Raw genomic sequence first — 144,179 nt, forward strand, 5'->3', positions numbered from 1 at the left:
TACACAGGTAAGCACGTGTCTTGTTAACAATTATTTTCATCTATTTCTTGATTAGTTTTCAAATAAATAATGACAGTTACTGACCATATTTGTGCCACCTTATGTCACAATAGGTAAATTTCAAAAGGATCCTTGCATAATATTCGAACTTTTGTCTTTTACGGCTTGAATCCGACGATCTTCCTTGCCATTGATTACTAGTTTCGCTTTGCAATCAGATTTGTTTTTAAAAAAGAGACCCTTTCAGCACATGCGTGGATTAAGGTCACCAGAAGTCCCATGCATACGGATTTATCTAGGTCGAGTTTTTGTCTTGCAAGACAATAAATATACAGACACCTATTTCATGTATTTAACACATTTTATTTGTGGATATCGAATGAAATTATACAGGAAAAATACAATTTGGTAGAAATAATTCAAAGTTAAGGTATTTTTCAACAGAAGCACAAATTTACGAAAATGACAGCTAAAGCAGCTTTAAAAAGGCATATTTAACAAACACTTTGCAGGTTCTGGAGGTTATCAGGTATAAATACTTGGATATTGCAATGAAACTTTTGCGTTTTTTTTTCGTTCACATGCCACTCATTATATACATACACGTTTTATCTTAAACGGAGAAGTACTTCAAGACAAAAAACAATTGATTTGACACCAATTAACCCACCTCATGCGTGAGCAAAAACAAGCAATACAAAACAGGCAAAGAACATTCGTAAATGCATATATACGTTTGTGCGTGTACACATTTACCTCGCTAGTCGTCCAAATGCTTCCGGGTTATAATAGATAAGTACGGAAAACCCGAAAGAATATAAAATGATAGCAAATAAAAATACCTTCCAATTAATTTTACTTACAGATGGCATCAGACAGCCAATGGTCCGGTTTACTGATTGTTGTCATTTTTGTTGCCATATTCGCCATAACATCAGTATCGGCAATGGCGATATATTTCTTCTGCAAATGCCACAAAAAGAAACAAAAAGGGATGCAAGTTCGACCAGCACCCAGAATAGCAGATGAAGAAAGTGAAGACGACGAATCAGGTACCTTTTATATTTATAACTGTATTCATTATTTTGTTTTTGCTTCGCATAAACTTCATATTTTAAGAAATTGATAAGACTAATCATAATTTCACGAAATCTGAAAAGAAAGCCAGGTACAAATACTTCAGGAGGTCCAGGATTCCCGGTTAGGGTCATGTAAATATGACTAAAAGAAAGCGAAACGATACAATTGTTTGGTTGAATTTGTTAAAAATTAAGCTTTCAGGCAAAAAAAAAAAACTTTCCCGTACTGTGGTATAGGGGAGGGGGCATACGCCCAGCATGCCTTCCTTGGACCTGCGATTTATATTAAATCTTATATGTAGTTGTCCTGATTTAATAAATGATGTTTTTCGCCCGTTAGAACATCGCGAAACATGTATCTTACCTCTCACAATATACGATGAACAGCCTTCATCTCAAGTTTCATCGATCTCTTACTAGAGACATTGACTTCTTTACACCCCAGAACTTTGATTGTCGGGGGTTACAAAATGGAGCGCTAGATGTTATGGTATAAACAATATAGTATAAAAAGCTATACAGGTATAAGATGCGAAAATGGTTTAAGTAATACAAAGATTGGTTAACGAGCATGACTTGACATAGGATTCAGAACTAATCAAATCAAATCCATTTTATTGTCGTATAGATATCGAAACTATCTTAATTACTTGAGCTAATCCAGTTTAATTGTAGTTTTCTTTTAAACGGTAGCACTTTCAAGTGGTCGATCTCAAGTAAAAGCTTGTAAATTTTAACCAGAAATATTTTCAAAAAATAATTGTAGGCAACCTGTTTCTGAGGAGAGAACCTAGAGACGAAGGGTTACACTGGATCACTACGTCAGATTCGGGAGATTATGGTAGATCAATCTATCAATCACCGCGGCGATTAGACACGCCGAACGTGTCAGGGATTAGTGAAACCTACATGGCACCGCAGAAGAAAAAGCGAGAAAGAGGACCTAATTACCTAGCAATTCGGGAACGAAGGGACGCCGAAGAGAGGGAAACAAATCTGAGCGAAGCTATAGAATCAGTTAGGAAAGCAAACCGAAGAAACTTACCTAGCAGAAGAGACGAATTCGAAAGAGAAGCATATCTAAATATGATTTCAAATCGCAGAAGTGTGGAAAGCACACCTAAGCCGTCAGTTTTAGTCAGTCTAGACGAAAATCTTGAAGAAAATTATGACAATAATCGGGGAGACTATATTTCACCGAGAAGGATATTTGTTGATAAAGCGAACAAAAAACGGAACTCAACGGATAAAATGCAAGTTACAGGAATCGCAGACAACTATAACACGACGCAAATTTTGCGTATTGAACCAGATAGTGGCATAGAAGACGTTGAGACGTTAGCGGGTATATACAGAAAACCTCAAAGGGTCAAAGTTCGCGACAGCATTTCAAGAGGTTCTGGAACAAGGAGCATGAGCCCGAACTATGACCGGCATGAGCAACAGGAAGTACTACAAGAAGGCTTTTCTGGTGGAAGACCGAAGCCAAAAAGAAAGGGAGCTAGTAAAGCAAAAGGACAACGAAACGATTCTTCTTCGTACATGTTTACCGCCACCAGTAAGACGGCATGGATGTTTGATACTTAGAATGCAATCGATTTGTAGAACTCGTAATGTGCAATACTTTATCATAGTGCTGTTTTATCATGATTTTATAAGTGTTTTATCCGGTGCAGTAGTCAGTTTCTCAGAATTGTAGACTTATAAATATCAATACTAATACATGAAACGTGGGACTGGCGATATATACCAGGGATGTAATGTTTTGAATAAAATGACAGTTTTTCTGTTATTCTATTGGTCACTTCTTCTGTTCAACTGGATACCTTTGACTAAAAACCTTACTTCAACTAAACTTTCCGAGTAGTCATTACAATGACCTAACGTCCCAACTGACACCGGAACCAACACCAGAAGTGTTCTAGAGAAGAATCATTTTTATTTGCTCTATAATCTCTACCGAAAAATGGCACCAAATAAATTTTAAGAGCCAAATAAACATACATCGGAAGATATTTAGAGGGAGTCCATGCAAAACCGAGACAGTGGGTGGCACATGACAAAATTTTGTTTTAAAAAATTTTCACCCATTTCAGAACACAAATGCATCCTTTCTCAAAGTTGAAAGTTTTTTTTTGATTAACTTCAACCACAAAAGAGAAACCATTGAAATCCATTAAAAAATGATACAACTCATTAGTTTGAGCAAAGTTTATTTGCATTGTTAGTGAATTATGAAGTCAATTCTGAGCCACCCATTGTCGATTTCAAACAATCTTGATACTAATTGACACACATATTATGATATATTCATTACAATGGAACAACAACAAAAAAATCTGTGGGATAAGATGTACCCTCTGCCACCTATATCTTAGGATCTGCCTGATTTTTACATGGACAACTTCTCTAAAAAAGTTCAACAGAAATTGACGCCTCGATCCAAGTGTCTTTGTGTCAAAAACCAACTTTGATAAATTTCCTTCAAATTTCATTACATAAAAGGCCAGAACACGCTGGTCCTCACAAATATGTTATGATTTTAATTTGATTTGTAACACGCTTTCTGATTGGTTGGTTCTCTGTGAGCAAACTAAGTTAATTTGTATAACTTGTTTTGGCATTGTGACGTCATTAACATCGATCGGTCCGCACTCCTGCATTCAAATAATCAGTAACAAAACGAAAAAATTCTTAATTTTTGGATTTGAATTCATTATAAATTAAATTATAAGGAATGTTTCTTATTTGTGAACAGGTTACATGAAATCACTTTTTTTGGACCAGTTCACACTTATAAACCGCTTAAAAGTACAAAAAATACCTATCATTTGTATTGCAAATTTCGATATGCTGGTCACATTTTTCAAGGAGTAACATCTCATCCGCATAAAGTACCGCAAACCATGTTATTGCATATAACATTTTAACAATTAGAAACACTCTCAAACGTGAATAAGAGATATAAAACACAAACTTAATTGTTTACCACCGTACTGATAAAAGAAAGTAACGGAAGCATGCAATAAATCCCATGTCACTAATACATGTAGTAAATGTACGACAATAATGAGACAATGCATCTTGTATTCAAGTCCGTCATGTATTGACCTTTTTTTAAAGATTGACAAAGGATCCGGAAGATTCTCCATTTGTTTGAGACAACTTTTCGGACTCTAACCTTACCGGTGCACCTGGTTCATATTCTTTGTTTCAGTGGATTCTGTGTAACTCATTTATCCTTAGTTTCTGTTAGTATTCTTACAATTTTCAATGTGTTTTTTTTTTGTTTTCTATGCCTATTTTTATCCCCAATAAATATGAATATCCCGTTCCTCTATTCTAATTATACGTATGGTCTTCTTGCTTTTACTGAAATGAAAGAAAATCACTGAAGTGTGAAGGAATGCACTTTGGTCAGTCAGTTTGCCCTCTCATTCTTCAATTCCTTTATTTGCCTGTGTCAATGGCTTTGTTTCCTTTTAAATTTGTCTACAACTTTAACAAAATCACAAGGCAAACTTACACAACAAAGACAACACATTGGTATATTTTATTCTCTTTAACAATTTACAACCAAAACACTACAAGGATTTTGATATTCAACACACCAATCAGTATAGGAGAAATGAATGATGACTTTGAAAAACTAATCTCTGAAAAACAACCTAAGACGCATTTCCAAATTTCAGTTTAGGAAGTCTGGATAAAATTTGGGGGTATAATTCACAAAAAAGATGGGATTTCATGCATAATCCCAATTTTTTTAGGGGTTGATATCATGACAATAGAATATAAACAACCTATCAGTAAGTTACAAGTGGTCTGATTTTTCAAGTGAGATTATATGCCATAGTTTCATAATGACTGCAGAAAACTCAGCATTCTTCTGTTTTACAAAAGTACCAAAATAATCAAATATTGAAGGGAAATCCTTATATGTACTGTACATTTAGGCTATTTCTATTTACAGCTGGTTCAACTCATTTATATATATCATTGGAAAATTTTTAGTAGAATGATAATTAATATTTAGACTTCCTCTTCCCCAATATTTGGTGCTACACAACATAAGTAGAAATTTTTGCTTAACAAATGCTTGCAATCAACGGCCAAAAAGGCTTTTATTCATTTTATGGAGATGAACAAATCTCCAATGAACAGCCTACTAACAAATCTTTTGCACTGGTATTTTTTGTTGCAAATTTATTAATGACCCTTTAATAAAACAATCATAAGATTACAGCAAAAAGTACCAGTTACATGGAAATGATGATGATGGCTGTTTGAATTGGCAGAGTAAAAATAAGTGAAAATAACAATTTTTTTTTGACAAAGCAGTGACCCATTTCCATTTCTTAATCAACACACTATGATGTCAGACAAAAATTGACATTAGATGTCCATATCAATCACACCATTGCAGAACTAAGTACTGACAACAGAATTGCTATACAATTCATTGATAACAATAAAACAAAGATGATTGTAAACTATGCCTTAATCTGCATTGGATAACTACATAGTTAAAACATAGAAATGTCTTTTAACAGAATTTTCTTCCCAGTCACAATTTTGTTTTTTTTTTCTAATCACAATGCTCAAGCCAGATTGACCAGAGGATACCAAGCCTAAACAGGGCAAGTTTGGGTGCTACATTCAAGTTTTGTTTATCTCTGAAGTTTGATTCTGATAAAATAAAAATTTTGACACATCCAAGGTTTCTGACACAGAAGGAAATCTAATATTGCACACTTACATAATATGGCCCAAACTCGAAAATCTGTACATACTGTTTAGATTCAGTTTATCAAAGAACCTGAAGAATTATATTTCTGTTGAAAAAATAAAAGTTAAATCTTGACACTATGGAACCCCTTTTGTACCAGTCCAAAAATGGACTAAAAACCTAAAACCCTTAATATTTTTTCATTTTTGTGAAAATGATTTTTTTAAATGATTGCTTATGGTATTTTTTTCAACAGCTGAGACTACAATTCCTGACTTTGATGCCAACCTCCTTTTTGTGGTATGGAATAATGTGCTAAATTCTTTGAGTCACAACTGAGTAACACTCAAATTACTGAACCAAAACCAAGAACTTACAGAAAACAGCCCCATTCATGTATCATTATCCAATAAACCATAAACTCAAAAATCAATAGCTTCTATCCTGAACTAAATGTATGACTGAACCATAACTTGAACAATTTCTAAACTTGTGACAATTTTGAAACTTTAGATAATGAAACATATAACAAATTCTAATAAATTGTTGCACCAACACACACTTTTGCCAAGCATTTATAAAAAGAGCTCTAAAAAGCATATTAAAAAGTAAAAAAAATGAAATAATTCAAGTACTGGAAATTTGCAAAAAAGACATAAGCATCAGGGTAAAACACACAGGATTCCCTTTAACATATAGTATATAACAAATTGAAAAGTCTTGATTTGAACTCAACAACAAAATAGAGTCACAAATATTCTATGATCTACTACGAGAGTATGAACGCCTTCTCCTTCGAGGACTTCGACTTCTGCTTCTGCTGTAACTACGAGAGCTGGTGCTACTACGTCTACGACGTCTGCTACGAGATCTGCTTCTTCTTCTTGATCTTGATCTACTTCTGGAGAATCTGAAAACAATACATGTAACTATAATAATAAAAAAAAACAAACAAAACTAGTGTCAATTTCGTAGGAGTTGGCCAGTGTAAAAATTAATCCTAATCTAAGACATCACAATAGAAAAAGTGACATCATAACTTACAACTAATTTTATACTTGCATTTTTTGAAATCAACCACTGTGTTTTAGGAGCCCAATGGCAAATAAATACTTAAAGCAACAATGACCTTAACCCTTTGCCCTACTGACCTAGATATCAAAATAAATCATTGCCTACAGTGATGAGGGTGCTTTCCCATTATTCAAGACCAGAAAAATGGCAAGGAATGTGCTTTACATAGTTATGGCATAAAATTGGACTATGAGGCATACCCTCAAGAGAGATGAGAACCAATGTCAAATGCTAACCGTCAGGAACGTTTAAGAAGAACCTTAGTACCTATGAAGCAATTTAAGTAAAACTTTACATATGAATAACTTTCATATACTTCAAAATTACCTTCTTCTCCTAGGTGGAGATCTTCTTCTGCTTCTAAAACAGAGATTATATTGTACACTGCATACATATTTCTAAGTAATGATTTGGATTTACCTTCCACAATGAATATAACTACACAATTATTAAATCAATAATTAAAGAAAATAATTTCATAAACATTTTTTTGGTTATTATCAATACATTTGGTCTGAAAACAAAACAAAACACCAATTATAAGTATAACAAACCAAAGCCACAGAAAAATCTGTATAATGTGTTTACAAAAATATGTTTTTAATGAACTAAGTGATAAATGCTGCATAGTTTTTATTAAAGATTTTATGTAAAATTGTAACTTGTTATTGACTGAACAGACAAAAGAGACAGAAAAGTAGACAACATCTTCATTAGGACTATGATACCCATAAAACATTACCTTGACCTTGATCTGCTTCCATATCGCAAAGGAGATTTTCTTCTTGGTGAAGGTGACCTTCTCCTAGGTGACTTAGATCTTCTCCTGGGGCTAAGACTTCGTCTTCTAGGGGATATTGATCTCCTTCTCCTTCTTGGAGATGGAGACCTCCTTCGGACTGGTGATTTACTCCTTGATCTTGACCTTCTTCGTTTTGGTGAGCGACTTCTTCTCCTAGGAGGTGACCCACTTCTTGACCTAGATCTTCTCCTTGGAGGACTCTTACTTCTCCTTCTTGGTGAAACTGACCTTTTTCTAGCAGGAGATACACTCCTAGACCTTGATCTTCTTCTCCTTGGAGAAATGCTTCTTCTTCTAGGTGATATACTACGTCTTTTAGGAGAATTTGAGCGTCTCCTGGATGAGGATGATCTTCTCCTTCTTATTGGAGATCTTCTAGGTGGAGGTCGTCTTCTAGGTGAATAAGAGGAAGATCTCCTCCTAGGAGGAGAACGTCTTGGTGTGGGAGATGAACGTCTCCTTGATGACCTTGTACGTGGAGAAGGTGATCTCCTTGAAGCTGCCCTTACAGGTGACCTTTTTCTAGGTAATGGAGATGATCGTCTTCTAGGTGAATGCCTCAATGGAGGTGAGGCAGATCTTTTTCTTGAAGAAGACCTTCTGGATAACCTTCTTCCCGGAAGTTTTGGTGGTGATGCAGATCTTGATTTTCTAACAACACGACGAACATCTGGGGACCTTGACCTTTTTCTGGGTGGTGTTCTACTCCTTGATCTTGACTTCCGTATAACACGTCGAACAATGGGTGACTTAGAAATTCTAGGTGGACTTTGTGACCTAGATGAACTCAAAGATCTACGTCTACCTTGAGAACCTGACCTTCTGACAACCTTCCTAGGGCTTTCTTTCTGTAAGACTGGAGGTTCGTTTAATTCTTTGAGTCTTTCATCTAAAGAGCTCTTTCCAGTTTCTGCATTAGCATTCACATTTACCATACTTGGTTTTGGAGGAACAGGTATCTTGTCGGTCATTACATGACTCAAAACTTTATCATAAATAGTCTCTTTATGGATTCCGTCTCCTGCAGCACCCCTTCCAACATCTCGCTTTTCACTGAGTGGGGGAGGGGGAGGAGGGATCCTTTTTACCTCCTCTTTTCCATATAAGAACTGACTTGTTGGTGATGGAGACCTGGATTTGCTAGAACTAGAGCTGTCAGATTCAGATCCAGAAGAACTACTAGAATCTGATGATTTAGATCCTTTTCGAAGTTTTGACGGCGGTGGACTACGAGATCGCTCTTCCCTCTCAAAAGAAGTTGCTGGAACTTTGACAGGGGATGACTGGTGATGATGAGTGGTTTTTGCAGGACTTTGATGAGATGATTTGGTTGGACTTTGTTTATCCCATCTACTTTGGTGTCTATATATTAGAAAAAAATAGAAAAACTTTATATCTGACTGCTCCAGAATCTTGGTTGAATCTTATTCAATCAGTCATGTTGTAAAATTACAAAACTAATGTAACAAGTAAATTCAGGTTAAAGGAAACAACTCTCCAGATACTTTTCAACGAAAACTCTCTTACGAAGAGTGTGTGAAAGTGGTTAAAGGGGAGAAGCTCAAATTAAAAAATTTCTATGGTGGAACACTCGACAACCAATAAACACTGTTGAAAAATTATTTATATGCTCATATATGAGCTAGAGTATGAAATAACTATTTTAAACATACTACAGTAAAAACATACTTGGCTAATTCTGATGCAGCTTCTGCAACCTGAGACAGATTAGGTAGAGGTGGTGTTCTCAGTCTATTTTCTTGAGTACTGTCTGCTTGCTGAAAATACAATGTAGTACATTCAGTTTCTAATATTTCTTAAACAATTGGCCATTTTCAAAACATTCAGTTTTAAATGTTTCTTATACAATAGGCCATATTCAAGATTTGTTTCTACTGTGTCTGATGTCTGCTTGCTGAAAATACAATGTAGTACATTCAGTTTCTAATATTCTTAAACAATTGTCCATTTTCAAAACATTCAGTTTTAAATGTTTCTTATACAATAGGCCATATTCAAGATTTGTTTCTAATGTCTCTTATAAAAATGGCCATTTTCAAGACATTCAGTGTCTAATGTTTCTTATACAATTGGCCATATCCAAGACATTCAGTTTCTGAAATTTCTTATACAATTGGCCATATTCAAGACATTCAGAGTATTAACAAATCAATAGATAAACTAGCAAGTTTATCTTTATGTCTATAGGAAATAAACAATTAAATCAATGCCTGAAGTGACATCTCTTACCATACCTGTACATTTATTGATTTATGATGATCCTCATCTTTGTAATGGTCCTCTGGATCAGGAGGAGGCTGCCATTTTATCTTTTCCTGAAACAAATTTGAGAGCATTAACAAGTAACTATTACCTTTGCTTCATTTCTTATAGCTTAATTTTCTTTCTGTTCAAATACCACTTATTTCATTAGAAATATTTTTCCCCATAGATATCATAAATCAAAGGTGTACTCCGCTCTGAGATATTACAATGGAACTCCAAAAATTTAAAATTGACTTTTACATTAAATTTAACATTTCTATTAAACTACTGCAGAATGTTGAATACAGGTATTGTCATATAATTACTGAGCTACAAATTACATGTGTAAAGGAAATCCTTTATTTTATATAAAAAAAACAAAAAAAAACTTCTCATCTTAAATAAATACCTCAACTTTCTTTGCTGGCTTTTTTCTACTGCCGCTTGAACTAGCAGAACTAGAATCACTGGAATAGGATCGTGACCTTGACCTCTCTGATTCTGACCCTGAACTTGAGCTGGGAGACCTTGACCTAGAAACTTTCTTTTTTCCAGGAGCAGGTGACGTTTTGTCTGGTACCCTGAGAGGACTAGCTTTGATTGGAGCTTCAGTTTCCGCAAGGTCATATTGGATTTTACTTTCTTTTTGATTGGCTTTCCCAGCAGGGGAGACAATTTTTCTACCCTCTCTTCTTCTGTGGGGACTATCTGACCTTGACCTCCTTCTATCAGCTGCCCTGCCATAACCATTGATATCTGGTCTTTGATCCCTATTAGTGTCTGGTTGATGTCTACTGCCTTGGTTTAAAACCTCTCTGTTACATTTAAAAATCAAAATTACTTAAAGCATCACAGAAATTTTGACACACAGACATAATAAAGAGCTGCCCTAAAACACACACTGTATCTGCCTCCCTTTTTGTGTTAATCCAATATCACCAAAATGAACTAGAAATACAGTGAGCAAGCTCAGAGAGAGAATGCCCCCACTTTAAATCGAGTCTAATATTAAATTCAATAATTTTGGAGTCTTTCTACAGTAACTGTATTCCTTCATGCATAACTACATGTACATACTTCGCCCAGCCTTCCTATAAAATTTCATCAAAAGTAGGATAATCTCTTTCCTTTTGAGTCTTTTATCTGACAGTAATCTTACTCTTTCAAGTACATCTGCATGATGCCTGACCTGACTTGTGCTTACAAAGTTTTAACTTATAAAACCTTTAGTTTTTTTTTATCTCCCTTTGGAGTTCTGCGACAATAATTATATTTCTTCATACATATCTTCATATGATGCCTCAATGTCCTATAAAAGTTCATTAAAATTCCTTGGGCTGTTTAGGAGGAGATGTGCTTACAAGAAGTGAGTAAAGACAAATGGATGGACAAAAAGTTATTCCTATATACTCCCCAAACTTTGTTTTGCAGGGACAAGGGGATAAAAATCAAATTGAAAATTGAAATTTAAAACCCATAGAACTTAATTTCCCTGAAATCAATCAGTTAATTGAACATACTTGATAACAGGACCCAAAACCAAGATAATAAGATACTAAATTAATTTTAGTAACATACTGTGTAAAGACAGGTCTCTCAGGCTCTTTAGTTTTCCAGGGTTTTTGTCCTGGTTTCCAATGTGTTGGTGGAGGACTGTCAGACTGCAACTTTGGTCTACAAAATAAAGCTTTTCTACAAAAACTGAAGGCAATATGTATATGATAACCCAAGTGAAATTAGTTTTTGGTCCTATTTTTATTTTACACAGAAACTGTTTAAGACTCTCAAAGCAAAGAATTTAGAATTCTAAATTTAATTGAAGTTATACACTTCATATGCCTTGAAAAGACTTATTAATACTGCTCAATTATAATGGAGTGATGGGTTTGTAAATGAAACAGTTTGCCTACTTCTATAAAATAACATAATTCTATTCAAAACAAACTGTATTTCATGCATAATAATATCTAAATCTTTAAATTCAAACCAAAACCTAAAAGTGAAATTTCTCAAAGTAATTTGAAATTAAAATCAATTAATAATTAACAAAGTTCATTTTTCGATTATGAGGAGAACCAAAGTGTCTGCTTACCTCTGAGCTGGTTGAACTTTAGGTCTGTCTCTCCTTCCCCTTGACCGTGACCTTGATCTTGACCTAGACCTTGATGACCCATCCCTGGATGATGACCTTGACCTTCTTCTTTTATCAGTCTTTCTTGACCTTAACTCCGAGCCTGATCTTGAATCTGAACGTCTTCTTTTTGATTGTGGTTGACGCCTGTTTCTATGAGGTGACCTGGAGTCATCAGAACTTCTACTTCTTTTCTCCTCCCTAAATTTTCTCAATCCTCTACTTTCTCTGATGTTGTCCCCCGGGGATCTAGAAATATTAATGTGATAAATGGAGTTTAAGAATGTCCATTTAACAAAGAGGTACCTGCTTTATCATCAACAAGTTGAAGCTTTCGCCAAATTTTAGAATTCCCCACAAAAGTTTCAGCAGACAAATTTTATTAAGCAGACTAAATACATGCAGACAGAAGTATAACTTAATGCCATAGTTTGCCACTGATGTCTAAAGTTAACATCTTGTAAAATAAGTTTTTCTTAAACAAAAATACAAGTACAAATGGTTACAATCTTTCTTTGTTTCTAGACAGACTTTCAAAGATAAAATAATTTGAAAATATGTAAATGAGTTCTGCTTTTGAATTATTTTTTGTTCGGTACCAATTTTTGTGTGCTATTGTGTGTCTGTTTTTTGTGGTTTGATCAAACCACTACATCTTAAACCCAAGAAAATCTTAACATTTACGTAAAAAATATAGATTTGTCAAAGATTCAAATAAATTTTTGTCAAACCTAAATTTTTTTTATCCAAGTTATAGCATAAGTACTATCAAAGTATTGTTTTCAAACATTTGTAAGTCAAAAAATTGATTTCTCTAAAACTCCTAGAAGGATAAGATGGTAAATTAAATTGATTTTTTTATAAAGAGCAAAGCACCACAAATTGAATGTTTGAACCTAATTAAGCAAATTTTTACATGTTTTGACATTCTTCCACGAGCTTATTTCCCACACAGTAGTTGAGGTAAAGAACCTTGAAAAATACACTTCAATACTTACCTAACAGACCTTGATCTATCAGGACTAAATCGCCGCCTCCTATCAGGACTAGGTGAAGGCCTTCCTCGTCTCCTTTCTGGGCTTGGTGAAGGTCTTCCTCTTCTTCCAACAGGACTTGGAGATCTCTTTCTTCCCACAGGACTAGGTGATCTCCCTCTCCTGCTACCTCTGGGTCTCCTGTCTCTAGTGTCCTCACTTGAAGATAAAATTTCTCCCTCAGAAGGAGAACTGTCACCTCTGTGTTTCTGTTGTTTGGCAGTCTCTCCATCACTCTCTGAAGTATGTCTATCCCTCTTTTTCTTCTTCTCCTTCTTTTCTTTTTTCCTGAAAATGTAGGATTTTTATGTTAATATTTACACAGAAGCTTATTAAAGGTGTTTAATTACAAGTATGATGTAATCTATTTATATTTTACATGTACAGAAGACAGTGATCAAAGAGAAATACATTTCTTTCAGTCAAGTCAATCATGCATTTCATGAATGAGAGTCAAAGCCATCTGAAAGAGGAGGACATACATCATTTAATACAGTTCATCTTCCATTTACACATATATTTATCATTTTTCCACATCCAACATCCCTTTTACAAACTCATTTAGTCATAAAAAGATAAAACATTACAGAATTGTATATAATGTTCAATAGATAAATTAAATAACAAACTTTTTTTCTTTCTTCTTCTTTTTGCCCCTGTCACCACTATCTTCCCTAAAAAGATAAAGGTTAATTATTTTAAGTACTACTCCAGCAAAGAATCATGCAAATTCTATAGTATGTGATACAACCCAAACTAGAGGCTCAAGAAAGCCTGAATCGCTCACCCGGTTAACCATTTCCTTATTTGAAAAACTTGAGGAATGAGACAGGCTGAGTTAAAATCAACTAAATTGTCAAATGCAGGAAATGCTTTTCATAGCATTTTCATGACCTGAACCAGAATTTTGTTAAAGGCAACATTTTTTGATTTTTTTTAAAACCTGTCTCAAGTCCCATTTTTAGTATAGGAAGCCACATCTATTCACAGATTAAAAATCACAACAGTCATTTTGAACACAATATACTAAAGAACTATTATGCTTATTTTCATTCAATGATCTTAAATGTATTAGAGAAGAAGATTTTCAAAGTTGTACATGTGAAAAAAAAACAAAAAAAAAACTGTTTCAGCGGTCATAACTCCTACATTAGTTAATGAATGGTTTTCAAAATTTCAGCATAGGTTCTTCTCATGATGCTTAACAATTTAACCTGATGCCAGAAATTTGGTAAAGGCAACGGTTTTTGAGTTATTTGCAAAAAACTGCAATCTGACCCCTATGTTCTATTTTCAGTAATGGCGGCCATGTTTTTTCATGGATCAAAAATCCCAACATTCATTTTGTGCAGAACACCATATGGAACAATCATGCCAAATTTAAAACCTGTCAGTCCAGTAGTTTCAGAGGAGAAGATTTTTTAAAATTTGTCCATGACAACGAAGCCAAATGATGGCATAAGCTCACTTAGCCTTTGGCCAGGTGAGCTAAAAAAAAAAGCTACATATTTTTATTTTTGTAATTAAGTTACTTTATAGGTCTATATGATGAAATGTATAATTATTCATTCCAATCTATTTTTCTTACAAGATAATTCACAATGAAAACCCAATAATTTTTATTGTATTTCATTGTCTCTTACAGAATTATCTCCCTTATCCTTCAAATCTACAGTACATTCTATATAATTTTTATCCCCTAAGATCATGGGTTATATGAAAAGCCACATGTTCATTTCTGTTTATTATAACATTTTAAACAAAATATAAAAAATTAAAATATGGAGGCTTTCCAACCATGAATCACATTTTGCATGATTCTTACCTGAAGAGCTACTTAAATCACACAAAAACATTTCAATAAACATGTACGTGTGTAACTAAATATAAGTTACCAAAAAGGAAATCAGACATAAATTTGGTAAAAACATGTAGTGAATAAAGACAGCACTTCTCTAATAGGCATAAATTTGTTACAATGTATATTTCATTAGAACTTACATGAAGGACATTTTTTAAAAAGTACATTGTACACCATTTCTGTATGGGAATTTTGCAAGATTTTGTCTATTAAAACTTTTACCTATCAATATCAGAATTTAACATAATATTTACGCTCCATCAATCCACAAGGAAGCATTATTTAATTTTGACCCTGCTACTATCTCTAGTTTCATGAATTTTTCTGGCCTGCACACCTTACCATTATGTAAATAAGCACCCTACAAAGTTTCAAAGCTGTAGCTAAAAACCTGTAGTAGAAGATAAATGTTTGTTTGTTTGTTTGTTTGTTGGGGTTTAACGTCCGAGCAGCAATATTTCAGCTATATTCAGACGGATAAGCCATTTATCCCATTGGCATATTTTAAAGTTGAAAAGTTGAACTTTCTCATATTTGAAAATATTTCAAGAAAATCAAAAAGCCCAACAAGCCATGTACCATTTCAAAGGATGGCCTGACAAACATGTGAAAATTAATATGCTCCTGTGACTCTTAAAAACAAGAACAAAATGCAATGGAAATCTAGAGAGATAAGTGATTCATTAGATTATAGATTTCTTTCAATTACATACTCATCTGACTGTTGTCTTATAGCTTGGTACCCAGCATGAGCCTGAAGTCTAGCTGCTATAGACAGTCTTCTATCTTGTTCCTCACGATTGCGGGAACTACTTCGCCTATTCCTCACACGTTCAACTCGACCCTGAAGTCTTGGAGGAGGTCTGTTATCCTCATCATCCCTAAAATATATTACTACTCATTAGGTCGAGCACACCCCATCTTCAGATATACATGTATTTAAGTAAACAAGATGAAGGGTTCATTTAGCAGTTATGGATCAAATACTGAAGAATGTGTTACCTAAAGATAAATCATATCCAATAGAAATCTTCAAGTACTAGTATAGTACTGATTTATTCAAGGAAGTCATTAAATGCCCTATTGTATTGTTTGTCAAGCACTGCTAATTTGAAATTCTAAATGAGACGAACAGTAACATTACTTCAAACTAACTGAAGTTCTGACTTTCACGTTATCCAACTGGGATTCATACATGTACATGCTTTCATACATGAAAAATTACAAAAGAATCAAGTCATTAGAATTACAGACATCAAAAGCCAACTGTATACCACCATGAAATTCCCTTCATTGACTTTTAACAATCCATACCATTCCTCTTGAACAAAGCCCTGTCTCCTCCCACCTCTCCTCTCAGGAGGACCTCGCTGTAGCCTGTCACCTCTGACCCAACGTTCCTGGTTATCATCACCCTCATCACCACGACTACTGACACGCTGATCAGTACGCTCCATAGCTTGTTTCCAATGAGGTGGTGTCTCACTACGACTCCTATCTCCTCTGTATCTCTGTTATAACAAAAAAAGTGAGATATTAAGTATCTTATACAGCTGATAGTGCAAGACGGAGAAATCTCAGACACCCAAGCGTAAGATTTCAAATTCTCTTACGAGGCTCTGTCTCAGATTTTCTAGTCTAGCTACTTCTAGCAGTGTTTGATTCTTTCCTTACTTTCAAAATTAAATTTTGTGATTAGTGAGCCAAACTGCCCTGATAGCTGAAATTTCTTTGAATTTACAAGAAGTCAAAAAACATTTTATTGTCACAATTGTTGCCTGTTCTTATTTCATCTATAGGGTAGATCAGAATTCTCACAAGGCTAAAATAGAAATATCCTTGTCTCTTTATTGAGAAATCATGGTGGTACTACTCAAATGTTTTCTAATGAAATGATCTAAGGTTGTATGTATTAAAATGAATTCAATGCCTTGTTAATCAAAACAAAATACAATAATTCATTTATCACATTGTTTTAAACAAACAAAAAACAAATATTCACTTGTTTTATTGCTTTTTTTGTACAAAAAGAAAATTTTCTATTCCTAAGTAGGACAACATCTGGTTGAACACATCTATAGACCTATTAACTCACAATGTGTCTGTATAACTATTAGAAATAACCGTTCCTGATAAGACACCACAAAATTAAAAAAAAAAACAAAAAAACTTAAAAGTGTGAAAACATTTTTAATGTCCATGGTATCTCTAATCAAAGTGTTAGGATTTCATTAAGTCGAACATTCAAAATATATTCTATGACTATTAGTAATTTTCAGTTTTGAAAAGTTAGATCCTGAAATAGAAACTTACAATGGTGCCCCTTCCTTTAATTTTCCTGCCTTTCTGGTCATACTGGTTCCTGCCACCATACGGTACCCTCTCTATATTTCTCCTGTTACCAAACCTGGGTGGTGATCTCTCACTGTAACATTAAAACAAATTTTGATTATTTAATCCTTTTGTAGAAATACGGGTATTCTATAAAGTGTCCAAGAGATAATGTGTAGTATTCTATCACTCCACACCACAACCAATTTCTTTAAAATAAATAACTGAATCACAAATAGTTTTTACACAAAATAATAATAAAAAAAAACTTACTTCATAGTCCCATGATTATTTTTTACTGTAAAATATGGATAAACAACAGGGTAACAAACTGACAACCACATATCCCAGACAACATAAGTTTCTTGAAACCATGCATTATTTGATATGTGCTTAAAAAAGTGTGCCACCACTTATTTATACAGTAGCCAATGTTGATCGAATCTCAAAAACACAGTACAAACTCTTATGATGAAGTCATAAATATCAAATTATCCAAAAATTTATCAGAGAAAAATATAAAAAATCCATATTTACTTCATTCATACATATTATATGCTGACAAAAGTTAAATATATGTTACTGCTACCTAAAGAAGTGTAAAAAAAAAAAAAAAAAACATACTCATCCTGAGGTGGTGGAGCAGGATCTCCTCTCAGTAAGAACTTTTGTGATGGTACTTCAGGTATTTCTTCAGGTCTAATATCACCAAATACAGTTGTCACTTCTTGTTTTGGTTCTTTCTCCTCATCACTGCTGTAAATAACACTGAATAATAATGCAATTTCAAAATAATGACTTCAATAGAAACTAAAATGTTCTCATTTTTGTGTCATCCCACAAACTTACATTTGTATACATTGAACTTTTCTACTGTTTGTTGTCAATACCTGGCTTGAGAATTTTAGATTCTTTATGACACCTCCACCTAGACTGATATAAGAACCACCCCCTCGATGAATAAAGAATGTAAATAATTCATTTACAGCTGTTTTATTTAACTATAAGGGAAATAAAATCACATTATTATTTATAGTCAATTGAGAAACATTTTTTTGCAGAATACTGTAAGACATAGGTAATTGTGCACCATCTCATAACAGTTCATATGTTAAAAAGCAGTCATAATGGTGGTTAGTATAAAATACCAAAGTAAATGTTTAACTCAGTAACTCTTGTCTGCATTTTTAACCCACAATTTCAAAAAAATTTGTGAATGCATCAGGGCCTAATAGTAGAGTAGTATATTGGTTTATATTTTCTATCATTAAAGACCTATTGTTTGATTGTCATTGCGTTTTTTGTAAATTCTCACAACTTGTAAATCAAACATTAATGCCACAAAATAATTGTAAATATCACCTCATCTTCTGTAATTTTAATGTCAACTGTCTATTTACCTGAATATAAACATAAAAGGATTGTCATCTTCTCACCTTAGACTTTTTTCACGTTTCTTTTTCTTTTCTTTCTTCTTTTTCTTTGAATCTTTTTTGTGTTTTTTCTTCTTTTTCTTCTTGTCCTCCTCACTTGCTGAATCCTCATCCGAAGATTGGGCTGATTCTGACTCAGAAACCTTCTTCCTCTTCTTTGCTGGAAATGTAAAATGAACTAACTTTATTTGTATGTTATACATACACATACATGAGTTAAACTCCTCAATGCATAATATTCTCACTAACCAACCATACATGCATATTAAAAACAATATTAAATATTAAAAATTTATCCAGCACTCCAAAGTATTGAATTTCGAAACTTAACAATTACACATTAAACACTTTATATCTTAAAGAACTATTTCATTGGGTGCAAATTTTCAAATTTTTTGTGGTTTGACCAAACTTTGAATAAAAATAAAAAATTTCCATTGATGCTCAAATGAAATTTCATGAAAGAATAACCATGAAAATTAATATCCATAAACAAAAGTACTTGTTTGTTGCAGTATTTCCATTGCTTTTTTTCATAGTCAACACATAACAGCAGCTACTAAATTTTCTATAGCCCAAGAATTTTTGTTTAGAAAAAACCATAATAAAATATGGGAACTGGGCTCGAAAAGTCCATAATACCTTAGTTTTGTCAATATTTCCATTGGATCCACAAATAAAGTTTTTTTGAAGAAATCACTCATTCAACATACCTTTGGTCTTCATCTGTGGAACTAATTCCCCACAATTCTCCACTCTGACATCAGTCAGAGGTCTACTTCCGGCTTCATCAGTCTGCATGCTCTCAATCTGACTAACTAAGTCTTGGCCGAATATAACGTGGCCAAATATTACATGAACACTACAAAATGTCAATATAAAATCATGTTAGAAACTAGCGTTGCTAAAGGCTGTTCTATTTATCTACTACCAATAAATCTTCTACTGATTCTTACATGTACATACCTTGTAGAACATTAATTGCTATTAAGATATATATTCACAGCGACTAATCATTCATTAATAGCTATGAAAACATTGACTTATCTTTCTAAGATTTTTGTTTTTTTTTAATTTAAGGGTTTCCTTTGTAAAACTCCAAAATAAAAACAACTTTTTTCAGAATTGATGTCTGAATTACAATTTAGAAATTAAGTCTTCTACTTGCCAAAGCGAAAAGGGAATAATAATAAAGTAACCTTCACTATCTCTGAGTGATGGGAATCAGGAATCTTACAACAGTGTATATAAATACAAAATTTCACTTACCCATCTAAATGTGGAGCTGGCTTTGTAGTTCTATTGTGGGGAATAAGTAAGATATATGAAAAAGAAAGAAAATCATGTTTGAATGAAGAAAAGTGAAAATTCTAATTAAGTAAATTCATTAATGTCAATCCAGCTGCACAGCCTTCATTCTGAAATAAACCATATGTGTAAAATGAGATTATACAGAAACATAATCTGATATCTTAAAGTTCAAATATACTGGTAACCGATCAATGTTATAGAACAGAAAAGAAAAAGACACTATGTCAAATATTAAACATTTTGTCTGAAAGTTTTTAGTTAATCTGTAATTCTATTTGGAGCTGATCTAGATGAACAATCAGGTAAAATCATTAATGTATGCATTTTTGTTATCTATCACTCATGGTCTAGTTTGTAAAGATTTGCCTCTATGATACATGTGTACTCTTTATTTTTTTCCTCAGAGGCACAATCTTTGAAAAAGACCCAAACTTGATATAGATAAGTAAAGTTAACAATTAGAAAAATTGAAAGAGACAGAAACTGATCAGATAACAGTCTGCACATTTCAGTAAAATTAGTGATCTAAAACAGCTCAGTATTTTTTTTTATAATATACCCAATCTATACAAGTTATTATACAAGTGTGTAAAGCCTGGCGTAGACATAAATTCATCTACATGAGACTTTGGTAATTTTACCTGACATTTTTATGTCTCCTCACAGCTGTATTCAGATTCTGTATATAATGATAAATATTACAAAAATCAGTGTAAATAACAAAATAAATATAATTGTATGGTATAATAAAAAATCTGAAAGTTAAGACAAACAGTTATTAATGGTTGGTAGAGAGAACGACTGTGTCAAAGGTCAAATGTCAAAGGTTAGCCTGTTGAGTTTTCCTAGTATGACAAATCAGTATGACATTATAGCAAATTAGCCTATCCTTGATTACTCTTCTGCTGTCCTTGATTTGAATAATTCTGAAGATTTGTTATTTTCTGAGATATGTGTGTATGTGTGTTTTCAGTAATTAATGAAGCTACTTACTAAAAAAGGAACTGTAATTCAGAAATCATTGTATGCATCTATCATTTTCTCAATTAATAGACTAAATTAACTGCAATAACTGTAAATACTATAAAAATCCTGTTTTATCTGCAAACAAATTTCAGAGTGCCATTTTTAACTATTGCGGTTAACCCACTTGCATTTTTTGCAGTCACAAAAATTACAAGAATTTCTGAATTAACATTACCAAGGGAAAAACAGACTTTATAGCACCACAAAGGAAATTCAAACAGAGTTGTTCTATTTATATTTTGATATTTTTATGTCCTGTCAATTAATGCCATAGTCTCATGGACATTTTCCCCATCATTTCATCCTTTATTATGCTTGGTTCCAAGCTTAGTCAGTCCTGAAACTTAAATTTGCTACACAATTAGTTAACAATTCTTTATTAATTTCAGTTTTCCATTGTCTTCTTTGGCTAAACCAAACATTGTCCATATGTATGATCTGAACAAAAGAACTTAATTCAATTCAGTTACATAAAAAAAACCTTAGTGACACCTATTGAGTATAGCATTACCAAAATGGCTCAAATCAGTATGGGCAAGAATAGCGAACATTCTTTCTCTATTTGAAGTCATGAAGCTAGTTATTAAAACACCTGTAGAAATGTAATTCAAAGTCGAAACCATATGAAAGTTAGCACAGATTTTTTACAATACTTACATGAAAAACTGTGACCCATTCGTGTCCTTTCCACGATTAGCCATGGAAAGAAGAAATTCTTTGTCATGTTTAAGTGATAAGTTCTCATCTGCAAATAATGAATATTAAAACAAATATTTTGAGACAAATCGCAAAATTATCAATGCAACAAGTCATTGTGTGTCTAAAGAGATTAAATAAAAGTACACCAGCAATGCTAACAGTGAGCTGGTAAGCTATTTCCGACTTACTAAATGAAAACCCCCTGACATGTTGAGCAGCAGGATTCCTACCTCTTACAATGCCAGTATAATAGGTGTAGCTTAGCAGCTAAAATTCCATTCAATATGTTACAAAAAAGCAGTGTGTACAGTTTGCCATTATCAAAAACCTACCAATTGGGTTAGGTCTAGGAACCATTCAATGCAATTACCTTATCAGTTGAAATGAACCCCTCTATTAAAGAAATTCTTTTTGATTCTCTAATTATAGCTTTAGTTTTTATATCTGCTACAACATGACATGATACAAAATGTATCTGCATTAAGTATGTTTCAGTCCACAAAATTTAGCCTGATATTTAGCTTGCTAAATCATCTATTTAACAGGATACATAATTTTATCTCCAAAGCTACAACCTGTGGATGATCTCTTATTTTGTTTTATATATAAATAAAGCACATTCACTTCCATTTCAGAATATGTAGCACCTACCATAAGCTAGCACCTTTTGTACTGAATTTTATAACTTAAAGTAGGCCTAGGGTAAGGAACACAACTCTTACAAATCATTGGAACATTTCTATTCAGCATTTTACATCAACCTTACTTAAGCATCAAAGTAACTTGGACTGATTTCATTCTGTTTCAAATGAAAGCTTGATAGGCTTTGGTGAATTTAATATGACTAGAGGATGCCCATGAAATCATGGTCGATTGAGCATAGTGTGGACACAGTACTAATTTGACAAATCCAAACAAAATGAGTAATCCATTAGGGCGCAAATATTTACACATAGAAGGGGGAAGGTTTATTTCGACACATTCTACGCCTTTCCATGTCTGGACAGTTTTGCACCTCAGAAAAATGGTGGATGTCATTTAATTAAGCAAAATAATGAACATACAATACTTGTGTAACACATGTACACATGATCCGGACAGTACGTCGATTGAGCATGCGCGAAAGCGTATTATAACACACTGACCAATGATGGTCTCTGAATCGGGATATTTTCCCAAAAATTTGAGTTTTCCACAGAAAAAAGATTGTTTCGAGACAAATTTGGGAAGTACACATCACTACATTCATACCTCATATCACAAATATATTCGATCTTGTATGGTTTCAGAGGATTTGCAGCTCAAAGAAATCGGTCTCTTCCTATAGTAGTATAGATATGTATCACTGATTTCAAGAGTTATGTCCATTACCCTCATTTAAGTTCACTTTTTATTGGGGATTGACTTCAATTGAATTATACAAAACTTCAAGGCCATAATAGTATTTTTAATTGAGACCTTTGTTAATGTAAAATGAAATGGGTTTGTTTTCATAATTTGTATCTTCTCATGGATGTATTAGAAAATATTTGGATTTCATATTCATTCCAAAATTCCAAGGCCCTTTACTTGAATGATTTAATTAACAGTTGGTCAACAGGTCTATCAAAGAGTTTTCTTGAAAATGTAGGAGTCCTTTTGATTTATACTCAACTTTAACTTCATTATCTTACCAGAAAATACCCCTCCATAGATAGACTCTCCCCCTGTTCCATCACCTACAATAGACCAAGGTTATTATAAAATGTGAGCTACTCATTAATTCATGAAATTAATTAATCACATACATTTTGCAACATTTCCTGAATGCTTCAGAATTATTTCTTTGTAAGATCCACAAGTACTTAAAAGAAAAAAAAATGTCAATCTAACACCGATACCCTGAACAGTGCTTTTTGTCAGAAATGAAGTCGAGCTGATTTAACTGTTTCTTTTTTCAAGGACTTAAACTTAAGTAATGATGATGAACAGGAATGGCTAAAGATATGTTTGCTCCAATATTTTTCTCAACAAAAAGATAGCTTTTATGGCTTTATAACTAACATACCTTTGGTGAAGTCTCCACCTTGAATCATAAAATCTTTGACAATACGGTGGATGGGGGAACCTTTGTAGTGGAGGGGAATTTCACTTTTCTGACTGATGCCTTTCTCTCCTGAAATAAGAACATTCAAAACTTTGCCAAGGTGTCTTTTAGCTAAATAATCATGATAAGAGATATCAATCAAGTATTATAATGTAGGATTCTGTATAATCCTTCCTTTTGTAGCTTTCAAATAATTCAGAGTAGTTTGTTCTGTCTGATCGATATGCATGTTATATGTTTACAGTTTCTTAGTACAAAACACAAAAATATATTCAGAACAAAGGTTTCTTCATACATGTACATGTACGCAAGATGATTGGCAAATTACCTGTACATAATGCCCTGAAATTCTCACAAGTTTTGGGGCATAAATCTGAGAACAGCTCAAACACAATTCTTCCAGCTGAAAAAGAAAAGGTAAAGTTCCTGATTAACGAATAATGATTTAAATCACTTGATACATGTATATGTGGTCTGTAGATGTACAAAGAAAACACTTGTACTTTCATCAAACCTGACTTATCTAACTAAAAAGGTAACAGTCAATATGAGTTTAAACATTTCCAATTTACAGCAAATGGATTGAGTGGAGTCCTTGTATCTGAACCACATTCAATGGATTCATCACTTAAAAACTGTCTATAGTTTACTTCATCTGTCTCCATACTTAGTTATACAATGTATCTAATGATTCTGATAGCTTAATTTACATTCCAGTTGCATAAAGACAAAATAATTTTGAAAGTACCCCAGTATTGAAATTAAGTAATTTTATCTCAGTTTTGAATTGTAATGGAGACACAAAGAAGCCATAGTGTAGGAATATAGTGACTAACTAAAGATAATCTACATTTCATTTGCATACAGTCAAACTAATTTTTGAAAGTATCTTAGCATTGAAATGAAATACTTTTATCTCAGTTTTGAATTGTCATGGAGACACAATGAAGCCATAGTGCAGGAATATAGTGACTAACTAAAGATAATCTACATTTCATTACATACAAACTAATTTTGAAAGTACCCCAGTATTGAAATAAAGTAATTTTATCCCAGTTTTGAATTTATATGGAGACACAATGAAGCCATAGTGCAGGAATATAGTCACTCAACTCAAGATAATTTACATTTCAGCTGCATGCAGACAACATTATCTTAAAAGTAACCCTGTCCCAGTATTGAAATGAAGTAATTTTATCTGTTTTAAATTGCCATGGAGAAACAATGAAGGCACAGTCTAGGAATATAGTGACTAATTGAAGATAATCTACATTTCAGTTCATACAAACTAATTTTGAAAGTACCCCAGTATTGAAATGAAGCAATTTTATCTCAGTTTTGAATTGTAATGGAAACACAGTAATAGTGACTAACAGAAGATTACAGAGAAGTATAGCCTGATGGTAGTGAAGTACTGTACTAAATTTTCTAAATCAAAATCGATAACTATTGATCAGAAGAAACACTTAGATAGGGTGCTATGGATATTTCTACTTGTATTGGACATCAATTTTACGGCATAATATTCTTTCCAAAGTGAGATTTCTTCTTCAAAAGAAGTTACCTGTGCACCTGCTACACATCAATAACCAAGAAAAGTAATAAATAATTATCAATACTGCACAATATAAACTACTGTATTTATATGTAAAGGGGCTTTTTTTAACATTGAATATTGATGGACCAGATACAATGTATTAATATCACAATGTAAATTTCTACTAGGTAGATGTTGTCAGTCTTGTGATTTCATTTTGTCACTAGTCCTTTGCCAGAACCTAGTATTCATGGATAATGAAGGGAAATTCACTTAGGCCAAAGAAAAAAAACTTGTCAGTTTAAGGTTACCCTACCTAAACTACTACTATTAAAGTCAAGAAATCATTCCATAACAGCCTATATAAAATAATAAAAAAAAAAAACGAAGTCTGTAAGCGATTGCTCACTAGTGATAACCCTGCTTTCAATCACAAAATAAAGAAAATAAACAAAGTTGTTGGTAAACAGGAAGTTGTCAAATATTCTGAAAATAGGTCCCATCATATTGCATACTTACAGTCCAAAGAATTTGTCGAAATTTCATGCCCCTGTGATGAGTAGCTGCTGAGAAAAGTGCAACAAAAATTTCAACTTCCAAAAATATAGAGTAAAAAAAAATAACAAAGATCTTGCTTAACAGGAAGCTGTAGTCACATTTTTGTCAAAAATAAATCCCACCATATGATATACCTACAGGAAGTATGTGTTAAAATTTCAATCTGCTGTAATGAGTAATTGCTGAGAAAACTTGTTACAGAGGCATGGACCTACGGAAACACAGACAAGAGTAAAACAGTCCTTCAGAGTGGGGGTGTAATAAAATGATTTTATATTACAATTACATACCTACCTACCCTATTTTTCATATAATGTAACCATAAACAGACATATTTTTTTCTTGGTCTTACTTAGAAGGTTGTTGGATTTTTTTATTCCAGCTACATGTAGTAGCTGAACAAGTTTCAGAGACTGTATTATTTTTTTCACATGGCAGCCCTTACATGTGTTTTACATATCTTTATCTCTTATTTAATTACCAAGTCATTGCCTATAAATATATCTTATGCTTATTGTACTGCCTAACATTTTTCAACTAAGGACAACAGGTAAATCATGTTTTATAGCAATGGATACTGATTTCAATTCAAAGCAGCTGAGTAATTTAACAGTGAAAGAAATTAGCAGTAGATCTACAGATCGTCAACGTAAAATTAAGCAGGTTTGTAATTAAATTGGCTCAATTTCCTTTGAAATGTACAATACGGTCTACATAAAATTATGATGGGTCTATGTTGACCTACAATTAAGTTTCTAACACTGATTTAAATAGCTCTCCAGGTAGAAATCTATTCTACATTCTACCAATGTGTCTTACTTTATTTCAACTGAACAACTGCGCGATCTTTAGGACATTGTCTTTCAAGGTTTAATAGCAGCCAATTATGATAATCATATGAATCAGTAGCATAGCAGTAGCTACATTTGTATTGAAATTGGTATCACTATATTCCAATTTGTTAAAATGAGAGACACTATAAAGAATTTTTAAAACAGAATAGCTCATTGATAATCTGGATGCATTAGAAAATGACATACATCATATATATTTTCAAAATTTTAATCCCAATAGGGTATGAAAGTCATGTCATGTGACCCTGTAGTTTCACAAGAATGGGTACTAGTCTACCATTCAAATGCATAGAGATTTGTTACTTACAGAGTGATGAGTTCAGTATAAAAAGCACAATATCTTTTCAAGACTTACAAACCCTATCACTAAATAGAAATGTACATTTACCTGACTGTCCTCCAATCTGAATGTCAAAGAAGCATCTAGGCCTGAACTCTGTCTTGATGGTCATTTTCCTGAGAAAGAGAAAAAAAACATTTTTTTAAAAAGATTTGTTAAGACTTTATCAACAATAAACTTTAGTACTTCAGAAGTCAAATGATGGTACAGCCTACAGTGTATATAAGAATCTTATTGAGAACTCACTCACCCTGTACCCATTTTGTGTATTTTGAAACAAAAATAATCAGAAGACAGTTTTTTTCAGTGATAATACTTTAATCATGTTGTCTCTACAGAAAGGGATTAAAAATTTTAAACAATGCAAATTAAGTACTAATAAATTGAATTTTGTCAGTTATAGATATTATAAGTATTTGACTCAAGATAAGATGACCATGACCAGAATGAAAAAGGTCCCTTATGCATAAATGGTTCAAGTCACAATCCAAAAAAATCAATGCCAACCTTCCTTTGGGGGAATGGCATCGGTGAAAAGATCCACTCACTTATAATAGGTAAAATGAATACACCATGTGAGGAGTAGTATCCAAATGAGGGGTTAAGCTATTTTCAGGACTTATTTCAAACCTATTCAAGGACAGTGATATAGTATGTCTTTTTTTTAAATTACCATGACCAAATTTATTTGGAAAATACACAATTTCTTTTTCTAAATAAGGGAAGTTTGAAATTACAGAAAAAAACCTTGAATTAATAGTTAAAATGATTAATTTGATGGAGGGTGTCAAGAAAAAGATATGTCATCAACAATTAATCTGTGTAATTTTGAACAGAAATACCATAACCTAGTTGTTGAAGGTGTTCCACTACCAGTTGGGAAATAGTTTATCTAAATTGAGATTTTCTAAGAGCCATTATTTTTAAAACAGGGGAAGCAGCCATTTTTTCGGAAGTAATTTAAAGCAAGCAATAACACTGAAGGAGACTATTTTTTCAGTGCTTGCCTTCATCTACTAGTCCGGTGCTAGTAAAAATTGAGATTGATTGAATGAGCTGAATACAATTCAGTCCTCTATTATTCTGGCTACTCATAAGAATTTTGAAGGAAAGGGCTATATTTCTTTTTGCTATTTTACCATAAGCATAAATAACTATATACCCCTGTAGAAATGTAAAGCGGTTAAGCACAGAATAGAAGTAATTCATACAAAAACTTTATCCCGTTCTAGTTTACACGTTTTTTTTTCATAACTGTATACCTGTAACCTGTAATTTTGGAAAACTCTCTAATCACCAAAAATCAAGTCAATACAGTAACCATAACTCTTGCAAAGAACCAAATTTATATATTAAGCTTATGAAAAGCTTATCAGGGTATTATATGGTCTGTAAATATTTCTGAATAATAAATAAAGTACATCTTGTGGGTGTTTGACATGCACGTGTCCTTTCATTTCTAATATTTACAAATGAAAATAATTTTGTAACGACACAAACCGAAAGCAGCACCATGCACGTGTCCTTTCCTTTCTAATATTTACAAATGAAAATAATTTTGTAACGACACAAACCGAAAGCAGCACCATGCATGGGTATTGTTGGGCTTGTTTACCTAAAACGAATAATCAACAATATGTGAGTTAAGCAAGAAATACTAAAAAGGGGAAATGCAACGAAAATTAGAGAATGATAATTTATCAAAAGGTTGCAGTGGTCTATGAATTTATAGACATTTACCGGCTACTCCGCTTTCTCCCACGTCGCCATTAATTATCCGTTGATTCCATTTTCAGAAGGGGTTAATTGAAATAAATGCAATTATATGTTAACTATTTTCTTGTTGAAAAAAAGCAAAAAATTAAAAAAAAAACTAAAACACCGAATTTTGGTTACATTAGTTTAGATAATTAAATTTGTACATTCTCTTATTAAACGATTGTGTCACAAAACTATGGCATACCCTTACAAAAAGTGGACCAGCCTGCATTATCTAGGAAACCAAAACACTATTCTAAAGAATTTTAATTCTTTCACACATAATAAGCAAAATTTATGATATAATTTTCATTTATATGCGTTGCAAATAAGTCAACGAAAGTAAATTGAAGGAAAAGAACAGTTATTTTCATTCGACTGTTAGAGATTATTTAACATGGCTGGAGAAGAGACTTCAAAACTGAGTGATGCTGAGAAAAAGTTGATTGATGCAATTACGAAAGGTATACTGCTACTTAATTCAGTTTGAATTTAACGAATATTAATGATTTAATAATTTGATGCGAAAAAAATAAAACCATCTCTTTAAAAGTGATTACAAATGTTGAAAAAAACCGTTGTCTCCCTTGTTAGATGGACATGCATGATGCATGACATGAACTTTTTGAATCTTGAAGTGTTATACATGTTGTATGTACACGTATTCTCCTTTCCACACATAGGTAGTGAGGTGGTGCTTTGTATGTGCCTTTACCTCAGTTGACTTACTGAGAACCAGGGCTCCATCTACTTGAGAAAAAAACAGGGAGACATGACTTCTCTTTCAGAGAGACACTAGGGAGAAGTGAATGCTTACACGCATCATTTACTATTGCTTTTTAAAACTATGTGTTATATGTTACTTATATGCACACGATATAAGCAAGCATTTTCATATATTCATCTTCTTTTATTGAGATAAATTAAATGTTACTTTTTCTTTAAACTACATATGTACATGTACAGTGTAAGTAACTAAATATTTTGGACAAAATTAAATCAGCCTGGTGACTGAATGATTGACTGTATCATATATTCATGAAATTGAATTTCTAATCTATACCACTACCTCTTACCAAATTAATTACAGCAAAATTCATATATAATTGCTCAAAGCAAAGCTTCTTGCAATACATTGTCCTATTGACTATGTCTTTTAGCAGCACTAGAATAGAAAATTTCAGGCAGTGACATTTTGTTGGAATTTTCACTAAAATTCAGTCCTGAATACATTTTCGGGCTGGCGGGCAGGCTACTATTTCTAACTCTGCTGTTATGTTACATTGTATGATACATGAAGATCAAAAGAAACGCTTTGGATTTTCTACCAAATTATCAACTGAGATAAATAAAGTCCAAAGAACCTTCACAACCAATTGTCACTTTTCATAATGAAACGTTAACGGTAAAACATGAATTATCGTAAGCTGAAGTGAAGAATGTTCATTCCAAATCCTGTCTTAAACGTTTGAAACAAAAACCTGATTAAAATACTTGCTTGTAGCAGATAATTCGATAATCTCGGAAAATTTTTACAATTTATTTTCTTAAATTACGCCATTTTTGTTTGAATTGTTATCGGAAGAGAGATAACTCTGGTCAAAATACTGTTAAAAGACGGAATACAGTCCAGATCATGGACGATGTCTGAAAGTGAGAGGGTGACTTCACTTCACTTCACTTTTGGTGTCATCTGAGAGTGAAATGAGTGACTCCAGGGCGACTATTTCGCCCGAATTACCCAGTAGTGTAAGCCTTGCTTAGAATCCTGAAAGCTAAAATAATTCAAAGTCAGTTGCCTTGAGTTCTGGGTCGTCTACCATATTCTTAGAATTATGTGTCGTGCTCATTTGTGTATACTACACACCCCCTACTTGGTAAGGGAGATCGATGAAAAAAGGTAGTTTCCGTGGAAAACATCCACTGGGAAGTGAGGAAACTTACCTGCAGGAGACCACATTAAGATATAAGGATTCCAGTAAATTTCCTGAAATGTGTTTCATTTCATCATTAATCTTTTAAATAAAAGTATTTTTTATGTTTCCATACGTTTGCAAGCCATTTATTGATTAAAATATAACAATTTATTGGATCCATTCATTGGGTCATTTAAAATTATTACATTACTTGTTTGTATGCAAAGTAGTTATTTCACTAAAACAATGGCTTCAAGTCTGGCCATTTATAAAAAGTTGTTTTAAGTTGCCAAGCTTTTGTATTGATACTTGACATCTGGAAACAGTTCATCAAGTGGATTAAAGGATTTGTGACAATTGTTTTTGCCTTTGAAATTGAAATTGATCTTTTGTTATTTGATAATTTAATGACAATGGGCCAGAGTACAGGTTGGCATTCCCGTTATTATGTATTTGACACTTCACCGCTCATAGGTGAAAATCGTAAAAATGTCCAATTTTGTACACCTACCCATATTGTGCAAATAGTGCTAAAGTAATGTTACAGGTGAAGTAGTTATGATTAGGATGGCATGTATTGAGAGAAGCTAGTCATGGTTTTTGTTTGGTACTAACTATGAAATGCAAGAACTTGGCATTGTTGGATGAAACAACAATTAAATAGCAGTAAAACTGTATAAAAATTATGTCTCCAGAAAAAAATTTGGAAACTCATTGTTTTGGTGTATACCGACAGACCGTGCACCCTCCTCCTGGAGCAAAGAAAAAGTTGAAAAAAGTGTGCGGTATACATGAAAGAATATGGTATACATGTACGTCACCATCTTCTCTTTGTGAAATAGGTCTTCTTTTGAGGAAAAAAAGTTTTATATTTTAGAGTTTAACCTAAAAATATCATGCTTTTTAATGGATTTGCAGTTATTCTAAATAAAATGTAAAAGCTGTTTTGTTGACCCTTATTTTGATATGATGTGTAATGGAAGTGACTGTATTCTGTTTACATGTACACATGGTTTTTACTATTATCACATGATTATCATATGATTTTGTTACTGATATAAACAGTCATGTTTGTTTGTTTTGTTTGTTGGGGTTTAACGCCCGCGTAGTAATATTTCAGCTGTATTCAGGCGATGAAAATGAAGTGGATGATAAAATGAACATGAAATGATGATGAAATGAAAAATGGGATGGGACACAAGTATAATGGGGTCGATAAATTTTGATTGTCACTGGAAATAGGGAGAGGTGGGTAGGGTCGGGCAATTTAGCCTCCTGTGGCGGAGGCCTATGGTTCCCACTCCGGAAGAGTTCTTTATTGTGTGAGGAACGTGGCATCTTTCCCAACATGGTGCACCACTGGTTTGCGGTCAGGTTTTCCGTATTATAGCCTGACAACCCCAGCATGTAACAAGCCAGGGGTACCCCATTCCACCACCTTGGGCACACAGCCCAGTTGCTCTGTGGGCAGAACGCCCTAGCCCCCGGCTAGGGTTCTGAGCTCTATTTAGTCGCCTTTTACAACAAGCTTAGTGCTGCTGCAGGCCTATTCTTTTGACACCTGGACCTGCACGGGGCTAAACAATTGTGAGTTGAGCTTGGAGTTTTACGTTAACTGTTTGAGACTTCGTATTTTATATATCCTTAATGTATTAGTGAATAATATTGAGTTCATAACATATGCAGAGTTGCCTATCCCTACAAATTTGGTGTAAAGCTCATGATCTTCAAGGCCATCTTACACCCTTATGATTGTTGTCGAATTCCTAAGGCTTTGGCAAATTTTCTGATATCCAGATTTTTTTTCGGTTATGTTCCATCTTCTCTATATACAATGTATGACTATGTTAGTATTGTACCAATAGTCAATTCTGGTTTGAAAACATCAAACAAAATGTCCATGCATAGTTGTGAAGAAAGTAATGATGCTCTTGCCAAGAAAAAGCAAAAAACAACATAATGAAAAGTATAATTATATTCATTTTATTGACATTCATCCATAAATCAGCTTTCTGCAACAAATAATGAAACTCACCATTTATACAATGTATGACTATGTTAGTATTGTACCAATAGTCAATTCTGGTTTGAAAACATCAAACAAAATGTCCATGCATAGTTGTGAAGAAAGTAATGATGCTCTTGCCAAGAAAAAGCAAAAAACAACATAATGAAAAGTATAATTATATTCATTTTATTGACATTCATCCATAAATCAGCTTTCTGCAACAAATAATGAAACTCACCATTTTTTATCTTAAGTTACTATTTTTTGGGGTACACCTTACTATTTTCTTAAGAAAGGGGTAGGCAAAGTCTCTATATAAGTAACAATCCATGCTATGGTTGGTCAGTTCAGCCTGCATTTGGTAGTTAAGTGAGTTCATCAGTGCAATTTATTGCTTTCTTCTATAGATAGCCATTCAGGTGTGTAGGACACCCTATTTTCTCTTTAGACTGTTACAGTCTGAATGTTCTTTACTTCTAATTAACACATGTATAGATTTATGGTTATGTTGTGTAACATTTCAAGACAATGCTTTGGTTTAGGTTGTTAGATACAAATGTATTTGGACCTGTAGGCTTCTTTATTGGTTAAAAATTTCTACCTAGAGAGCTATTTAAATCATTCAGGAACCTACCTAGATTTGTATTTAAATTGGAACTGGTCTATTTCAACTAGCTGTAATCTTTATTACAACAGAAACCTTTGAGAGATGGATACAATGAACAATTTTGATGATTTATTAACCATCCATTTATTGATGAGTTTCTGAAAAATTGATTGTCTTCTAAACTTAAAAATTCATCTTTCAATTACATGTACATCTAAATGTACCATTTAAGTATAAGAAGCTTCATAATCTATTACTACAGGTTTAGCGCAATATTGATTATATGTTCACAGTTTTGACAACCATACTTTTCTGGTTTATGCCACTTATCACTTATTAAATACTGAATATAACTGTAAAGTGTGATTAGTACTTTTAATCAAACTGATTTTCCATGATATATCAATAAACATGTACAGTACCTGTCTAAACCAGACAGTTTTTAAGTTTTATGTTTATTTAAAACTTTTGCAGTGAAACCTGCTTAAACCGATTCAAACCCTTAAAAACAAAAAAAACTGTCGAAGCCAGACAATTTTTAAGTCCTTTTATATCAATTTAAATGTATTTAACCTTAGTAAACTGGACACCTGTCTAAAGAACTAAAGAGGTTTGGTTTAGACATGTTCTTCTGTATATTGATCCTTTTTTCTTCCCTTTGAAAATATAGTCCAAAATGTAATTCCTTTTAAATCATTCAATATCTCTTTTATAATCTCTCATTTTGTTTTTTGCAATTATTCAGCTCAATAATATTCTATTATTTCTGTAAATGAAATTAAGATCTAGTCTTCTTATCAACAAAAGATTTCAGGGACTCCTTTTCTCCTTTTTTGCTTAAGATATTTAGTAATAAGTTTGCATTTAGTGAATTTATTTCTTGCAGTTATTTGTCAAGAAACATAAAATGTGCTAAGAATGTTCAATTGAACACATTTATCAGTCAAAATCTTCATTCTATCATATATATTTTACCATTCATAAACATTGATTTTAAACAAGTAAAATTGGCAGGAAAATTCAAATTGATAAAAATGTCTAGTTTTCAAAAATCTGACATTAAATAAGGAAATTGTTTTCTTAAGCTCAAATTAGTTTTATTTGTGTTTAATTATAGTGTTGGATAAATACTCTGCCAATATAGAATGTACATGTGCATGTAAATGTAAATTAACTTTTAAAAGGAACAAATTTGTATGTGTGTGTGACTTTGGATCAGTAGTATGGATTGACATTCAGTTTATACAAATCAGGGAAAAACAGTTCCAAATAGTATGAAACATGTAAATGTTTGATCACAATTTTTATTTTACATCATTAAATCTTTGAAATTTAGTTCATGCTAAATTTTTACAAGAATCATAAACACCCAGTGCTAATAGTACTTTGATTTTAAAATTTACCTTGGCTAACAAAAAGAAAGGAAAGAGAAGGGACGCAATGTTAGATAAATATATTTTTGTTATCATATTCATATAAGTTTTCCCAAAATATTATAACATTATGAAGTGTTTGGTTTTTTTGTAGGAAAGATTGAGGAAGTTCAAGCATTATTTAAAGAGCCATCAATTAAAGTCGATTTTCTTGATGATGTAAGTACATGTATTAGAGAAGTTCTGATAGGACCTTGGCCTTACTTTTTAAGTAAATAAAATATGTTGGGCTCTAGTTCATCTGTCGAAAGTTTATGTCTGGCATACATATGTACTTGTAGTAGAATTAGTTTAAACATATTTTATTTGTAATACATGCATAACAGTAGATTAGTACAATGTAGATGCCAAAGATTTCTTAATTACAGTACTCAGTTGGATATATAATCACCCATCATCTCTTAATTATGTATTCACGAAAATCCTCAAGAAATTTTAAAAATCAAATATTTTTTATGTAATCCAAAAAAAAATAATAATCTATTCAATTGCAGGACCAAACTTGAAAAGAAAAATTGCCATTTTTTAAAATTAAGATAAATTGAGATAATTTATGCCATGATCCAACTAAATACCAACACCAATAAACATACATTATTAAAATTTTCATTAAAATCTGGCAGTTTGTCACAAAATTATTGCTAGCTTACACTGCACTAGATATTTAGGCTATGTACTGCCTATTTGCATTTCTAACCAAAAATCTGCTCTGGTAAATCTCAGTCTTCACCACTAACTTTCCTGTTCACAGGCCCTAAATACATTTTTCCGTATTTTTTATATAGTAACGGTTGTTCTGTAGAAGTTAATTTTACAGGCCTACCTCAATTTTTGCAAGACTTAGGCTTGGGACTACTGCTTAACCGTGTAGGCTGAAATCTGTACACTTACAGTACATACATTTGAAAATTTTATGTTTACATTTCTGTTGTTAGTAAAATATGACTGTAGAAACATGTTTTGTGAAGGAAGTAAACAGGCATATATGTAGAACACTGTACAAAGAAGCATTAAACAAAGTTTTCAGTCCTGAACATAAAAATTACATTCATAATGTCCTAGATTTTGACTTTAGCAGAACCTTAAACTCATTTTGCTTTACCAAACTAAAATATGCATATCATGTTATATAAATCAACTTTACACTGATTAGAAGTTCTGATTTCAGACTGGTACAACACCACTTCAACATGCAGCATTTAGAGGAAAAACAGACATCTGTCAACTATTGTTGTCAAATGGTGCAGATGTTAATTCTAGGTTTCATGAAAATGGATATACTGCACTCATGTTTGCTGCTTTGTCAGGTGAGTAAAATAGGAATATATAATACCTGTTTTTATGGAGCAATCTTTGTAAGAGTTTTCAATACCCAAACATCAAATGGCTGTGTGAAATTGTATGGTATAATGTAAATGAATTTTGTTCAATATTAAAACTTATGAACCAGTAGGGAAAGTGTAGAAAACTCCAAAATACCTAATAGGAACTAAAAGAATGTGTTTATCAACATGTTACATTTAATATTATATATCAAGAAAAATCATTTGTTTTTGATGACACAGGAAACCCAGAAACTACAAAATTGTTACTAGATGCAGGGGCCAGGACAGATTATACAAACTCAGTTGGTAGGACTGCAACTCAGATGGCTGCTTTTGTTGGTCAGTATGTAGTGTGAAATTTTAGGTAGACCTGGGAGGTAAATTTTAGGTAGACCTGGGAGATAAATTTTAGGTAGACCCAAGAGGTACACTGATGCAGTGCTGTAGAATTTTAGAAACTTTGTTTCTTGGGAATGTTTATATACTGTGCAATGTTTGTTGAATCAGAATACTTATCTTTAATAGTAACTTATCCAATTTATTGAAACTTAAATTATAGATCTGTTATTTGTACAAAATTTTAAAACTCAAATAAATTATCTGTCAGTACCCCAAAAAAATGTATACTATATATTGAACTGTACTTCATTCTTTAATACTCTTAGCCAGAAGAGAAGCTCTCATAATTCATTTACTTATTTTGACAGGTCAACACGAGTGTGTATCTGTTATCAACAATTTCTTCTCCAAAGATGATTTGAATGTTTATACTTCAGTGCAAGGTAGGGGTACATTTCTTTGAAGAAGCAGGTTTTTCTCAATTGCAGGAGCTAGTGGAGTTCCTGGGTAAAATCTTTGGCAAAGTTATTCCAAGGATTTTATTTTAATAATGGTAACAAATCATGTTTTTATACTACCACTCAACGAGTGGGTGGTATATTGGAATCTCCATGTCCGTCCGTCTGTTTATCTGTCTGAATTTCATGGCAATTATCTGGAGAGTTTCTAGAGAAAATTTTCATCTAAAAAATCTCAGCTGCCAACATATGAATTGATTTCAAATTTGGTGTGTGGCTTCATATTGATAGGGCATACATTGTAAGTGATTTTTGTTGCATTTCAATGTCAACTTCCTGTTGGAGTCAATAGGGGTATGCCTTGCATGACAACATGTGCAACTTTATTTAAGTAATATGATGTTGTAAGTGAATATAGTTTTGTCAAGTATACACATAGACTGCCAGATATAGCAATTATTGAAAAAAATATCAATTGACAAAAAAATTATTGACAGGATGGGTGGAGATGAGCATTTAAAAATGAGTTTCAATTGTCCTTTCAAACAAACCTTTACTGCTTCTGAAGCATTTACAAACTCCAACATAGATGTTGATGTATAACCCAGTTCTAGAGGTTCATGGTATACATATTTTATTATTTTATATTTTCCAGGTGTTGACACGGAACCTAGACTTCCTCATGAGTTGGCACCTCCTCTTGTCAAACTTATCAATTTTGCAAATCTTCATCCTGTCAAGGTGAGAAATGATTAATGTAGTGGTGCTTTTACCTTTGAAATAATTGACTTATTAGTTATTTTTTGTTCAATCTTTGATTTGTAATAAGATGTAGAAAACTAAGCAGTAAACTGCGTTGTTTTAGATTTATCATTTCTATTGACTTTGAGGAATCATTTGCATAGTGAAGGGACTACTCTATAATGTACGAGTTTTCACTTTTGCATACTTACATATGTACATGATATAAAGAATTGATTGCTAGTTGTTAATGAGGTACAGTAGTACCTATTCCTATGTCATTGTGGTGAAAACCAAGTACTGGTAATAAACGCAGATTCCTTCCTGTTTCAATGCAGAATTCTATTCCAAAGTAGAAGTTTACCAATTCAGTTCTTTTTATTGATGTTGAATATTGACATACCTTTTTACCATTTTCAGTTGTTTCTCATTAAAGAAGTCAATATTTTTTTACTGCCCACCTCCCTTTTTTTGTCTGCCATAAAATACATAATACAATGGATGTTAAGTACCATTCTGTGTAAGATTCAGGCAATGGATGGCACATCATTTTTCTCAATTTGGTCTTTTATGCCTAAAGTACATTCAATATGTCTAGGAAACAACCGAAAAGCAATTTTAATTTATTCTGAAGCATCTATGACATAGCTGTTTTTGACTACTTTCATATTCTACCTGTTTCTTAAGCAAATAAAATACTTTGAACTTCATTTAGTTAAAGAGTCCTTGTTTTCACCCTATTTCATGCTAATTATGTAAGCATTTCTAGTATTGCCAGTTCTGGTTACTTTACAGGTAGGTTTCCATCTCCAGGACAATGTAGGTATGTTAGAGAATTCTAAGAAGGTTGTACGAGTGTTAGAATCTCTCTGTGAGAAATGTATGAAAGCCAGAGATACCAATCATGTGATGGCCATGAAAACACACTACTTCTCATTTGTTGTGTCGGAAGCTGCAAAAGCCTACAAGGAGAAGCAGAGTCTGGATGACTGGATCAAAAGGTTAGTGTAAACTGAGCCATGTAATAAAGGCAGGTCATTCTATTGTTCCAATTTTATGGTTTTTTTTTGCAGTATTTAAGGAGGTAGACCTAGGGTAAGACACAGAACTCTTGAAATCAGGGTTATGTTTGTATCATATTCAATTTCTCCAAAGCTTATCAAGCTTTCATTTGAAACAGAATAAAACCAGCCAAAGTTATAAAGCATAAGACAAAGCATAAGATTGATGCTGAATCCAAATGTACCAATGATTTGTAAGAGTTGTGTCCCTCACCCTAGGTCTACCTCCTTATGCTAGGATAGAAACTGTCACAAGAAAGAATTATTTGACGTCATTGACATACATATACATGTAGGTGGTATTTGTGAAAACAAAGATGCTACAAACTAGTATATACATAAACTCAGAATAAGTGAAAAAAAATTATTAAAAACTAATTTATTTACAGTAGTTCTGCCTTTGTCTGTCTTTCTACAATAAATAGTTACCTGATTGCTTGAAGTTTTTGAACTGATTTTGGCCTTGGATTTGGACTACACTGAATCAGATCCTAACTTGTTTTGTGAGCAGGGGCATTCATGACATAATCAATTTTATCCATGCTTAGGTTAATAAATCGTTTCTGTAACCATTTGTATCCACTAGTGGGGGGTTGGCCCTCTAGCTTCAGCTTTACTTTAATGTGGTGATCAGCAAGTCCCTCACATGCTTTTGTATCAGAGTCAGCTCTCCTAGATAGGTTCCCTACCATGGGTGACGACTCAATGGGAAAGCAGCGGGAATCGATGGCATACCACCAGAAGCCCTCAAGTCCATGAATGACACTACCATTCAATATCTTCTTGGGCTATTAAACCAGATATGGGAAAAAGAAAAAATTCCAAAAGACTGGCAAAAGGGACTCTTGGTAAAACTACCTAAAAAGGGGGACAAATCCAATTGCAACAACTGGAGAGGAATAACTCTTTTGTCCATTCCTAGTAAAATCCTATGCAGTATAATCTTACAAAGAATGAAAGAAGAGATTGATAGCAAGCTGAGAGATGAACAAGCTGGATTTAGACAAGAACGATCATGTGTTGACCAGATTGCAACACTCAGAATAATTATTGAGCAAACGATCGAATGGCAGTCATCCCTGTATCTAAACTTTATTGACTTCCAGAAAGCATTTGACAGCATAGATCATCAGGTCTTGTGGAACATTCTAGGACACTATGGTATTCCTCCAAAGATTATTTCCATGATTAAGTTACTGTATGAAGAATTCTCTTGTCAGGTCATACATGCTGGTACATTGACGGATCCTTTCCCTGTAACAACTGGCGTAAGGCAAGGATGCATTCTTTCTCCCCTTCTCTTTCTCATAATCATCGACTGGATAGCAACAACAGCTTACAACGACCCTCATGGTATACAATGGACACTAACATCTCGTCTAGAAGACCTCGAATTTGCAGACGACATATGCACACTATCGCATCGTCTTCAAGATTCCCAACACCAGGTCAACCATCTCGAAGAAACAGCTAAAAGAACAGGATTGTATATCAACACAGCCAAAACCAAAGCCATGAGAATCCAACAAAACCAGATGGATCCAATATTGGTAAATAACCAACAGATAGAGAATGTAGATAAATTTACGTACCTTGGAAGTGTCGTGAGTACAACTGGAGGCACTGACGAAGATGTACAAGCCAGAAAGATGAAAGCATTACAGGCTTTTTCCATTCTAAAGCCAGTATGGAAAAGTAGAACACTGAGAACGACTACTAAGATCAAAATTTTCAACAGCAATGTTAAGTCTGTCCTGTTATATGGTTGCGAGACCTGGAGAGAAACAGAAAACACCATGAAATCTATACAAGTCTTTGTTAACAAGTGCCTAAGAAATATACTGAATATCAGATGGCCAGAAAAAATAACAAACAAGAAACTCTGGCAAAGAACAAAACAACAACCAATAGAAAACACCATTCGAACCCGAAAATGGAAATGGATTGGTCATACTTTAAGGAAGAACAATAAAAACACTACAAAGCAAGCTTTAGATTGGAATCCCCAAGGGCAAAGAAAAAGAGGAAGACCAAAGAACACCTGGAGGAGGGGTTTGAACTCTGAACTGAAGAGAGTAGGACTAACGTGGAAGAATTGTAACACCATCGCCCAAAACCGAAGCGAATGGAGAGAAACTGTAGTCGCCCTATGTCCACCCATGGACGAAATGGAATAAATCATAAATCAGGTTAATATTTGTAAATTATATGATTTTACATGTACATTGAAAAAAATACTGATGTTTTTTTCAGTAAAAATGTAAATTTTTTTTAATTTTCAATCATCCATTCATGTATACTGGTGATTCAGTACACTTGATGCTTTCTTTACAGCTTGATAAGAGGAAGACCATCTGATGGATATCCAGTGTTTCAGGAGAATTTAATTCGAGAGTCTATTAAAAAATTTCTGTATTCAGATTGTCCATTGTTTCACCAGTGTGTTAAAACGTTATCCCCAGTCAAAATAGTAAGTTGTAACAAAGGATTTCCATAAGATTTGATTGTTAAAAATGTATAACAGTAAACGCAATTTCACTAAAAATGGTATGAATTTAGGCTTTGCCTATGAGGGATTGAGCTATTTGTACTCAAATAACAAACAAAAACAATTGACAGAATGATTCTAAGCCATCCATGGATGACATTTGAGACCCCTTACATGACACTGCATCCTTATTAATGTCCTAGCTAGCTAAAAATGGAGTGACGCAATGTTGTTCTCTTTTAATAGGGTGCAGAATCTTTTAGAAGTTATGAAAAAGAATAGGATTCATAACTGCATTATGAAGAAAATAATAGATGTTTTTAAAAGGACTGCCAACAGGCCAAAATAAAAATTATCCTAGATTCTCATCCCCTCCTGACCCAATGTTTTTCACCCTCCTTGAAAAATTTTATCCTTTTTTTTCCGATTAAGGTCAATTTCTTTCAAATTGACTACATAAAATTGATGAAAACGGAATAAAATCCATCAGCTGCTCCTAATTTTGAAAAATAGTCGATGAGAATATATGAGTTTTTATTATGGCCATAATAAATAACATGCACTGTTAGTGATCGCCATTACTAAAATTAGACAACTAATTTTTACAAAAATATTGTATAAGCAATTTTTAAAAAAGATTCTGAAACTCCTGAATTTTAGTATACATCACAACCTGTTGGTCGATTACAGATTGCTGTCAATTATTCTTAAAAATATAATCAATTACAATTGATTACGATTACCCCATCCCTGATCACAAGCTCTCATAAGCCTTAGTCATGTGGTTTGTGATATAATATTATGACTCCAGTTACATTTGTATGTTAGTCAGTGTTAATATTAAAAAATGATATAAGTAAATATTGGATATTCACAGGAGCATTGTGTTTTACTTTCATCGACAGGGTGATGATCCCACAGCTTTATCTGTTCTGACTCAAGTCATCAATGGGCAACGGTTCTTCAATGATGATAAAGTTTGTACAACATGTGGGGAAATAAAGGCAGAGAAAAAATGTTCAGCCTGTAAAATGGTTTGTATTTTATGAGCAATCTCATATTAGAGGACACTGTAGGTTTATGAGTAAAATCTGCCCTATTTCTAGGGTTAGTAATATGATTGTGTCTTCAGTATTTGAAGAGGGATACATGACCTACTTAATATCTTCACTCAGAGCATGACATAAGTTATGATACTTTAATACCTTTCTCAAACATTCTAGACTTGTTGACTGAATATCAGGTCAAGTTTCAGAAAAGTGTCTCATTGAAATGATTTGATGCTATTTGTACTTTTTAATCCTCATATTTACTGTTGTAGGTCAACTACTGCAACCAGAAGTGTCAGAAACTCCATTGGTCTACACATAAGAAATTCTGTAAAATTCTTGCAGGTAAATGGGTAGGAGTGTTAAATCAGGCTTTGGTTGGTACTTAAATTTGGACCTATATAAAATCTTGTCTTAAATAAGAAATACAATAACAAGTAAACAATAGTATGAGTTTAGGCTTTGCCCATGAGGGACAGAGTTATTTGTATTCAAAGTGCATTTTACTTTATTGATATTACACCATGGTCAATATATTGCTGATTTCTGGACCAAGTGGAATATGCCAGACTATAATGCATGATGTGTGTCAGCTTTGAAAGCTCAAGCAATCACATTCCAACTGCATGTGTCACTTCCGACAAAGATTTTGAGCTATTTATGTGTTTACAGATGATCTACATATGTAGGATGTCACTAACACTCCCTCCCTATAAATTCTGACTTGACAGAAGCTTAACTTTCCAATAATAGATTGATTATTTATGTGCAGTTATTGTTGTTTAATTCTGAAAAAAGTGACGTCTTGCTATGAATAGCAAATGCATGATTAACTCATTCATTTCTGACTTTACAGTAAAATTACTTTGCAACAATGAAAAAAAAAAACTTAAGTGACAGGGTTTCCCATGTTTTTAAAAGGACATGAATGCTGTCATTTTATGAAGTTAAAGTATTTTAACTGCTGTAGAAGTTTTGAAAATCTTTTAAGTTAACAATTGTATTTGTAATTAGTTATTAGTAATACCAGTAGTATTTCACGTACATGTAATTAGTAATTAGTAATAGTATTTCACATACATGTATGCCTCTATTTCTTTTTAAGTAAAAAATGTATATCATCCTGAATATCATCTCTGTTAGTATTTCTTGAAAATGGTTTTCCAACAACGATGTAAATTTGTTCATTTCTGTTCTATTGAGTATTGGAAGCCTTTACCAGTTTGATCTGATTAAAAATAATTTTTTGGTTCAAGAACAAATTTTACATCTTCCTTTATACTGAAACAATTGTGAATACAGTATTTTGCAACATGTATACCTAATTATTTGTTTGTAGATGAATATGTTAAATTGGAAGCAATGAAGAAAAAGGAAGAAGAACTGAAACAAAAGGAAGAAGAGCTACAAAAACAAGCTGATGAAATAAAGAAAAGACAAGCAGAGATAGAAACATTGAATGATGAGAAACAAAAATTAGAAAAACAAGTTGCTGATAATGAGCAATAATTCTGTTTCATTATAATTAATGTTTTATGTTTCACAAATTATCCAATTGACATGTGGAGTTTTAAAGAAAGGTATTTACAAGTATTATGGCCTTGTTATACAGACTATTAAAATTAATTTATGTATGCTGTAAAAAATAACATGGTAAATACACAGCTATTTAATAGTCTTTCTGTCACATATTGTTTGGTCTGTGGCACTTACAGAAAATCTTTTTAATTTAAAAAAAACTCATTTTTGAGTTATTTTGCTGACTCAAATTGCTAAAATATATATATATATATAAGTCTGTTCTTTTGAGTTTATACCTAAAAAAATTCTAGTTGTTTTAAAACTGTGACATGGTCATATGAGTTCTATGAAAAATATGTGGTTTTCTGATAGAGGCTTTAAATTAACCTTAATTAAAACAATACCTGTCTTTTCTGAACTTTTAAGTTTTTCTTCGTCATGACCTCAAGAAAAACCATCATAGTGTTTGTAAAGTTTGTCTTTTTATGATATTGATAGGTCAAATATAGTTAAAATGCACTATGGAAAATTGGCAGAAAAATGTTCCAGCACTCTCCCTGTATAAGCAGTCAAAATAAAAAATATCTATATCATAGATGCTTCAGGATAAATTTAGATTCATTGTAGCTTTTCTGTTGTTTTCTAGATGTATTGAATGTATTTTAGGCATGGAAGACCAAATTGAGAAAAATGACGTACCACCAATTACCTGATTTTTACACATAATGGTACTTAAACATACAGTGTTTGTACATGTTCAGGTTCTAAAATAGGTGTTTTTTACTCAGATTATTTTCTCTTATCTTGCCATAGTTTCTACTGTTAAAATTATACTTATAAGAGCTTTAGGTATAGAATATTTACTGCTTCTATAGAATGAAAAAAATGTAACTGGTATAATTTTACTACTAAGGGGGTTGTAAACCTTGACTATCCTGTCGGGTCTCGCACGGACGGCAAAGGTATAAATTTATGTTTCGTTGTCTAAAAGTAATTAATAGGTCTTGTAAGTCTTGTCACGTGACCCTGTGATTTCACAAGAATGTCTCTCTTACTTCCATTTAAAAACATACATATTGGTTGTTTATTGAGTAGACGCTAAAATCTTAACGATGAAACCATTTCACGTTTCATTTGTAAATATGATAAAGAAAATGACATTTCTCTAATTTTGCTTCAATTTTCGTACTGCTTGACCGGTATGGAAAGAAATGTTCTCATCACTAATGACTTTTGTTTGTGTTTGTGTGAGGTCAACATGTTTCCTACGAATTGGAATCATAATGTTTTGCGTGCTTTTCAATTTTGGGTATTTTTTACATTTTTAGGGCATTAGAGAAACAGAATCTACACTCAAAGCTTGTTGATTATGAATTTCTCACATCTCATGAAATAAATTTTATAGTTTGATTAGCTTGGCAAGCCTCACGACCAAAACTATAAAATTTATTTCACTTGATGTGAGAAATTCCATAATCAACTCGTTATCGTTTTAGATTCTATATGTAACCATTTCTACACTATTATAAGTTTAGTACATGTAACAATATGAAATAGAAAATTCTGATAATTGTGCATACTGCGGAAGTACTATAGTTCATGGGGTACCATTTTTTGTGGTTTTCGTGGGTAGGCCATACCACGAAATTTGGTTCCCAACGAAAAGGGAGATTTCCACTGAAGTGTATACTGAAAACCTCAAAACCATGAATTCAAGAGTCCATGAATTTGTGTTTCTTCCCTGATCCATGAAAATTGGTATCCACGAATTAAAGTACTTTCACAGTAATTGATGTACCAGATGCAGCAAATCAAATATAAATCTGTCTTTGTTTTTTTTTAATTATTTCAAAAGTAGAAATTCTGGATTTAAAGTAAAACGAGAATAGGACTAACAAGCCCTTATAATGAATTGACCTGTTAGGTCTGTATTTTTTTATGTTATTGTTGAAGTTCATAATATTGTCATTTTGTTCTATAGAAATTAAGGTTAGTTATATATATTTTAAATTTATTTTTTGTTAGTGTTTTTTACAAGTTTGTGTTTAACAGAAACTCAAGTCAGTAGAATTAATTAGCTTATCAATATAGAAGTTTGAAGAAAAAGGATGATGAACTTTTACAGTACTGTGTGAAATTTGTTCAAAGTTTCATTACTTTTATGTCTTTATTTTTTTTCCTGTAAGTATTGGTTTATGCAACTACAGTTTATGAATCATAAAAAAATACATGTTACAATTTTAAGTGTCAGTCCATGTAGGAATCAGGCAGTAGGTGAAACATGGTATGAAAAAAATCATCATTTTGATATATCATGCTGGACCATTGAGTTACGATTCCATTGAAAAACACTGAAAATGAACATTTCAAGGGCAGATAACTCTGTCAAAAACCTCATTTTTCTGAGATTCTATTGAAAAATTTCTGAGCAAAGCCAGTGATGCAGAGATTAAATATTGTTATTTTCATATAGAAAAAGTGTCCTTGAGTGATATTACATAGTCAGATCGGTAGGTTTTTGACATGCATGTTTCTGATTTTTTCCATTTTGCCTGATTCTTACAAACAATTACACTTAAGTTTGTTGCTTTATTCAAATTACTTTTATGCTTTAATTTGTGCCCCTTCAGAATTTCATACAATTCTTAAAAATATGGTCTATGCATTGTATGTTGCAGTGTCATGTCAAATATCTATTCTAAGGGATGACATATTCATTTAAGTAGCAGTCTATAAATATCAGACAGGAGGTGATTCTTGTATGTCATAACCCATCAAATTTACTTTCATTTCTTAACTTTAGAAATAGCATTCTGAGATAAAAATTTAAAGTTTAAAGATTGCACATGAAGTTGGCACTATGTCACTATGCAAGAGTAATTGGTCATGATTTGGTTGATTTTAGTTAGAGATTTAATAAATGGTTTCTTCAAAGTACAGATCTGTAGATCTTCAAGAATGAGGACACTTCCTGTACATGGTGTATGTAGACCAGAAAAGCATTGTTCATTTACTAGATTTTTTTATGCATCTTGAATCATCACTTTTATTGGCTGTATCTAAATTTTGTGGACTGGTACTTAAGTGTTAGAAGTTCAAGAATCAAGAGTCAGCATTCCGTCCAGCCTTCAGCTGATTTGAATATGTTGTCAAATAAATAGATAAACAAACAAATGATGCTGAAATTCTTGTCATTAAATGCCAACACAGTTTTACTTCTCTGGGAATCCTCAAAATCTCAGGGATGGTTACTGTACATTATATATACCTGTTCTATTCTCCCAGTCCCAAATTTCCTGGGTGTAGTTCTTGATTCTTGTGATAATATATCTATTTAAAAAAATTACTTTCTCCCATTAAGAAGAAAAGGGATGTAGTTTTGGCAGGACAGCCTACCTGCGTTAAAAGGATTACCATTATTCTATAGCTGAATCTGTTTGTTGTTGTCATGTCACCAATAAAGCTGTTTTTTTTTTTCTTCTTGGGTCCGATCCTCACGGAGTATAATTTTGTGGGTCAAATCATGTTCTCCAGTTACATAGTAATCTGTCCGTCTATCCACCAGAAACACTTCTCAGAAGAAAAAAACCAGCAGCTTTACTTATCAAACTTAGCATTTACTTGAACTGGTTGTCAGGGTCATAGCTCAATGTTCAAAATTTTACATGGTAAAAAGATCCTATGCTTAGTGTTGAATCAATTTGGGGGTTCCACATATCAAAACATGGACTTTGTTATTTGTGAATATGAAGACATGGGGGATCCATCTCTTATCCGTTACTCCTCCTAAACCACTGAATGGAATTTAATGAAACTTCAACAGAATCTGTATTACATGTTCCCATTGTGCATCTCCTATTTAAGATTTAGGTCCAAATCAATCTGGGGGGTTCACATAGTAAAAAATGGACTTAGTTATTTGTTAATATGGGGATGTGGGGGACCCACCTCTTATCCATTACTCCTCCTATACCACTGAATGGAATTGAATGAAATTTTCACAAAATATTTATTATATAATATAATCCCATTTTGTACCTCCTATCTTAGATTTTGATATGGAAGTCAAAAGTTGCATGTAATGAAATAGGGTATCAAGTTAGTGAGCATTACTAACAGTTTTTCTAGTTTCCTTGGATATAGGTTCTCTTTGCAGCATTGCTTTATTTTTTTACTATTTAATTATTTCAAAAGACTTAGATATATTTCATATGCAAGTTTTGAATTTCTTGTAGTTTCAGGTAGGTAAATCTTGTCTCATGAGTAGATGACACTAGGTACCATCCAGATGAACATAATCCAACAACTTTTTGAATAACCTAAATTACTGTTCCAAACTTAAAATATTAAAGAAATCATAAACATATATTAATATAAAATGGAAATAGTTGAGAAGATTATATTGTCTATGTGAACCACTTCTTTCATATGTTAAATATAATGATTTGTAGATAGAAATAAATTCTTCAAATATCTTTGTGAAACTAAGACTATAGTCTTCACAAAAGGTTTGGTTAGAAATTCAATAAAGGGCTTTTAAAAAGTGAGGAACTTAAGTTAAACAGTAAGGCTGCAATAAAGTATAAAAAAAATTCTAACAGGATACAAACATAATGACATGATCTTGTTGATACATTTACCTACAAACCTACCAATCATCCACATGAAACTTCAGTACATTAACATTAAAATAGACCATTCCACTAGAATGGAGATAGTGTAAATTTCAGAAAATTTCGAAGATAAAACATGCACAACATCAAAGCCATATTTCCCCAAAAAAACATAAGCAGCTTTATCAGCAATGAATTTGTTTTTGTTCCTGCTGATAAAGCTGCATATAATATTATTGTTACTTGTAAATTTTATATTGAGATTCTACAAAAAGAAATTATGAATTCACCAACATTCCAACTGACTAAATTTTCAGAAAATGGAATTGTGAACAGACACAAACTTGTGCACTCAATACCATAAAAATCTTATAATTTTTTTGTAACGAAGCTTATAAAAATAGTGGAATTCATTATTTTTGGAGTGTTAAAAACTGGCTTGAATTGCTTGATAAATTATATGCCCATGTGGGATCTTTCAAATCTGTTCAAAGTTTGATTTTTCAACTTTATACACTGCACTTCCACAAAATCTTTTAAAACTAAATTTCACATATCATATCTGATGGTCATTTAATAAATTGGAATGTGAATATATTTGTTCAAATTCTTTCAGATGATTTTTTAGTTACGAAAAACATAAAAACTATGTTAATTGGACTTCTTTTGATATGCTTACAATCAAGGGAACCAAGGTTACATCTGTAATCAAAAGAATGTAATCCAGGGACAAAGACCAGACTTGAATTCCTATAAGACAACATTTTTGTACGCTTTGGTGAAACTTTTTATCATCAATTGGGATTCCCATGTGCACCACTTATTGCAGACCTCTTTCTGTACTGTTATGAATCACAATTTATGGCTTGAATAAATAAAGACCCTCCCAAACAATATTTGATAGAAAAATTTAATAACACCTTAATATATTTGGACAATATTTTGGCTCTTAACAAAGATGACTTCAATATTTTTACTTATTAATAAGATATACATCGTGTAGAACTGTCTTTGAATAAAGCAAATACTGATAATAAAGAATGCCAATTTCTTAATTGTAGTATTCATATCGATAATGGGAAACTTAATACTAAAATTTACGATGAAAGGGGTGATTTTTTGATTTCCTATTGTCAACTATTTGTTTTTAGATGGTGACATCCCTTTGTCACCACCGTATGGTGTTTACATATCACAATTTGCTCATATTCGTAGCAATATTTCGGATTTTAACAAAAGGAATCTTTATGTAACTGAGAAATTACTACATCAAGGTTTTAGATATCACAAGCTCATAAAAAAACATTCACATATTTGTTCAAACTCATTCTCAAATACAGATGTACTTGCAAAGGATTAATATGTGCGAGTGTCTCTCACCCTTTGTTTTACAGTATTCTACACAAAGCACGGAAGCTCGATACTCACCCAGTAAGTTAACTAAAGCGTTGAATAGGCTCGTTCGTGAGGGATATAGTAATGATCCCTGGTATTATATGGTATTATATTTATTCGCTCATAGGGTCTTAACATAGAAATTAAAACACTAAATTTTAAATCAGTTTTTAGTATGACACAGGTTGTTTCTTTATTGTATGACCTATGATATACTGTGCATGGGAAGAATTGGGATTGATTTAACATATGATGGGGACAAAACTTTTTGTCAGTAGAAATTGGTCTGGATATGGGATGTCAGTTAATGGCTAGTAGTCCTTAGTTTGTACATTTGTGTAATCTATGTTCAGTTTCTTTATTTCCGTTTTAACAAGGGACGCTGACCTTTTTGAATTGGTTTTTAGGTGTGTTAAATTCTTTAACTCCTTTGCTGTACCTGTGTATATTGATGTTTTTGGGCCTACCCTGTGGTATCAGGATTTCTTTGTCAATGAAGACCAATGATTGGCCTTGGGTTGACATTGTATCCCAGTCGGGTTGTTGTCTCTTTGACATATATACCATACCTATTCTCTTTATATGTAAAAGCACCAATCATCAATCTGACAGTATAGTACATATCACAATGGTCTTCTTGACCACAGTTTAATTTTGCTTACTACAGCCAAGTTGAATACATTTTCAAAGAATGTTAGAAAGCTGTTCTTTGACAATTGATTTTTCCTTGAATTATTAGTTATTGCTTTTCATAAGTATTATCAATATTGCTGTTTTGCAACTCACGATGTTTTGACTTTCCCCACTGGCACTTATATCTTCAGGACTTAGTAAGAGAACAGAATTGGGTTTAGCAAATGTGAATAATTAGCCATGTGCTTGAAATACGCCCACCTTTCTTTTCCGGTAAAACTGGCCAATCAGATGAATTAATTTATTGAAGCATTGAAGACGCGGGAAATCAGTAAATAAAAACAAACAGCAAACGTTTCCGGTCTACAGCACAGCCAAATCATCACAAACATGGATAATTTTCAGAAAATAGAAAAGATCGGCGAAGGAACATACGGCGTTGTTTACAAAGCTAGGGATAAAACCACTGGTCGACTTGTCGCCTTGAAGAAAATCAGACTTGATGCGTAGGTTTCTATCTTATGTCTGTTATGACAAAGACACAACTCAATTGCACAATACAAACGATCGTCTGCACCAGACTGACCAGGGTACCTTCCACGTCTGCTCTTCTTGTGTTATGATGCCACTGAACACATGTCTCTTCAATATTTTTTTAGCAACCACAAACTTTCTTTTTATAATTGAATGTTTTTATAACACTCATTAACAGGGGTTAGAAATAGTGTTTCCAGTTCAGGGCAGTACATTTTATACATGATTTAACATATGAATATCCAGGCTAAGTGCTTATGTAAGAAACAAAACATGTCCATCAATTATTTCTTTTGAATTATTATCGAAGGCTGAATATTTGTGACCACAGGAGTGTGGTTAACCCAGTATACATATGCCGTAAAACTGGAAGTAATTGAAATGCACAGATGAGTGCTTATACAAATTCTGAATGCCCCTACACCATTTAATCAAGACAGGGATAACTTCTGGCTTCCTAAATAATGACTAATGTAAACTGTTTGCTCTTTATGTTAGGCAATTCTGGCCAAATTGTGAAATGATACTCAGCTCTACACAACTGTGTTTGGGAGTTTAAAAACAGTGATGATGTGTTACCATGATTACCAGATTAACTTTATCCACAGGTGTTTACCCTCCCTTTTGTGGGAGTCTCCTGTAGTTTTACTTCTCGACTTGGTGAAAAAAAAAAACATTCCCTGACAATAAAATTGCAGAGAAATTTTGTTGTAAAAGGACTAAATGCACCCAAATTATAAAGCAGGCTATTGTACAAAGTCTTGAAGCTACAGATGTACAGTGATTGAAAACTGTAATCAGAATTCATTCAATATTTTATGTGATGAAAGCAATGGTAGGGGTGCCAAAAAGTTCTTTGCTACCTTTGTTCACATTTTGAAAGAAGGAAGCAGGTCCATCAAAACCAGATTCATTGACGTGCCAGTGGTGAACATTGGAATAGGGCGAAATCTATTTTATGCCATACCAAAGATCACTCCTGTGAACTACATGTACAATTCATATAGTTGATTCATTTGTATATACATACATGTGAACCTACCTGGAAGTCAAAGTTAAAGTGGTGCCAGGCCAGTAATGACTATTTGAAAGGAAATCATTTGATGCATATTTATGCATAAGTAGCTACTGTAGTGACAATTTTTAAATGAAAATTATTTAACTAATAGTAGCTATAAAGAAATGATGACACCTTAAAATTGAAAGTTATTTATGTTTATGTTGTTCTTGTTATGTAAATATTGTCATTAATAAATAAAATCATTAAAATGTTCAAGTGTTAATCCATTAAAAGGGTCATTCCAACTATTCAAATTGAGTATTCAGCATTTTTTTTTCTCATGGAAACAGACTTAATGCAAGGTTTTCCTTAGGTTTCACACATATTTGACTTGTTATGCCACGAAAAAAAAACAACAAAAAAGCTGCAGTTTTCAAACCAAATCTCCAGCTGAAAAATGACAAATCTCCAGTTTTGAAGGAATGACTTTATCACATGTATGTATATATCATGTATTCATGGTATTGAACAAAATATTTGAAATCCTCTATATTATTAATTTATAACATAAAATATATTGATAATGTCGTCACGCAAAATCTCCTGCAATTTTTTTATGGATGGCAGGAGATCTCCCACAATTAGGTTAGATTAGATTAACAGGTATGACTATCTGCTTTAATTTTATAAATATATTTTCCCTTTTAGAGGTAGGTGACTACATGGAATTATTATCAATTCTTGCATGTAGTTCTTTGTGAAACAAACAGTTGATTACATTTTTTCCAGAGAATCAGAAGGTGTTCCATCAACAGCCATTAGGGAGATATCTTTATTGAAAGAACTTGATCACCCAACAGTTGTCAGGTAAATATCGATTTAAAGTATTCTGTCATTAAAATCAAAGTACATACATTTTGTATGATAAAAGTTTTGCATCCTATTTGGCACTGTTTAGCATGCATATACATTTGTATTTGCAGCACCTTTTCATATGTATTGCTAAACACTATACATTTCGAATTAACAAAATTTTTTATGTATAAATACCAAACATTAATGATCTGTAGAAACAAAATACAATTTACTTACATTTTTATAGTAAGATACAACCTGTTGAATAATCTTGACAATTTTGACTGAGAACAAAAAATATATGAATTTTATTATTGCTATTTATTTTTTCACTGTCAGAACATTTTTTATTTGCTTACAGGTTGCTTGATGTTGTTCACAGTGAGAAGAAATTATACCTTGTTTTTGAATTTTTAAACCAAGATCTGAAAAAATATATGGACAGTTGTCCACCATCAGGGATGCCATCTTCCTTGATAAAGGTAATTTTGAGGAGGATATAGAACTTCCAGAAATCAAAGAAAAACCCTTAATTTTTCACTGTACATGAACATGTATGTTGGCTCCTAAAGGTTTTAAGTAGTGATAATCTTCAGCTGTTTTTCAAAGAAAATCTCACTTAAAGAGGTCGTTTTCTGAAATTTCTTTAAAAATTTTTCAAGTTCTAAGAACTTATGTTCAGTTTTATACCTTACATGTTCTTCTAAATCCCAGCATGGTCATGTAAAAGGCTTTGAATTCTGTAAAATTCATATTCCTGTGCCAAAGCAATTGGTATGGAATAAACAATTAAGAATTACCTTGATGTTTCATTTGCCTTTTTTTACTTCTGATATCAGAGGTGTTAACTTACATGTATATGGATTCTCCCTATTTTCTACAAATTTTTACCAGTATGCTTCAAGGATTGTGGATATCTGCATAGTATCTATGTTAAAATTTCATAAAGTTCAGGATTTTAAGGGTCTTTTCTTAGAATACGGTGAAAAATATGGATTGTCATCAAGTAGTATATACAGGTCTGTTATATGCATATTTCTTCAAAATCCCTGTATGAACAGGTAAAAGGCTTTAAATTCTATAAAATTAGTTTTTTAGCTCACCTGGCTGTAGGCCATGTGAGCTGTTGCCATCACTTGGCGTCTGTCATAGTTGTCGTTAACAATTTCTTCAAACATCTCCTCTGAAACCACGAAATAGATTTCCATGAAACTTATTTTGACTGTTCCTTAGAGTATCCTGCACAAAATGACCGTTTGGATTTTTGATTGGTTAAAAAACATGGCCGCCTTTACTAAAAATAGAACATAGGGGTCGTACAGTAGTTTTTTGCATATATCTCCAAAACCGTTAGGTTTAGCCCAATTTTGTCATGGAGTAAAAGTATTCAGCATGATGAGATCTGTGGTCAAATTTTGGTGAAAGTCTGTTGACACATATTGGAGTTATTGCCCTTTTTGGACGTTTTTTGCTGTTTTTGATGTTACTACTTTCAAAAATGTTCTTTTCAAAAACTACAGTACAGAATTCAATGAAAGTTGGTATTTTTGTTTTTAAGGGTATCCTAAACAAAATGACTGTTTGGATTTTTGATTGGTTAAAAAACATGGCCGCCTTTACTAAAAATAGAACAGGGGTTGTACAGTAGTTTTTTGCATATATCTCCAAAACCGTTAGGTTTGGCCAATATCTTTCAGTTGCTGAAATATCCTTACTATAAGGCCTACAAAAGTCTTCAGGAATCAAAGTTGTCAGACCACTCAATGTAAGGGTTATTGCCCTTGAGAGGTGAAAAATACCTTTTTTTTTTAGTTTTCAGCCTATATCTTGAAAACTATGATAGATAGAATGGAACTTTCAGTTGCTGAAATGATTCTTATTATAAGGCCTACAAAAGTCTCCAGGGATCAAAGTTGTCAGACAACTCCATATAAGAGTTATTGCCCTGGAATAGGCAAAAAAAATATGTTTTTTTGCAGTTTTCAGTCAATATCTTGAAAATTATAATAGATAAAATGAAACTTTCGATTGATGAAATGATCCTCATGATAAGTCCTACCAAAGTCTTCATAGAGTCAAAATTGTCAGACAATTTCTTGTTACAGTTATTGCCCTTGAAAAGCAAAAATTTAACCAGGTGAGTAATTCAGGCTCCTGAGAGCCTCTTGTTATACTAAAGCAATAAGTAAGGAAGACAAAAATTAAGAATTTCTTAGAAATTTCATTTACTTTTTTCAAATCTTATATTCTGATATACATATTTCTTTACAGAGCTACTTGTATCAGTTACTACAAGGGATTGCTTTCTGTCATGCCCACAGAGTTCTCCACAGAGATTTAAAGCCACAAAATCTGTTGATAGATGTAGATGGTAACATCAAATTGGCTGATTTTGGGTTGGCCAGGGCATTTGGTGTTCCTGTCAGAACATATACACATGAGGTATGAGTAAGAGGATATGTTTTAAAGTAACATTAAGTTTTATACTAATTCTGAAGCCTTTATGATAATTGCATTTGGATTTTTGAAAGATTGCAGTTTCGGAATAGCACTAAAATTTTGTGTTAGTTGAGGGAAATTGAATTACTTTGATGCTTATTTATACCCAGTCATAATCAAACAATCAGTCATAGGTGGAAATTTAACCCTTAGGCTGCTACACGCGGCATATGTCGTTCCGGTAATTCGACTCGTCATTGCTACACGCGACAATTGTCGTTTCTCGGACCCATTTGTTTATCGTAGTTTCTAAGCAACAAAGGGAATTCCCTTACCGAAAATTACGTATGATAATTGTTACAGAGGTTTTGATTGGTTGAAATCTGAAGTATATTCGTACTTCTCGGACGTTTTTACTGTTTACAATGAAAAATAAAAATCGTAAATAAATTTTTGAAAATGTCGACAAAATGGCCGACGTAGATTGGAGTGATGATGAACAAGTGGCTAATTTTTTCATTGATAACGATGATGATGAGGAATTCGACTTAGTAGCATTTGAATCTTTTGATTGAAGCATTTTATCATTATGAAAATTTTATCTGAAGTTTCAAAATAGTTCTAACTATGAATTTACTATTTTTGAGTTAACGAGCTTTTTACTCACCTTTAACGAGTTTTTTGCTTACCTGGGACTTACCTGTAACTGTTCAAAGTATTTTTTCTTACTGTGAAACTGTTTTATGAAGTTTTATGTTTACTAATGTTGTGTTGTTGCAGAGTTTATTTTGATTGTTAGCATTAAATTATGAAAAACTAAATTTTCACCTTTATTTGCACCTGTACAGGTAAAAGTTGGCCAATGACACAAAACAATAACAGAAATGGAAACTAGAGAATCTAACAATACATATACATATAACTTTTATTGGTGTATGATTAAAAATATTGAAGTTATGTTTGATGAAACTTAGTATGCATTCCAGATCAAAATTGTCATTTTTTATTCAGCAGTACATAATAAACAATAGAATTTATATTGGCAGTTGAACGGTTAAGTATATTGTCCCCTGCACTATGCAGTAGGGGACATAGAAATACAGTATCTGTCCACCTGGTCACACTTGTGGACATAACTCCTTGAAAACAGCTTGATGGATTTTGTTAAAATTTTGTAGGATTGTTAGTCCTTATCTGTGATGACATTGCACCACCATGTTAATGTGACAAATTATACAGGAGTTTTGGGACTTTTGCACTTCAACCTTTTTTATGGCAGTGGGGGACATATGGCTAAGAGTTGCTTATTTTTCTATCATTTAGGCTGTTTCATTTAAAATGGCTGCTTCTGTAAATCAGAAACCTATTAAAACAGATTGAAGTAGTTACTTGTATAGTTTTTCCTGTGTTTTGGTTGATAGGTACAAAAATTGTATGTTGATGCATAACATTTTCTTTCCAATGGTAATTTACCTTTGTGATAAAATACATGTAGATTAATATGTATGTTTCAGTTTCCTCCAGTGTGTTGTTGTTGTTTCTTGTTCATTAATATGCAGTTTGATGAATAAAAATGGCATTAAATTCAAAAACTTTTAAAAGGTTCAAATATAATTTTGTAATCTTGGATGCCTCAGAGTCAGTATTGAACTTTTCAGTTTTTTATTTCTTGTACAACACAGTGTAAATCATCCCATTTTCCGTGTCCCTTAACTGATTGTACGATTTTTCCCATTCAGCATTGTAGTTATTCTTCTTCTGTTTATCATATTGTTTAAAGTATTCCAATTTCTCTTCCGTTGACTTCCTTTTATTAGGGTTAGGCTCCTCAACCCCCTTTAGGTACTGCCACATTGTTTACTTGTACTAATATGTTTATTATAGAACTCTAAAATAGGAGCATGCCACCACCGTAAATAGTTTAAACGATAGGGATTTAAACATTAGTTTTAATTTGGTTTACAACTAAGTTAAAATTTGTTTATTTCAATGTTTTATTATGACTGAAAATTGAAAATCATGAAAAATTGATGTTGTATGAGAAATTGAAAACTGAAAACAAAGCATCCAACATGAAATCACTTAAATGATCCCAATTGGCTGTTCCACTGTTCCACTGACTTTTCTTACTACACACGCAATAAATAGAAGAGCCAATAATTTACCTCCTGTTCAAAACATTCGAATGTCATCAAATTTTATCTTCTAATGCAAATCAAAAGCACTGATATCAAATGAGAAAGGTATTTTTAGATTGCATAGGGGAAAATCCACTGCAGTCTATATATGAAATTTTCTATTTTCGTTAGTCGCCAACTGGGCGACAGGGACGAGAGAAATAACTCATGCACTGAAAATTTTGGTCGCATTGGCAACTGGGCGACTGTTAATCTTAAACCCTGCAATAGATCATGATTAATTTTACAGGTAGTAACATTATGGTACCGAGCACCAGAGATTCTGTTAGGAAGTCGTTTTTATTCTACTCCTGTTGATGTTTGGAGTCTTGGCTGTATCTTTGCTGAAATGGTAAGACACTGTGAATTTATGACATGAATTTTTCTATATTAAACATTAGCTTAGGAAACAGTATGGTTGGTACTGCTCTGACCGTACCAAGACCTTGTGTCCCTATATTAATAACAGTACCAATAAGTTTTTGCTTCCTATGCCTTTGTGAAGATTGTGATAAAAAAAAAAACAATTGCTTCCTCTCACGACCAATTATAAAATTTATTTCATTAACATAGAAAAGACCAAATCCAAATACTTGTTTATATTTGTCACCTACATGTACATCGTAAAAATCGTTCTTGCCCAAAAAAAGTAAGATCTCCACCCGGAAAGAAAACCTGAAGTTAACTATGGGAAAGTAAAATTTTTACCACAAGTTTTCTGTTGATACACAAATAATATATTATTTTTAGAATAATGGATAAATACTAAGTAATAATAAAATTGAATATTTCAGATGACCAGACGAGCTTTGTTTCCAGGAGACTCAGAAATAGATCAGTTGTTCAGGATATTTAGAACTTTAGGTAAATAGTGCTGATTGGAATCACTTTGTTTTTTTTTTTTTTTTTGCAAATTAAATTATTGCACATTTGAAAAAACAGCTGTAAGATCAACTTTGAACATTCTCATCATTAATTGGTTGATCATGATGAATAGCTCTGACACCTGATCCAAAGGTCCAAGTAACCTTATGTCATTTTTTGCATCTGTTGTTTGTAAAGTTTCACATTTTTTACAACTGAGGGTGTATTAACTATTTGACAAGTTGTAGCAAAACTTGACAGAATGGCTGATTAATCCTATTTCCATGCTATATATGCCAATGTGTTGAATATTTGAAAGGATTGATGACTTCATTGGCTTCTACAATTTGTCCTTGTAAAATCTGGATTTTATCATGTTATTTAAAACATTATTAACAAATGAATGTAATTAAATGCATTTAGTCTTCAAGTAGAATGGAATGTTTATGAAAGAAAATCTAATATTTTTTTTTTTTTTTGGGGGGGGGGAAGTAAAGGACACTTACCATACTGGCACTCCTGGTCCATGCTTTAGTGAAGTCCAAGTTGCTTATTTACTTTTGTTACTTTGTATGTATTATTTTGGTTATTTTATGTTCTTTGTAGTGTTTGTCTGTTTTCCATGTCTAGTTTTTGTCCCTAGATTACATTCTTTTGATTTCTGCTAGACTTCATTTCCTTTATTACTCTTATATTTCAGGAACCCCTGATGAGACCATTTGGCCAGGTGTATCACAGTTACCTGATTTTAAATCCACTTTCCCCAAATGGCCTAGGCAGCCTATTTCAAATAATGTTCCTAACATCACAGGTGATGGCCTGGATATTTTAGAGGTAAGTCTATTACAGTTGAAAAATTGGTTGTTAGCCATTTTCATTAAGTCTTTTTACTGCCCCAAAAAAAGCTGCGGATGTGGAACTTGACCAGTATGAAACAGGGATCTCCATGGATCAGAATGAACACATGGCTCACTCTCTGGTTGGACAAATTTTATTATGGCACATGTCCTTTCATGCAGAAAGTAACTTGCCAAAAAAGTATGATAAGGTTGAATGTGACTTATTTAATAGCACAAGCTACAACATAGAAACCAACAATGGTATTTTATTTCAGTCTGTATTGTCTATTTCAATTATAACAAAGTAAAGTTTTCCCTTCCCTAGGCTTGACCATAGGTCCACAGCTCTAGAGAAATTAAAACCACTGGTAGGTGTGGTCATCTTTTTGATACCAATAAACCACATGCATTTAACAAGTTCCTTATAATTTAACCACAAGAACTTTGGCATTAAAACATCGTTTTTGTCCGAATTGTGTCTTTAAACAATTCTTTAGAACTTTTGGGAGTCAATCCATTGCATTTTCATAAAAGTTAGGCAAATTGAAGTGCTTTTCTCTGTCAGATAATTACTGATAGCAAGATCGTTAAGACATTGTTGCATATATTAAAATTGTCTTCCTCCCTCTCCGATCACATTGATCTTTATCAAATTGAATTAAACTATTGATACTTTCTATATTTTATTAAATGAAAAGTTTTCAAATTTTGTTCATTTAAAAAAAAAAGTAGCTTGAAATCATTCAGCTTTTTTTAATTTTATTGATTTTACCAATTATGATAATTGTAAATTTGACAGATCCAAGATGTGTTTATATGCGTTTCACTCCCTGACACATTAAACCTCCGGAAATTACCAATCAAAACATTGAAATTACCATTAGAATAAACACACGCGCCAATCATATAGATTTATGACAGGTATAGGTGATTAATAAACAAGAGTTATTGGGAAATACCGTGCCGATTTGCAATGCATGACACAAATTTTAATACATGGCGCACACCTTATGAACACGCGGCACTCATTTTGAAATCATGGTGTAAGGAAAGTGACACTTGGCACAGTGCCATGCAAAATGAGACCGTGGAGAACCCTGATGAAATATTATAGTAAAGAGCTGAAATTATGTACAGATGATGGAACAGTTCTCAATTTTGCTAGGAATAATAAGGTTAAACACAAATTGAAATAATTTTAGTATCATTAAAGGCAAATCACTCAATTCTGATAACGATAAAAGTTTTGAAATTCACCTTTTTTTTATTCTTCAGAAAATGTTGTCATATGAGCCTAGTCAGAGAATTTCAGCCAAAGCAGCCCTTGCCCATCCATACTTTAATAATGTCTGTAAACAGAGGCCACCACAGATCTTGAAGTGATGTAAATATACACATTAATACGGTGAATAATACAAGTAACAGATCAAGAAGATTCAAGATTTGTTCATATATTTTTGGGTGAACAATACATTGACTGTTTCAGTTTAGACCATAGTTGTGACAACAGTATAGGGTAGATTTAGTGTATTATACACACAGGAGCCACATTAATGCGTTGTATTAAATCTTATATTTTCTGTTAAAAGTAGCACTCCATATAAGAACCATGCAAAATGTAATTCATTTTTGGAAAAGCCTACATACTTTTATTTTTGATATTTTGTTTAAAATGTCATAGTAATCAGAAAGCAACATGTGGTTTTTCATATAACCCATGTTCATAGGAAATAAAAATATATAGTTCAAAATTAAGGGAGATAACTCTGTAAATGACACTCAAATACAATAGAATCTATTGGATTTTCCATGTTGATTATCTCTTAAGAGCAAGGAGATGTGAATGAATAAGTACACATTCAACAGTATAGACCCATAATACAACTTAAATACAAATAAAAAAATATGTAGCCTTTTTTGGGGTGTATCACATTTTCCAGACTTTGCATGATTCTAACAAAGACAGATACTTAAATATTCTGCAGTGTCTTCAACAGTTTTTTGGTCAAAATGCATTTTTTTAGAGAACAGTTTTGAAAGTATCTTCAGGGATGATTTTCTTCTGGTGTTTTTTTTTTTTTTTTTTTTTTTTGTAAAAAAAACAATTTTAATTTAACAATTCTTCATTTTACTATTTGTGTACTTCCAATTTTGTCAATTTCTGTTATTCCTGGTAAAATATCAGTGTCTTACCTCAATGAAAACCAATTGTTTCAAGGGTACTTTAGCCAGACTTAATAATATTTCAATTTCTTTTAGGGTGTTGTAAGGCTATGCCAAACAAACTAATTTTTAATTTAGGCCTTAGCCTAGCATCGAATTCAATATTTAATAAATGCAGGATTGAGGACAAGTCATTGTATTTTTTGGGGGGGGTGTGAATTATTTAAAGTGGCATTTTTTAGGGAAGACTCCGAAATTCTGCCGATTGAATTTAAATGAAGTTATTTATATTTTAGTATTAATAATTTATGTGTTCACACCATATTGTGTTCAGCTGAATATTAAGTCTTCCATGTGATATACATGTATGTATTTCATTACAATATTACACATATATATTTTACGTAAAACATCTTATTGTCATCAATTTTTCATTCAAGATTTTTTTTGTGTTTATCTACCCATTTATGATCTACCATGCATCATACAGCTATTGCTTGTATAGTTTGGTTTGAACACTTTGCTGGTAATTCAGTTAATATGCATCAAATCCATGACAGAAATTTCTAAAACTAATAGGTGAAGATGTCCTCATATGGTATTTAATGCGAAATAAAGTCATAGCTTAGAAGCATTAGGAACCTGATTTTGGTCTGACAATCAAAATTTTTTTTCTTTCCAAGAACCATCAAGATGTCGAGAAAAGGTGACAAGAGGAAAAAAAATAGTGACAAGATTTTTGAATATATCTATTTATCAATATTATCCTCTAATAGGTCACACCTGCCTCATATTACAATACGATTCTCTCTTCAAAGTACTTTCATTTGGTATCAGTTTTTGGAAATTTAATTCTGAAGGAAATCCAGCTTAATTGAAATTCAGAAACAATGCTTTTTCAGTACTTTGCCAAACGGCCTTATCTAGACATTAATGATAAGGAATAGTTTTGGAATATTCTGTTTTGAAAAATATTAATATTGAAGTTTTTGCTCATTTGTCCTTCTAGATTAGGCCAGTTATGTGATCATGCATTTTGCTTAAATTTGCTTCAGTCATTTTGTTTCTTTTATTTCATTGCAGTGTCATTTTTTTCTGTTATGATTTTAACTAGCAATCCTTACATTTTTAGTTTGTGTCTTTTATATTGTGAATTTGTTGATATTTTTATGTGTTTTATAACACGTGTGTTGTTTTGTATTCACTTGTTATGAAAATAAATTCCATGTATTTTTTAAAGAATTTTATTCAGCCTGTTTAGTGAATCTTGGTTTGTCTGTAAATATAGGATATCAGTGATTTTTCTAGCACTCGTCATTTTCATCAATGACGAAAGACTTTTCAGAATGACGAAAAACATTAAAAGCTGTAAGCTCAACATTGGTTCAGGTGGCGAAAGTGACAATTTTATTACTCAAAGCTAATTACAACTCTCAACAGGTGTCAAAATTTTGTGTAAACAATCACCAAATTTGCCAATTACACTAATCCGACATGTGGAGTAAATGTTGATCTATGACCACTCAGATGTGAAAGTTCAAATGCTGGTAACAATTGCTGCTTGGAAAATTCCTTGACTTCTCATTAACTTTGTATCAAAAGGACAAAAAGTAATTTATCATTTATTTTTTGTACATCAAACTTGAGTGTAAAACAAATGTGGGTAATTTTGTCACTACCCGGTGTCACAACATTTTGTAGTTGCATGTCAGCAATATTTACGATTTTGAAAATATCATTTATGCTATCAATGCAGTCTTCACTATTAAACAGTAGTCTGAGGCCGAAGACTTGTCAAAATGGAGGTGGGCCTGTAAAATTGACCACTGCAGGCCAACTGTCACTTAGTCAAAATTCCTGAAAAATGTATTTCAGGCCTGTGAACTGAAAAGAAAGTTGTGAAGACTGCAATGAATTCCTCCGGGACCAATACTAAATATAACAGAAAAATAATGACATAAATTTGTCATTAACTTGGTCTGGTTTCCAAAAACGCAGTTAAAAATTGTGCTAAAAATAGAATCTCCTGAGGCAACAATAGGGGAATACCTATTTGAAATATTTATGTCTGTCCAATGCAGCACTGGTGCATGTTAAGGCACTTCTATACCTACACTGTGCTACATCTATCTTGGTGTCTCTACAAATGGCAAGAATGCAGAAAACAGCATTTTTTAAAATATGAAATGCATTTAAAACTATGCCAGGGAAGTATGTCCCTGATTAATGTATAAGAGTGTAAAGGGATTTCTATTTTTGATTCTTAATAGCTGGGGAGTTTCTTATTTAGTTAAGTCTCAGGCATGCTATTTGGATTCTCTGGAAAACATGCTTGCATGATAGTGGAAAAAAATTATGTGCTTTATTCATATGCAGTGTACATGTACATTTAATTTTATCTTATGTCAGATGCAAATACTACTGAACTTTAAAAAATATACAATTAAAATGGTCCTCATTTTCTCACGCAAAAGTGACTAAAGCTTTCAAAATCCTAGAAAAAACCTTGGGATATTCTGATATATTTCTGATCTGGTTTAAAAAAAAAATATATGTGCACCTGTCTTTCTAGAGGGGACAGATTTTGGTATACTGTTGTCCATTCATCTGTCCGTCTGTCTGTTGTTTACACTATATACAGTAGTTCAAAAACCCTGCCAACATTTTTTTTGTGGAATTTTGTTTTGTATTTACTATTTCCCCTTTTAATTTTCAGAAATTTATAATCTTTGTTTTCAAGTTGTTAGCCCTCATTCATACAAAAATGGGGTGATTTTCCAACTTTTTTTTTAACTTAAATTCGTTATAACTCCACTACTTTTCATGAAACTTTGGGAAATTGATCTGTCTATTGATGTAATGTCTATAAATATTGTGACTCAAAAACACTTGAATGAAATGATTATCATACCTCCAACAAACAGCTAAACCACTTGAGATTTGAAGTTTATTTGACTTCATATGTAGATGTAAATTATGATAGAAAATAACTCCAAAGGGAGAAGATCCTTCTTGTGGAACGTGGTAAGCTCAACTCCTAAACCACTTGAGGGTTTTCAATGAAAAAAAATGTAAGAAGGTTGGACATTATTTGTAGATGTGCTTGAAGTATAATATAATTACCGTCGGGACTCATAGGGAGATAGGCCAACTTACTTGTTTTGACGGGTACAGGTCAACTCGTACCTTCGGCAACTCGTACCTTTGCCAACTCGTACCTTTCTATATAAATTTGTATTCTTTATTATAGAGTGTAGAAATGACTCAATCTTAAAAGAAAAAAAAAAGAAAACAAGATGATGAGATATATTTATTTACATACAAAGAATAACATTTAGCATAACAAGCAACAAGAAACAATTATAATTCATGTATTTTCATTGTAAAGTTTATCACGATTAAAGTCACTCACACATTATTTAACAATAATAATGATTTCATTTTCAAGAGTCACATACATTATAAAATTAATACAATTTAATGGTTCACATTTGTCAGTCTAAACTGCTGCAGGCCCATTCAGTAAGCCACAACTGCGAAGTAACTGGCTAGCAGTAAGATCACTGGAGCTGTACTGGTCCCACAGTTCGAAAAACTTCCGTTGTAACAGCTTGGTTGATGCTCTCTGTTGTCTCGTCAGCTTGGCTTCTGTCACCATCTTCATCTGGTTTGGTAATAGAGCGGCCTCTTCATACAACTTGGGAACCAGGAGGTAGAACGGTTTTGTCTCATCGTTGGATCTCTTGTTGATACGTCGATGCCACCCTTCCACGTCGTTGTTCGTTCTCGTTGGTTGCATATAGACGGTCCATGTCTCAATCGGCCAAACGGTACTACGTATCCATGTGTTGTTGATGTATTCTACTAAAGCTGTCACTGGTTCCGTCTCCATGTCTTTCAGTTTGTTGAAGGCGGGTGCAATATGTTCTGCTGGCAGAAATGGTAAGGCCATCAACTTCCTGATGTATTTGAAGATACTATCTTGTTGGCGATAAGCTGGCTGAAAAAGAAAAAGAATATTTAGTTAACATGTACAAACACAACAGATCGTCAAAATTTAATCATGCATGCAAAGCTCTGATGTTTATATCATTCATTTGGCATTACTGGTTTGGAACTTTGGGTTTCGTGCTCTTAGTCATGTTTTCGGATTTGTGTGCAACATACAAATGTCCACGCAGTGTTGTACAAAATTCAAATGTTGTTGATTGCGTCGTACATTGTCGATGTTTTATGTTATCATTTTTATGAAAGTATGAATTTTAAGTTATTTACCTGAAGTCCAAGTTCCTGCACATGTCGAAACACAGCCTGTGTAAAATGGAAAAGACAGCCGTTGATGGTCTTGCCTGGAAACACCACACGAAGTGCTTGCCATAAACCAGACTCAAAGTCAGCAACGAAACCACATACTGCTGGCTGAGCAAGAAGTTCTGTCAAAGCCTGTAATACCTGAAATATAATAAGAAATGATAAGAACAATATAGAAATAATGAGTATTGCTTCATGCTATGATATGCTATTGCTTAATTATTATGTATATTGTCTCATTTACATTTACTCTGAATATTGTCTCATTTACATTTACTCTGTACATAGTATTTATTATAATGTTAATCGTATACTAGTATATTTTAGTTGTGTAGACGGCCATTTTGGTAAATTAATACCTCATCACTATGATCACATCAGAATTTGAAGTGTAAGTGTAAGACCTGAAATTCATTAGTATATATGCTTAAATTACTTACAGGAATGTAGTCTATCTTCCGACGTCTGGACATCAATACAAAGGCAAGAGGAACCATCTTGGTGTTGTTGTTTGCAGTGATGAAAGCATGTACGGACAGCAGCTGAGTAAAAGGCTCCTTGACTATCTTGAATGTACCGTCGATGAACCAACGCCTCGCTTTCTGTAACACACGTAGTTGATCTGGTGTGGAGAAAAGTATATGACGCTGTGTGTCAACTGTAATGTCTCTTTGCAGAAACCTGGCAGGAATGAAGTCTGTGTCTATCTAAAATTATAATAAATAAATGCAATTATTCATGTTAAATAAAAATTCTGAATGATGAAAAAATACATCTTTATGTGTTGGATTGTTGGATATTATTAAAAGTGTATTATCGTTTGTCTCATTTACATTTACTACTTTACATTCGCAATGTTCTCAAGTCAGTTAAAATTTCTGAATGATTAAAATATATACCTTTTTATGTTTTGTTGTTTCTTAAAATTGCATTGTTTGTTCTTCTTGTCTTTCTTACTATCATTTATAAATTATGTCTTGTAGAAATTAAAGAAACACAAAAGCGCACCCAACTTAGTACAACAATATTAAGATTTAAAAAAAAAACATGATTGGCTGTTCAAGTCATTGGCGCCATGATATACGCGTATATTGTCGCGCCAATGACATAAATGGCCACTCTTATAAATACTTATTTTGAGATTTTTCCTAAAATTGCAATAATTAAGTTAGTGAGTTTATAGTAAAACAAAAATAGATAATCTTCGTAAGAAGATATTGATAATCTCGAGGTCTTTATTTAGATTCTTTTCCTAAAAAATCCAAAATTCCGAAGAACAAGAGTTGAACAAGAATTTTTTGAGCATACCACATTCTTGCCATTTCGGATACTGAAAGCAAGCCAAAATCAGTGGCATATAGAATATTTCATGATTAGCGATTTTGAAGACTTCAGCCTTTGATTTTAAGGGCGAACTCCAGTACACTTGAAGTCAGGAATTTTAAAAGTTGAAAGAACAATAATGCTTTTACCTTCCAAAAACTTCTTATGTAAATGATATTTTGAAGAAACAGGGCTTGATTCAAAGATTTCAAACATTATTCAAGATTTTGTGAAATACTTTATTGCGCTGAAGTCATCGACGTTTTTCGCGGAAAATTTCGACGTCATCTTCCTGGACGATGACAACGACGCTAAATACAAGAAAGCAGTCATGGACAGCTACGAATCGTCGTATCGAGAAGATTTCAATCGAGCAAGAATGATAGACGGTAACTACAACAATCCACACGTTTACCGAATAAGGACTTTGACTCCATATGCTGACGAAAATATTCGTGTTGATCCTATGAAATATTCAAAAGAAGTAATACAGAGTTGCGATGTCGAGGATGATATGTTGGACAGTTTCATCGATCGAATTATTTTGAATTGTGCGATGAAAGAGGCAGGAGAGGAAGAGTTTGGATCAGGTAACTGAGATGTTCTTTCTTTTTTTCGTTTTATGCGTGAAAAAGATATTTAACGTACTACTTATGTACATGGTAATTCGAATTTTCTTTGGCTTCACTATACTCGACGTCACATACAGCACATTTTCGAATTAAATCTACTTTTTAAACTGTCGGGACTTACCGCTAGAGTTGACTCTCTTTCATTTAATCTGAAGATAGATCGCATATATGCATGACGAGTCGAATAGTTTGATTTTATGCTTCATTACCCACGAAACTATATAGACACCAACCACTCTATTAGAGAGAAATGGAGTGGGGACTGGTATTTAAAAAAATGATCACAAATAAAAAAAAAGCTTGTACTCTGACATGGAAACAAAAATATAATGCAATATTCTCCATTACTCAACAATGTAGCCTGTCAGATAGAAGTTTTAACTCCGGTTGATGCTGAAAAAAACGAATAACTGTTTTGCGCGAAAAAAAAAACAAACAAACAAACAAAACAAAACAAAAACAAAAAAAAACAAACAAACAAACAAAGAAAATCTCACTCAACGAAAAAATTCCAGACCCCTCGTTTGTGCCTTATAGTCATGTTTCATTATTATTTTAGCTTCTATGGTGTGACAGAAAGTTAAATGAAATCTTTGTGCTACTTATTCCTAGAATGTTCAGATTGTTCACAATTTATTACACGCAGTTAAGCCCCTATATGATCTTGGTTCCTCCCCTGTGAAAAGACGGTCATTTGGGAAAAATGGGAAACAAAGAAGATCCGATAAGAAAAATAGAAGAAACAGACGGGGAGACAGACGAGATGATTTCGGACAGATAGAAGGCCCTATAACCCAAAAGAGCAACTCTACGGGAGGAACAATAACCTTCCCAACAACACAATTTAGGTAGGCTCCGAATTATTTTCTATGAAATAAAAATGAAGTCTACATTTGAGTTCATCGGAACCTATAAAAGCATTTGTAAAAAGAAAAAGGAATTGATCATAAAATCCTAAAACCAGAAGAAAAAATAAGAAAAAAATAGTAGAGCATTACAAAAAATAGGAAATTTCTGACGACTCATTTCTGAAAAAATTAAAGATTGAAGTGAAGGATTTGCTTCGGTCATTTGGCATGCAGGTTCTCCGTCCATTCTTAGATGTCATTATATCGATGCTATACAGATAATTTGTACAAGTCAATTTGCATCCAACAGAATAGTTAACCTGGAAAACAATAATGGCATAGCGATGCATTTTTTGAGGAGGTATAGTTAGTTGGATAGTTGTTATGTCTTTTGTCAAATTTGGTAGGTGCGTCCCGAATTATACATTTGTTATTATTCGTTCTGAAGTAAATGATGTTTAAAATAGCCTACCCTTCGGACAGTTGTTCCTTAACTTTAAAATATGTTAACGTTTTATGTTGAACGGTGGTATTTATCGACAATGATTATTAGTAATATCAAGCCTACGACTCCATCAAGATAACTATCACAGTAACCAATGGGCAGTATATATTTCATGATAATGCCCATTTTTCCGACGCAGTCGGTATAGTTTCGCTTTTTTCCCTTTGTCCTCGTTGACGCTCTTCTATGGAAACGCAAGTCACCTAATCGCAATTCTGTTTCCCAGTTGGCCAAATACTGATAACTTAGTGGCGTTAAAAAAAAACGGTATCGAAAACTTGAAATAGCGTTCAAAAACTCTATCGAAAATTTGAATTGCGTGCCATGTGTTATTTTCTTGAAAGAAATGTAGAAACTCAGAACTAAAATTTTACTGCGTCGGCTATTTTTTTTCAAAGACAGTCCTTGTTTATTATTGTATTTTATGTAAAATACTTCCCATTTTATTTTAAAGAAAAATGGTGAACGCTGAAATCGAGTCCTATGCAGATCGTATACACGCTTACTACCAGCAACAATACAATACTCTGAACGACGACCGTCTGTCTGCATACAGGTCATGTATTGCTTGGAAAGGTAAGTCAGTTTGTCGCTGTTGGACGCAGTTAAGTCAGAAGGTCTGCGTTTCAGTCATTCATGGCTCAGAGAGGTTAGTCGACCGATCTGCGTACACGCCATGCATGCATTAGTCAAGAGAGTCTTTAGAAAAGTTAGTCGGACTGGATGCGTGCCGTTCGTGTTTAGATTGAAAAAAATACACCAACCGTTTGAATAAGTGTATTTCTTTGATATGTGAATACAGAAAAAGTCACGTGTCGGTACGTGCTAACTATTGTGTTCAAGACAGTTTTTTCTGCTGATCCACAGATAAAATGAACTGGAAAATCTTGATATTTTCGTAAAAACCCATCTTCTAGACTTAAAAAATCGCCTTTTTATGAAAATTGTACATTCCTTTATGACATTTATATGGTAATTTCGAATTCAAAGTCAGTTCTCCGTCACCTTGAGGACTCTTTTTCAATGCGTCATAGTTTCAGACATGCATATGGCACGAACATCAAAATGTATACAATGGACACTTCTTCAACCGAAGTATATCCCGTTTATGCACCAATATTTTGTGATGTTAGAGTTATTATTTACGTCTGTTGACCAATGTACCCACACTCTGGACGTTTTTAAAAGAAAACACAGCATTTTTAATGTCCACAAATCAACATAATCTTCCGAAAGCGAATGAAAAAGATCCACAATCTAGGCTAGAAACCACTAATTCCACTTCCCATAGGCTTCTATGCAAATTTCACAATATGCAGTGGCTTCTCTGGACTTTACCTTAACTTTAACCGGCAGAGGACTATATATCAGCATGATTTTACATATGTCAGCTCACAATCCTCAGAATGGCATGTGAGATTATCAGACTTGCAGTGCAGTACTGGTCACCGAAAGTGAAGTGTCTATAAATAGCATGGGAAATTCCAGTGTTTTCACAAGATAGGGGTATATTTAGAAATCATTATGGAGATTAGGCTTCACAACACAAGAAGCAAAATGCACCTATAAAATGTACAGAAATGTTTTTCCTTTCAGAAACTGTTTAATTTTTTTTTTAAATAAGATGAGAACCTTTTTCACAGCACTATGAGGAACAGGGATAATTTCTGCGTAGGACTATTTTGCCTACGTTCCAAATGCTCATTGGTTGAATTGGTGGTCTGTAACCTAATCTAACACAACTTCGGAGGAAGTAAGCAATTTCTAACGATAAAGTCGAACTCTGACCGGCAACGAAAGAAATCCGGAAATATACGAACTTCAATTTCTCGAACTCCCGATAACTCGAACGGTCCTTTGGAGTTCGAGCTACCGAGGTTTGACTGTACTTATCTTAACAACATCAGAGAACATCCAACATCTATGCAGTGCAGACAGACTGTGATGGAACATTCTACCCATCACCACCCATGTTTGACAGTATCTTTACTATACATGCCTTTGTTAGGTCAGCAATGTTTCACTAGTCTTCACACTTCTACCCAAGAGGGACAAAGACACTTACTGCAGGTTCTTCACCCTACTCAAAGAGATATCTCAGAGCCACAACCACATTTTCTCACCAACTTCAGTATGCCTGGACTTCGAGTGTGCCTCACGCAATGCAACAGTAGAAACTTTCCCAGCAGCAGATCTAAAAGGTTGCCTATTCCACTACTGCAAAGTTCAAAGAAGAGCAAGCAGCAAATGAGGTAGCAGAAAGAGGAAACCCCAGAAAAAGTACCGACTCCATCATCTGAAAACCCAACTAACAACTGGTGAGAAGAGCTACATACAGTATGGAGACGCAGCGTCGTACATCCTGAAGCTTGACTGATTATTTAGTACTGATGAACTTAATGTATTGATGAACTATTGTTGAAATGTTATCTTTTATTTGCTTTAAACGTATGTTTGAATAATGTTTTATTTATTAATGCTTACAAATATTTCATCGTGTTCATACTTGTTGAATGTTTTATGTGCTTTTAAATGTGCTTGTTACTACATGTAAATTGTGCTCATGGATGATTATTGACAAGTCATTTGATATGAATAAAGTTTAAAAATATAGTATGTTGAATTTTGTTTGCTAACCCAATCAGTCAATTAAAATTGAAAATCTAAAAAAAAAAACAAAAAAACAAAAAAACAATGTAAAAAAAGTTCATAACATTTTAAATAAATCAGACAGAAAACTAATCTACAATAAAAAAAGGTAATAAACTAAACAACACTAATAAATAATTTTAATTGTTATACGAACAAACCTTAGACTGTTTACATAAGTTCCCATTTCGCATTAGTTCACTCCAAAAACCACTAAGGTGATTTGGGAATAATTTCATTCATTAAATTTGACAGCTAAGGCGATATAGGAACAAGACGCTTTGTATAGCAATCGTGGGATTCGATTTCAAATTGTAGCGACATCAATTTCATGTCTGATGAATTATTTTTGACCACGTGGTTTCTAGTACTTGGGTGTAGCTATAAAGACGAGCGGCCATTCGGTACGTTTCGTTACCTGTTTCTCGTTTTCATTGAATATTCATAAATTTTACCTATCAATATTATCTTGCTATATTTGCCCCTTGTATTTCAATGTAATAAAATTCATTTTACTTTCACAGAGGAATACCTTAAGCTGGAGTATTTATGCATGAAAGAAGAATCAGAATTTACGCAGCTCCAGGAGACGTGTGAAGCTTTACAGAAAGAGGTGTGTCCCTGCACTAATCCATTGATAATCTCAAATTGAATATTAATACAAATGTTTCCGGGCAGATTAATGAAAAAGCTGGATTCGAGGAAAAATCTAATATGAAATGTTAACTAAACCAACCTAGTGCATGGGTTTCGTAAAAGTTTCCTCAAATCCTTGAGTTATTCCTGAAATCTACAATTTTGATTTGATTTGTTGAAATTTGAGTTGAGGAAGGAATTGAGGAAAATCTCAGTTTGAAATTCTTTACGAAACTGGTAATTGTTTCTTAACTTTCACTGCCACGACAAAGGCACAAAAGTCAAAATGAAGTTAAAAAGTCTATCCATAGTTTATTAACCCTTGTCGTGCTGCGGCCGAATTGAGGCAAAAAATTGAAAAAAAAATCATTTTTTTCCAACGAGTGACCTTTTAGGGGACCCCTGACCCCCACTCGTGATTGTAAAGAACCTTATTTGGCTTCAGTAGCCAACACGGAGTACATACTGTGGGATGAATGTGCTTTGGTTCCTATTTTGCTTCTGTTGCATGCAGCAAAAATGGCCAGAAATGGACAAAACTGACCATTTTCGAATGACAGACCCATTTCACCGCGTAAAAGTTCCTAATTTCTTCTATATCACCCATAATTGCCTATTAATAAAATGACCGTAATTTAAACAAGCTTTTGTATGATCAAGTACATTTATATAGTGTCTTAGCTTTCAATGGAGCCCAGGTAATAAATAAATAAAAAACTTGTTCAAGTCAAGTTAGGTGAAAAATTGCCACCCTTACGAAAATACGAAAATTCTGAAAATTCCCCTTTTTATGAGAAACTCATCTTTGTTACATTGAAACTAAAATGGTCAAGATTTGTCATATACATCGATAATTAAAACAATAGTACCCAACATTTCTATTTTACACCGTTTATAAACTAAAAAGTAACTTTGTGGTTCATGTTGAAGTATTTTTTTCATTTGTAAGGGTAGCAATTTTCACCTAACTTAACTTGAACAAGTTCAAATATTGATTACCAGGGCTCATTCGAAAGCTAAGACACTATAAAAATGTACTGTATCACACAAAATCTTGTTTAAACAATGGTATTTTGAAAAAAATGACAATAACGGGTAATATAGCAGGAATTCTGAAATTCTGAAAATCAACCAATTTACGATTTTATAGTAATTGTAACACAAAAGAAAACTAAGCGTCTGAATTGATCAGATATGTTAAGTACATCATTATCTTAGTTATGAATACCTAAAATATAAGTTTTACAGTGTTGGTATGTTGTGAATGAGAAATCTGTTTGATACGGAGGCCAGTTTTCTAGGGGTGGGGGTAATATTTTCAACATTTTTGAAAATTATTTCTTGAAAATTATTTTTTCGTGGTTTATTTAGAAAAATAAATTATCTATCGAATAATACCAAATTTGAGACGTTTTTATTTGCACAATAACTTGTAGAGTTGAATTTATGCGACTTTTTACGGGATAATCGAAAAGCCCATTTCTTGCATTTTTTTAACCCCATTTTTTGAACCCCATAAGTATTAATTGTGACAATACAAAGCAGCAAATACCTAATAAGCAATTTTTACTGAAGTATGAATGCTCTAGGGCTTGTGACATTGAAAATATGTTAGGTCAAGCGATTCTTCGGTGGGATAGGGGTACATTATTTGATTTTAATCCAAAATTCTAAATGTTACCGCAACTTTTTTATGATATCATTGTAAAGCTGAGACATTGGGTTATATGTTGTTACCTATATATATCAATTTACCTCGTTTTGTAGAAAGAAAATGTTCGATGAATAAAAAAAAACATAAAAAAGGAATTTTGCCTCAACGCGGTATAAAAGTAGCCAAGGAATTAAAAAATGCTTCAGTTTATTTTTTGGTGACAAAATGATGCGTAAATAGGAGATATAAGGGTACTTACACCATATTTTGATTGATGAGTGAGGGATGTAGAGGAGGGGTTATCTCAGCCCATGTACTAAATTGTCAGTGGTTAGAAATTGAATTTAATTTGGTCTAAGTATGTAAGATCAGGCGATGATGCTGCATATTCTATTTAGGTAGATGAAGCATACCCAGCCTATGTTATGTTGTATTCCTTGTTAATTCTGCTTAAGGAGGTAGACCTAGGGTAAGGGACACAGCACTTATAAATCATTTGAATGTTTGTATTCACCATTATGCATCAATCTCATGTACACATGAAAGTAACTTAGACTGACTTAATTCTGTTTCAAAGGAAAGCTTGAAAGGCTTTGATGAAATTAAATGTGACACAAACATATTACTGATTTCTAGAGTAATGTACCTTATCCTAGGTCTACCTCCTTAATTATTATTTTAAAACAGAAGGGTTGTTTTTAGTTTAACCTTTTTTTAGCATATTATGCTTCGTAGAACAAGCATAATATACGTATATAATAATTTAGTCAAGCTTTAAAAAACAACAAACAAATCAAATCAAGTCAAGTGTTGTAACAAACAATTGTCGTACAACAATATCAAGTAAGAATATACAAAATAACAAAGCTTGTGTATGGAGAACAAATTATCCAGAACACTTATTACAAAATAAAACGATTTGTGAATCAAATGAATATTGACACATGCCTAGGACACAAACAAAATATCACAACTAGTCTCGAAATCTGAAAATTCGTTAGCATGATCTAAAGTGTGTTGAAATAAGTTCGGGTTTCTCTTAGGTTAGTGCTTACCCGTTTTATTGAGTAATTGATACTGACTTAAAGACTTCCTTTTCAAATCAATTGTAGCTAAATGATATCAAAGAGGCCAAAAGAAAACGCAGGAGTGCTGCAAAAACAAGGAAAAGCAAGAAAGACAAGGGCAACATCGAAAATGATGAAAATAAACCCGATGATGATCATGCAGGATCTTCACATTGAATGCCTTGAACCTTAATCGTTTTGCAGTTTAACGGAATTTACAGCATGCACGGGATCTTCGGTTTAATGGTTTAACCCATTTGTTTATCAAATAAACTTGAGTATTGTTACCAACAAATTGTCCCTGTCGTACATCTATTTGCCTTTTAAAGGATATGGAAAATATTGAGAGTTTCTCAATAATTTAAGTTAAATTTCTTTTATACCTATATTTTTTTTATCCCACTATAGAATTCGGTGTATATTTCGTGATCACCATGTCCATACACCAATTCCTTCGTTGATCCGGTTTTACGTCACACATAAAAATTTCCGGATGACATAGTAACTGTACTGAGATAACTCGCGTGCACTGCCATCTCTTCAACCCCAAATATGATTTTCGGGTACCATTATACTGCCCATTTATACAAATCAATTTGTCAGAAAAAAAAGATAAACCCACTGCGTATAAGATTTCACATGCTTCATGTGATACGAATAATTACAGTATGTTTGTTATGTCCATACCGGATGAACACTTATCTATCAACAAAATTTTAACTTCCGCAGGCAGTGCAGTTCCGTTCCTACATGATAAACAAGAATGTTCTTTTTTTTGCCAGAGACTGCGACATAGTTTAATTAAACTTTTCTGGAAGAATTCACGTTTTACCATATTTCATTCTTTTATATTGAACTGTTAGGTAAGTTTATTTTAACCTACCATTATATGTATGCTGCGTTAACTTCTGATGGAAACGTTTGTCGGTAAATTTTCGGCCTTCGAACTAATTGTGCCAGTCTCCTATTCGATCTGTTTATTTATTATATGAAACGGAATTTCTTCAAAATATTGAAGGCAAGACAATTAAAACGCTACGATTTTGATTTTATGCATCAATATATTTTCTCTCCATTAACAATCCGAAATTCGGAGATTGGCTTACGTTCATTTATACTCCCGGCGTCGAATTAAAAAAAAAGTGTGAAATTGATCGTAAATTATGACGTCACAAGGCCATTTTCTGTTATGACTTCATTACTTACGATCAACTCTACACTGACGACTTTTTGTGAAACCGACGCCAGAATTATAAATTAAAGAGACAACTGACACAGTTTTCCCCGCGTCATTTTTAGACAAACAACAAAAGTTTTCTCAGTACAAGATATGACAAGGAGACGATTATCATTTATTAATTTTCCTTTTATGTGCTGTAATATGATGTTTCCATTTGTTAATAAAACAAGAATGGAAATAGTGAATATGTTAAAACTGCAGAGCTTGTACTCATTTTTTGACTTCTTAATGCACCGTCTTTGGACGAAAGTTATAAAAATACGTCTGCCTGAAAAAAGATTTATTTCCAATATCAAGATCTTATTGAGGAATATTTTTTTTTTAGCAAAAAAAAAAAATGCATTAAACGTTGTTTTTTTTTGATATTATCAATATACTTTTAAGACTACTGATTTTACAAACTTTCTCATTGCATTATCCAAGTAGTTGTACATTTTTATCTCCAGATATAACCATCAAAGTCTTTGTAAAGTTTGTCTTTTTTGCCATTTAGTTAAAATGCCCGATGGAAAATTTCCCGCAATTTTTCCTTTTATAAACAGTAAAAAATATCTACATCACAGATGTTTCAGGATAAATTTAAATCGCTTTTCCATGGTTATCCAGATGTATTGAATATATTTGAGTAAGGAAAGGCCAATTTGAGAAAAAAATGATGTGCCACCCATTGCCTTATTCTTACACAGAGTGGTACTTAAAACTTCGTTTAACCAAGCATTGTCGTTGGAAAAGCCTGTACCATATCTGTACCTTGCCATTGTTTCCATCTTTCTTGATATTTATGTGAGCTCAATTAATAGAACTCTCGTGATGGTAAACAAAGTAAACCAAACATTATACGCTGCGTTAACTTCTGATGGATATTTTTGCCTTGATGTTGCTATTTGTTATCCGGATGTCCTTTTCAGGGGTATGTTGCTACAAGATTGAAGTCACCACTACAGAAGTTTTGTGGTCGTCATCATGAACTCGTGGACTGTTATGGTGTATCCATCTGCAACACGAAAACTGATTTATTCAACGGGTCATGGTTTTCCATTCCTCTTTTGTCTACCCCGGACTTGACTTTATATGAGCAACTCGGTGGGTGTCTCTAGAAAAACAGAGGACGCTTACCCTACCGGTTCACTTGGTCCATGCTCCCAGTTTTTAGGTGAGTCCGCGTTGCTCATTTGCTTTTGTTACTTTGTATGTATGATTTTAGTTACTATATGATCTTTGTTGTGTATGTCTGTTTTTCATGTCTGGTCTTTGTGCCTGGATTACATTCTTTTGATTACCGCTAAAACTTTGGTTCCCTTGATTACTCTTACAATAAATATTCCTGTGTCTGTTCTTTTGTTCCATCGAAGAAAGTTTAACTACAAGCTTTATTGAAACTGAAAGCATTTTTATTCATTATTCAACAAAATCTTTTATTTTTAACGCATGCCACAAGTGATGTTTAACACGGAACGATATCTTGCTGAAATTTTGATCGGTGTCAATTTCATGCTATCCGTTTATTTTGTAATACCGGAAATTACTAGCCGTGATTGAATCGGGATATTTTTGCACGCTTTAAAACCAACCGGAACTACTCGGCCATTTCCGCGACACTAATAACTTTTGTGTAACTTGAGAGGTTGAGGATTCCCGATTGGCTTTGAATCCTGGTTTAACCCACCTCTCTGTAACAAATTTTACATTGATATTGCCATTTTTTACGATTCCTTTTGACTATTCTTTTACTTTATTATTACCCTTTATTTATACATGAAATTGTTCAAAAGAAAGATCTTAATAATTATATGATAAATTTTTCTTATCGTTCTCCGAAAGATTGTTGAAAATATCCGTTTGATAGGGAAATCAAATGAACCAGGATTCGTACGGATATGAATGGAGTTTCAATTAAGCCAAAGTCAATAACTTGATTTGAGATACCGGAGTCTCAAAAGTGAATTTGAAATAATAAAAAATGTTCCACATTTACACTGAGGAGTGGGTTATTATGGTTGGGATACTTTTATGTATAGGAAAATAACACTTATTTGATTAGAAATTATCAAATTATTTTATATATCATTTCAGAAGTGCAATAAAGATGAATATCTTAGTAGCTGTAGTACTGTTGACATGTTGTATACACGAGCTAATGGCTTCATCAAGTCCGATCAGCCCCTCTGACTACCAGAAGGTGATTGGCCATGGTTTCTCTACAAACTTCTTGAAAACTTCGAACTTTATGGATAAATACAGAAAAACTAACATTGAAGACGTTGCAGCTAAAGGTTTTCAAAATCTTCGTATCCGATGTCGTGCTGATCTTAAAGGCTTTGATATGAGTAGCTTTTTAAGAAATTTAAAAACGATTGTCAGTGATTCTCTCAGCCTGAATGTTACTCCAATTATTTCCTGGATACACCATAAAGCTGAAGCGTACGCTACTGACAAGGCTAGAAAGAAATATCTCTCCTGGTGGAGAGATGTTGCTAAGGAACTTAAAGACTTTGATTACAGACTTTCTTTTAACTTGTTTACTGAGCTCGGAATCGATGTTTGTGGCAACAACTGTAGAAACAGTCTCAGAGAAAACACTGACAAATACAATGACTGGACAAGAAGAGTTGTAAAAAAGATAAGGAATGCTGGTGGAAACAACAAGGAAAGGATAATTATATTAGGTTCTCCAAAGAAAACTGCAAAGGGTCTCAACGTCATTGACGAAAATATCTACAAAGATGACGATTATATGTTGGCAGAATGGCATATTTATGCATCAGGACCAAACAAAGATGTAAAAAGGGGGAACAAGAGCCACAAATATTGGGAAGGAAACGGAACTGATGTTGGGTAAACAAACGTGAACCAAGCAATCTTTTATGCAACAAATTTCACCAAACATCATAAGTTGAAGACATACCTCGGAGCATGGATGCCATGGGATAACAAAGGAGGAGCTCTGAACCAGACTGAAGTTACTAACTTTGGAAAATTCTTTGCCAGCAGACTAAAGCAAGAGGGTATTCCATGGACAATGAATGTTCTGGATGCATTCTATGACACATCCAGTAGCAGTTGGTTAGATGGAACTCGGGATGTTAAAGGCGCTTCACTAAACTTGATAGATGTTCTTAATGAGATAAAGACTGTCATGTAGTGCTTTAGACTCAAAATGATATAACAATTGTTTTGAAACAAACACGAGTTCAAGTGAAAATGTTTCTGGACAAAGCAGACCATGATATTCATTCCATGTTTTTAAAAAAAAATGTTTGTCAGTATCTAACTTCCTGCAAAGCATTCAGCTATATATTATCTTCTGTTGTCTTTGCATAATTGTGTTTTTTTTTCACTTTTTTACGTTGTAATTTTGAATTTTGATTAAACATGCTTCAGGAAAGTTATTTTGGTTTCATATTCACTCAGTAGCAGGAGTCCTTGATATTTAACGCAGATACAGGAGTGACGACATTTCTCTTTACAAATGATAATACGTGCTTATAGGGACATAAGTACATTTTTGTATAAAATCTCGACACCCTGCTCCAAATGAACTAACACACAAAATATTCATCTATGTTGGGTTGATATTGCATATTAAATAGATAATCGAGGCAGTTGATAGATACAAGTAAATGGAAGGATTTTTCAAATATTACGTATTAGATAAATGTCTAACAAACGGAAGTGGGATTAAAAAGGGAGAATATCAAAGACGATGTGTTAAAGAACAGAAGCACACATATAGACGAGCAACAGGACCTTTATAATTAAAACATATAATGGTACGTGATACAAAAAGAACCATCCTACAAAAAGATGCCGTACAAAACAATCAACCTTATGCTTCATCTTTGTATATCTTGCTGTAATTATTGTTCTTCCGTAATTATCAGTAGTTAAAATTTGATTAATTATAGTTGTTTATGTTTATATATGGCTACAAAAACTGAGTTTGAGTCTGATTACAAATCTGAGGACCCAGCATTGTTAAGTTAAGAGAGGAACACAACAGAGGGTTGGCATATATTTGTAATGCGATGTAAAAATAAATTTGTCTCAGTCATTTCGATTGAATAGAAACACAAACAAATCACTGATTTGGGGTTCCGTTACTGAGACACTTCGAGGTACGATCTAGTAAAGTGCCATTAGATCATGCATCGAAGGAATGTTCTAGATGCAGTCCACTAAAAAAGTAAGAGCTGGTTAACTGGAAGGCGCTTTCCCCAACTTGATTGATGTTCTCGCTGTAAAAGATTGAACGACGATTTAGAGTAAAATGAGTAATATGTTATGCTGCAGCTTTAGGCCGAATATGATATTCATATCCTTATATGTTGAAAATCTGTTTATTTGTATCCAACTTACTTTCTTTCCATATCATGTAATCTGTTTTTCTATTACATTGAAATTTTGAATACAAACTGACATGCTTTAGAAGAATTATTTTTGTTACTAAATCATACAGTGATCTAATATTGAAATTTAATTTCAATGTTTCAGCAGGCTAAGTTTTTTATGAATAAAATATTGTCAATGAAAGACATAGACAGTCACGTGTCAAATTAAAAAAAAATGTTCATTTTCTGAAAATAATATACACATAAAATTCCCTTTTTTTCTGACATTATGCCGTGTTTAACAACATTGTTTCAATAATTTATAGTGGTATGACATTGACCATATTACATTACTTGGCTGTGTTTTGCATGGACAGTCTGGTTGTACATTCAATAACGTCTTGAACAACCGATATATTTTCTAAGAAGTGATACAACGCCTTCATTGAAAGGGTAATACAACAAATATGACTTTAAACATGAATGTGGAATGGCCAAAAATAAATACTGCTAAATGTTTTACGTTTAATTCAAACTCTAATTCCGCCTACGTCGACAATACAAAAGTGCAATATAGTGATACACATGTAGTATTTCGCGTTTACTGTCTTCGTGACATACTGGAAAGGGGGGGCGAAGGCGGAAAGAAAATATGTGCAAAATATGTGTAAAGTATGAAACTGAAAATTACAATGAATAACAGTTCATATCACTCAAATTGTATATGTCTATTAGGTAAGTGTCAATTAGGAATAAGGCCTCCCGTTAAGGTTTTTCATACACCTACCTAATACATGGCTAATTTGGGTGTGGATTTGAAGAAAAGTCCTCATAGCACAGGATTTGATTGGTCGGAAAAGTTCCCCACGGTCACGTTTCTTAAAAATCTCGCGAGACATGTCGAAAAGCCCGTAAGTATACAATGAGATTCAATCTAATATAATTTGAAACTGTTAGTGCTAAATTATATCTCTTCTCGATAGAAATATAAAACATTGTCATAAATAGGAGAACATCTTGATGAAAACTATTTTAACCATAAATAATCAAATGCAACGACATTATTGTTGACCCCCTTAAACAGCGCAAAAACATTATATTGCTTGATTGATATATATCAAAATAACCTACAGGAACTTCCACAAGTCCTATTTAATCATATTTCGAAAACATTGAAGCGATTTATTCACGAAATGAAGATCAATGATTCGAATTAATATTTTACAAGCCTTTGAAATGAATGGCAGTGGAGTTGTGTTCCGAATTTTTTTCGTGTTTATCCCAGACTCATTTTATTTATTGCATAAATAGACATAACACTTGCGTATCACGATTGAGTTTCAGTCTCGTTGAATACATAAACTCGCCTCCGAAAACGTGTACGAAAGCCCATAAATAGGCATTATATCTATTATATTATAAGCCAAATTGTCACACACAAGAAACTAACCGCATCAACTGATAAAATGTTCACCACATTTATTAATGCTGTTAGGCACGCACAAATGATATATATAAGAATGTTACTTATTGAATTTGAAGCATTCGATGATATTCCTTCAAACTATATTAGGTTTTACAAAAGTTTTTCACAAGACTCATACAATTAAACGAAACCTTCAGTCTCAATCAAGTCTTTATTAGCAGTTAAAGTAAAAAAAAAGAAAACTGACTAAAGAAGAAACTACATACTTGGATAGATGACTAAACAGATTGATTACATCTAAGGCATAGCACAATTTTTTGCCTTACATTTTCTCTAAAACAAAACCTTCAAAAAGATCGTAACTCCATTGTGTTCGTTTGCATTTCAAAGTCCAGTGTATCTTTAGCGTGACACAGATTCGAAAAAAAAAACAAATCAAATAAGAACATCTTCGTGTACCATTTACGAAATACATACATATAAATCTATAAGTGAAGAGTTATTCGATCTAAAATGAAAAAAAAGATTTCTTACTGAAAATATATAAATCACTTTTGCAAACAGTCAAATCATTTAAATACGCTTCTTTTAGACTTCGAAATATTTCGGGGACAACACAGGTGTTGATGTGAATTATGGTCAGAAGTAAAACTTTGTCTTAGGCAAATTAGTGCTATTAATTTTAAATTTGAAAAAAAGAATGTAGAACACTACAGATGTCTGTGTGAACTTCCTAAAAAGGTCATACTAACGTAACCAAAATACTGTTTTTGGAAGCTTCAGTTCTAAGAGGCGAAATTGGAACGCTGTTCATTAATAGTTAAGTCCTACTTTGAACAAAATTCACTGATGAAATCTTTAGAGACTTTGCCTTCTACATCGAAAGGGTTAATTACATGTCTTTTTGATGATAATTCTATCAGCAACATAAAAAAGAAGTTTTATTTGAATTCTTTTGAGTTTAGCTTTGTCCGAATGCATTTTGTCATTGTATACAAAGGCTCTATTCACATTTTGCATTGTATCGCTTTACAACTGCACCTTATTGCATACAACGTTTGACAGTTTCATAAGCCGTTGTCTCACATTGGGCAATCGTCAAACTCAAAATAATCAATAGGCCAGAAAAGCAATCTGAAGTAAAGAATGAAGGAATTTCAATTATTAATAATTTGCCTCGAACCTCTTGAAGAATTAAAAGTTTTTCTAATTAAAATCCGAGCGAAGAGTGGAAAGAAATGGCCTTTAGTCTCGACATTTGCATTCATTAATTTCAATTTTGTCTTACTTTTCTATTTGCAGCAATATTAGTTAGTGTAGCATCCGACAACGATATTCGTAGTTGCATGTTTGTCCAACTAAAAGGAAACCAACATAAATAAATTTAGTGAGCATCTCTTAACATGCAAAAATTTACACACTTGAAAAGGCTTTATGACGAACGTATGGGCAGACGTACTGACGAACAATGGGACGGACTAAGGACCGATGCATGAACGGGTCAAAAATACCAAAGACCCAACATTGCGTTGGATATAATAAACAAGTTACTTCAATTGTAATGCGTAAAAGTAACCTCCACAATACATTTTCCCGCGTTCTATAAAACAACAATTTAAGCAATATAGGGGAAAATCAACCACGATGTAAGTTTTTTTTTAAAAAAGTGAATTATGTGATGAAAACATATTTTGTTTTTTATCTTTATTCGGCAAGAAAAACATTGCGGGTTGTTTGATATGGAAACCCATGAAAATGAATTTTTTTTTAAAAAGTGAATTATGTTTTTGTGATGAAAACATTTTGTTTTTTTTATCTTTATTCGGCAAGAAAAACATTGCGGGTTGTTTGATATGGAAACTCCTGAAAATGAAGTTTTTTTTACAGAATCATGCGTTTTTTTTCTTAAATTCTATGGAAGGTCTGGAAGGTAACTTTAAAAAGAGTATTCTTAAGAATAATGGCACTTTTGCAAATGTCTCTTTTCCCACTTTGATGTTTGAATCCTTTTCTCTGCTCGGTACAATGAAGTAATGATTTGACATCCGTATAGTAAATGTGAAGGCGTCAAGGGTTGTTTATAGAGATATTGTTAAGCGGTCGATCGTTTATAATAGCTTCAATTTCCATTATGACTGTTTGTATATCTCTAGCAATAAACATGATCGCCTAAGTGTTTTACGTAAGCAAGACTCTGTCACACCAAATAATCATTCCCAGAATCCGCCATACTATGGTGCTCGTTTCGGAATAAGTTGCCAAGATGTTCCAGATTTTACGAGGAGTTCGTTCATGATGTACTATTGTAGGTGATTTTGTAAATTTCTCTATAGTTTTTTGAGCGGCTAGGTAAGTGGACGCGTTGTCTGATATCCTTGTCTTTGGGAGTGATTTACGAGCTGTGAATCGACGGAAAGCCAATAGTAATGACTCCACCGTTAAGTCCACGTATCTTTGGTAGCGGTGATGAATCTTGCGCTTGATATGATTTGCCATCATGTTTTCGACAAATGAAGCATCCATTTACTACTTTCCGACCACAATGCTCGGTATCCAGTAGGTCTGTCTCAAGTGTGTAACAGTACTAAGTATACTCCAGTGTGTTTCAAGAGTTTATGTGCATTTCGAACGATAAGCTTGGTTAATGGGTGGTTCTGCGTTATCAAATACGGATAAAGAGCGGTTTCTGTCAGTTGAGCGTTGCTTATCCTCCCACCATAACGAATTAATCCATTTGAATTCAAGAAAAGTCAGAGTTGTTTCATCAACGTAGATCTTTTATCAGTTTTTGAGTTCATAATTTCAATTTCAGTTTCATACGTTTAGATATGACAACTATGAATCCATAAGTGATGCACATATTGTATATCCTGTGATGATAATTCATCAGCTGGTCTCTTATCATTTGTGGGTTTACAGTTTTAAAAACTCTAACGTAAGCGGTAACTCTTGTTAATTTTCGTAGCGTGTTGTAACGTTTTAAATCCATTACATTTTCAATCACTAGAAGTGTGTTCGACTTCTTGATACCCTCGGTTTCATTGACTCCATCATCGGTGCACAGTAATGCACTAGTAGGTTCCATGTAATTGCATGTAGCCAGTTATCTTTACAGGTGAGCCATTCTGGTCCTTGTAGCCCAAGGCGATTCTCCATAAACTTTGTTGCTGTAAATTCCTTGGTTTGTAAATCTCCTGGATTGTCCTCGGTAGGACAGTAGTGTCATTGTTCAGGTTTTGCCAAACACTTTATCTCATCAATTCGATTTTTGACAAATCGCTTTAATTATCTCTCTATATTGAGCAAATGTATAAAAATTTGTCTGTCGCTCCAGTATGTGATGTTCCTTGGGTGTAAAGTTTCCATAATATGATTAGCCACGCGACCACAGATTAAAGCAGCCATGACTTTCAATTGAGGCAAGGTTAGTTTCTTTAACGGTGAAAAAAAGAGTCTTTGCTATAGCAATATGAGCCTATTCTGTAATGTTAGCTACTGCTTCATATACTAGAATCAACGAAAATGTTCAAGTCGTAGTTTTCTATTTGATCCAGAATGCCATTGATACAGCCTTTTGTAGATCGATCGACAAGCTTGCCCATAACACTACATATTTAGAAATATTTATTTCTTCCTGAAGAATCCCACTCGATTCTAAGTTTCCATAAATTTTGTAGTATAATTTTTGATATTACGGTGATTGGTCCTAGATATCCAAGCGGATCGTATATGCGCGAAGACTTGCTCAGTATTTCTCTCTTTGTGATGCCTTTGAAAGTTGAGTTGATTATCGGTTCCGCAAAAATTAATTTGTCTGTAGTTGTATCCCATTGCAATCCAAGAACTTTAGTTTTCGGATCCTCATCTAACACCTTTTCTGAGTCGACTATTTTCCTTAGCGATTGATTGTTTGAAGTCCACGATCTTAAGTTGAATCCGGCCTCCGCCACGAGTGATCTTGCTTTTTCGTAGGATATCATTTTCTGTTCTTCGCTTACGAAACTAGACAGTTCTCAAAGTTGTTTTAAAATAGAAGCATTAAAGATAAACGAACTGCATGTAGCAAAAATAAGACGGCCTTGAGAGAGAGCCTTCAAGAGGTGGGGATGCAAGATCGGAACCTATGGCTAGCGAAGATGGCCTTGAAACGATAAGTGATCAGTTCAATTTTGGGATCCACAGAGTTACTAAGGCACAGAAAACGTGTTCGCCCTCATCCAGTTGAATAGGCAAAAATGTTTTTTTTATGTTTGTACTTACTGTGTATTTGTTAAGTCGAAACTTCATGATGATTTTTGTAAGATCTGTTGTTGTAGGTTGCTTTGACATCTAGCAATAATTAAGAATTTTATGATCAGGCAATAGTCAGCAGCCACAGTCATAAACAATGCGTATCGGAGTCGCAATGGAATCCTTTTCGACTGCGTTGTGTGTAATAAAGTTGGTTTTATTTGATGTTGTGTCTTCGTAAACCTTCTCAATAAAACCTTTTTTCTCCTACTCTTTGATTATGTTCACGTAGGTAGTAAGCAATTCGGGATCCTTGGTGACTCTCTTTCAGTGTAATTTGTAGACAGATAAGCATGATCCTCTTTCCACGGAAGCTTAGTAACATGACATTTTCAAAGCTGATTGATTTTTCCTGATATGTGTGTAAATAATCCATGTCAAGTTTGCTTGTGATTCATAAAGATTCCAATTTCCAAAAGTTTGTAATACTTTTGCAATCCACGTGTCGAAGCGCAACGATATTAAGATACACAGATGAGTTTTAAGAGTGTGGTGTCGAAATTTTTGCTGGTCCGGATAACAAATTCAACTTTGAACTGAGTGGTTTGTTTCCATTGAAAACCTTTCCGCCGACAATTTTCCAATAAAAGTCCGCTACGATGAGCACCCAAATCTCAAAATTAGGATAAGTGTTTAGCGGGTGGGCAAACTTAAGTCCTCTAAGGTATGGCAAGGAAATTATCCTTCGAGTCATGAATTTCTGCATCGGTACAGATATGTTAGATAAAATGAACACTAGAATAGAAATTTCATCTCCACTATCCGTTCTGAGATTAATTGTTGTATGATCCAGATGTCTAACATTCTTTCCCGTATTTCCAAACACTGATAACTGAATCGACGCTTTCCTTGTGTTCCTAACATTCGATTCCCGTGGAAGTTTTACGGTTATGAACGAGCGATGGGTGCCTTCATCAAATAGGATATGCGAGTCTGTCATATTGTCTTCAAATTTCACTGGGGCGATGGCCGTTTTTAACATCAACGATGATCTCTGTTCAGATGTAGTTGTAGATAATATGGCTTCGTAACTTGAGTCGTCGGCGAACCCTATAAGATTTACATTTTTTTCAGTCTCATTCTTACCCTCTCTCGTCGATTTCCCGCCGCAAAGACTAGAATGGGCTTGTAATTGCATTTGCGACATCTGCTTCGCGACTGACAGTCTCTAGTTCCATGATGCCCTAGGCAATTAAAAACTTCATTTCTTTAACGATATCTTTTCTTGCTTGTATATCTGATAATTTCTTGCAGTCTGTTGCTGAGGGATTTTTGCCACAAAACACGCATGCGAACTGTTTTTCCTTAATTTTGCCCACAGTTAACTTGTTTGTCTCATCTTTCCGCATTACGTACCAGTAAAAAATGTAACAGTTGACTTGGGCTCATTTGTTGTTTTCAAATGTTCGACCTCTAATATAACCTCTTCAGTGAGAGTTTGTGATGGATCGTAGACTCAAATACGTCCCAGAACGTAAAATGTTGCCGCCGAATGTAGGCATATCTGACTTTAGTAATTTGTGATTTTGACTACTTGCGTAAGAAATTGACAACATTTGTGACTTGTATACGTTGCTGGAGGATTGAGCGTACTCTTGCGTGTATACGTAATACAAAACATCTCTGCTGTGTGATGCACTGTCGTACATGCCTTGTGCGTATTGACTCATTGTTTGAGTCGTGGTGGGATTTAAGATGGGAACTTTTTTGAAAGATGCGGGGGCAGTATATTGTGAGTTACTCGTGTTTGGGTCAAAGTTTTCGACCATTGGATTTAATGCTTCAAGTTGATGTGTGATATGGGTTTGAGGACAGTGGAGATGACATGTAGTTTATGGTTTGTTTTGATTTAGTGTTAAGTGCAAACATATACTCATCTGTCTCGTTGACTTATTCTGCCATATCTTCTTCCAATGTGAGGTCAAGTATTTGCGAATTCAAATAACAAAGCATTGTCCGTTCTTTTGAGAGTGTCTCTAACAATGTTGATATCTCCTCCGGAGTAAGTTTAGAAATCTGGCGATTTCCTCATTAATTTAGTCACAACACCTTTGTGTGCTCCTCGGACGGATTTTAACTTGGACTCTATACTATTCTAAATTTCAGGGCACCATTAATTTAAACATGAATGTGGAATGGCCGAAAATAAATACTGCTGTAAGTTTTACGTTTACTTCAAACTCTACTTCCGCTCACGGCGATGTCGACAATACAACTGCACAACATAATGATATATTACTTCGCGTTTACTGTCTTTATGACAATGATTACTAGGAGAAACAGTTACAGGGAAGTAAGATAACGCAATGCCTCTGTTTTAATTTATAAAAATATTTCTTTATGGGGGTCATAGATCTAAAGACAGAAATAAGATGCATTAATTTTTTCTTAACAACCATGGCCATAATTTATACGAACATAAGTATTATGGAAGAAGGACTATCAAAAATTAAATAGATTTAAGACAAGCGCATTGTTTTGAGTACAAAAATACCAATGATAAGAAAACTGCCAATTTGATATGGTGTACAGGTGATTGAAAGAGTAATCTCTCCTCAGCAGCATTAGAAACAAATAGTTAGAGTTCGAGATTCAAAAGTACAATAAGTACTCGAACCAAAAGAAATATCAAAATAGGAAGTCAAAACCAGCACTGAAAAATTCTACAAAAGTATGTCCAGAGCAAAATTACTGTAGCCCAATGTTAATACAAGGAAACGAAATTTAGTGATTTTAACTTTTATTTTGTTTTAATAATACAGGTTTCAGTTTATACACCAATGATTCAATTCTTACCCATTCCCTGTTTTTCTGCTATAAAGCAAGCTTATTATTTTCATAGATGTTCGCATAATCCTAGGAATCATTCCAAAATTATGTTTATGGCGAGAAAAAACTTAGTACAGGGAATAGGGTTACACAAATCACATAGAATATACGTATATAGCGGTCAAATTGCTATATATAGACAGGATTATCGATATTTACAAAAATAGAATTTTTGTACTCTGAAACAGGCTGGGAGACATTCTCCGAAAGAAGAAAGCGAAGAAAACTGCATTTATTTTACAACATTGTCACTAATAAAGCACCCAACTACCTCAATAACCTTTTACCCCCGATGTTCAAAGTTTAACTTCGTATCCCTTGAGAAACGACAAGAATTTAATACAGCCATTCTGTAGGCGGTCATTAACATCTGAATCTTTCATTCCTTCTGTTATTGAAGCATGGAACTCTACCGATCCGTTCGCGATCTAGGCTCTCTTTCAAAATTCAAGGCAGCACTAAAAGATAAACCCACAAAAAACTACACCTTCATATTACTCTTACGGCCCACGAAAACCTAACATAATATAACTCTCAACTCCGTTGTTCGGCTTCGTTTCTAAATGGAGATCTTGCTAAAACTAACATAGCGTCTAGCCTAGCGTATAATTGTGGTGCTAAAATGTTCTTTCTACAATGATATCCGAAACGACTTTATTCATAAACTGATTTGGCTACCCATAGAAATAGAAAGTAATATTCTATTAAGTGGGCATCGAAATAAATGTTGCAATTGTAGAAGAAGTCCTAACATTTATCAAGAAATCGAAACGTTTCCTCCTTGTTTAAAATATTTAGAGGCGTCGGGTCCACACACAAACTTTATGTATTTGCTAATCTTTTGTTGTTATTTTATTTATCTAACTGATAGTAGTTTTCTTCTTTTTTATTCTTGTGCAAGTCATTACTGTATATCCTTGTAGTATGCTCTGTGTAATATTGTAAGAAATGTAATTCATGGGAGAAGACGTCATAAGTTTGACTAACTTGTGTCCTATCCCGTTCGTTCTAATTGAGCAAATAAAATTGTTATAAACTAAACTAAATATATACACCAGTTTTTCACAGCCCCCTCCCCCCCAAAAAAAACCAACAAACAAACCAAAACATATTAAAAACAACACAAAATAAACAAAACATTTGGGGCGGCCCTTTCATTGCTATGCATTATGATCTATTTGCTAAATAGTTCAAACCATGTTACCATCCCTAGTTCAATGAAATAACGAAATTTAATCTTATTCGAAATAAAACATTATCATGTGGGTTGCTGTCATGAGTCCAAGAAAAAATACAAGCAGATAAAAAAATATCGTAGCTCTAATGAAACTCCAAAAGGTTTTTTTTTAACAGGAAGGTTTTGTTTTGTTTAATTGATAACTTGATGATATAAGATTGTAAGGTATAAAATACTTGCCGACCGGTGGTATTACCATGATGCCATACTTTTTCAATAGTGTTCTACCATGTGCAATACATGAAATAGGGCTTCAGAGGTTTTGGTAATTTGAAATCTGTAATACTGCAAATTTAGATCAATATGATAAATAAAATCTGATATATTTCGAGGCCAGACAAAGCTGCCTACTGGTTTGGTGAACACTTTCGGAGACCTCTGGTCCACCAGCAGTGGCATCAAGACAGTGGTTATTAAATACAAAAATACCAATCTTAAATACTGCAAATGTCGATATGCTGTATAAGTATTTCAAGAAATAATATTTCATCAGCAGCTATAGGAAGATAAAAAAAATGATAAAAGAAGTACTCAAAAAGAAAACTGTCGAAATAGGAAGCCAAATCTATCATCCGGAGGTTCTACCATGTGCAATACAAGGAATTAAGACTCAAGGTATATATGAATTTTGCTATTTTTATTACTTTTGTGATTTCTGTAGTGGGAACAAAATAACCCCGTCTTGGCATGCTTAGAGGTGTTTCTTAAGAACAGCCCTGTTTCATAAATTACAAATGTCGGAATGAACGGTAATAAATTAGCTATATCATAAACTTCCAGAAAACAACATAAAGACATTGACTACATTTAATATTGTCACACAAATCTAATATCTGAAATTTCTCGACTCGTACGTTTTTTAACAACTACTCGTTACTTCACTGAATTTGTGCCCTGAGTAAATTCATTTAAAGAACTTTCAAGCATTTTCCTCTAGCTTGATATTATTCTAATATGGTTAATCTACAGACATTTGGTCCACAGTTATTATTAAAACAATGATATTTTCTATAAAAAAAATGTTTGATTTCAATCCACTTGTCCAGTGTTGAATGATTCTGAAACTGACAAAAAAATAAAAAAAACAATAAAACAATAAAACAAGAGGCTCTCGAAGAGCCTGAATCGCTCAACTGATAAACCATACCCTATTAACTAAGTAACTAAAGGTACCATGCTTTGTTACCATGTTTGACAAAAAAAATGCTGAAAAAGGGAATATATTGTAGAATGCTGTAAGTTCAAAAGAGTACCTATGGCATTGTAAAATGTTGGAAATGCCTTCAAAATGTTTTTAGAACTCCTAGAAAAAAAATTGGGCGGGGGTCCCCCTATACCCTGTTATTCCACCTGGTCTGAGGAGGCATGAGCCCAGTATAGATTTGCTGAAAAAGAATATAAAATGAAGTTAAACCACGGATATCCAAAATTTTCATCTTCACCATCCATATCAAGTTTACGATATAAAACAATCATCGTTGAAATCAAAGGAAGTATAAAAATTAGCGGGAAAATGGCCGCCAAGAACATCTTTCGTCATGGCCGTTCAACTTAAAACACCTAGTTTCCTAAAGATAAAATCTTAGCAAATGGTGAAAATGGTCCTAAAATGGCCGCCTAAAAATAAATTCAATACTGGTCGTCAACTTAGAATATCATGTTTATCTTATGGATAGCCTTCAGTTTCATTATTCTTCCGTAGTTGAGGGAAAAAAGCAAAAAAAAGCCTTTCGACCCTATGTTTTATTTATAGTATAAATAACGACGGCCATGTTTCTTTGACTAATGAAAAAAATTAAAGCATCATTTTGTGAAAGAAACCCTAAAAAATATGTCAACTTTTATTAAAATTTGTTGCAACTGGTTTCAGAGACTTGTGCACATTAAAACAACCAAAAATATGTTTCAGGGGGCATAAATCCTACTACAGGCAACAAACCATTTTGAAAATTTTGGCAATGGTCCGTCTACTGATAATGAACAATAATACTCTCTATCAGAATTTGGCTAAATTCAATTTTTTTTAGTTATTTGCAAAAAAACCTTTGTTCTATGTTTTGTAACAGAAGCCATGTTTTTCTCATCGATCAAAAATCCAAACGGTTATTTTGTGCAGGATACCCTAAAACAGTAATACCAACTTTCATTAAATTGTGTACAGGAGATTCAGAGGGAAGATCAAAAACAGCAAAAAGGGCAATAAATCCAACATGGGTCAACAGGTCTTTACCAAAATTACATCATAGGTAAATATCATCATGATGAACACTTTTATCCATGTCAGAATTTGGTTAAACCTAACCGTTTTGGAGAAATATGCAAACAAAAACTCTGTCTAGCCCCTTTGTTTTATTTATAGTAATGACGGCCATATTTTTAAAAGATCAAAAATCTAAACAGTCATTTTGCGCAGGATACTCTAAGGAACAAGCATTTTAAATTTCATCCAAATCCATTCAGTAGTTTCAGAGGATGTTTGAAGAATTGTTCACGATGACAACAACGGACGCCAAGTGATGACAATAACTCACATGGCCTATGGCTAGGTGAGTTAAAACAAAGAGAGCAATCTTCCACGAGTCAAACATGTAGCCATTTTTATTGAAGTCCCTTATAGTCGAGGCTGTGTGGGCTGACTGACATACGCACGAATGGACATACATTGGTATACCACACTACGTTTTTCTATAAGATAGGAATGTTTGTTTGTCTTCTTGCATTATTCCAATATAGTAGAGAAATAAAAATGCAAAAATGCAGTTTTACCAAAAAACAAACCTCTGATTAATATAAATATCTATATAAATTATTTCTTCAATATAAACAGCTGTCCTTGTTTATTTTTTTAATATTTTCAATTATTTGAATCATTATTAGAATAAGACTAGTCGGTTAGGTTATGAAATAATAAAAAAAAAAAACTCAAACATATTGATTGTAGAAAAAATTATCATATCCGATTGACGTCGCTTAAGTTGGCACCTTCAAGTCTCTGATAATCGAATAAACACTTAAATTCAATCAAACGAGAATGGAAATGGTAAATATTTCAGAGACAACAACTCCACCAGGATGACAAAAATGTCAGTTCAGGGCCACCCATGAGTCTTTAATGAATGACCAGGAAACCCTCACACCACAGGGCAGGCTGCAGCTGTCACCAAAACAACATTATACATAGGCACAGCGAAATAGTTTTCTCCATATACTCCAACAACATAAAAGTTAACTGAAAGTGATAACGAAATAATACATGCAAAGATTCCTGACTTTGGACAGGCGCAAACAATGCAGCGGGGTCAATGTCCTTTGACGTGATCACAACCCACCCCTCTTGAATCTCACTATTGTGGAAATATAAAAAACGATTAAACAGACTTAAAAATCAGGCAAAAAAGGTGTGAGTTTCTTGTTAAAACAGAAATAAATAAATTCATTATACGTTACACCAATCCACAAACAAAGGACTACTAGCGGTTAACTGGCATAGGCCTACTTTAATTTCTCTTTCAGGATCGACACGTTGAAAATCTCCTTTTTAATTATCCCGCTTATATATTTGGGTTGTTGTCTTTTGAATATTTCACCATATGTTTGCTTCACCTTGTTAACTTAAGCCTTTTGTTCGTTCATTCAATGTTGATTTAATTTATTTATAATTAGTTAATTCAGACAGAAACATCAGGGCACAACTCCAAGAATCATGTAAAATGGGTAACACAAGCAACGACACACACAAAAAAATTAAAACACTCAAACATATTGCTCTAAACATGTACAACACAAATACACAAATGTATTATACTGGACATCTTGGGTACCAAAAAGTTAGGAAACTTAAAGTGGGCCAGTTCAGTCAGAACTCCTGAGGTTGGTTTTTAAATGGAAGTAATTAAAAAAAAAAACAAAAACAAAACTATTGAAACGCTAATTTAAACATATACCATTTAAAGCTTCGGGGATGGATTCACAAACCCATGTCTAACCTTCATTGTATTACGAAAGGTTTCTTTCAAAGGTATCCGAGAACACATGGACGGAAACATTTAACACGATCATTAAGCTTTTAATATTTGTGAAATGTTAAAAATATTAAAGTTCCTAAAATATTTTTTTTTATTATTCTAAATGAATTGTGATAAAGTTGTTACATGTATCATGTTTTAACCCTGACATGATTTGTGGGAAACATTTGTAATCCTATTGACTGTTTTTCTCGTCATAACCTTCAATAATAAAATGTTTCCTAGGATCATATGAATCTCTATGAAAATAATTATCTCGGGAGTAGAATAAACATCAAATATGTAATAATTGAATCATTGGTGTATGAACTTAACTTTCGTTTTGCACATTCTGATATTCATATTATTAAATCGGAGTAAGGTTAAAAACACTTTGTTTCGTTCTTTGTATTTAACGTGGGCCTATTGTACTTTTGCTCTTTGGACATACGGTAATAGAACTTATCGGTGTTGGTTTTGACTTACTATTTTGATATTTCTTTTGGTTCGAGTAGTTATTGCGTACAGCTGACTTTTAAATCTCGACCTTCCTATTTATCTGTTACTTATTCTGGTCATGTCATCACTGGAGATTTGAATATAATTGAGAATAAATTCCTACGTAAGGTAGTTTCTCATGGTCCAAAATTCAGAAAATCACAGTGCCTCAATTGGGAACTTAATTTCAAAACCATAATGGATGCTGTTGAAGATTATGCCAAATCATGATTAAAGAAAAAAAAGGACCAAGAACCAGAAATCGAGTCATTGTCAGAGTAGATACGTGCCATCCGATCGTTGGTTCGAATCGTATTGACAATCTCCAGAAATGTGTCAATAAAAGACCCAAGTCTGTATTCAACGATCGTGAGGCACTTGAATGCCTTTCCTTACTACATGAGAAATATGTTATCGTCCCTGCGGTCAAAGCTTCAAACAACATTGTATTTGTTTATAGAGCGCATTACCTCAGTTGCCTTATTAAGGAATTTGGCATTGATAGTTACATCCCAGGTAATGCCACACACAAACGTACTGCATTTGATAAAGATGAAATCCTAAACAACCACAAGTCCTTCATGCCTTCTCTCAACATCGAAACAAAATGTGAGGACTTACCTTACTTGTATTGGATTCTCAAACTTTATAAGAATCAATAAAAAGAAAGGTATATGGCATGATCTTCATATTGCTTCACGAAGGAGATGTCAATTGATCTTACAAAGTCCGCAGTGAAGGATGGACAGCAAGCTTATTGTTGTACTACCAACTTTCGTAGTGGCATTAATCATATGTGGATACTTAAAAATTCTGAAAATATACTTCAAAACCTGAAACCCCGCAGTTTTTCGGAAATTAGTTCTCTTCAAAGTTTTGACTTCTCAACTCTTTACACTACGTTACCACATGATAAATTGAAGTCTCGTTTGAAAAAAAAACTTATTGGTAAATATTTTGCTGTTTCAAAAAATACGTGGTTCCTGATTACAAATCCACATATTTTTCTAAAACATTATAGAAAGCAATGTGCTACACAGAAAAGCAGGGTTGCGATATTCTTGATTTCCTATTGATAACATATTTGTCACATTTGGAGGAGCTATTTTTCAACAAGTTGGCATTCCAATGGGTACTATCTGTGCTCCTCTCCTAGCCTATTTGTTTTTATATTCAAACGAGAGTGAATTTCTTCAGAAAAGAAAAACAATCCTTTAACTTTTTATACAGATATCTGATGATGTATTGTCTACCAACAGTCCTTCTTTTGGTAAATGGTTAACGTCAATGTATCCTCCGGAGCTCGAGATAAAGGATACTACAGAAACAGCCTGTTCTGCATCTTTTTGGACATACCTTTCGAATTTGACAACAGTGGTCATCTCAAGACTAAAGAGGCGACTTTAATTTTAATATCATAAATTTTCCTTACCTGTGCAGCGATATCCCTTCATCTCCTGCATATGGTGTCTATATTTCACAATTGATTCGCTACGCTAGAGCAAGTACTAACTATTCTGATTTCCTTGAACGCCATAAATATCTGCGTCTTAAACGGTCTCTTACCATATTCTATTTCAGATATCAGTCCTTATTTAAAAAATACACTGTTTCTTCCAAAACAATGTGTAATGACTTTTTTTTGTAAATTGTTTTTTGTGCTGATGTGACCGCTGATTTACGGATGATGACAATAGCATGCAAATGCTTTTCAAGCACCACTGGTATAGTCAGGTCGCTATGGAAGAGGGAGGTTAAGCGCAAGGTTAACCTAGATTTAATCAACCATTACATTTGAAGTGCTTGTACCAAGTCAGGACCATTGCGGTACCAGCTGCTCCGGTGGTGTAATATCTATTTTATCAGATTTATTTTGGACTTGACTTGATTATGAATCGGATAAGTGTTCGGTTATTTTGTTGTTAACCTTATTTACTTATGCTGCTGATGAGAGGTCAGTCTTCAAACCACCTGTACGGCATACCATGATTTGTGATTTTTATATCATTGTTATTTTTATTCAAAACAATGCGCTTGTCTTCAATATATTTAATTTTGTGAAAGTTCTATTCCCATTGTAGATATGTTCGTATAAATCATGCCAGTGGTAATTAAGGAAAACCTACTGCATCCTATTTCTGTCTTTTGAGTAACTACTTATTTCATTTAGAACATTATTGGTATTCTTATTTTCTCAGCTGTTAAATTCTATATGTCTTGCCGCAAAAATGTATGGCTCGGGATTATTTATATTTGATTTTTAAGTGGTGATGTTGTCCTATTAAACGAAGCCAAACTGGGACATTTGGCTCTTTTTTTTCACTAAAACATCTCGTAGTCAAATTTGTTTTATTATTTTTAATATTAATAAATCAATCTTGCCTATTGATTTGATTAATAAATTGTTCAATATATTAATATTTCATTAAAGATTTTTTTTATATTTTTTCTTAATTTCTCCCAGATACACGTTTCTTGTCTGATTAATTTTGAGTGAGTGCATATATATCGGTCTATGCGTATATTGAAATGCACAACATTTAAATCCAGTATTCTTATTACTCATACAAATATTGTATCCCCGATTTCCAATTACTACGATAAAAATGTATTTATATAAATATGTTTTATTCGAGTGTCGAGCTATAGACCTATGATCTATGATAAAATATTTCTATAGATAAAAAAAATACATACATTTCTTTGTCTAACATCCTTATAACAGTTTCTTCTTGTAGTCATATTTGTTGTATTCCTTTCAATGAAGCAATTCCATCACTTTATAGAAATATCTCGATTGTTCAAAATGGTATTGAATGTATAACGAGTCTGTCCAGTCAGGTCAAGTAATATATTTTATCCCAATATTATTGATACAATGTTAAGTTAAACTCATTATCATATCAGAAAAATTGTAAATTTTATGTATATCTTTTTTTCAGAAAAAGAATGATTTGTCTTTTTAAATTTATCATGTGACTGTCTGCGTCTTTCATTGACAATCGCTTAATCTTAAAAATTAACCAAGGGAACCAAGGTTCTAGCGGTAATCAAAAGAATGTATTCCAGGGACAAAGACCAGACATAGAAAAAAGACATACATAACAAAGAATATAACAAAGAATGTAAAGTTACTAAAATAATGCATACAAAGTACCAAAGCAAATTAGCAACTCGAACTCCACTAAAAACTGGGCGCATGAACCAGGTGCACCGGTAGGGTAAGCGTCCTCTGCTTTTCTAGAAACATCCGCCGAGTCAAGTCAAGTCAGAGGAAAGGAAAGGAAAACTATGATACGTTTAACAAATCAGACAAACAGAACTAAGAACAAAAAGTAACTAAAATAATACATACAAAGTAACAAAAGTAAATGAGCAACTCTAACTCCACTACAAACAAATCTGAATGTACTTAATGTTGCTAGACAATTTTTAATCTGAACTATTGTATACCACTGTGTCAAACTATTAAATTAGTTTCTATAGATTTGGACAAAGAGATGAGTTTTTAGTGACCTTTTGAAAATATCCAAACTTTTAGAGTCTCTGATGGTCATTGGAAGAGCATTCCACAATATCGGCGCAACTGACGAGAAACTACGGTCACCATACCTCACAGGCCTACTCTTAGGAACAACGAGTTGTTTTGAATTGTTCTGTGATCTTAGATTTCTCACTGGTTGATACATTTCTAGCATATCGGTTACATATCCTGGCGATTGCTCATGTACAGCTTTATAGGTTTGGACTAAGATTCTTGAAATCCATTCTGTGAATGACTGGTATTCAATGCAGTTCTTTTAGCACAAGTGCGTGACGTAACAAGAGATTTCACTTGAGATTTTGTTGCATCTGTATGGAGATGTTTTCTTATGTGCCCTATTTGGCATTTGTCCATGGCCTGATCTGATACTGAGCTTATATGTTTTATCATGGTCATGTTAAAATCAAGAATAATACCAAAATTTCGAACACATTTAGATGGTTTAATGTTATCCTCGACAATTGTCACAGTGATAGATTCAATATGTTTTTCGTTTCTTCGTGATGTAAATATGACGACCTCAGTTTTATTAGCATTAATTTTCAACATATTACTGTTCATCCACGAAATAGTGTCGACGAGACAGTTTTCAACACGATGCAGAGAGTCCTTTTGAGAAACAGTATTTGTTGGTTTGAACGATAGGTAGAGCAGACCGTCGTCGGCATAGAAATGATAGTTCAATATATATTTCTCGCATATTGTCCCAACTGGTTAAGTGTACATTGTAAAGAATTTGGGTCCAAGAACAGACCCGTATGGAACACCATATTTCATATGAACTGATAGGGTAGCTTATAAATGACTTTGGTACATAACCTTTCTTGAAAGATTCATTTATAACATATGTAAGAAATGGTAGCAGCTCTTCTAGACATTCTTTCAGCAGCCATGTCAGTAGTGGATCAAGTTCGCAAGATTTACTTTTAGAGTTTTTTCAATTCATACTGTGTGACCGGAATAAATTCACTGAGTCCACCCATATGCGTGTTTTGAAATTCATATGTAGTAACTCTATTTGGTTTTGCCCCTGAACTTATTTTAGTTCTAATATCATCGAATTTATTTATCATTCTTCATCGAAGAAGTCACTGAAATCGTGAGCTACGTCTTCTGCAAAGGAAGTAGTTGGCAGGACGACCTCTTCATTTCTACCTAGAAGGTTCTTAGTCACTTCGAACTAGGTCCTTTGATTGCGTCCAGAAGGTTATATCTTTTCCGCATAAAAGTTAACACGTGTTTGTTTAAGTAGTTTATTGACTGACGCACAATGATTTCTTTATTGGAAGTGATTTTTCTGCTCTAGTATTGAAAATATCGGCAAAATGATTACATGATATTTTTCCATCAGAATCAGATAGTCCTGGGTCCATTACTTCGATACTTGACACAATGTTATCAGTGTCTCCTGTAATAACCACGTCCAAGGTGTGTCCAGCGACATGTGTTGGTCCCTGGACATGTTGTTTCATACCAAGTGATTCTAGACAAGACAATTACTGAATTTTAGTGGTTCACGATCTGTAGGTTTAGTCAGATGTAAGTTTAAGTCACTAACTTTAAAACTTGGTTTTTCAATCGTTGCATGTTGTGAAAGAAATATTGGCCATTCGCGCTCAAGGAAATCATTAGTGCAGAGACAGTTCGTTTTATCACATTGAAATAGATATAGAAAATCTTCGGAATGAAACAATATCTACACTGAATTTGCAATTTTAAACACTGTTCTGCTTCTGTTTGACTCAGATCAGCTTAATGACCAGGAAAACATTCATATTTTTTATGACATTCTAAACAGCAAACCTTTTTTCATATTTTACTGTTTTCAAATCCATTCTGAATTAAAATGTACCACTGATTTAAAGATTATATTATTAACTTCAATGAGACAGTCATTTCTCACTAAAATATAGCTGTTATTTACCAGAATGTGCATTTAGTGTGTATGTTCTGTACAAGTTGCATTATGTACAAAATTATTGTACATCTTGCAACTTGTATGACACGAAAATTTAAGTTTCAACCTGTACAATTACTTTTGTTGTATATCTGTACATGTTGCAACTTGAACAACCTTAATAATGAAATTAGTTGTAACTTTACATACCCTTTTAGTACAAGTTTACTACTATTTTAATTCAAAAGTTTGACCTCCAAAGATAATTCTAAACATTAAAACTAATAATTTTGAAAGATGAGTAAGAACAATTAATTAAAAATGATTAACAAATCAATACAAAAAATTGTTCGAACTGAATTTTGCTGATCATACATTTCTAAATAGATGGCAATATCTGAGTAGTAGTTACAACGAGAATTGGTATGCTGGAATATGTCAAGGAGACAACAACCTCACCGGAATGTCAGCTAAGGGTTTTTAACAGGAATGTTTTGTTTAAGGAGGTAGAACTAGGGTAAGGGACACAACTCTTAAAAATCACTGGAACGTTTGTATTGCCATGGTAGCATTCTTTTCAAAAGAGGATTTGTTAATCATTTTATTAACATTCAATTGTTCATTTTTTTTATTATAAAACTGTCAATTTGATTTTTAACAGAAATATATACTAATATTATTATCATTTCATGCATATGACCCAAAAGAACCGAAGAATGTACTGACCCATTTTTGTCTCAATATTGTTGAGAGAAGAATTATCTATTGTTAATCAGTGAGAATTCACAGATGAGAAAACCACGGGTGGGAAACAAAACACAATGATTTTTTAATGTCAAAAGAATTGCAACAAGCATTACTGATTACGCCAATATACTAATTACTTAAAAGGTCAGATTCCATAAGGTTAATTATCCATTTAAAAATATTCAAAACTCCATTCGATCCCTCGTGTAGAAATGTCTTTCTCAACTCATAATTAATCTTAAAAAATTAATAGGTATCGGATCCTCGAGTCATGACGATACAGCACAAAGAAAACAAATATATAAATCTAGAAGATTTTACAACGATACCGGTAAAGATGTTATAAGAGAATATAAACAAGTAAAATGTTCAGTCAGCTTATGACCTTCTTCATTGCTAGGCATAATATTATTATCATTTCATGCATATGACCCAAAAGAACCGAAGAATGTACTGACCCATTTTTGTCTCTATATTGTTGACAGAAGAATTATCTATTGATAATCAGTGAGAATTCACAGATGAAGACTGGTAAATAACGTGAACACAACTCACTGCATCATCAAGTGAATACCTGTGATGTTTATAAATTTTCAAAAATTAGACATCCTCAAAACCAAAACTGACGAAATAAGTAGACAAGTCCACCATCGAGAGGTTCTACCATGTATAATACAATGGATGAATCCTCAGTGTTTTAGGTAATTTGAAATTGTAATACAGCAAATTTAGATCAATATGATAAATAAAATATGGTTTAGTTCTGTGCCAGACAAAGCTGTCTACTGGTTTGGTGAATACTTTCGGAGACCTCTGGTCCACCAGCAGTAACATCGACCCATCGGTTATTAAATACAAAAATACCAATATTATATATTGCAAATGTCGAAATATTGTAAACATGCCTCAAGGAGTAACCTCTCTTCAGCAACTATTAGAAGATAAAAATCCAAAAATTAATTGTATACATGAAGTACTCAAAACCAAAACTTTCGAAATAGAAAGCCAAATCCATCATCGAGAGGTTCTACCATATGCAATAGAGGGAAATGAAGACTCAAGGTATAAGTACATTCATATGAATTTTGCAATTGTTTAACTTTTGTGATTTCTGTAGAGGGAAAAAATAACCCCATCTTAGCATGCTTAGAGGCTTTCTTAACAGTAGCCCTGCTCTATAAATTAAAATAATGTTGTAATGAAGGGTAATAACTAAGTTGTATAATCAACTAGTTTACGAAAAACAACACGAAGACATTGACTACATTTAATATTGTGTCACACAAATGTATTATCTGAAGTTTCTCGACTCACACGTTATTTAACAACTACACGCGATTTATTGAAATTGTGCCACGAGTAAATTTACTTAAATGAGCTTTCAGGCATTTTTATTTTAAGTCTGATATTATTCCAATGTCAATTTATAGGTACATAGTTCATAGTAACTATAAAAATAATGTTTTCTAAAAAAAATGTGATTTCAATCATTTTTACCGGTGTTGAATGATTCAATATTTCATTATTATTAAAGTCCTTTAAATTAAAATCTGTGTGGGCTGACTGATATATGAAGGAATGGACATAAATCGGTATACCACACTACGCCTTTTATGAGATAGGAAATGTCTGTTCGTCTTCTAGCATTATTCCATTATAGTAGAGAAAATAAAAATGCAAAATTGCAATTTCACCAAAAACAAACCTCTGATTAATATAAGTACATATATAAAATGTTTCTTGAATAAAAACAGCTGTCCTTGTTATGTTTAATTTTAGAAATTTTGTATTATTTGAATCATTCTTAAAATTATACTTGTAATACAAAATCAAAAAAAGACGGCATGGTTATGAAAAATAAACTCAGATTTATTGATTATAAAATTAAAGAAGACAAAAATATCATATCCAAATAAATTCGCTTAAGTTGGCACCTTCATGTCTCTGAATATTAAATAAACATAAATTCAATCTAACGAGAATGGATATGCTGAATATCACAAAGAGACAACAACCCCACTAGCATGAACTCACCACAGGACAGGGTGCAGCTGTCCCCAAAACAACATTATACAAAGGTACATCGAATTAGATTTCCCCATATACTCCAGCAACATACATGTAAGCTGTAAGTGAAATAATACATACCAAGATTCCTGACTTTGGACAGGCGCAAAGAATGCAGCTGTGTTAAAGTTCTTTGGCGTGATCACAATCCTCCCCTCTTAAATCTTAGTGAATACTTTATTTCTCATACATAAAGTACAGAGAAAATTCACATATTTTACATAAACATTTACAATGCATGTGTATACAGAGTATAAATAATCTAACCAGGAGGTACGACCTTGGACATAATTATTTTTACAAATTTTGCCAAGTTTGTTAATACAATAACATCTTTAGAATTAAACAACTGGTTATATTTTAATACATTAACCCTTGTATGAAAGTGATTTGAAAGAAATTTTCTTCTTTCTTCATTGAAGAAGTTGCACTCAAAAATGTAATGAAATTCATCTCCAATGTCATGACTTTCACATAAAGTACACAAACGTTCATTTCTAGGTGTATTTCTCCACCTACCCGTTTCGACAGGCAAACGATGTGACCCACATCTAAATCTACATAATAAATGCATAAAATAAGAAGGTAAAATTGAAAAATAATTTTCAAAACATAATTCAGTCTTGAATATCTTATAACAATAACACTTTGATGAATTTGAAATTTCTGAAAACCAATCTTGTTTAAATTGATCTTTCAGTCTCAATTCAACACTTTTTGCAATCCATTCTGGATTGAATTGATTTGGTGATGTCCAAACAAAATCTAACCACTGTGGAAATATATTACATGATTAAACACATCTAAAAGAGTAATCAAGGGAACCAAGGTTATAGCGGTAATCAAAAGAATATAATCCAGGGACAAAGACCAGACATGGAAAACAGACATACACAACAAAGAACATAAAGTAACTAAAATCATACATACACAGTAACAAAAGAAATGAGCAACTCGGACTCCACTAAAAACTGGGAGCATGGACCAGGTGCACCGGTAGGGTAAGCGTCCTCTGCTTTTCTAGAAACACTCGCCAAGTTGCTCATAAAAAGTCAAGTCCGGGTTACACAAATGAGGAAAAGAAAAATATGACCCGTAGAATAAATCAGTTTTCATGGTGCAAATGGATACACCATAACGATCCATATATTATAGATATTATAGATTCGCAAATTTCATAAATTTATACAATAGTTTAGTGGAAAGCTCTTTTGTATATAAATTGAAATGACATAAATCTATACATGTAGTGTCTGCAGCATTTACAGTTGGAGGTTGTATAGCATGACGGATGGTAGGTACTTCTGCAAATTTTCTGTCTGATATGTTATTTGTTTAAAAAACAGATTTTAAGACAATAGCTTGAATAGTATTAAAATCAAATAAAATTTTGTCATTGTTTTTTATAAAGTCTGGGTTCTACGGGTTTTTCGTTTAGTTTTTTTTTTATGTTGTTTGTCAAAAGTGCCTTTTTTGGATTATAATCTTTGGGTTTCGCTTTAAACGGTCCATGGTTGGTTACCATCGATACTTCGTACTACTGCGGCATAAGTCGATAATATAGTGTTTCTCTTATATTGCTCTAAAATGCTCATGGACTTCTCCGCAGTTAAGACAACTGTTATGGTCTATTATTTTAACATTGTGTTCGAGTTAATAATGAAAATACTCAACATAAAGTTGGTATATTTGAATCATCTTGTCCGTTCGTCCGAATTTTGACTTGATTTCAAATTTGGTATGTCGCTTTATATAGATGTGGTATACGTTGTAAGCGGCTTTGGTTGCACCAAACTTAATTCTTTGTTTGTGCATGGTATTGTCGTAACCTTACGAATTTTGGGTATACCTAGTAGTATGACAACGCGTGCAACTTAATTTTATTTCTAATTTCTCGTTATCATAGAATGTTTCCTAAAACATAACCAGATTGACATCGGTGGATCCTGGGGGTGGAAGGAATGTGCAGGGGGTTGGCACCTTTCCTTTTTTATTGCAAAATTTATCGTTTGACAAAAAATGGTAAATAATGGCCTTGCATCCCCTCCCCCTTTTCTGAGGAATCCCAGTTAGCACCCCTCCTTTCAAAGTGTCTGGGTCCGCCTCTGCGGAAGAGGAAACTTGGGAAAATATAAACCACTAACAATGACACAATATTGTGTGCGTACATTTTATAAATTGATATGTAATTTCCATAAAAATGAATAAATGTAACATTGTTTGGGGGCATTCAAGTCTGCAATAGTAAAACCCGTGTCCGTAAAGAGAGAGAGAGAATTAATCTACCCCCCCCCCCCCACACACACACACACTTTACACTTTTTTCTATCTCCACATAGTACAACTTTTCAAATGATTTTCCAATAAAACAAACCCACATGAAAACGACATGTATAAACGAACTTCTCTTGAAACCTCCGAACTTATATTCCTGTTGAATATACACCCTGTTGAATATACACTCGGAAATGTGAATGAATAAAATTAAATCGCGTTTCACTATAAAAGCCTATTCATAGTTAATTTTTGTATAATCGATTTTCTACCTGTAAACATGCACGCACAAAACGTTGATCGGTTGCCATGAGTCACACGAAAATATATTAGCTCACGGCATATGTGTACAAGTTTATTAAGCATGGCCAGGTGAATATAAGTGTACGTGAATTCGTGTGTTGACAGTTGAATACTTTCTTTTAACAAAGGTAAGGATAAATTTGCAAAACTACATGTGTATATAAATAGAACACACAAAAACAACTACACTCAACAACCACTCATCTCTGTCAGGAAGTTCGGTTGGGACTTTACGAAGACAATTTTCATTATTTTTTTTCGGGTTCGTCAGAGATTCCGTATAATTTGAGTGTAAGCTGCAGTTTTCGTATGTACTGCTAATTTTAGATACATGTATTTTCCCATCAGTAATTGTTTCCCTTTGAATTATCAGTAGACTGAGGTACATTAGAAAAGTTAAGTCCTGTATCAGTGTATTTTGTCCCAGTTATTGACATGTCAGACAAAATAATAGGGAGATTTAAATTCTGAATACATGTATGGTATTGCGCAATGTCAATAGGCGTTTACATGCTGAGCTCGAATGATTTCAGCAAAATATTTAAACCATTTACAATATAGATTTTAATTAAAATTTGTTTGTTCACGGGAAAAAAAACATTTGAAAGATTCTAAAAGATATGATAGCTATGTTATGCTATTTTTATCTATGCATTTAAAAGGAAATAATATAACGAGATGTCATGAGCCCGAATTTATGCCAAGGGATTGATCTCAAACACGAGGCAGTATGGCCAGCCAAAGTAGACAAAAATCAATATTTTGTAATATTAGAAAATGAGTTTTTGATATTACAAAATTATTTTTTTTTAATATAAGATAAGATTTTTTAATATTAGAAATTCTTTTTGTAATATTAAAATTCATTTTCTAATATTACAAATTCCTGATTTAGTAATATTATAATATATCACACATTTTGTAATCTTACAAATTGAATTTGTAATATCAGAAAATCAGTCACATTTTTTAATATTACAAAATGATTTTCTAATATTAAAAAATGCAACTGAATACGACAAATCCATTTTCTATAATTAGAAAATCAATTTCTTATATTAAAAAATCGTTTTTATATGAGAAATTTAATTGAATTTTTAATATTGAAAAAGTGTTTTGTGATATTAGAAATCTAATTTGTAATATTAGAAAATGAATTTGTAATATTAAAAAATCATTTTTTAATATTAGACAACACTTATTTTCTAATATTACAAATTCATTTTCTAATATAACAAATTCATTTTCTAATATTAAAAATTCATTTTCTAATATTACAAATGCCGGATTTAGTAATATTATAAAATATCACACATTTTGTAATATTACTAATTGAATTTGTAATATTAGAAAATGAAATCGTAATATTAGAAAATCAGTCACATTTTTAATATTACAAAATGATTTTCTAATATTAAAAAATCGTCATTGATTAGACAGATCCATTTTCTAATATTAGAAAATCAATTTCTAATATTAAAAAATAGTTTTTTTAATATTAGAAATTCAATTGAATTTTTAATATTAAAAATTATTTTTTAATATTAAAAAAGTGTTTTGTGATATAAGAAATCTAATTTGTAATATTAGAAAATGAATTTGTAATATTAAAAAATCATTTTTTAATATTAGAAAATGCTCATTTTTGTCCACTTTGGCTTGCCATAAGACAGAGTGATGGAATAGAAAAAAAACATCTAAACTTCGGTATATTGGGTGATCACCTTATTACCGAAGTCTTTGTTTCGATGAAAACATGCTTGCTGTTCTGTTAAAAGGCTGTGAACCTGTATGTCTGGTGTACGGTTTAATTTTCTTTGCATGCAGTCTTACAACCAGTTCTGTTCATTACTGAATGATTTTAAGTTTGTCATATATAAGCAATATTTCAAAAGTTGTTCATATTTGAAGAGCTGGTTCACTGTTTCATTCGATAATCGGTTAGGTTCAACCATTTGAAAAACGATTTTCTTTTATATTTTGTAGAAAAGGTCCTAATTTTGTCAGTTTATATTGGTCTTAATGGCTATATTTAGATATGACTTTACTAACATGACTTTCACTCTATTTACTTTCATCTTAAAACTGCAAATATTTGAACACGCCTATATTTTATAATCGAGAACTTTAAAATAAGCTGAATCAGAAAATGCAATGTATGTATATTATTTAAATCGAAATGATATTTTACAATGCATGAGTATTACTTTCAATCAAAGAAGTTTTGCTTTAGGTGAATTTGCAAAATTTGTTTGAATGCGTAACTTTCAGCAGAAATATGTTTTTGCTCTGTTATATAGTTCAGCATATTGACCTGTATGTTCGACCAGTAGAACGTCGTTATTTTTTAATTAGCCAACTAGACTGACTAAAATAAGATAATATTGATCAGATGACAAATTACATCGCTGAAACTAAAGTAATAGAAGCCAAAGGTATCTTCATGCTTCAGTTTCCGTATTTCACACCTCGAAGTTAAGATTTTATAGACCACATTTGAGCCTTCTTACTACTGTTTCTGTTATCTGCCTCCGCGACAAACTTTTGTAATTGTAAAATTCACATAACTTATCAAATGGTCATTTGATAAATCGGGATGTGAATATATTTGATCGAATTCTTTCAGATCATTTTTAGTAACGAAAAACATAATTGGACTTACTTTGATATGTTTTGATCACTCGAATTCCTGTTAGACAACATTTGCGTACGCTTTAGCGAAACCGTTTATCGTCAAGTTATTGGAATGCCCATGGGGACCAACTGTGCACCACTTATTGCGAACTCTTTCTTTACTGTTAAGAACCATAATTTATGGCTACAAATCAAGACCCTTCCAAAAAACATTTGGTAGAATAATTCAATAACACCTTTATATATATGTACGATATTTTGGCTCTGAACAACGATGACTTCAATATTTATACTGAAGATTATATAACCTGTAGAACTGTCTTTGAATAAAGGTTACAGACCACCAATTCAACCAATGAGCATTTGGAACGTAGGCAAAAATAGTCCTACGCAGAAATTACCCCTGTTCCTCATAGTGCTGTGAAAAAAGTTCTCATCTTATTTAAAAAATATAAACAGTTTCTGAAAAGAAAAACATTTCTGTACATTTTATAGGTGCATTTTGCTTCTTGTGATGTGAAGCCTAATCTCCATAATGATTTCTTAATATACCCCTATCTTGTGAAAACACTGGGATTTCCCATGCTACTTATAGACACTTCACTTCCGGTGACCATTACTGCACTGCAAGTCTGCTAACCCCACATGCCATTCTGAGGATTGTGAGCTGACATATGTAGAATCATGCTGATATATAGTCCTCTGCAGGTTAATGTAAAGTCCAGAGAAGCCATTGAATATTGTGAAATTGCATAGAAGCCTATGGGAAGTGGAATTAGTGGTTTCTAGCCTAAAGCAAACATTGATAATAAAGAATGTTTCTTGATCCTGGTATTCATATCGATAATGGTATTAACTTAATATTAAAATTCACGATAAACGATTTTCATTCCCTTTTGTCAGCTATCAGTTTTTTAGATGGTGACTTCCCCTATCATAAAATTATGGTGTTTACATAACATAATTGGTTCGATTTGCTCGTATCTGTAACATTTTTTTTTCGGATTTTAACAAAAGGAATCTTTTTATAACCGAGAAATTACTACATCAAGGTTTTCGATATCACAAGCTTGTAATAACATTTACATTTTTTTCAACCGATACATGGAACTCATTCTCAAATACAGATGTACTTGTAAAAGATTAGTACGCGCGGGTATCTCCCGCCCTTTGTTTTACGGTAATATTCTACACAAAGCACGGAAAGCTCGATACAAACCCAATAAGTCAACTAAACCGTTGAATAGGCTCATTCGTAAGGGATTTAGTTATGATATTTTTGTCAAATCGTTAAGGATAGCATTTTTTTTATATCAACATTGATTCGTTCATAGAGTCATTACATAGAAATTAAGACACTACATTTGAAAGCAATGGATTGTGTCCTTATAGTATGACTTATGATGTACCATGGTTCTCAACCGCGAATAGGAAGAATTGGGACTGATTTTGCATACGATGGGGACATAACTATTTGTAGGATTAAACTGATCTGGAGATGACATGTCAGTTAAGTACTAGTAGTCATTAGTTTGTTCATTTCTGTAATTTATATTCAGTTTCTTTATTTCCGTTGTAACAAGGGATTCAGACCTTTTTGACCTGATTTAAATATATATTTAATTGTGTAATATTTTTCCACAGCGGCCAGATTTTTAAGAGTTAGGATCACGCCAAAGTACTAACCCCGCTGCATTTTTTGCGCCTGTCCCAAGTCAGAAGTATGTCGCTTCTGTGTGTCTTATTTCGTTTTCATCTTTAGTTTATTGTTATGTTGCTTGTATATATAGGAGCAACTCTTTCGCTGTACCTATGTATAATGATGTTTTGGGGGCAACTGCAGCCTGTCCTGTAATGTGAAGGCTTCCTCGTCGTTCACTGAAGACCAATGGATGGCCTTTGGCTGACATTTTCAAGACCAATGGGTGGCCTTAGGCTGACATTTTTATCCTGGTGGGGTTGTTGCCTTTTTGACATATTAACCAAACATATTCTCATTTAACTCTGTTTTCATTTCAGATGATAGCGACGAGAGAAGAAAGATTTCATGTCGCCGTTAACCAAGGCGATGGTCCAGAATCCGTCGAAGTTGCGCATGCTAACTATGTATTCGTTTTGAGTACTTTGTTATGGTTTTGTATAAGTGCAGTTGTTACAAAAATAGGAAAACCGAAATTTGTAACGGGCAATGTTTCGGACTGGAAATGGCGTAATATTTTTATTTCATGGATACATGGAGTTTTAGGAGGCGTTTGGAATCTTCTATGGTAAGATTTTGAGCTGAGAATAGAACACTTCATAAATGCAACAAACTGAACCCGTCAGGAAGATTGTGTTTAATATTGTTCAACTCTTTAATTGTACACTTTGAATTTACAAAGTGTGTTGAAGGGTTGTTCAATCATTCCTTGTATCATTGAATGTAATATAATCTAGAAACATATGTAAAACATAACCTGGGACGATTGTTTACGTAGTTAGGATGTACTTTGTTGATGACAAGGTATGGGAAAAAAATAATTATCTGTTTTCTTGTAATATTTTGTTCGTCTTTTGTTTCGGTGCACGTAAACTTTTATAACACTAAACCCCAACCTAGGGAAGGAATTAGAAACCTCAGCTTTAGTGGAATACACCTTAAGCGTTCTTTGATGTGTCTTTGTCTTCTTGTTAAAGGCCTGTTGAAATGCATCAATTTAGTCAGAGTGTGGATAAAAAACACACATTTTGTTCTTTCAGGGCTGTTTTTAACCCCCCCCCCCCCCCCACAAACCCACTTGCCAAAAACCTGATGCTTGATATTAAAAATATAATACAGATTAAGGGATACTTGTGGCAAATTTATGTAGAAAACAGATGATATTTATATTTGTATTTCTTTGTAGTGTACTGTGGTATCCAGGACTGTTGGAAGACCCAACGTTTTTTATCAGCAATTTTATCTATTTGATGATTCCGTTTTCGATGGGTGAGTTGATTTAAACATCAAAATTTATAGCAGTTCATTATTGTTTTTTTTTATGTCAAGTAAAGATCATGCATGTTCTAACGAGTTAATTACAAGTTGTTATAGTTATAACGACTGAAATAGATGTTGAGTGGACAGCACGAGAAAGTTACATATACCTTTGATATGCTTGCAACACTCAGAGCCATAGAGCAATACTGATTTTACATTGTAAAGCTGTTGAAGAGTTTGAACTTGGTCTTTCTGCTCAATGATGTTGATAGACAGATTTCTCTACGTTGACAGAATGATGATCTTGTTCAGTCTAGCTTTGATGCCCCTAAAATAGTTACTCTGATAACGATTAAGGCAGTTTGCATTTGTTAGTACAAAATGAAATTACAATATTGAACTGTAATTCATGGTTGACCACATTTGATTGCAGGTTATTTTTTCTATGACTTTTTGGATATGCTGATCAACGGAAAACTGATCGAACACTGGGAGGTCACTCTGCATCATGTTTTGGTAAGAAATAATTATAAATATAATTTCTTTTTGTTTTAATACCTTTGGTCAATTGAAAACTTTCTATCTTTTAGAAGTTGAATAGATGGTATGTATGAATTTACCAACGATTTTAACACGGAAGCAAATTAGCGGGGAACAATACCAAAGAAATCTCCAATGAAACGACAGTTGATTTTCGATGTACATATTTTCAAAGAATCCTTAGTTACAAGTTTAAATATTTTACAACAGTTGCCAATGCGATATATTCTTTTTTTTACTATTCTATCAAATGTATTTTTACTGATAGTTTCATGTTGCCGACCGTCGATATTTGTTAAATCAGGCTGTAAATAGTTTCCACTTGATTGCAGGTTTTAATAGGCTTTCCATACAACTGGGCGGCCAAAGTTTCCATAGGCTATAGTATTTTAGCTTTGATGGCAGAGATCAACAGCATTTTCCTACATCTTCGCAAATTGTTACAGTATGCAAAAGTCGGATACAATACAAAACTGTACCGAGTTGTATCCGTTATTAACCTAGTGACGTTTATATTATGTCGTCTGCTACCACAATGCCGCATTCTAAATGGATTTTACATTGATGGATATAAACTGCCAATGGCATATATTGTGACTTTAGGCATTGTTTTCCCACCAGGTTTTATTATTAATGTTATACTCTTTTGGAGAATTTTTAAATCCGATGTTCTCAGGAGTCTGAATGCAAACAAAACGCTTAAAGAAAAGAAACCAATCGAAAAGGAAATACCAGTCGAACAGGAAAAACCAGTCGAAAAGGAAGATTGATTAGAAAATTTTTGTAGAGCTGTACTAATATTGAAAACCCACCGAAAAGATCTGTTTTTTTAAGAATTGAGCCATAAGTTATATAACGACAACCTTAACAAATGCATAATTTCTAGTGTATGCTGGGCAAAGATATAAAATCCAGAAACATTGCTCTGTCAGTGTTAACCTGCAAAACATTTTAATTTCTACTTAAATATTTGTTTTTGTTTATTTAGATGTCCACTTATTGTGTATGATGTGTCATTGCATAATATGTCTCTAACTTGCTTCAGTTTGTTTAGTTTTGACATGAATACATAACTATTTGTGTCAACATTGTATTATTATCAACAATAAGATGCCATATTTTTAATCAATTATGATTTTAAATTTTTTATACGATTTCTATGCTTTAGAATGTATGACATTTGTGAATTTGGTTTTGCTATTTTTATACACACCGTTTTAGTTTAATATGAATTTATGATCGAAAAAAAATAAAGTATTATTGTTTTATTTTCGTTAATCAGCATCCCTGTTTGTTTTCGACAGTTTGAATGGTCATGTAGCTCAGACACACACCGAGTGTAACAAAGTGTAATCAAAGAACTCATGTACTGAATTAATTTTTATCGATCGTTTGAATTTTTACGCCTCAAATAAACGTTAAATTGCAAAAATAGGGAATAAAAGAAAAGTTCGGGTTTGAATTCATACGTATCTTAACACGAGCTTATTGTTGAAATGGTTTTAATATTTTTTTTATTTCTTTGATTTATTTTTAAATTAACCATTCTAATTACGAAAGACATTAAAACAAAAACAAAAAAAACAAAACTGATTACGAAGGACATTAAATCAAATTAAAACAAAACAAAACAAAAACAAAACGCACACACCAAAATTCACGATGCATCGTAGCACTGCGTAATATTCAGATTTGATGTCGGTTTACATGTAACACCTTGTTGAATGAACACAAAGCTCTTCGACATATTGCATAATTGAACTTTAAAGTGTAATGCAATGTACCACCATTTCAAGTCCCCATTTCTGTCTGATAAATTCAGCTATTTGTGAGGCTCATAGCAAATTTTATATGATTACAGATGGTGCTGGAGTGGTTTCATTATAATAAGCACCCTTTATCTTAACTCTCAGAAAAATATCAACATACCTTATGTGCCTTCTAAGAAAGAACCGTAAAGTGAAAGTAGCCAGATGCAGAAAACTCTACTTTCGTTATGAAATTTAGCCATATCAAGGGAATAGAGTTTTTGTTCAGAATTATTTTAGGCTACACTTAGAAAAGAAACTGAGGTTGTTAGACTACTCCTGATTCATTCAGCTTTCTGATGATCTTAAGTTTTTATACCTCTACCTAACTATGAGAATGACAAGATGCAATATTAGGACTACTTCGTGTCATTCCGAACTACTTCCTTATACATGTGTGTGCAGACGACTATGTCCCGAAATAATGGTATTACACCACTAACTACTAGTTGGCCTTTCTCAGTTTGTAAATTTCAAGTCGAAATTCAGTTTATCGACCTTCAGGTCGAAACTGTCAAAGAGTAGTCAAGGGAACCAAGATTCTCGCAGAAATCAAAAGAATGTTATCCAGGGACAAAGGCCAGACATGGAAAACAGACACGCACAACAACAAAAAAAAAACATAAAATAACCATAATAATACATAAAAGTAACAGAAGAAAATGAGCAACTCGAACTCCACTTGGAGCATGGACCAGGTGCACCGGTAGGGTAAGCGTTCTCTGCTTTTCTATAAACTCCCACCGAGTTGCTCATAAAAAGTCAAGTCCACGTTAGAGGAAGAGGAAAGGAAAACTATGACACGTTAAACAAATCTCTGTTCGTGGTGCAGACCATTTGTCATTGAAATAAACATGTCCTGAGATGCACGTCCCTCTCAACTAACTAGATTTCTTAGTTGCTGCGCTTTATAGCTCAAGTGCTACAAGTCATCGCACTGACACCTATGTGTCATGTAAAAGCGCTTAGTTTCCGGGCACCTTGTTCCAGAGACACGTACATTAACATAAACCCTAAAGTTCTAGAATATAATTTCAATTTTTTTCAGTTTTCATTTCTAGCTAAACATCAAATGGTTTTTTATGCGTCTATAGGGATTTATACAGTATATATTTAAGTTCATGGCGTCTATAACTAAGAATAATGCATTTGTAGGCAACTTGAATACATCGACAGTGAACGATTGGTTGATTCGGGTAAACACATAGAAATAAAGAGGTACTGATAAGAGGTTAGATGTGAACTACTTTTAATTGTATTGTTGTCAAAACAAACCAAATTTATCACCATATTTATTTCTCAGTAAAATTGTTTGTTTGGTTTGTTTATTGGCGTAAATAACATCGAATTAAATATGATGTATTACAAATACCTAAAATGTAGACCTAACTATTTGTATTTGAACCTTAATGAGTTATGCCAATGGGATGATTTTCCTGCGGTAGTGCAAGATAATTGCAGGTGCTAACAGGCTTTACAAATCTAATGATGCCCGAGTTTAGAAAATGCTTGTAACCGTACACAATATAATGGAAATGGTTTGAGAGCAATTCTAAATTTATTTCTGTTGCTCATTTGAAATAAATATTTTTACCAGAACAATGATTTGTTAAAAGAAATAGGTAAGAGATAAACAGTCATGAATTACATATTTCTAGTCTAAATTTACCTGTTCGACCACATATAAATGAAGGTTAAGTTTTTATAAGAATCAGGCAAATGGGAAAAATCAGAAATATGCTAAAAGATATTTAAATTCTAGTTTATAGGTAGCATTTAACATTTGAACAATAATGGTAAGATTCAAACACAAATATTTTAAAGTATTCGATATGAATTTAAAAAAAAAAAATAAATACTTCGTGTTGCTGCAAAGAAGATAGTGTACACAGAACATACAATATAATCATATTGTTGTAATACATGCTTCTAATGAACTTTAGAACAACTATCGTCTGCTATCATAACTTGAAATAATCCGGAAGTATTCCGTCCTTGTTCTTCCCTTTTCTTTGTTATTTTTTAAATACAAAGCAATCACTCTAATTAAAATTAGACCTTCCAATTGTTCCATTCAGTCATTGCATGTATGATCTAACCGCACTCCATACTAATGGTCAAAAGACCTTTTCAGAATCCTCGTGTTTTTTTCCTTTGAACAATTGATAGGTCTAATTTTAATTAGATTGCAAAACAATATGGATTAGAACATAAAATAACAAAGAACACCCAACTATCACAATAATGACTTATGTACAACGTAATGAAGGCACCTCCTCCCTAGTTCTCTACCACATCGACGACAAACTTCGATCATACTTCGTTCTCATGTTTTCGTTCGGATCATCCTCTGTTTCATTAAAACCCATATTTGTATGACAGGAGCTGGTGCAGCATAATTGTCCAGAACTTTCTGAATTTTGAAGTTCAAGGGATATATTTTCACTATTTTCCATAATTCCTGGATACGGTGTTGGTGGTTCTGATTCTGATACTGTCGGTAGTGTGTTGGGTCGCTTTCGGCCTTCTGGAGGAGAAATTTTCTCTGGTTGCCAAACTTTTTTTGAATCTTTAATGCCCTTAAAAGGGAAGATGAAGAAATACTAATCATTGTTGTATATGAAAACGAGTAACAATCAATCATTTCCATGAAAAAAACTATGGCCTACGCAAAACTCACCACAGTTCGAAATACGCTGAGAACGGGTTGTTATAATATCTATCACATGTATTACCAATTTCTCAATTTGTATATGGATGTAACAAACACTAAGTTTTTATCATTTACAACTCTGTCATACCCCCAAAAACAGCGCCATTAAGAGTGTAACTACTTTTATACTTTTAGTTTAGCACAGATATAATCGTCCATTGTAAAGAAAGATGGATATATATATTTTATCTTTAAGCGCAGCTTGGCATATATAAACGTAACATCACATTCATACATAGTCATGACACTAAATATGTTTTAGTTTTTTTAACAACCAGCCTTTAGAGGCTTATGGTAAACTATCATTTATTACCGTTATAACATATAAATTTGAGGTCTTTTCTAACTTTCAGGCTAGCCTAGAATTATTCATTTTATCTTTACACGAGATCATGCTTTGTTATAAACCAAATATAACTAAAAGTTCTGAAAAGTTGTTAATCTATGTAATATATCACCAGAGGAAATGTTGAAAATCAGAGATATCTTTCTATGCAATAAATAGAAGTTTGACTGTTTGAATAAGATAAATTTGAAGCAAATTTGAAAAAAAAAAAATAGAAATTAAGTTCATTACGTGAATTGTAATAGTTCTCAAGTTCTCAATGTATCACTTCAACAAAAAAAAAAACAACAACAAAAAAAAAAACAAAACAAAAAAATAATTGAAGGCAAACTTGAAAAAATAGAGACTAAATAAGGATATTCACTTAATTCGAGAATAACATTCTAATATATATCATTTTATAGCTATTACATACATGTAATTAAAACAAAGATATATTTCACACTACTTTCATCATTGGTATGCAAGTATGCACCCTTATAGATAAAACATATACAACAGTGTACGCATGATTCTAAAAGGATGTTTATCAAGAATTAAAATTACGCTTTTTGTAATGTGCACCTAGTTTTGTTATGATAAAAATAAAATAAAAAAGTATTATGATATTTTCGGTAGACAGCCTTGTTTTTATTCCAATCAGAATATAACCAAAAAAAAATGAAAAGTTATTAATCGAAATATTTTATCACCAAAAGGAAAAGTTGAAAATCAGAGTTAGCTTTCTTGCATTAAAAAAAATGAGTGAGATGATTTAAATGAACTTTTGAAGTAGAATGAAAGATAAATAAGGATATTCACTTAGTTTATATATGACCCTCGAATTTATAGTCATCTTTTTACTGGATTTATCTATTAATTGAATACCTACGCTTTTCTCAGACCTTGATGCCATTCGTTTCCGTCGTCGTTTAGTTATCGCTATGCAAACTCCAATGATACTTATAATAATAACACCTCCAACAACACCCCAAATGGCTTCTCTGCTTATTTCAAGTTCATCACTGTTGTCTCCGCAATGGTTTATTCCGTCATTGACCAGGGAATTATAAATACACCTTCCGTTATCGCACTTATGCTCACTGGGATTACAATGGCCTGAAATAAAAGGAACGCTTTATTGAATTTTCAGAAATCGTATTGGCCACATTTCTATTCCACAGAGTACAGCATGAAGCATATGTATCTCTTTAATGCATATTCCTGATATGTTTATTTTTAAAACATATACCCGACCTGCCTCGTATTGTTCTTTAAGTGTATTTTGTTAAGAATAATGCAAAATGGGAAACATCAAAAACATGCAAGTCAACAACCCATTGATCTGACAATATAATTTCTTTATTTGAGAAGACATTATTTAATCTCTGTACCACTGGATTTGCTCAAAACTTTTTCCACAGAATGTAAGAAAAATGAGATTATGACAAAGTTGTATATCCTTGAAATGTTCATTTTCAGTGCATTTCAATGAAATTATGGCTTATTTCACCATACGATATGGAAATCTTTTTCTTAATTCTGATGTGGCAAATAGTCAAAATAAACTTTAAAAATGCTGGTTTTTTACCATGTTTTACCAAGTGTCTGATTCTTAAAGACACTGACACTTAATTTACAAGTTCAACTTTTGACTTCCCATTAAGTAACTAAAAATTTAATAATACTTGGTAGAACAGAAATATTAATAGGTCGTTTAAAATGTCGTTTTTGTTTTTCCCCCTTTTTGCTCACCTGGCCGCAGGCCATGTGAGCTATTGCCAACATTTGGCGTCCGTCGTCCGTTAACAATTCTTCAAAACTTTTCTCCTCTTACACTACTTGACCAATTGGAACCAAACTACGTATGAATGCTCCTTTGGGTATCTTGCATAGAACTAATGTTGGAGTTACTGATCTGTCTAAAAACATGGCCGTCGTTACAAAATAATAAAACATCGGGGTCAGACAGTAGTTTTTTTGCATATATCCCCAAAATCGTTAGATTTAGCCAAATTCTGACGTGGGTAATATTGATCAATATGATGAGATCTACCTGAGGTAAAATGTTTATTTTAATCTGTTAAGCCGTGTTGGAGTTATTGCCCCTTTTGACTTTTTTTGCTATTTTTTATGCTATTTCTTTCAAAAATCTTCTTTTCTGACACTACCTGACCAATTGAAACCAAACTTGGTATGAATTTTCGTTGGAGTACCCTACACAGAACTGACGTGTGGATTTTTGATCCGTCAAATACATGACTTTCGTCACTAAATATAGAATATAGGGGTCAGACAGAAGTTTTTCGCATATTATATCTCCAAAACCGTTAGGTTTAGCCAAATTCTTTCATTTGCTGAAATGTTCTTTTATTATAAGGCCTACAAAAGTTTCAGGTGATCAAAGTTGTCAGACGACTCCTTGTAAGAATTATTGCCCTTGAAAGGTGAAAAATGTCGGGTTTTTTTTACAGTTTTCAGCCAATATTTTGAAAACTATAATAGATAGAAAGAAATTTTCATTACTAAATTGATTCTTCTTATAAGTCCTATCAAGGGTTTTTTAGTAAAAATTGTCAGACAACTCCTTATTAGAGTTATTACCCTTGAAAGACAAACATTTAACAAAGTTAGCGATTTAGGCTTATGGTAGCCTCTAGTTGTATCATGTGATACCCTACAAAAAGTTACGTGTCCGACTGTCCGTCTCCTGACGGTTTCCAGATTATAACTTTAGAAGTGTTGAAGAATCTTTTTCAAACTTGGTATTATTTATAGTTATTGAGTATCATTAAATACCGATCAATGTCAAATTTCATTTTCGGATTATTTAAATAAGAAATGGACAATTTAAATTGTTTAACCCCCAAAATTTGCTTACAACGTGGCGGGGCACCATTTAATGCTTTATTAGATGCCCCTTTTTTATCAGAGTTATGGGACTTGACACCAAGAACGAGGGATGACAGAGCTTTTGTGTTGCAGTTTATTTGATGCTGGTATAATAGACATGTTGTACGCTTTTTTCACAGACAACAGTTCCTTACTTTTCGTAATTACAATATAATTTTATAAAAAAATATGTCTATCAAATCCATTTAAAGAATATTGACCTCGTCCAAACCTCATAATTAAAACACAAAGTATCATAATTGAAAACACGTCTTAAAGACGCATGTTTTGTCTCTTTGGGGTTGTCGGTTTTGTTTTTAACTGTAGAATTTTAATGCTTCCGTTTTGTTGGTTTTCCTTTCCCTTTTTATCTCAATTGTTTCTTAGTTTTGTTGTAGCTTATTTTGTTTCTGCTTCTATATTTTTTTATGTTTGCTTCATTACCTTCGTGAAAACTTGTTACAACAACATTGAATCCATTTTCATTCGACCAAGAGTCAGTCCTAAACCGCATAGTTAGAACATGAGATGTGGTTACGAAGGAGCCTTTTGGAATCACTTCACCACAAATTTTATGTGTTAAACCTGTGAAGAATATGAAGCCTTAGTTAAAAGTCTTGAAAATTAAAATTGTAATATGGTACGCCCGAATACAATAAAAAAATCAAGCGATAAACAGTGGTTTTGGAAGTTAAATTTGTTGATTCGGCATTTAAGTTCACTTTCTACGTCCAGCTGAATATGACACGAATAACATTTTGTTTTTTAAATTCAATGCAAATATTTTCTAGGTAAACAAATCTTTAATAGATTAAATGCATATCACCCTTTAGTGGCAATCTTTTCCGCTTTGGGCTTTTGTGATTGCTGCATGCACGCTGGTCGCCTCAAGCCCCTTCGCCTACAATCTTTATTTCGCTGTCAATTTAAAATTGTTTCCAACTTGTACGGTTTCCTAACAACTACTGGACAGAAGAGATTCCACTATGTTTCGCTTTTTATCATTTCATAGACATAATAGAACTTTTGACATCTAAGTACTTTGAAATTTTCACATATTCACATCTTTTACGAGCATTTATACTTAGGTACGTAAATTGCTTTGATTAATATTCCCTTAAATCATGCATAGAGTCATGCCTTCTGTTGATTCTACTTAAGTGGATAAATGTCATTGGAAGAAAAAAATATATATATATTTAAGGAGATTCAAAATTATACAATCAAGCAAAGAATTCATAGTATCGAAATCGTACATACACAGCTTGATGACAGTACAGACAAATCAAAGACCGTCGCGGTTTAAGTCGCACATTTCAAAAGACACATGCTGAGCTCAAAAGGGATGTTATACATGCCGAAATTATGATTAAATATCAAATAATTGATGTAAAATATATAACGAAATGCCGTAACAGAGGGCATAATATCCTTGCTGAAATGCACGTTAACAAGTATGCCCTTTTCAAAAAACGATTTTGAAATTATGTAGAGTCAGAACAATATTGATGTCATTGTTTCGAACTTTGGTTATCGCTAATTACCTGGAATAAGCTGGCTGTCAGTTGTATTACCGTCGTATAGGAGCAAATAGTCATCACCACAGTGGGGCTCAAACTCAATATCTACTGCAATAAAGACAACAGACAATCGTTTGTGTCGTTCGGTTTCTATGGTTACGATACAGTCCATATTTGGTTCGTAGTAAAGACGTTTGGAAGGCTTCAGTCGTACCCAACTGAGTTCACTATCATCCATTTGAATCTTCTTTCCGCATCGTTCATCCAGAAAAACTGTAAAAAGGTTGAAGATTTTTAAAAATGATAAGTTTCATCATCTTTTTTTTGTTCTTTATCTAAGAAATAGAGGCCAGACAAAAAAGGTCAGAGATATAACAAAAACAATTCTAGTCTGTACATCGGAAATGAAATCTTTTTTTTTTGTCTACAATATTTTTATATGCATTTAGTTTCATATAAAGTTAGAGTTGACCTGAACGAACGTTCGTATAGCATAAACTTTGAGTAGCGTTATTCTATAACAATTTACCTGGCATCAGAAATGAACATTTCAATAAATACAAAATGTGTCGGTCAGAAATTTTATACTGGAAAACGATAAAACTTATTGCTTTTTAATTTATTTAAACATTTTTTTTTATCGAAAACAAACAGACATCTTGAAAGTACGTAACAAATCAATTGGATACGGCTAGAAAACTTGTTTCAGATTTACATACCATTTATACAATTCTAATGATTGTGCTTTATGCATATTATGAATATTATGAACCGAATGCTTTCAGCAGGAATGCATAAAGCAAGAAGAAACTTATGACTAAGTTGCCAAATTCAATAACTGTAACATGTAGTTTTCAATGTCTAGCGACGTAGTAATATCATGAAAAGAAATGATTTAAAGACAATGTTTATCCAATAAAGTGAACATGTTTCGCTGAAATTGATTAAGAAAAAAGTGTTAGCTAAGCTTTCCTATGGTAGTTTCTCCCTCTAACAGTTTCTGACTATTCTATACCTTAACGTTTTGTTACAGTTCTACCCGACAGACTATTCCTGGCATGGCCTGCTCAAATCCGAGATCACAGCACAGCACAGTTGAGAAAAGAATAAAACTTACTTTTTTCTAACAAGAAAAATAAATACAACTCGTCCACATAGATTATGAAATTACTCTGTTTGATATTAGCTGTCAAAAGTACTAACTATCCTTGAAAGAGTAATCATGGAAACCAGATAGGGAAAACAGACAAACACACAACAAATGACATGAAATAACAAAATAATACATACAAAGCAAAAAAAGTAAATGGGCAACTCGGACTCCACTAAGAACTGGGAGCATGGACCATGTGCACAGGTAGGGTAAGCGTCATCTGCTTTTCTAGAAACACTCGTCGAGTTGTTCATAAAAAAAGTCAAGTTTTGAAAGAGGCGAATCAACGCTCAAAATTTGCAATCATGGAATGTTAAATTTATAATACGTACGTTTTACTCCTGATACTGTAAACAACATATGTACCAAAATTGTCAGTATTTTCAAATCCATTCCAATTTCCTGTGTAGAAAAATGTCAACTGTTAATTAAGTACATATACAAGTTATCCTAAAAAATGCACTTATCAATTTCCATTATTAATTGATAATAATTGATTAATAATTGATGTCAACAAAGCATTCCTAAGACCAGTTATTTCATCACGATCCATAAAATACTCAACTGAAATAGACTGTAGCTATTTTTCTAGTATGAGTAATCGGTAAACAAGCCATAGAATTTAGATTTGAAGGATTAACTCCCCCTTTACGCACACCCTGCTTGCTCGTTCTGTTGTAACTAACTTCCCGCAGACATTTAATTTGTTAAAGAAAAAAATCAGACTCGTGTCGTTTATTACAAATCATCACCTTGATGGGGCTTAAAAATTCGACCTTTGATTTTTTTGCATACTTAAAAACTCCCTGTCAAACTTAATTCGAAACTGTCAATGGTTTTTGGTAGGAAGTGAATTACATGTAATATGTTGCATGGGACTTAAAAGAAATAATGATAAACACAAGTTCGGGCGGAATAATTTCAAAGCGTTAACAGCTCGCTTTATAATAAGGGATTAGGATGTACTTACTTCATTTGGCTTAAAGAAGTCAACCATTGATAATATTATGCAAATTTCCGTACAAATCTAATTGACATTTACAAATGAAGAATTTGATCATCATTAAAGTGTTTTAATATTTAAATTGTGTAGGAAGTACATAAAGTTTATTCATGTTATAGAGTTATTCGATAAGTCACTGGCGTCAACGTGATAATCATAACTGCAGTATCCATCATCCTAATATAACGGAAGAATATGCAGGTTAATTTTATGATGTTATTTTTCTTTGATAACGGTTCATTTTCATGTTTATAGCGTATCATATGAGCTAGTTCATTGAATGGTCGTTTTCCATAAGACTCAATGTTGACGAGAAGAAAGAAAATCGAGATGCAAAAAAATGATGATGATCGTAACTTAATCGACCGTAAATTAAACAAATTTTGGATGATCGTTACTCACGTTTTTCATGTATTTCTTTTTAAATAGCCAATATATACTGCTTTCACTAAAAAGGTTAAGGTTGGATGACACAAAATGGCATACACCCAGATTTTTTCGATTTTTATACAGTTATATACTGAAAATCCGTTTAAAAATTGGGTCACGGATTCGATTTCCATGCCAAACGAGTTTCGAAAAAGGTAAAATGGCAGGAAATTTATAAAGACACTTAGGGAACACGCCGAGTTTTAACGTTTTTTTCCCGATTTACCTCTATTTTAATATACATGATATACAGATCAGTACCAAAAACTAACTGCGTTTTCCTTATCTGATTGGCTCCGCGTGACCAGGATGTAAAACAAAATAGGCCCACAGCAGCGCTAAGCTTGTCGTAGAAGGCGACTGAATAGTGCTTAGAACCCTGGTAATTGGGTTGTGTGCCTCAGGTGGTTGAATGGGTTGACCCTGTTATGCTACATGATGAGGTCGTCAGGCATAAAACCATAGTGGTGCAACATATAGGGAATGATGACACGTTCCTCGCACGTAAAAGAACCCTGCTAAGGTATTCAATAGAAACAGCTACCTTGTTGTTCCACCATAGGAGGCTTAATTGCCAGCCCTACCCACCTCTCCCTTTTTCCAGTGGCAATCAAAATTCGTCGCCCTTTTTTTCTTGTGTGCCATCCCCATTTTTCATTCTATCATCATTTTATGCTCATATTTGATCATCCGTTTTATGTTCATCGCCCGGATACTAGTATATGTCACAGATCCCTTGCAGATGTTCTTCGTCATAATTTTGTCTCTTCTGTAACCATTGAAGGTGTTTCAAATTAATCTTCATTTTTTTCCTTTCTGATCGTTATATCTATTCCTGTACATCAGGAATGGAAAACTGTACTGCATCGTATCGTCAATAGTATGAATTGTGGAAGCAACAGTAACCAGTTTGTAAATCAGAGGAACAGCTTCTATAGCATTATATGCATCATAACTTCAGTGAAGTATTTCAGATGCTAAAGACGTTTGCGTGTATTTCTTTAGATTTGAAAATTTAGAAGGGAAGGCCATCCGAAAATCCGTCGACTTTTGCGCAAAAACCTATCAAGTAATTTAGTGATTTTAGAGGCAGACAACTCTTGATTTTAATTTTCTCCTTCCGCTTTCGCCTTTCATCAAGCACGTTGCTTAAATTTTGTATATTTTTTACCCGGTAATTATCCTTATTTCTCATTAACCTATGAAACGAAGGAATACTAAATGTAAAAAAGGGTAAATGGTTAGACAAAGGACATGTAGAAAATTAAATAATATGAATTTTCTAGGATCAGTACGAATACTAAAGATTTCCCATATAGGGGCGGATACCGGATTTTTTGCACATTTTATTGCACACTGTAGCAGTTCGATTTTCAGTCAAAAATCCATCTAAATGATCAACGGTTACGTGGCATGTATTATTATCATTTTTAACATATTTCAATTGTTTGAATTGTCTCACAATCATATTTATCAGTCCCAGCTTCGTTGAGAAAGGAAGTTACGATCATCACAGCAGATAAAATACAAAAGTTACGATCATCATCGATTTTTCTTTTGCATCTCGATTTCCTTTCTTTTCGTCAACTAACAATCTTAGTGAAAAAGACCATCCATTAAACTAGCTTAATGTCATATTTATTGACATCATATGAATATGAAAATGAACCGTTATCGTAGAGAAATTAGCCTCATTAAATTAAACTTCTTTTTCTTCCGCCATGTTGGGATGATGGTAACTACAGTTATGACAATCACGTTGAGGCCAGTGATGTGTAGTTTTATTCTAATTATGGGAAATAATGATACATTTCCAAATGGCTAATTAAGGTCTTCTGCATAAACACAAAAATGTTGGTCGCCGTTGAATAGCACAGTTTATTTGCAGCGGGGCAAACTCTCAACAAATACGCCAATCAGCCATAATATGTCAAAATTTCAAAAGTTCTAAAAGATCATAAAATAGTACTTTATATGATTATTCATATTATCAAATCGGAGCTAAAAATCAGTTGTCAATAAATAAAAAAAACAATACCCCCTAAACAGGTGCGAATTCATAGGGGTGGACCGGCGTACACGCACTCCTTATATTGAAAAAAAAAAAAGATTTTTGCATGACATCTTGATTTGTCTACCTCAAAAATGTTCTTACTTGCTTCGCTCGGCCTTTTATTCAATTTAGGCCCCGTAACCTGAAATCCTGTATCCGCTTCTGCTTCATTATCAAAATGCTCTTCAAACAAAATATTAATAAAATTCATGTCAATATTATCGTTACTTACCTTGATTTCCTATACGTGCTCAATGCAAATCAACCTAGTGGAAAACTATGTTTCCGACAATCCCCTAATACATTATAGAATGTGTTGATGTTAATAGTCGCAAAATACATATACAAGCGACATGCTTTTGTCATTTTCTCAAACAAATAGAATGAGCTAGTCTTGTTAACATGTCTTCATCGCACTTTAGTCTATAAATTGACGTGCATATGCGATGAGGATTTAGATTTTTGATATGTCGATCTTTTCAACAAGTACTATTGCATTGTACATGACTTAATTATAACTGTGTACATTTTTGTATAATGTAGTATCGAGTTTCTAAAGCTGTTTCCTTTCTTGTAGTAGTATGTATTTTTTTGGTAAGCTTGAAAAAAGTTTGTTTATACAAAACAACTTGTTCACACTAACCAATTATGCAGCTCTTCTGAGCCCAATTATTTCTTTCTTCATCTCAACTCAAATAGCCACTATCTCTATGTAAGGTTTTATACTTGAGAAAATATCATAAGCGCTATATATAAAAAAAACATCTTTACCACACACCACTTCAGTAACCCCCCTTTTTCCCCACACGATCTTGTTTTGGCCAGCTCTGTAACAGCGTATGACGTTGGAAACCCACTAAGATAAACCCACGTCTGTCACTGCGTTGAGCCTGGTTCTTCAGATTTTCATCATTGCATTTTATTTTTCAACGTGACATACAATTAACCAGCTCTTCATAAAAAGGTCTGAATGTAGTGGCCAAAATATCTGATAGAAATTAACTAGTTGAATACAGTGACATACTAACTTAGCGCTTCCAGTCACGTGTTCCAGATGTTTTGCCCTTGTTTGAATATTTATTGGCTGTAATCTTTACACCATGTGTGATGTATTACAGAATATTTGACACATGTTTTTGACAAGTGCTGACGGAATGGAAAGCCTGTAGGTAAAAAATTCTAAATGTGACATGATAATAAGTATGACGTCTGCAAGGAGAAACCTTGCATGTTAAGATTAAAATAAAATTCAGTAGCGGAACCTACTTTGAAGTGAACAACTTTTAAAAGTACTATTGTTAGAGCTATACTGCCGTAGTAACGAAAACAAATCTATTACAGTGGTCAACTTATCTAATTTCAATTCTTTTTCAACCGTATTGCCTAGCTTCACAAAATGCCATGCAGCAAATGATTTGGATGGATAAATAGTTACCTGTGAAAATTTAAACATTATGCTTATTAAGTATGAATACAGAGAGACTTGTTGCAAGTTTAGAATGCATTAAAAGGATGTAAGGCTGCTTCATGTTAAAAATATAAACCTATTAAAACAAGCACTGATTGACAGCTAGACGGGATACCAGTTTTCCGTCGGACGTCCATCTGTTCAATTTTGTAATTTTAAATAACTATATAAAAAGTTTACGAGATCTTAGTATTTATGAATTTCGGTGACAAGTGAACGCGTCTAGGAGTTATGTGCCGTTTACAAATTAAAAGCAGAAAAATGTGTGGTTATATAAGACAGGATTTCTTTTTGTGCTTTTAATTTTATATACAGTAAAAAATCTTTTAGCTATCACCTGTATTCAGCAATAGCCTGTCTCAAAACTAAGTATTCCTATTTAATCTATTCTATGTTAAATTACCTGTATATAAAAACCATTTGTCATATAAATTTGCCCAATCTTTGAAGGTCACTTAAGACAGGTTTTACTGTAATTGTATTCCACAGGAATATCTAAAGTGTAAGTTTTTTGTAAGAATCAGGCAAATTGTGAAAAATCAGAAACCATATGATTTCACTGAAGGATGATTTTTCTATTTGAAAAGACCACTATTTAATCTTTGTATCACTGGATTTGTTCAGAAATTTTTCATTAGAATGTTAAAAAAAAAGTTTTTGACAAAGTTATCTGCCCTTGAAATGTTCATTTTCAATTCAATGAAATTATAACTCAATCTACCAAAATGATATGGGAAATCTAGTTCTTTCCCCCTTTATTCTGATGGTGCAAATAGTCAAATTAAAAACTTTCGATAAGGTGGGGTTTTCCATATCATGTTTCACCCACTGACACTTAACAACAATTTCTTCGGACGGGTTTCTGCTGATCTTACAGTAGAGTCTATAAGTAAAGTGATAGCTGGTTTATAATATCTAATGACTTAGGGTGAACACTTTCTTTAACTTCTTTTTTACGCTTGAAATATGATATCATTTTTATAGTTGTAAATCGTAATGTAGATCTTTTGTTTTTATTAATTTTCAATGCTGACATTTTAATTTTCCTCTACCATTTCAGATTTGCAAAAGGTTGCCATCGACAGTTTTTGAAAATAATCGAAAATTAAAAAAAAAAATGTGCATTTACGTGCTGAAGAAAATTGTGCTATTGCTAAGCCGCTTGAAGTAGTGAACTTGTTTGACACCTAGTTCCTTAATTATTCATTTCATATGTCGTGTCCCTTTTGGAACCTCAAATTACCAAAATGGCCGTTTTCTAATTATTTTAACTGCAAGAACTTACACATGCACACAGCGCATTTATGGTAAGTACTAAAGATATAATTTGAAAATACAATATTCAACTGTTGCTTTACATGTTGAAATCAAATGACTATGGTCAGTTATATTGTAATCTGATTAAAATAAATAGTTAAACAAATGTGATACAATGAGAAACCATGGTGCTACTACCTGTGTGCAGTCGCAATAGTCAACATGCATCTTTTTAATATGGAAACAATTTCACGCAATTCGCTTGTTGCGTTTTCCAAACTATACAAGCATATTTGTGATCGAGGTAGATATTTTGATATTAAAAATCTAGAGAAATTTTTATATAATTGAATAGTACACATAATCCTTTCTTTTTTTCTCCTTTCCTTATTGTTCAACATTTTAAACAAATTTTGCAAATTGTTAAGACATACACTCTAACATATCTAGCCACTATCTGTTTGTTTTCCAACAGTGATAAATGCCGAAAATGAGCGACCAAGAATCACGTTCTCGTGGAGGATCCGCCAAATCAAGTAGCGAAAAACAAGGCAGGGAGAGTGGGTTGGAAGATGGTGCACCGTTCTCAAGAAAGCCAACTGAAAATGATTTTAACACTGAGCCTAATAAATTAAGGTCAAGTGTCAGTAGTCCCAGGGGTTCTTTTAAAAGTGAAATGCAACAAAAATCAGCCCAATCAAGTAAGAAGTTTAATACAAAACAAACAACGCGTATGTCTGGAGAATTTGGCACTGGTAAGTTTAAACCTAAAAGGACGACCAATTCGCGACAGACGAGAACTTCCGTAATTGGAAATTACCCAAACAACAAACAGTCAACTGTTGAAGATATGGTGAAAACAAGTTACAAACTAACAGAAGATATCTTAGATCCTGAAAAGGTTGGAGGACCAGTGGTAAACAGTGCACGCGTAAATAAGGCAACAGAAGTATCTTGCTCCGCACATGCAGACGCCAGTGTCATAATGCATTGCAAAACATGTGACAGATTGGTGTGTGATGAATGCATTACCACTACTCATAAACCTCATGACCTCGTGGAGATAAGGAAACAAAGTTTGCAGGACAAAGTGATTCTGAATGAGAAACTACCAGATGTGCGAACACGTGCAATCCCAGGTATCAAAACGAACTTAGACAATTTAAGTCATACTAAAGCACAAAGCTCTGAAGAATTTGACTATATGGTTGACCAGATCAAGCAGAGGTCGTTTGCCTTAATAACGGCTATTGAAAAAGCTAGAGATCGTCTGATAAATAAATCTATTGCAGACAGAGATGCCAGTCATGCTTTCTTGGACAAATTAGAAGACAAAATGTCAAATGGACTGGTTGCCGTAGAAGCAGCGGCTGCTTCATCCGAGGATGCCTTGAGTCTGGACAATGATCATGCAATAGTCCATGAACGAATCAAGCTACAATGGCTTCTTGACAAGTATCGTAAAAGCAATCCTCACATCACCTATCCTAGGTTCCATGCTGGAACTGATACCAAAGACGAAGCTACATTGGAGAAAATGATAGGATATTTTGAAGGGATGCTGAAATGTGAAGCCAAAGACCAGGTTCACAAAATAATGCTTAACGTAATGCCGCTAGGTCCTCTTAAACCATCATACTTAAAAACGATTCCTTACCCCCATAAGGTAAGAGCTGTTTGCCAAGCTGGTGAGGACAAAATATGCATAATACCAGTCATACCAATGACATCATTCGATTTCATCACTTCAGATGGCGTTTCGCTGGTAACTCAAGTTCCGCACATCCGAATATATGATATCACAAGAACAATGGACAACCATTTCTTAGTTTCAGACCCGAAAAGTAAACAAATCATGCGCGTTACACAAAATGGCGTTGTTGTTAAACAGACGAATGTTAATGGGATACCAAGAGGTATCCACAGTTGTAAAAATGGTGATATATTGGTATGTCTTGTAGACAGTGTTGCTTTCGCTTCCTCTAGATACCTGCCTCGAAAACTGCGCTATATTGTCAGAATGAATGAAAACTTTAAGATCATTGAATCTTACGGACAGAAAGAAGAGATTTTCAACATTCCTGATCGTGTCTATGAAAATGTTAACGGAGACATTTGTGTTATAGATAGAATAGGCGGTCTCGATAGTCGTCTTGTCGTTCTTGATAATCAGGGTGAGGTTCGATTTGAGTACCCCGGAGAAGGTGGTTTTGACGGAGCGGGTATTTACGGGGACGGGTACATTCCTGTCAAGAGACAAGCTTATAGTGACGTATGTTGTGACGGGTATGCAAATATTTACATCACAGATGAACGGAATAGCGAGATCATTGTTCTTGACCAAGACGGAGTGGAGCAAAAGGAGGTCGCTGAAATATTCTCTAAGAAGCGCGATAGAATAGAGACTAATATTGCTGCGCCCCATCGTATTGTCATTGACCAGAATGGACGAGTCTGGGTCATTCAGCGACGAAAAATTAGTCTGTTCAATTTATACAATTGATATGATACGATTTTATAGGCAATACATATGCAGAACTTAATTGTATTCAGATTACCACTTTATATATGTTTCACCGCCATATGTCTCGACTAACGGGGATATGCAGTACTTTCTATTACATCCGCTGTGCGCTTGCGTTGAATTACGCTTTGCGTCATAAGTTCAATCAATCACTTTCGAATTACATAAGTCGATTTTCTTAGAGTCCTGCATATACAGACATTACATGATGTTATTTTTTGTTTTGTTTTTGTTTTCTGGCGTTCGATACTAAATTGTAATTTTGAAAGTCGTATAAAATTTAGATCGCTTTCATAGCTTTTGTAGGAGCATATGCACGGGAAGAAAATAATGAAGCCAAAACAATGGAAAACGTATCAATGAGATAACCACTATCTTAGTTGTATACAAATAAAAAAAAAGCTAGAAAAATTGAGTTCAACTCATTAAAGAATACCTTCACTCCCCATCCAAGAAACAATGTGGTCCAAACATGAACAAATCTGTCAAACAGGAAGTTAAAGTGTGTCGAGTTGAAAATAATACCTTTTGCTTTCAAATTGGGGAAAAGCGGGGAAGGGGCGGGGTTTTAAATACGAAACTTTCAAGTCTACGAATCTCACTTAAAGATAAACTGGCATCGTGCACTTAAATTGTTTACTTGACTCAGGTTCGCCTCAAATTTTATTTTGAAAATTATTTGTACAAAGAGCTATTATATTGAGTGTTCGATTATGGCAGTTTGAGCTGTATGACGACCTACAGCAATCTCGGACTTAATGTAAACAAGTACTATCTTTAAAAATAAAGATAGCCGACGCAGTAAAATTTGTTCCTTTTACTTATAATTTTCTACATTCATTCGGGAAATAACACATGACAAGCAATTTTAATTTTCGATGCAGTTTTTTTCGAGTGCCACTAAGTTATCAGTATTTGGCCAATCGGGAAACAGAATTGCGACCAGGTGATTTGCGTTTCCATGGAAGGTCTTTAAGGTCAAAGGGTAAAAAGCGAAACTATACCGACTGCGTCGGAAAAAGTTCGCAAAAGCGTGAGTCCTAAACTCAACCACTATGTCGTTGGAACCTGGTATACATGTACTCTATCCGTGCATCGACCTAAAATGTAATGACAAAACATTTTCTAAAAATTTTTATCTTATTTTATTTTATCATCATCGTTGAAATCCTTAACTTAAGCTGCATTAGCTGTCATTTTCGCAAATTTTTGTTTCTTTTGAAATATACCTTAATTTTGAATTATTTCTACGAAATTGTACTTTTCTCGTACAATTTCATTCGATGTGCACAAATAAAATGCAATAAAGACATGAAATAGGTGTCTATATATTTATTATCTTGCAAGACAAAAAATCGACCTAGAAATAAGTTCGTATGCATGTGACTTCTACTGACCTTTATCCGCGCATGTGCTCTGAGGGTCGCTTCTTTAATAACAAATCTGATTGCAAAGCGAAAGTGTATTCAACGGCAAGGAAGACCGACGGACTCAAGCCATAAAAGAAAAAGTTCGAATATAACGCATGGATCCTTTTGAAATTTACATATTGTGATATAATGCGGCTCAAATATGGCCATTATTTATTTGAAAACCAATAATAAAATAGATGAAATGAAAACAAGACACATACTTACCTATGTATCAGTTATTGATATTTTTTTCCAAGGTTAAAGTATTTTTAACCCTGGTGAATGTCCTGTCGGCAACCTTCGGAAGTAATGGCGAAAAATAATTAGATCATATCTATCTATCTATCTTCTCCGATTAAAAAATGTTATTCTCACAATATTCTGTAGGTATTATCGACATTTATTGCTTATTGCTTCAATTACATTACTACTAACTTATTTCATTAAATCAGCAAAATTCAGTAGAATTAAAACTGAACAAATTGGCTTTAAATAAGTACAAAAGTTGCGAAAAGTAAAAACAAACAAAAAACAAACAAAAAAACAAACAAACAAAAAAAAAACAAATGGTAGACAGTAGAATTAAATTTTTTCGTACAGCTATTTAGTGAAATCAGGTGGTGTCTCCAATTTCGTCGTTTGGTTTCCCTTGATTTTGGAAAAAGACATGCTTAAAAAAAGACATGCTTGTTCCATTCGTGTAAATCAAGTGTATACTTTATTCGGAAATATACTCGTATTACATGATAACGCGCGTAAAAGTTTTGTATTTCAATATTCTATTTCATAATAAAAGTTACTTATTCGCTCGTAAACTGTTACCTAATGGTTTCTATATCAATTATCTAATTTTGGAAAAAAAAACCATAGGACGAGGTCTCCCGAAACTCGATTCCAATTGTCGCTTCAGTTCTGCTTTTGTTTTTAACAATACCAAACAGGATATTTTTAACTTTTGCTCCTGGTTCACCTTTCAAATTAGGACAAGGGTTGTTTAATAGTACAGACTGTGACGTCGCAGGATTAATTGCACTTCGGATGAACAATATATTCCCGCTGTTCATGCTTTGGTTCGGGCATCATCATGACAGACAGAATGAGCGTGAGTGTAAATTTTATTGACCATATTCAAATAGATATCAACTTTTTTTCTCCACCTGCCTCAATACTACTAATTCATATGTGTACGAATTCGTGTGAATCCAGATTTTCAGGTGGGTGGGGGGCATATGAAAAATTGAACAGATTTTTTCCTATGAGAGGAAACACGTGTACAGCAAAACGAAATATACAATATTTGAAAATAAAAGGGAATTTTCGTATTTACACAAGAGTTCCCATTTAAAAAAAAAATCGAGGGCACACATCCGCCATGACCCGATCTGATACTTTGTAATGCTTTAAACAGACAAAAAAATTTTGGTAAGATGTTTAGACCTGTGGTTTTGATCGGAGATATATTATTCACTTTTTCCTATAGAACATTTTTTTAGATATACTTCTTCTTTCATGTTTTTTTCTTCTGATCACTGTCAGAGACATTAATTTTTCAAAATCACGAAAATATGTGAAAGAAGATTTTAGCAGACATAAAAACTTTTTATTTATTAATTTGAATAAAAACAAAAATCAATTAAGTAGTATTATTGTACGTAAAAAGAAAATTATATTTGTTATAAAGTTAGTATAGCGATAGACTTAATATTCGAATGAAATGAAAAAAAAATTTGTACATTCGCTAGTGTAAATAAAAAAAACTTGTAAATGAATACAAACAAGGTATAAATATGTATAATTTTTTAAGAATATGAAACAACCAATAAATAAATAATCCTACTTCCACCTCCGTGTGTTGAAGAAGGGGGATTTTTTGTGTTTGAAGACGCACTAAAACGAAATATCACGGCACTCAAACGTCCATTTTGGATTTCAAAATACACTCCAATTTGCTTTGCGCTTAAATGTCCCACTTAATGCACTTTCCGATATCTAACACTCAAATAAAAGGATAATTATAACAAAATTATCGAACTGATAAAATCTATACAGCAGTCAAACGGAAAGTCCGTTCATCAAAATGGCAATATCAAGGTAAAAACCGGAAATTTGGAAATCACCCCAATGGTCCTGATTTAGTATAGGTATTTCAAAATGAAAGGTTGATAAAACCAGGTTTTATAGCACTAAAGCTTCCGCTCCCAATACGGCTCATTATTTCTGGTAGATTTCAACACAAATGGGCAGCAGAAAATTGCTACCAGTCAAAGCGGTAAAAGCAGTTCTCAAAACAGTATAGAAGATACGAACATTAAATAAGTGAAAATAAAAAAGAACTTAATACAATGAAAAAAAATGCAAACCGAAGTCACGAGTATCAAAATAAATCTTGAACTTTGTGAAGGAAGTGCGCCGTAATACTGTACAGTAAAAACTACCGATGTTTTTTTTTTTTGTTGTAATTATGAAAATTCATCATCTATAATGTTTTAATAGTTTGTTAAGATATTGATGTAGGAAATGAAACATTTTTAGGTAGCAATGAGACGTATTTTCTTATAACCTTGACCCAAAAGCCGGCTCCTGAGGCAACGGTGGCGTATTAAGAAGTCAGAATATTCGTTACTAGCTCTGACATACAATTTAAATAAAACACCATATGCAGGGGAAGCTGGTATGTTACTGAACAAAAAGGGAAATGTATTATTTTAAAATAAAAATTGTCCCGTTTGTCATATATTTTTGTACTAAGAAGACTATCGTCGTCAAATTCGAGGTAAAGGTCTGAAAATATCGCGGAGGAAGTCCGTAGTCTCTTCTGGTGGATAACTAAACAGAAGTCATCCTCTCAAAATAGACTAAATTATGCCGGCAATAGATGGTATAGCAAACTGACTTGAAAAACAGGAATTTTTACACAGAAGGATTGGAGAAGACCTCTGAAAACGTAAGGTTTTTACCTTCGTTATTTCTCATGGTTAGAAAAATAATCAAAATTAAAATATTGTTCTTCTGTCAAATTAAAAAGAATTAATTTAAAATTCAAAAACAGCAGTTTTTTAAACTAAATAATTTCTTCATTTTTAATGATATTGATATGAATTAAAAAAACTGCTAAGAGAAGTCAGGTATATGTTTTTTTTATATTCAAAATTGAGGAAAAGCAAGCGCATATTAAAAGAAGTAAGAGGCAAAATTTGGGTAAATATTTTGAAGCTGAATCGTACCAAATAATACAAAGGATCGCTGTTGTTTCTGTTCCAAGCACATGGTAAATAGGACTGGTTGGATCGCAGTCATTTGATGTGACCAACTGGGTTGAAATGCTTCCCTGCAGGCTGTTGCTTCTGAGAGTTAACACAACGAAAGAGTACATGACTGGTGATAATCATGGTCTATTCGATTGATCAAACGTTTCGTCCTGAAATGCATGAATTCCAAATATCTTCCATAGAATGTCAAGAACAAGAAAAGGCCTTCTTAATGCTGAATGAATACAAGAGGTCGGGCGGTTTTAAGTTTTTATATCAATTGATGAAAGCTCTGTGAATAATTTAGAAACGGTATAATATCACACGGACCACAAATCATGCATCAAATAAACATTAATCGATATTTAAAATATTTTAAAAAATATACACAGAAGACAAACAATTTGAATACGAACTCTGATGATTCTGTTAGATGAAAATCAAATTCCGACATTCTAGAGAGACAGTGATGTTAGAAGTATGGTAAATGGTAAAACACTGACCAAAGTCGAGTGTGAAGGAAATTATCTATCAGAAAAGTAGCATTCTCCTTAAAAAACGTTAACAATACAATTATAGTATATTCACACAAAAAGATCGGTGATACACCGACGAATTCACTAAATAAAGTAGTAAACTATAAAATTCATTTTTTTTTCATTTACATTTAATTTTCCTAATTTTTAACTAATTTTCTTTGAGCGGGAGTATGGAAAATGGACAACAGAACGGAAAAGATAAGAAGAAAAATTTTCGGGTCAACCGGGTGGTTTCATGTTCAGGATAGTGGCATACTTTAGTATCGGATACCAATCATATAAATATTGTAAATATCGGAGTGTTGTACATGTGTTTCAAGGAGTAATCTCTTATCAGCAGCATTAGGATCGAAGTCGTAGGAAATTGAATATTCAAAAGTAAATTTTATACAAGAAGTATTCATACCAAAAATATCGAAATAAGACAGATATCAACGAAACCACTGCATTTTTAGTTGTCCTGTCATGTGACCATTTAAGCATGAAATGAAAGTGCATTAATGATTTCATTGTATCCTTTAATATAATGTATAGTTTCCATAACCAGTAATCATATGGTTCGGGGCTCGCATTGTATTAATGTTATCTAAGTATCAGCTACCCACTTGAGCATGAAAACAGTTCCTTTCGTTTTAACTGCGGGATAGTCGATAAGCATGCGTGAAATATACTTCTGCGAGGTAGGGCGTGGGGTAGAACAACATAATTTTACTCGCGGAAGTGTATATTGGGCATGTCCATCGATTATCCCGCAGTTAACACGAAAAGGCCAATTCTGAAAATCTTTTAGGATAACATACCTGATCATTCGGAGATTGCTTAATTCTTATCCGCTTTATGATTAGTGCAGAACTAATTTGGTCTCTTTAAGGATGTTGCTAAAATATTAATTGTCCATCTTCTACACGGAAGCAAATAGTTGTCATACTTTATTGAATTTACATTGAATACAGCATGATATAATTCACTCTGTGGTTGATTATATGTTTTTGGAATAACCTGAATTCTCTTTAGACTTTAGTGTGTTTGGCTTCAGTCGTGTATATATTGAAGGTGTGGTGGCATTTATAAAATTAAAGGCCGAAGGAGGCGAGGCAAAATATTTTAGGGGGGTACACTGTGTATATCCATGCTTGCTTCTTAACGTTTCACTATAGAAATATAGACAGTAAATGTATACCCCCAATATTTAAGTCTGAAAATGGATACTTATTTGTAACTTCAAGGCAAACATGTTTTATAATACCAGGTCCGGACAATGCCAACAAAGGATATTCCAAGCACAATTAAAAGGAAAGACGGAAAAGTCGTATGCACAGAACATGGCGCCGAGGAAGTCGGAATGTACTGCAAAAAGTGCGGTGTACTTGCCTGCGCTTCCTGTGTAGAAATTCGACATAGATCGCATGACATTGTTAGTGTCAAAAACCAAGCTATTGAGGACAGGAAGACTTTGATGAGAACATTACCAGGAATTAAACAAACATTCGTACCTAGTCTTCGTGATAACCTAAAATCGATAAAAGAAACTCGAGATACGAGTAAAACAGAATTTTCTAAGCTCATTGAACATATAAACGCAAGAAGCTTGGAGTTAATAAAAGAAATTCACAATGTCCGCGATCGTATTATTCAAGAATGCAAATCGAACCAAGAGAAGACAACAACTTTCTTGAATGACACAGAAACAAAGATAACAAATGGAATCATTGCCCTGGAAAAAGCAACAAAGTCGTGTGAAGAGGTCCTTAAACAGGATCGTCCTGACAGAAATGCTGAATTAGTTCTAGAAAGAATCGAACTGGACCATAATTTAGATGAATTTCACAATAAAAGTCCTAAAATGGCCTTCCCAATATTTCACCCTGGGATTCATGATGAGAATATGATTAAGCACATTTTCGGGGGATTAAAAGGACAGTTCAAGCGCGACCTTGATGCCGTAATACCCTTTCGAAAGATGTCTGGGATGACGAGAAAACTGAAGCCAAATATTGTTTCGTCCTTCCGTTACAGAACAGATATAAGAACAATGTGCGTTGTAGATCCAACTACAGCGTGGCTGGTCCCAATAAGCCAGTACAATGAACTAGTCAAAGTAGATCGTACAGGCAGGGAATTTGAAAGACGAACCACTGGATTCCAAATCTACGATTTAACCTTGACAACCAACCAACTACTTCTCGCGACTAATGCCGAAAGGAAGTCGCTCATTCAAATTAACGAAGACGGTTCGTATAAAGAGGTCACTGATTTACCTCTGCGACCACGTGGGTTGAGTTCGTGCAAAAATGGAGATCTCCTTCTCTGTCTCTGTGATGCCGTAGATTTCCCTATTCATAAAGAGGGAAAGCGTCAGGTCGTGCGTTTGGATAAGAAATATTTCACAAAACTCACCATCGAATCATATGACGGGCATAGGTCTTTTACCCTACCTGACAGAGTCTGTGAAAATGTGAACGGTGACATATGCATCATTGACCGCACTGGTGGCGGGAACAGCCATCTTAGTGTCTTTACCGGAAGAGGAAAATTTTTGTTTTCGTACCCAGATGACCAGTTGGAACAACAAGAGCAAATAATACCAAATAACATTTTAAAGAAGCATTCTTTTCGTGATGTGTGTTGTGATTCTCTTGGGAACATTATCATCTCAGACGAAAAGTACAACGAAATCGTAGTTTTAACCAAACATGGCGGGAAAAAATGTTTGTTGACCCACCGACTCCAGCGAACTGGTGGACTAAATATCATGCCTCATTTTTACCGACCATCTAATCTGGGACTTGATAGCGATGGCAAATTATGGGTTCTCCAGAAGCAGGGCATCACCGTTGTTGATTTGTATAGTAACTGGACACCGGCTATATCACGTGTACCGATAATGGCAAATACTCCTCGTCAGTAGTAGAGATTTTACTCAATGAAGTAGATTTTTTATAAGCAGCCGTCTTATGTACTGGTAATTAAGTACATGTATCAGAACTATAGGCTGTGATGAATAGTTCAATTAACTGTAGTTCTGTTCAATAAAAAAACGCTTAAAATCAAAATACACTAAAATAGATACCATCATCTTAACGTTTGTATATTGAATTATTTTAATAACTATATATATCGGTAAACAAAATGATTTTTGCTTTGTTCATTGTACAACAAGATAAATATGCATTGCGTAACACAGACTTCCGAACACGCTTTCAGACGTAAAGCCTGAACATTCAAAACGGTTTTTGTATGATTTATTATTGTCCAGTAATTCGATATTTCAGGGCATATATGTATAATGTTCCATAATATAATTATTGGATTTTCGCAGTTTTTTATTCATATATGTATTAAGGGCGTACACAATACCTAATGGAAACGTTTTATATTGTTACATTCTGATATCAAACTCAAAGTATCTTACTGATCAAAAGTTTTGTTGATTTCAATGAAATTATTCCCATGAATCATGAGTTAAGAATTTCTTGAAATTCATATATTTTGCTTCTTTTATGAAAATGAAACACTGAATAAAATATCAAGAAATTTAAACAAGCCAAATAAATTTTAAAGGAGATGTTACTAGGTACACCCTTGAAAATTTTAATTCGTATTTTATTATTGCATTGGTCTGGTTTGATCAAAATCATTTTTTGGGTCGATCTTCATATAATTATGTTTTTCGTCTTTAGTCGTACTTGTGCAAGTAACAATTAAAGTTGAATACCGGGTTGCAGTGAAGGAGGGTCACCATTTGTAATGATTTATTTTTCTTCAGATGTACTAGTTACGTTTTTTTTTCAAGATCATTGCTACCCAAGGTTATAAACAGTTAAAGCTTCGTAACAGATGTACTGGTACTAATAATATTTACTGCAAGAACAATTAAACACATAGACTTAAAGGTGGTTGTTAATTTTTAAAGAAAAAATAGAAGGGGAACGCTTTGAATAAACTGAACCCGAACCACTTAAAGAATAAGATACGAAGAACAAGTCACGCAACACAAAGACATTAATTTGTACATAGAAATACGAACAGAACGAAACTCATTAAAACCAGGATATAAACTCAATTGCTCTAAAAGAGTAAGCAGTTGCTGCTTCTCACAAGACACCCAACATGTGACTCATTGAATGTCAAGCCATATGAAAGAGGAAGATTTTCAATGAGAGATGTAGGTCAGATGTAGTATTTGAAACGGAATCGCAGCATCGGTCAATGAAGGTATGATACGAATACAATTATAGAACGTTTCATATGCTATTTTTATGTTATCCACTGAACCCTACCTAGAAAATAGATAAGATGGTCACAATTTCTGACAAAGTATAATAGTTAAAAGACAAAAACTCAATATGCTGGAGCGACTGGATAGTTGAATATAGGAAACAAAACTGTCACGGAATGCATTCATTTTTTTTTTTTTGGTAAAGATACGAGGTAGATGTTTATGTGAATTTGTTTCTTTAATTTAAAGCTCCTTGAATAAATGAGATAATAAAATACTATTAGTGACCGTATTTATGACGTTTTTCATGACATAACATCAGTTGTATAGTGGAATATAAAATTATAAACGTGAGCCATCGTACTCTTTTCTTTATTGGCGTTCTTGAGCATGCACAGTTTAGTATTTTGATTTCAATCGAAGGTATCAAGATTTGTAATTTGTGTTTTGTTTTACATTTGATATTTACTAGTAGTACGAATGTCCTCCATGAATTATCTTGTTTGGTTCTATTCTTACTTCAGTGCCGTCATTTACGGATAGTTCTACAGTAACAACCACTGAGCCACTTAACCAGGTGCATTTTTTATTCGCGCCTTTGAGTAATTGGTTTATTGTTCTTGTAAATAAAGAAGTCTGTATCAGCTGAATCTGATATGGAAGATGTTGAGATCAGATCTAATCCAGCAGTCTTGCAGATATAATTTCCAGTATTCTTTAATGTGTCAACATTTTTTTATTGTTTAATGCAACGACGTTGAACTTGACCGCATTCGCGTCCGAATTAATCGTAGCTCTTTTTCTCATGTGATAGCAGTCAATGCCACTGGAAGGAAATAAAGGTGAAAAATGACGAAGAACAAAACCTATTGAAAGAGTAATTAAGGAAACCAAGATTCGAGAAGATTAGAAGATTCAAAGCAACAAAATCCATGCAAGTATAAAGACCAGACAGGGAATACAGACACACACAACAAAAACATGAAATAACCAAAATAATACCTAAAAATGAGTAACTTGGACTCCACCAAAATCTGTGAGGATGGATCGGTGCACTGGATAGGTAAGCGTCCTCTGCTTTTTTAGTAACGCTCACCGAGTTGCTCATAAAATCTCATAAAAATTATTAAAATTGATCGTATATTCAATTTTACACTTATTCTAAAAAAATGTTTTTTATGGGTTTCGCGACATGCCTTGTTTACGCACCACTCCGGCAAACTGGCGGACTACACACCATTCCACCTTTTTTTCTGACCGCCATAATTGGAATGGGAATATTTTCTTTATACTTAAATAGCGTATCAGCATTGTTTATTTATATAAGCCAGTTGAAAACACACTCGACAGCTTGTGTATCAAACAAGTAGATGCAATAGATTTCATCTGCTGTACATACATATTTGTGCATTTCACACGTAATTCATCGTTTTTTCCTCAAATTGTATCATTTACTAAGAAAACCCACTTCTTTCATGTTTCCTTCCATATATCTTTCGTTTATAAGGTACTGGTAATTTGTCAAATCAAAGTCATAAATAAAACATTGAATACAATATAATGTATGCTTTAGGGTTTTGTCGTGCAGCAAGAGTAAATCTGCTTAAATTTGAGTTTCATTGAAAGACCAAGGACTGTAACTGTAGTTTTTCTCTTAATGAGGAAATTCAGGTAAGTTATATTATTTAAGGAATTATTACTGGAGACTGTTTTATTTCTATTCTCTTTCTTCTTATATATCCAGAACTTGTGAGTATGCGGCTATTCGTGGTCTGGCCACTTTCCGAAGATGCTTATTTAATTGAAATGTTTTACCAATTGTCTTTACCCTTCATCTAGAGAGTAAAACATATCATCATGCTGCATGCTACGGCAGTCGTTCGTTTCTTCTCTTACGAACCGCTACAGACAGGCCTTTCGAAATTCGCGGACATTATTTAATTCAAACGTCGTTTGACAATCGGATAATGTCGCGCAAGATTATTGCATTTTCTCAGAGGATTGGCTGCAGCGTCTAGAGTAAATTTCTAACTCTACTCATAGCCAGCACTCCACAGTTTAGTTTAGTTTCGCACTTTTGGCTAGGGATGAAAAATGACATTAAATGGAAACTGCTGGTTGCTATAGTGATTAAAAATGAAGAATCTATTGTTGATAAAACATTTTGCGAAAAAGGGAACTAAAAAGTATTTTGCAATGTTTCATATATTTTCAATGTTGAATGGGCTTTTTTCAATGACAATTTGACTTCATTGTGAAAGTGAAAGTAAGTAAATTTTTTACCATGCTAAATTTGATAAGTGGATTACAAAGTGAAATAGCTAAAAAATCTAACGAGCGATGCCCATATGAGGAAGGGGTTTTCCAAGGAGAAAGTGTTGACAGTTTCAGGGTATGAAATAAAAATTTAAGATATTTTACGGGAAATTTGATATTTTTAAACCTGATTTTATCAACTTTTTTGCAAATGTTCGCATATTTTGCATGGTTTCTATGGTAACCCAATTTGTTGTGGGAATTTTTTTTTCCAGAATTTTTTACTGCATCCTGAAGGCCTTAGCTTGAGCTATTTCTAGATATATAGATTTACAGATGCTTGACAATTTTTTAAAGTGATAAATGTTACAAAGCATCAGATTACAAGATCAAAATTGGGCAGTTCTACAATACTGTGGAGTGCTCGCATATGAATTTCGCAATTGTTATTTTCCGTTGTAGTTTTGCTGTATCATGGTTAACAGAAATAATAGAAAATAGTTTACACGAAAAACATCCTTTATTATCACATTTTGTCCCCGGAACAGTGGACCTAATACTGATAAATATGTTATTTTTTTGCAGCGAGCAAATTTATTTATTTACGATAAGATATAAACTATTTAATGGTCGAAATGCTTTTTCTGTTTTGAGTACGTGTCATGTCATTTTACTTTAATTATGGATAAATAGCATGTGCGTCCTCCGTATATTTGTCTCCCAGCTTCATATCTAACCCAGATACTGTCATTTACTGAAAGATGTAATATCACGACCCCTGAGCTGGTGAACCAAGCCTCATAACCCATAGCTCCCTGAGCAATTATTTCATTATTCCGGAAAACGTAGAAATCGGTATCAGTTGTTGCGGCCATTATTGAGGTCGAAATAAGATATAGACCAGGAATCTCACAGATAAATTTTCCAGAACTTTTGAATGAGTCAATATTCTTTATTCCGACGTTTAATGTCACTTGGTTGAATTTGACTCCCAAAACTTCTGAATGATTGGTCACTCCTCCTCTAGTGTAATAAGCAGTTAGTGCCACTAAAAAGAAAAATAAAAAAAAAAACGCACCAACGGTGGTATGATTTTTGGAATCACCAAGCACACAGACAATAAGTAATCAATCAATTCTGGAAAAGAAAGGCAATTATTTCATTTTGCATCATATGAAAAAATGCTGAAGTCATCTACACATGGGCAATCTTAATGGTCAAACGGAGCTAGTCGGCCTTTCTCGTTACACAGATTTGTTTAATGTAGCGAAAGTTGGCCGATTGAATTTGGGTCACATTTGTATATTTATATATGAATATGATATATTCGTTTTTTTTTTCTTTATTTTGATGTTTCTATTATTATAATTATTTACATGATTATTAGTGGAGTGATCCTTATGCAAAATTGTAATGGCTTGACCCTTATTTGTTATTGTATATGAATCTATGAAACCCACCTTGCTGAGTACTTGTGTTTAATTCTTGTTGTAGTCGTGTAGTCATGTTATACAAAGCCATGAAATCCTGCGCCCGGGATTGTTCCTTTAAA

The 144,179-nt window shown here is 33.2% G+C and overlaps 9 protein-coding genes and 1 pseudogene across 13 annotated transcripts in view; 6 read left to right on the top strand and 4 right to left on the bottom strand.

The window, feature by feature from the left end:
- Positions 1-865: 865 nt before the first annotated feature.
- Positions 866-2,752, top strand: LOC148612781 (uncharacterized). The gene is made up of 2 exons (XM_088590552.1): positions 866-1,052; positions 1,846-2,752. Exons 1-2 carry the CDS (start codon positions 866-868, stop codon positions 2,664-2,666), a joined length of 1,008 nt encoding a protein of 335 aa, XP_088446678.1. The 3' UTR covers positions 2,667-2,752.
- A 1,865-nt stretch (positions 2,753-4,617) lies between these two features.
- LOC148612782 (uncharacterized) lies at positions 4,618-28,966 on the bottom strand. Of its 3 annotated transcripts, none has more exons than XM_088594521.1 (23): positions 28,891-28,966; positions 27,199-27,266; positions 24,190-24,264; positions 23,823-23,930; positions 23,449-23,493; positions 21,734-21,821; positions 20,009-20,038; positions 19,453-19,601; positions 18,743-18,899; positions 17,931-18,059; positions 17,289-17,400; positions 16,290-16,486; positions 15,689-15,856; positions 13,744-13,788; positions 13,079-13,402; positions 12,042-12,329; positions 11,528-11,623; positions 10,359-10,764; positions 9,940-10,020; positions 9,374-9,462; positions 7,625-9,046; positions 7,210-7,242; positions 4,618-6,718 (listed from the first exon to the last, which is right to left on the bottom strand). In XM_088594521.1, exons 2-23 carry the CDS (start codon positions 27,260-27,262, stop codon positions 6,568-6,570), a joined length of 4,257 nt encoding a protein of 1,418 aa, XP_088450647.1. In that variant the 5' UTR covers positions 27,263-27,266; positions 28,891-28,966; the 3' UTR covers positions 4,618-6,567. The 3 variants fall into 3 exon arrangements, with proteins under 3 accessions (XP_088450647.1, XP_088450646.1, XP_088450645.1); XM_088594520.1 differs by having other exon boundaries at positions 17,931-18,062; XM_088594519.1 differs by having other exon boundaries at positions 17,931-18,074.
- A 247-nt stretch (positions 28,967-29,213) lies between these two features.
- LOC148612783 (ankyrin repeat and MYND domain-containing protein 2-like) lies at positions 29,214-47,028 on the top strand. The gene is made up of 11 exons (XM_088594522.1): positions 29,214-29,372; positions 34,967-35,031; positions 36,041-36,179; positions 36,438-36,536; positions 36,905-36,979; positions 37,650-37,735; positions 38,531-38,736; positions 41,131-41,266; positions 42,190-42,318; positions 42,606-42,678; positions 43,673-47,028. Exons 1-11 carry the CDS (start codon positions 29,306-29,308, stop codon positions 43,840-43,842), a joined length of 1,245 nt encoding a protein of 414 aa, XP_088450648.1. The 5' UTR covers positions 29,214-29,305; the 3' UTR covers positions 43,843-47,028.
- A 3,765-nt stretch (positions 47,029-50,793) lies between these two features.
- On the top strand, positions 50,794-62,608 carry LOC148612784 (cyclin-dependent kinase 2-like). The gene is made up of 8 exons (XM_088594523.1): positions 50,794-51,001; positions 52,819-52,896; positions 53,246-53,366; positions 55,156-55,326; positions 57,751-57,852; positions 58,295-58,364; positions 59,065-59,198; positions 60,479-62,608. The coding sequence occupies exons 1-8, from the start codon at positions 50,886-50,888 to the stop codon at positions 60,584-60,586; spliced, it is 900 nt and encodes a 299-aa protein (XP_088450649.1). The 5' UTR covers positions 50,794-50,885; the 3' UTR covers positions 60,587-62,608.
- A 1,947-nt stretch (positions 62,609-64,555) lies between these two features.
- On the bottom strand, positions 64,556-66,999 carry LOC148612785 (uncharacterized). Its single transcript, XM_088595405.1, has 4 exons — positions 66,967-66,999; positions 66,118-66,384; positions 65,642-65,818; positions 64,556-65,366 (listed from the first exon to the last, which is right to left on the bottom strand). Exons 1-4 carry the CDS (start codon positions 66,997-66,999, stop codon positions 64,866-64,868), a joined length of 978 nt encoding a protein of 325 aa, XP_088451531.1. The 3' UTR covers positions 64,556-64,865.
- A 291-nt stretch (positions 67,000-67,290) lies between these two features.
- On the top strand, positions 67,291-79,616 carry LOC148612786 (uncharacterized). Its single transcript, XM_088594524.1, has 6 exons — positions 67,291-67,590; positions 68,279-68,480; positions 69,440-69,561; positions 72,159-72,247; positions 75,037-75,854; positions 78,305-79,616. Exons 1-5 carry the CDS (start codon positions 67,332-67,334, stop codon positions 75,166-75,168), a joined length of 804 nt encoding a protein of 267 aa, XP_088450650.1. The 5' UTR covers positions 67,291-67,331; the 3' UTR covers positions 75,169-75,854; positions 78,305-79,616.
- Positions 79,617-105,661: 26,045 nt separating this feature from the next.
- On the top strand, positions 105,662-113,076 carry LOC148612787 (TLC domain-containing protein 2-like). Of its 2 annotated transcripts, none has more exons than XM_088594525.1 (5): positions 105,662-105,803; positions 110,329-110,576; positions 111,195-111,277; positions 111,702-111,784; positions 112,141-113,076. In XM_088594525.1, the coding sequence occupies exons 2-5, from the start codon at positions 110,329-110,331 to the stop codon at positions 112,576-112,578; spliced, it is 852 nt and encodes a 283-aa protein (XP_088450651.1). In that variant the 5' UTR covers positions 105,662-105,803; the 3' UTR covers positions 112,579-113,076. The 2 variants fall into 2 exon arrangements, with proteins under 2 accessions (XP_088450651.1, XP_088450652.1); XM_088594526.1 differs by lacking the exon at positions 105,662-105,803 and adding an exon at positions 105,859-105,966.
- Positions 113,077-115,362: 2,286 nt separating this feature from the next.
- Positions 115,363-131,445, bottom strand: LOC148612788 (neuropilin and tolloid-like protein 2). Its single transcript, XM_088594527.1, has 6 exons — positions 131,390-131,445; positions 122,552-122,621; positions 121,091-121,339; positions 119,991-120,131; positions 117,547-117,773; positions 115,363-116,195 (listed from the first exon to the last, which is right to left on the bottom strand). Exons 2-6 carry the CDS (start codon positions 122,610-122,612, stop codon positions 115,905-115,907), a joined length of 969 nt encoding a protein of 322 aa, XP_088450653.1. The 5' UTR covers positions 122,613-122,621; positions 131,390-131,445; the 3' UTR covers positions 115,363-115,904.
- On the top strand, positions 128,373-140,044 carry LOC148612789 (uncharacterized). The gene is made up of 3 exons (XM_088595406.1): positions 128,373-128,479; positions 128,905-130,929; positions 137,402-140,044. Exons 2-3 carry the CDS (start codon positions 128,911-128,913, stop codon positions 139,058-139,060), a joined length of 3,678 nt encoding a protein of 1,225 aa, XP_088451532.1. The 5' UTR covers positions 128,373-128,479; positions 128,905-128,910; the 3' UTR covers positions 139,061-140,044.
- A 2,864-nt stretch (positions 140,045-142,908) lies between these two features.
- The window catches only part of LOC148612790 (uncharacterized), a 6,808-nt pseudogene continuing 5,537 nt past the window's right edge, over positions 142,909-144,179 (bottom strand). The window contains exons 3-4 of the transcript XR_015924493.1: positions 144,088-144,179; positions 142,909-143,675 (exon numbers count right to left, since the gene is read on the bottom strand). The exon at positions 144,088-144,179 is cut by the window's right edge and continues 498 nt beyond it. The product of XR_015924493.1 is annotated as an uncharacterized LOC148612790 (transcript). The remainder of the gene's footprint in view (positions 143,676-144,087) is intronic.

This window comes from Perna viridis, chromosome 7, assembly GCF_037379345.1.
Source record: "Perna viridis isolate PV_CMFRI_1.1 ecotype Kerala chromosome 7, ASM3737934v1, whole genome shotgun sequence".
NCBI lineage: Eukaryota > Metazoa > Mollusca > Bivalvia > Mytilida > Mytilidae > Perna > Perna viridis.

Bases quoted from the DNA above. Each gene is read 5' to 3' on its own strand.
- LOC148612781 (XM_088590552.1), top strand. From the start codon at position 866: ATGGCATCAGACAGCCAATGGTCCGGTTTACTGATTGTTGTCATTTTT. The intron at 1,053-1,845 runs GTACCTTTTATA...AAATAATTGTAG, and splicing joins AAGTGAAGACGACGAATCAG to GCAACCTGTTTCTGAGGAGA.
- LOC148612782 (XM_088594519.1), bottom strand. From the start codon at position 27,262: ATGACCATCAAGACAGAGTTCAGGCCTAGATGCTTCTTTGACATTCAG. The intron at 13,403-13,743 runs GTTTGTTATTTA...CTACATTTTCAG, and splicing joins AAGAAGAAGAAAGAAAAAAA to GAAAAAAGAAAAGAAGGAGA. The intron at 9,047-9,373 runs GTATGTTTTTAC...TCTAATATATAG, and splicing joins GCTGCATCAGAATTAGCCAA to ACACCAAAGTAGATGGGATA.
- LOC148612783 (XM_088594522.1), top strand. From the start codon at position 29,306: ATGGCTGGAGAAGAGACTTCAAAACTGAGTGATGCTGAGAAAAAGTTG. The intron at 38,737-41,130 runs GTTAGTGTAAAC...CTTTCTTTACAG, and splicing joins CTGGATGACTGGATCAAAAG to CTTGATAAGAGGAAGACCAT. The intron at 41,267-42,189 runs GTAAGTTGTAAC...TTTCATCGACAG, and splicing joins CGTTATCCCCAGTCAAAATA to GGTGATGATCCCACAGCTTT.
- LOC148612784 (XM_088594523.1), top strand. From the start codon at position 50,886: ATGGATAATTTTCAGAAAATAGAAAAGATCGGCGAAGGAACATACGGC. The intron at 53,367-55,155 runs GTAATTTTGAGG...ATTTCTTTACAG, and splicing joins TGCCATCTTCCTTGATAAAG to AGCTACTTGTATCAGTTACT. The intron at 55,327-57,750 runs GTATGAGTAAGA...TTAATTTTACAG, and splicing joins TCAGAACATATACACATGAG to GTAGTAACATTATGGTACCG.
- LOC148612785 (XM_088595405.1), bottom strand. From the start codon at position 66,999: ATGGCAAGAATGTGGTATGCTCAAAAAATTCTT. The intron at 66,385-66,966 runs GTTCAACTCTTG...TTATAATTTTAG, and splicing joins GGTATGCTCAAAAAATTCTT to ATAGACACAGACTTCATTCC. The intron at 65,367-65,641 runs GTAAATAACTTA...TTTCTTTTTCAG, and splicing joins TGCAGGAACTTGGACTTCAG to CCAGCTTATCGCCAACAAGA.
- LOC148612786 (XM_088594524.1), top strand. From the start codon at position 67,332: ATGGACAGCTACGAATCGTCGTATCGAGAAGATTTCAATCGAGCAAGA. The intron at 67,591-68,278 runs GTAACTGAGATG...TATTACACGCAG, and splicing joins AGAGGAAGAGTTTGGATCAG to TTAAGCCCCTATATGATCTT. The intron at 72,248-75,036 runs GTGTGTCCCTGC...AATCAATTGTAG, and splicing joins GTGAAGCTTTACAGAAAGAG to CTAAATGATATCAAAGAGGC.
- LOC148612787 (XM_088594525.1), top strand. From the start codon at position 110,329: ATGATAGCGACGAGAGAAGAAAGATTTCATGTCGCCGTTAACCAAGGC. The intron at 110,577-111,194 runs GTAAGATTTTGA...ATTTCTTTGTAG, and splicing joins GGCGTTTGGAATCTTCTATG to TGTACTGTGGTATCCAGGAC. The intron at 111,278-111,701 runs GTGAGTTGATTT...ATTTGATTGCAG, and splicing joins GATGATTCCGTTTTCGATGG to GTTATTTTTTCTATGACTTT.
- LOC148612788 (XM_088594527.1), bottom strand. From the start codon at position 122,612: ATGGATTTGAAAATACTGACAATTTTGGTACATATGTTGTTTACAGTA. The intron at 120,132-121,090 runs GTAATTAGCGAT...TATTCTTCACAG, and splicing joins TGACAGCCAGCTTATTCCAG to GTTTAACACATAAAATTTGT. The intron at 116,196-117,546 runs GTAGGTATTCAA...TTCCCTTTTAAG, and splicing joins CATCAAGGTCTGAGAAAAGC to GGCATTAAAGATTCAAAAAA.
- LOC148612789 (XM_088595406.1), top strand. From the start codon at position 128,911: ATGCCGAAAATGAGCGACCAAGAATCACGTTCTCGTGGAGGATCCGCC. The intron at 130,930-137,401 runs TGATATGATACG...TTATAATACCAG, and splicing joins GTCTGTTCAATTTATACAAT to GTCCGGACAATGCCAACAAA.